Below are 108,606 nucleotides of genomic sequence, written 5' to 3'. Positions count from 1 at the left end.
TATTAGGCCCTCCTCTAGATCATTGGGCCGTATATAGGGCTCAAACCGGGCCCAGTTTAGTAAATTGGTCATAACTTCCTCAATATTCATCGGAATTGGGCTTATAATATATCGTTGGAAAGCTCTTGTCAAGCCCCATCCAAATAAACTATTATTGGACCATATCATGGACCAACCAAACTGGATTGACTGTTTTCTTAAAATAAGTTTTCAAAAACAGAGAGAAGAGAAAAGAAAATTAAAACTTTCCGCAACACTAAACCTTCCACACTTTCGCTTCATTCGATTATGATTCGACGTGAAAGGTACTCATCACTGGGTTTGGTTTTGGGGAGACACAAATGGGTGTCTACAGTGTGGTACGTGGGAATTGAGGGTGGGATTAGAAGTTTTATTCACAATTGAAGATTAAAGCCTTATTTTTTTGATCGGCTATATAATCCCCCGTATTTTTAATTTAATAATAACGTATTTATTTAGTATTTATTTTATAAATACTTTTATATTTTTCTTATTTTATAAGTATGAATTTTATTTGAGGTAAAGTAATAAGATTTTAATTATTTTCAAACTAAAACTATTAAGTTTTGGTTGTAATCAAAACTCTCTTTTAAGCTTAGTGGTCTAACACACTAACTTACTCAAGCCAAACAACAATCCTAATTCTACTTGGATTAGGAAGTCAAGCCCATACTTCTACAAAAAAAAAAAAAAAGCCCTCAAACTTCTCTTTCTCCTTTCTACGTGAAATAAAAAAAAAAAAAAAAAAAAAAAAAAAACAAATTGAGGAAAACCCCTCACTTCCCTTCCTCCTCTTCACGACATTCACAAAAAAAAAAAAAAAAAAAAAAAAAAAAAAAACCCTTGAAGCTCGAACTGCTGCTGCTGCCCCGCCGACGAGCCACCACTCCGGCCACCTCCTGTTCGCCGTCGACCTTTGCCCAGCCACCGCAGCTACAGTAGTTGCCCCTCTTCTCCTCCCCCTTATTTCTCTTCCTTTATTCTTGTTATTTTGATTTAAAGATTCAATTTTTATTTGATTTCAATTATAAAATTATTGTTATTAGGCTTTAATAGTATGTATAAATTACAAAAGATTATAAATTTATGGGTTTTAACATGTTTAAAGTATTATATTAATTTTCTGATTTGGGTATGTATAAATTTAGGGTTTAAAGTGTTGATTTTTCATGTTTTAAAGGCTTAATAACGTACTAAACAAATTACTTAATCATTCTATGTTCAAAGTATGTCAAATTATGATTATTTTTGTTGTATATTAATTTTCAGATTTAATAAAGTTTCAATTTTTATGGATTAGTAGTGTTAATTTCATGTTTTTAAGCTTCTAAACCTATAAAATATTTATTGTGGGTATTTTGTGATTGAAAAAGCTTTGAACTTTATATTCTAATCTTAATAAAAATTTTCAGATTTTATACCTTTTACTTTGAAGCCTCTATTTGCATTGAATTGATATATTCTTGGGTTTTTAACATACTAACTTGCTATATAATGACTATTTCAAGCAATTATGCTTATGGGGTTATTTTATATATTTAAAACAAAATTCCAGATTTAATTACCTATTTCAAAGTTGCTGTAATTTGATATAAAACACTATATTTTCATAATTCTAACATGTAAACTTAAAGTTGGGATGTTATATTACTAACTTTGATTTTTGGGGACAATCTAAAGACTTTGTTTTGGTAATTTAAGAGGTTTTAAAGTAGTTTAGTATTGCTGTAATTTTGATTGCTTTGGTATTGATTAATTCCTAATTGTTTGGTTTAGGAATGGACTTTGTAGAAGACGACTTCTAGTTTTAAAGTGGCCAACCGGATTGTTTACACAAGGTACGTACAAGATACGAAACCTTGCTTGTAGGTGCATGTTTAAGGACAGATCGAGAACTTAGTATCATGTATAGGATTGACTGGGTTAAATTGTTATGTTATACATTGTGAATTTCAAATGATGTGCACTAGTTTATAATGCAAGTATTATTTGTGCTTTATTTATGCAAGGTGCACTTAAAGACAAAGGTATATGTTTGGTGTAAAGATCAAATTATTACTCGTTCAGGGTTATGTAAACAGGATGAGTAAAGGAGAAATTCAAGTCTTGTAAGACGAGGTTAAGGTTTTAGGGTGCCTTATGCACTCAAAGGTAGTAATGGAATAAATAATAAATGTTGCTTACCACTAATAAATCAAGAATTGAAATTGAAAAGTTGTTTTACTTGATTGAATTGATATTGGATTGATTGTATTGTTATGCATAGGAATCATCACCGATTTTAAACCTGTAAATCACGTAAAGTGCAAGATGGATGAGCAACAAAACTCTGGATTGGTGCACTTCTGGAGTAATGACAATCAGGGGTTGGGGTACATGGGGTATTAGCCGTGTACTTTTCTCGAGGCCGTCTGATCTACGAGTCTCTTCTTTCAAATATTATTTTTCTAAAACTAGGAGTTAGGTGAGATCTCATACTAACTACGGTCACGGAGTCGCGCCCGTGGTCGTTGGATGTTTATTGATGTTTCCGAAAGGAGGCATGGGTTTTTTCTTTATTGATGTTCCAAATGGGACATGGGTTGGACAACCTTGTCTATTGCTAAATCCAATGAAATAAATAAATGAGTCAGTTAATATTAAATAGTGAGGTCTTAATAAATTTGTGAATCGAGTCGTGAATTGAGTCTATATTTAATGATGCTTGTGCTTGAATATTAGTAGCATGTTAGGTATTCTCTCAATTCGTTTTCGCAGCTTGTATGTACTCAGCTTTGCTAACTGCGTGCTTTTGTGTGTGTCTTTCTTTGGTCATGGCCTTCGCCTTTCAATGACCCTGTGATGATCCAATTTTTACACTTGTAATATTGGGGAGCAGAATAACCACAAGTTCTTACACATGCAGCATTCATCAGGGTTGTGGGATCTTGAGTAGAGAGTTGGTTGTTTCCATATTATTTATTTTGCAAAGTTTGAATTTAATTTAATTTGTTTTTAGTTGACGCTAATTCTTTTGAGTTTGAAGTTATTAGGACTCTGAATTTAAACACTTACTACTTTTATTGGGTTTTGAATAAGGGCCTTAATGGTTCCAACTTGTAATACTTATTTTGATTTAATTCCTTTGTTTTGAGGTTTATTTAAAACTGTTTTGGTTTTCCGCTGCTAATTTCTGAGATAGCCTTAACGTTTGAACACGTGGCGGTAGTACACCAGTAATTCTCTTGAAATTGTTCAGGTTATATACAGGTTTTTCACGGGTTTTTAAGAGAGAATTATTGGGGTGTTACGGGCTATTTCATCAAATGCCACTGAGTACTTTAAAAATTCATCAAATGTCATCGGGTTTTTCAAAATTCACCAAATGCCACCGACAAACATTATATTGTCATGGTGTTCCATTAATGAGCTCTGGCCGTTAGCTATCCGTTACTGCAATTCTTAATTCACCAAATGCCACCGACTACTTTTAATTTTTCATGAAATGTCATTACTTATATAAATTATTACACAATATACCTTTGACCTAATGAGTTATAACGGCTAGTTAGTTTCACCTTTTTTGGTTTTTTTAGGGTAAACTAGCCATTATACCCAATTTTTTGTATAAATTTGATACTTAAAATACACATAGTAAATAGCCCTCTATTTGCATAATCATTTACAAAAACTCTTTTGTAACGAGTTAAATTGTGCCCGTTACAAATGAGGTTTTTTCTACTAGTGCACCAACAAAAACTTCTCAATTCTGTTTTTAGATTAGGTGATCTGATGTGTGTAATGGTTGTGATCGTAATGTTGAAGTGAACTATTTTAATTGCAATTAAATTGAATAGAGTGGGAAATTGAACATTCATTTTAGCATAATTGCTTACTATTTAAATCATGTGGCGGAAAAATTGTTTTCCCGTTTACATCAAAATGTCCAAAACATAACAGTGAATCTATACATAAAAAAGATACCAAAAGATCGAGTGGTGATTGCCCGATCGGTCGACAATTCAGTGGGTCTTACCCTTACTCCCGCGTTTGATCGGGCTGCGTTAATGGAGTTTACTACTCCTTGATTTGCTCTTATTAATTGTTTAATTAATTGCAACCCCATTTCTTAAGAAAAAAATTAAACACCATGAATTTTTCTCAAATACTCTAAATTATTCAACATTATTGACCTCTACTGTTCAAAAACTAGAATGACATAACAATTTAGTTGTGCATTCAAATTTATACAACAAATTGGGTGTAACGGCTAGTTTACCCAAAATAAATTCAAAAAAGGTGAAACTAACTAGTCATTATAACTCATTAGGTCATAGGTATATTGTGTAATAATTTATATAAATAATGACATTTCATGAAAATTCAAAAGTAGTCGGTGGCATTTGGTGAATTAAGAATTGTAGTAACGGAAAGTTAACGGTCATACCTCATTAGTGGCACGCCATGACAATATAATGTTTGTCGGTGGCATTTAGTGAATTTTGAAAAATCCAATGGCATTTGGTGAATTTTTAATGTACTCAGGGGCATTTGGTGAAATAGTCGTTGTTTGATGGAAATAGGAATCTATTAACCTATACTAAAAGCAAATAGAGATGTTAGTAGGGTGGGTCAAGTAGGTTACCCGCCCCATCTCCATGGGCGGGGATGGGTCTTGGTTTGGCGACTGGTGAGGCAGGGATGGAGATAAAAATCATACCCGTCATGGGTGATGGACTGATGGGGCGGGGGTGGATTTTACTGCCACCCCACCCCACCCGCCCCACTTCGCACCCGCCTCATCCCCATCTCACACCCACATCTATATATTTTTAAAAACAAAATTTTATTTTTTTGTAATCTATATTAATTAGGTTAGATTGTGTATTGGAAGGTGGGGATGAGGCGGGTCTTAGGTAGGGATTAAGTGGGGATGGATATCCAAGTGGGGGTGGTGCGGGATGGTTTTGGAATTGTACCCGTCGTGGCGGGGATGAGGATGAATTTTGGACCCGTCACGGGGATAAGGGTGAAAATTTTAGGTGGGGATGGGGATGGGAATGGGAAGGCCAACATCCACTCCACTCCGCTCCGCCCCAGTGACATCCTTAAAAGCAAATCTTTCCATGACACTTGTCACTACATTGTGAAAAATTATCCTGCCTTTTTTGGTTTTTAATTTTAAGTAAATTATTTATACCTTTATGTATTTTCTTTCCAATTTGACAATCATATTCCATATATACCCAAATGAAATATTTTTTGGAAAATGTTAAACATAGCCCTTAGGGCTACATATAAGCATTAAATTTACACTTGAAAATAGTAAAAAGTTAAGAAATCATCAAAATATAAACACTAATAACACTGATGTACGTGTGTTTTTGTCATGAATTCCTAATTTTATAAAATTTCCAATAGTATATTTAATGCTTATATATAGCCTTTAGGGTTACATATAACATTTGCATACCCAATTTACTTTATATTCCCTCCGCTCCTATTTGATAGTCACTTATTCCATTTTTAGTGCCTAAAATGTTAGTCACATTTACTTTTATCAAGTATCATTAATATTAAATTTATGTACTTTATATTCTCTCCATCCCTATTTAATAATCACTTATTCCATTTTTAGTGCCCAAAATGTTAGTCACATTTGCTTTTATCAAGTATCATTAATCTTAAATTTTTACCAAAATTCTCTCTTATTTGCAAAATTATTTGTACAAATTTAACTTTCCCATGTAAATTTTGCTTTCCCATGTACTTTGATTACTTTCTCTCTCTACTTTTTTGCATACCTAATGTAAATTTACTTTTTCAATGTACTTTTGCTACTTCTTATTAATATTTATTAATTCCCGTGAAAATTGCCCAAAAGTGACTACTCCGTATCAAATAGGGACGGAGGGAGTATTTTATATGGAGTAATATAATTTTCCAAAATATTTAAAAATCGTGAATTGCACGTGATTTTAACCTAATAAAAAGATATTTGGAGATGAGAATATTTGAGGGTGAATTCCAATCATTTTATTACATAGGGAGGTTAGGCAATAAATGGATGAGAATGAAATAAGTATAAAATGACATTTTTGTCATTAATGAAAAGAATGAAAAGGAAATGTTAATAACAGGATTTTGTAAAATTGTTATTTATCCCTAAATGTTCTCTATCCAAACAAGGTATTAACATATTCAATAAATTCTCAACAATTAATCCCCAATCTCATTCCCACCTTTTGTTCCTCAAATTCTCATTCCCACATTTTGTTCCTCAAACTCTCATTCCCATATTTTTAAATGCCCCGTCAATTTTCTTCTAGATTATTAAAGCGTATTAGGAGTCTTTGTTCCTAAAGGTTACAAAGTTAGACTTGAAAGAATCATCATGATAATGTTAAGACTAAAGAGGTGGTACTAGTTAATCAATAAGATTAGTAAAATACCTAAGTGCCTTTTAAACCCACATATACCTTACCCTAAAACTAATTTAGTTTCATTAACTGTTTTTCACGTCTTTCCATACTAAAACCCTCGCTTTAAATCGGAAATACTTATAAGAAATGTCATCAATAATAGTTCAACACAGCTTCACTCAATACTTGGTGAGAAAGAAACACCAAGCAAAGTGCCAATGACAATGAGGACTCAGATTACTTTACCTCTTTTCTCTCCTCTAGTCTTTTACATCTCGCAAAATAAAATTTACATAGAGAAGCTCTCACTACCTCTTCATAAATGGCAAAAAACTTTGCTTAAATTCAACCAAAATAAAATAATTCAACACTTTATACATGGAAACTTATTTTGGCAAAAGTGCGGCCAGCCGCACGGTGCGGCAGGATGCCACATCAGTATCCCCTCTAGCTTAATCTCCCCTCGAGTAACCTCACTAGTAACCCACTTAAGTAACCCCTCTAGTAGCCTCACTTAAGTAACCCCTAATAACCCCTAACTAAGCAAGTAACCCCTAACCAAGTAAGTAACCCCTAATCCTACACCACCTCAAAGCCTTAAACTCCACCACACCACCACCTGCTGCACCTCACTCATCACACAAACCACTGCTCCACACCACCACCCTTACCACCAGCAACCATGCCACCACTTGCATCTTGTGCACCAAAACTCACAAGTGCTTGCAATTTTAATTTCTCCACGAAAAGATCTACTAAAATTAAAATTAAGTAACAAACAAAAGAACCAGACTACCCTACCTTCCCTTGAGTGCCCTAACGCTGACCGAACCCACAACCAAATTAAACCTAGATCCAACCAAAATAGCAACAACACTAGTAGTAGTAGCGTCCCCTGCTCCTCACACCACTTCTCACCGCTAGCAGCCAAGGGTCGGTGGTTTCGGGTCAACGCCGTGATTGAACAAGCAGCACGCTTACAATTTGTGGCTAATTGCTCAAATTTAAACAATAAAGAATGAAATTGAAAGAACCCTAGAAATTGGAGAAAATCCAAGAATTGAGAAATTGATCAATCCAATTTGTTTTGCACAAAATCAGTATGAATATAAAAGTCAAAATTGACTGAATATCAAAATTGGTTCAAAAAATGAATTAAATTGTTGATAAACTCAGCAATTCGAGAAGAAGAAAAGAGGAAAGAAAAATAGGAGAGAGAGAAGCAATATATATATATATTTTTTTATAAATATTGTGGCTGGTCGTACGGTGTGTCCAGCCACATATGAAAATTTGTGTTTACCCTTATACTAACCAAATTAATTATAGGATTTTTTGGACAACTACCACTTATAATTGTTTCTGTTTTAGGAATTACCACCTACTTTTTTTTTTTTTTTAAACTGAAATTTACCACCTACATTTTATAAAAATGATAAGACTTCCCACCATTTAAGATGAAGTCATGGTGGGGCCCATAAACGGTATTCCCTTCATTTCCCTCCTTTTCTATCCTTCCTCTTTTGATACTCACTATTTCTTTTTCATCTCCTTTTTAATTTTGCACAATTATTAAAATTAAATTGCTTAAAAAAAAAATTAAGGTTTCCAAATTCATTGTTCTTGCTTCGAATATTAAAAAAATTAGGCTTTTTAGCAATTCGATTTCAAGCTATGCTTCAATTTAGATGAAAGTAGAAGAAGAGGGAAGTGAGAATCGAGTGAAGAAGAAATAAAACAGAGGGAAATAGCAAGGATGAAGTCGTGTTTGAGGGGTTGGTCAAAGTGGTGGGAAGTTTTAGTGTTTTGAAAAAATATAGGTGGTAAATTTTCACAAAAAATGTACTCCCTCTGTCCCACAATATAGTTTTCGTTTGTGTTTTTTCACGGTATTTAAGAAATAGGAGGAAAAAAGTGGATAAAGTACATTTAAAAAAAGTAAAAAAGTACAATTATAAACAAGAGAGAAAAAAGTGGGGAAAAAAATACAAACATGTGCAAAATCAAGGGTAAATTAAGAAGTACAATGAATAAAGTTAAAAAAAGTGAACATATAATGGTCTTTACACACTATCTAAAAATAGAAACATGAACAACATTTTGATACTCCAAAATACTAACTATATTATGAGACGGGGGGAGTATGTGGTACTTTCTAAAATAGCAACAACTGTAGATAGTAATTGTAAAAAAAAATCCTTAATTATACTGCTAACAAAACACCACAAACCCTTTTATTTTCAAAGGGGGGCAAATTTTAGGGTGGAAATTGGGAAAAGTTAAAATGTCTAAAATGTCATTAATGAATAAGTAAAGGAGAAATTTTTGTGAGGATATGTTTGTAACTTATAATTCATAATCTATCATATTAAAACTCTTGGCAAGAATTGTAATCATGCCACGTGTCATCATTTTTGTAACGTGTCGTCGTGACTTGATAAATGATTTGGGGTCATGTCATATTAAAACCGATCATCAATATTTCCTCACAAAAATTTTATGTTCATAAATTCTAAATTTTAATTGAACTTATATATATACTTCAATATAATCTCATTTTTTCATTTATTCATCCATAATTCATATAGGTTATATGTATTTAAAATATGTAACACAAAATAAGTAGCAATTTCAAAACCATAACATGTGTCTACCTTGATGAAATTTTTAATGGTAAATAAATATTCCTTTAACTGATAAAACAAACTAATATGCAGTATAAAAGTTAGGTTACTCCATATTTCTTAATGTATTTTGATAATGTTCAATAATATTTACTTAAAAATATAATTTTTTAAATTTATAAACCGTTAATAGATGTCACTTTAATTTATTATACTACCTCCGTTTCATGTTTTCTGCAACTTTGGCCATTATTTGAGAGAGATAAAATATTCCAAAGTTACAAAAAAAATAAAACGGATGTAGTAATTTTTTATATACATATAATGACCTGGGGCATCGTCCGGGCCTAAAACTAATTTTGTACTTTATATTGTTTACGAGCTAGCTCCAATTTTTCAATATGAACCTTGAAATGTTTCTCTAATGTAAAAAACATTCTTCTTTCTTATTCATTTCTTAACAAAAATGTTAAATTTGACTTAACACCTCAACGAATGAACATCATAATCTCTCTAATAACACAACAAACCCTAACCTCAACATCACCATTTTTAACGGCTTTGCTGTCAAATTTAACAAAATACTCTACAAAAATACTTCATCTGCTTTTATTTACTTGTAACACAACCCTTTAGCACATTTTAAGGGACACATTAGACTATGTAAATGAATGATAAATAGGTGTATTGTAAGTATAAAAAAAGCAGACGAATTAGAAATAATTTAAAGAATAATTATATCCAAAGGATAGGTATTTATTGTTTACTTGTAAATTTTCAAGCAACTACTAATTTCCTTGATCTCCATTTTTGCGGAATTGAAGATATCTGAATTTTCATTATCGAAGTGAAAGTAAACGGATGAACGGTGGGTTAATATAGCATAAAAAATTGCTAAATTGACACAAATAAACCTGATTATACATATTATCATTTACTCATATTTATTTTGTGGTGGCAAAAATACACCATGAGAAGCATGTCGGCAAAACAAACTCCTACTCCACTAATGTAGAATCAATCATCGCAAAACATGAATTATGCTTTAAGGTCAGACTTGCATTCTAAAAGAATCATAAATATTTTAATTAAAGTAAAAATGAGAGATATAAAAATGAATATTAATTAAAAAAATAAAGTTGTCATTTCCTTATATAACACATTTGGCAGTTATAAGAATAACGTAGTAGTTTCTGATATTTATCATGGTAATAACTGTAATCAAATATGTTTAACCTACTCATGTCACATAATAACATTTGTTTGTTAAACAAAAAAATATTGATAGCTCAATTTAATATAGCAATATTTAACAAAAATAGAGGTTAATTGAATTTTACATGATTTAAGAATTATGGGAAAAAAAACAACTAAAAATAAGGAATTAGTAAGTTAACAACCAATAAAAAAAAAAAGAGTTGTATATGTCTCAATAAAATTTATTATAATTAAAATCATGCGCTAAATGAGTAAGGTTGACCATCTCATTAAGTTTTGAGTATATGACACATTAAACTTCACTAAATATATATATATGAGAATAATAATGTTGATAGCAATATCTAATAAAATATATTAAAAGATAACTTAACCTCATATCTCAAGTTGTAAGTAATAGTAAAATATTGATACAAGATAATTGGGATTAGTTAATACATTTTTTCACTAATTGACAATATAAAATATGCTCTGATTCAATTACAAAATAGTATCAAAATTACGTTTTTTTTTATTATATTGCTACCTAATCTTACTTAGTGGCATTGCAGGAACACAACTATTTTTGATGGTGAGCAGGGTCTAGATGGGGTGCGAGTGACTGCAGGTTTCGTTAGGCTCAATAAGGATTATAGGACATATAATCAGAAAGTGAGTGCTAGTCGTGGATTACATCTTATTACCTCAGCTTCTAGATGGAGTCCGCCCCCCAATTTGTGTGTTAAAATTAATGTCGATGCTCGTGTGAAGAATGGGGGTGGGATCTGTTTTGGTGTGGCTATAAGGGATGAATGGGGGAAACTCTTGCTTGCTGCAGTGAAGCATTTGGAGACCTGCTGGTCTGCTGAGCTTGCGAAAGTGGGGGCTGCGAGGTATGGATTACAGATTTTCACAGATTAGGATACACTTAGGTGGTGCTTGAAGGGGATACTGTGAATGTTATGCGTGCTGTCCAGTGTAAGCAGATTGGTGCGAGTCCAATGTTTCGTATGCTAGAAGACATATACAAGCTGAGTTCTCTATTTACTTCTTTTCATTGTAATCACATTAGGAGAACGGGAAATACTTTAGCCCATTTAATTGCTAGGTGGGATGTTGAGGTTGGCTCAGAACGTATTTGTATTAATGAGTTCCCCCAAAGTTTTCAAGCTTTGGTGGATCTCGATATGATTTAATAAAAGCTTTTCCCGTGTGTCAAAAAAAAGTAGTCAATTTAAACAGTGTTAATTATGCTCTAAAAGAAAGAAGAATGACAAATCATATAGAAAATAATAAACCGATAAACATTATGATTATACATGTTTACGTAATTTGTTAATACATGAATAATTTTAATATAATTTGTTTTTAATACATCAAATATTTTTTTACTTAATTTAACCTTTTAAAAACTATACACTACTTCCAACAACTTAGCCTATATACATTAATAAATTATTGTTTCATAATTAATTATTTTATTTTGTATCTAGTTATGAAAATGTATCTGCATTCAAAACACAGAAAATAGTAAATAGGTGAATATGATAGAACTCTTAGAAACTATATAGGTAAAAGTGGTTTGGTTGTCCTTAATGGTTTGTTCACTTATGCTCTAATATTGATAATGGAGGGACATATGACTTTTTTTAATAATTTATTTAGTAAGTTTTAATTTTTATATTTCTTTTTTTTATCAATAATTAAAATTTGGTAAATAATACATCAATTTATCATATCTCCTTATTTTTTTTATTCTACAGATACACCGATATGTATTTCAATCATAATTATATATACTTAAAATATACATAGTGACATGGAATTTATATTAGATTATTTGCATTAAAATTAATTTTTTATTGGTTGAAACCACTTTTAAAAAAATATTACATTAATTACTATCGGTACAAAATTAGGGTTTAATTGATTGTTAGTAAATAAGAGTTTTAGAGTACGGTAATAAATAAATTAAACGTTTTTTTTTCAAAATTCACTTGAATTTTTCAAAAATCCACCAAATACCCTCAAATTTTTCAAAATTCACCAAATTCCACTGACGTTTGTTAATATTCACACTGTGACCTATGTCGTTATAGTTCCGTTAGCAATAAAATTTAATTCACCAAATGTCCTATCTTTGTTAAATAATTACACAAAATACCCTTATTTTTTAAAGTACAATGTCTAGTTTGAAATTTAAGGAAACTAGTCGTTAGTTTTGATTTAACCCTTCTTTTGCATAAATACTCGATACATATCATCTCTCTTATTTGCTTAACCACAAGTTTTTAACACCATGAGTTATCAATCTAAATAATCCTCCTCAATGTATGAGTACTTTTGTGTAAGAGTTGCAAACATCCTCTATTCATAAAAAGAAGTGTCGGAGACCTCGCAAACAGAGAAAAAGAGGGTCAAATGAAATAGATGTGATTACTCACGGGCTTGGACGGAAAACGGATTGTGGTGTAGTTCATATTTTGTCTAACGAACTTAATATAGCAAACTCAAGCCCCTTTTATGCGGCTTGACAATTAGTCTATACCAACCCTAGTAAACAGTCTGGGCTTGTCCGCGGACTAGCTAGCGGACTCAGAAGTTCTTATAAATTTTTTCCTACTATAACAAGATTTATTTGCAACTCTTACACAAAAGTTCTTATACATCGAGGAGGATGATTTACATTTATTTCTCGAGGAGTTAAAAATTTGTGGTTAAGCAAAAAAGAGTATGTTATGTATAGAGTATTTATGCAAATAAAGGGTGAAAATCAAAACTAACGGCTTGTTTCCTTAAATTTCAAACTAGACGTTGTACACTTGTACTTTAAAAAATAAGGGTATTTTGTGTAATTATTTAACAAAGTTAGGGCATTTGGTGAATTAATTATTGCTAAAAGAACTTTAACGTCAGGAGTATTTTGAGGTCACGGTGTGAATATTAACAAACATCAATGACATTTGGGGAATTTTGAAAAACTTGAGGATATTTGGTGAATTTTTGAAAAGTTCAAGAGCATTTGGTGAAAAAACCGTAAATTAAATTTTCAACCATTGTGACCGAATAGGAGTGGGTTGTCGGAAATGCTGAGTTTTTTTACGACTGAACCTATAATATTGAACTAGAAGCTTATTTTATACTGCTGACAAAAATACTAACATCTAGAGCTAACAAAAGTACAAATTTGAGAAATGGTAGGTTAAGATTTTTTTTTTTTTTTTTTCCTTACCTATCACCATTTACAACCTACTAAGACATTAGTCTTATTTTTATAAATTTCCAACAATATATTCCCACTTTTTATCCCAAATTCTTTTTCCCAAATTTCTCATTCCTAAATACAAACATCATGCCACTCACGCCAACCCAAATGGCCACCAGCCCAACCTTTATTCTCACGACATACATAGTAACAATAACCAAGCCTTGGATCCTTAAGAGCAAGATCATTAAAGAGGATACTTATCCTCTCTTTTACTCTCTCCTAATCTCATATCGATACTTCATAATCTCTTTCATCCCATCATTTCCCACTATATCATTCCACTTCCTCTTTTTATTTCTATATTTTTTCACACATCAAAGAAGATCGATCCTCTTTCCTACTTTAAATACCCCCACCACAGGTTAATTATAACACAATGACAATAACAATTCCTAGCATTGACAATAATGAAAACGAATTTCACCTACTATCGTTAATAAATACAATACTAGACAATAATTAAAAAAACAATGACAATTAGTGGAAAAAAAATTATAGTAATTAACCCTAACATCGACAATAATAAAAGCAGATGTTTCGTTAATTAATACGATACACCGATAGTAATAAAAACAATGACAGTAAGTGAAACAAGATTTACAGTAATAAACCCTAACATTGACAATAATAATAAAAATTACAGTTACTCTTAATAATTCTTCATGAGACCCACACGGTAGAAATAAGCAAACTGTTTCATTGAAGATTTGAAGGAGAAGGAGAAGGAAAAAAAAAAAGAGTTTTGACACAATCAACATGCCTCTCCCAAACATTTAATATCCTCTTCACAAATAGGATATATTGCATTCCTCTTGAAAGTAGTATCCTCTCTTACATTTTTACATCAAAGAGGATACTTTGGAGGAGAGAGAGTGAGGGGAGGATGATATATCCTTCCCAATGTGTGTGCTCCAGGCAAGAGTGTACAACAAGCTTAGACAAACTACCACATCAATAAAAGGTTCAAAATATAACAATTTCCATTAATTAGTTGAGATATTTTGTCATTTAAATTATAAGTTCATACATGAAGCCAGTCCTATTGAACAATCAATTAGTGACCGATTCTCAAATTCGACAATTTTTTGAAATTCATCATCGGTTCAAAGTATACAAGTTTACAACACTCACTTTTGGTATCATATTATATATATAGCCTATAAGAGTGTAATGTACAGATATCATATTGTACACAATTTTCAGACTAAGCTCTGATTTTATTTGTATATCAAAGGAAAACAAAATAGAAGAAAAAAGTCCTGTACTGCTTAGAGCATTGACGTCTTGAATATGCCCCAAAGAAGACCAGACATAAGACCGTTTGACATTCACAGATTTACTCGTTAGCTTGGAATTCTGTATGATCGATCAACCATTTTTAAGATGAACAAGTTTCCTTTGTCTCCTCTTGATACCCTGGAAAAAAAACGATAGAATTAGAACACGTGAATATGATGTAACACTCCATTCCTTTTGTGTTGCATTTATTGTCCTTGTTCACAATACACAAGACATGCATATTTAGGAGAATTAACAAGGACCAATAATAATCAGTTTTGATAAAACTATGCGTAAAATGATAACACTATTAAAAATGAGATAAGTGTTTATCAAGCATAAAAGATTAATTACAAGGGTTACAGATAGGAATTAGGAAAGACTCCAAATGAGCTGCATGGCGGTATAGGTAAGTCACAGTAGTATCAGGACTATATAAAGAAGTATGGTAGAAGACATTGAGAAGGCAATAAATATACTGGTAGTAAAAATTTGCTTTTGTAGGAATTAGAATCTTCTGCAGTGTAGTTGGGTGCATTTTCGCCCAGCAGATTCAAAATGGGGTAAGTGGGGAGTATTATGCAAGAGAAAATACTTATCATCCATGCTGATAGTTTAGAGCTTTGGATCATTGGTTTATGAATGTAAAGTCTCACTTACTTTCAGTTTCTTATTATGTCAATCAGGAGACACGCGTGTGTTCTCAATAGAGGGTTAAAAATGATTCACATGTAAAGCACCCTAAAGATAGTTCTCACAGAGATTCACCTCGTGTAATATAGATCATGTTCAATACAAAATAGATGTTAATTTTATGCTGCGTACCGTAACTCTTCATCTAAGTATGTGATTTCCAATGATCCACGGGCAGAATCTGGTGCCTTAACAGGTATCTGCAGAGGAAAACTATGATTAATCATACTTGACTAGAAATCAAGATGTAGCATACAAAAGAACTCATGTTGGAGCTGCCTCTTCTACTAGATACTGACTGAAAAATTTTCACAATTCATGCACTCGGTATTTTGTAAGAAATTTGGCTGACTTCCTATCATAGGCTTAGGTTTTACTGTTTTAGCAATGAGGTGATAGTGATGACGTAAATATGGGTTTTTAATCGTAATCAAATCAAAAGCAGTAAGAATCAAGAAATCTTTGCAAGGCAGAGATACAGTCATTGCAATAGTTCAAACTAGCCATCTCCAAGAAGGAACAGAAAAGCACTCAGAGAAGATGCAAATTATATCAATCATAAGACCGACCATTATATTATAATTCTATAACTGATCTTGTCTCTTTGATCATGGATGTCTAAGGTATCATTGATTAAAAATATGTGCAAAAAGAACTAGGCAAGTGCTTATGCAATCCCCCTTTTTGTAGTAAATTATAGGAAGTAGAAAATATATGTGCCTTGAATAATATATTCACAAATTTGATTTGCTTGTTCCTCTGTACAAACTTTACAAAAAACCAACTAAATATAATATGAAAAATATTGGTCTATTAAAGGAATTACCAGCCCTCCTATTTTGAAATAATCAAATTTCACAGCTACTTTTCTTGAATTGACCGGAGTGAGATCTGCTGTGACCTGGAAAACATCCAGATGAGCACGTTAGTAAGAGTAATTAAAACCATCTATGATTAATGTATATTTATCTGTTGTGCAGGGATAGAAGCATATACTACAACGTACTGTAAATTTGTTGACACCAAACAACATTTAATGAGAATCACTCGGTAATTAAGATTAAAGGCCAATGAGTTTTGGGACCAGTAAGCAAGAAATAAATGTTTCAGGATAAATTAGCTTCTTAGCACTGCAGTCCAAACTCCAAATTACATATAAGATTATGAGTGATTCGAAAACATTATCTTAACTGCTACATAAGAGTCTAAAATTAATATATAAACTGAGCTATGATTGAAGTGAGGAAAAACTAATACAAACCTGACAGCTTCCTCACCATACTTAAAAAGGACAGTTTTAAAAATATAGGACAGTTTCTTAACTTGAGAAAGCAGCTTTTTAAACCTAAGCAATGTGTATATATATTGGAACCTTTCTTAAATATTACCAAAAATAAATAGCCTAGCTCAACAATCCTTAATCCCTTGTGAATTGCAATAAGTAGAAGTATAGCAGGAAAAGTTCAAACAAAATAATACGGACTATACAATCATTTAATCATTATAACTTCTTTGAGCAAGATAAAAACAAAGGCAATCAGTGTTACCTGGTTAAAAAATGGCCAACTTTCCATATTCTGGGCCCGAAGTGTATCTGCATTGATTGCTTGATAGTTCACTTTTGATCTTAAGAATTTAGGTCTCTGTCAAAATAAAAAAAAAAAAAAAAAAAAAAGGTGAGCTGATTACAGAACTGCATTCAGGAATAGAAGAAGCTTAAATCATGACTTTAAGCGAGAACATCTAGTTCAATTTGAGGACTAGGAAGTAGGAACTAAAAAAAAAAACCCAAGTCAACTTACAATATGCTCAGCTTTTTAAAAAGTACTAGTTCCCCTTCATAAACTATGTATTTACTATTTGATTACATGTTCAGTGCACGGAGATTGGCTTGATCAACTCATAGAATATGGTTTTTATCTTAAATTGCAACTGATAATCCTATACTCTAAGGTAGCATAGGCAATGTCGTCACTAAGTTAAGTCTCTCATATTTTCTGTAATAATTAAATTGGAAAGTTTGAACTGCTGTTCTATTTCTGAAAATCAAACTTCAGTGAACAACAAATAACAAACATATGAACTAAATATGCTATTGCATTTAGCCTACTGCTCTGTCTCCCTATTTCCTCCATATGCAGAAGTACATGAAAATACATGCTCAAGAATCGCTCAGAAAACTAATACAAAAATAGTATCCCCTAAGATTCAAACTTTTGAACATATAAATCAAACGTCAGGAAAAAATAAAAAGAGTAGAACGCAAACTAGAACAATCCTTGAAAGCACAAGTGCATAATTGTCTACATTTTTATTACTACAATATCTAATAAATGATAATTAGAGCAACATTCCTTCTGAATAAAAAATAAAAAAAAAAAAAAAAAAAAATGGGCAGACAATAAAACAAGCAACTAATGTGGAAAGATGATAAACCATCATTACATTGGTAGTAATATGTAGTTCAGCATTTGAAGTTCAATAGATTATAACACAACCTTAGTTTGTAAGATTCCTTGCGAGGTAGTGTAAATGAGCTCCCATTTCCCATTCAGTAAATCAGACTTCAGTGGTTCTTTCGTTGGATTCGCTGCTTCGAGCTTGCGAGTAAGCTTATGAACACCACAATTAAGAACCAAAATTAGACCCAATTACAGAAAAGAGCTATTTTTGGCAGCTATCTTGAACCAGACTCTTTAGTAGACTACACACTATAATACTGCACAATTATACTATTATAGCATTTTGAGGAGTCAAATATGCAATCAATAAACTTAAGACAATATAGCTTTCTACTTTTTCTCACCAAAATTGGCTCCTATGAACTTAACATTTCACTATTATACTAAGCACAACAACATGAAGGCATGTATATTTGCACCACATAATTTAAGGTAAGAATTATTCCACATTTCTTTTGTTGGGACTTAATCCTCAATAAAAACATTTCATAATGTCAAATATATTACTCATGGGTACACGGCCAACACGAAAGATGTCAACTAGCTTAGTTCGTTTAAGTCTTCCAAAAGACCTTGAATCAAATTCCGTCTACATTGGAGAGAGTTAGCTATGGATGTAACTATATTACTATACTCATAAATATAGTAGCATCACTAAAACACCCAAATTACAAAATCATCATAAACCCCAACTTTATAATTAAAAATCCCAACAAAAAAAAAACAGAAAAAAAGGGGGAATTGAGGAAATTCCAACCTGATCAATACTCTGTTGATCTTCAGGGGTGGCATCAGCTCCTCTATCAAGGGGTTTAATGGCCTCAAGAAGCTCCATTTTAAGATCTTCAGCATTTTTACCTTTGGTAAAGAAGGCAGGAAAGAAGGAAACTTTAGTTTTAGTACTGCTGCTACTTCTTCTTCTGCTGCATTGGTCAGTGAGAGGATTGTTTGAGAGGTTTTGAAAGATTGGAAATTGAATGTTTGAAGATGGTTGATGAATTGGGAGTTTTCTGATTGATTTATTTGCAGGCAAAGATTTGGGGAGAGATACTGAAGAAGATAAGGCCATATTGGAGATATGGAATGGTGTCCCTCCAAAACTTTCTTTTTGTAATCTGACAAAATTGACTTGTGAATTTGTGATAGCTAAATTGCCAAGGAATGCTTTTTTTTTTTCTTCATACGAGGAACTAAACTTGTAAAATTAACTCGACCTTTTTCTCAAAAAAAAAAAAAAATAAATAAATAAAAAATAACTCGACTGATCCACCCAAAAGATAAGATGGAGCTAGTTTTGAAATCCAAGAGTTTTGTTTGGTAAATAGCTTTTTAAAGAGCTTTTAGCTTACTATTATGGATATATTTTAGGAAATATATGATATTATTTAGTTGCTATATTTTATGCCTAGAATATATTGGATATCTTTTGGGATATTTCCTAATTCTAATGGTGTAAAAGACAAAATTTTTGTCTAATGGTGATATTGAACGTCTCAAGTCTCGTTTGGTTGTCTTTGGTAATCATCAACAAGAAGGTATCGATTATGGTGAGACGTTTGCTCCGGTGGCAAAAATGACTACCGTTCGTACTTTCCTTGCCATAGCAACGTCTAAAAATTGGGAAATTCAGCAGATGGATGTTCATAATGCATTTCTACATGGAGATCTGGAGGAGGAGGTGTACATGAAGCTACCTCCCGGTTTTGAAAGCTCCGATCCGAGCTTGGTGTGTCACTTGCGAAAATCTTTGTATGGGCTGAAACAGGCTCCGAGGTGCTGGTTTGCAAAACTCACCACGGCTCTGAAAGGGTATGGTTTCCTTCGATCTTACTCTGATTATTCTCTTTTCACATATACTAAAGGCAATGTTCAGATTAATGTCTTAGTTTATGTTGATGATCTTATTATTTCTGGGAATGATTCCGCTGCGTTGAATGTGTTCAAGGCTTATCTTAGTGATTGTTTCAAGATGAAAGATCTTGGTCCTTTGAAATATTTTTTGGGCATTGAAGTTGCTCGTAGTAAATCAGGTTTGTTTTTGTGTCAACGAAAATACACCTTGGATATTATTTCTGAACCAGGTTTATTAGGAGCAAAGCCAAGTGGTTCTCCGATTGAGCAAAACCATAAGCTAAGCCTGGCTAATGGTGAGTTGCTTGCAAACCCTGAGTCTTATCGCAGACTTGTAGGGAGGTTGATTTATCTCTCGGTAACTAGACCAGACTTGGCATATTCGATTCATATTCTGTCACAGTTTGTGCAAGAACCTCGGATTGAGCATTGGGAAGCAGCTCTCAGGGTGGTTCGTTATTTAAAGGGTACCCTAGAACAGGGTATTTTGTTGAGTGCAGATACTGACTTAACTCTGCAGGGTTGGTGTGATTCAGATTGGGCGGCGTGTCCTCTTACTCGTCGTTCGTTAACAGGTTGACTTGTGTTTCTTGGTAAGTCCCCAATTTCTTGGAAGACCAAGAAACAACCTACAGTGTCTACTTCTTCATCTGAGGCTGAGTATCGACCCATGGCATTGACTACAAATGAGTTGAAATGGTTAAAGGCCTTACTTTTGAGTATGGGGATCGAACACCCTAAGGCGATTAAATTGTTTTGTGATAATCAATCTGCCCTATATATAGCCAAGAATCTTGTTTTTCATGAACGGACGAAACACATTGAGATTGATTGTCATATTGTTCGTGATGCAATTACAGAGGGCTTGATTGCACCTTCTTATGTTTCTACTAAGGAACAATTAGCGGATGTTTTCACAAAGCACTTGGGAAGGCTCAATTTGATCATCTTCTTTCCAAGTTGGGCATTTATAATCCCCATGCTCCAACTTGAGGGGGGGTATTATGGATATATTTTAGGAAATATATGATATTATTTAGTTGCTATATTTTATGCCTAGAATATATTGGTTATCTTTTGGGATATTTCCTAATTCTATCAAGTTAGGGAAACATTGTATTATTTAAGGGCCATGGCCGTGTTCAATGAAGTTAAGCAATTGTGATTATACAATTTAACACTTACTTATTGAAGTCATCTTTCAAGTAAAAAAAAAAAACTTATTAGAGATTTGATGGTTATGGAAAAGCAATTTTGAGTATTTGGTAAACAAATTATTAAAACAGATTTTTCGACTAAAAAAACTCGTAATTTTCATAAATAAGTTTATTAAATATTTTACTTTTTGGTTATTATACATTAAATCGGAAAATTATCTGCTTCTAATAACTCAAGTCATCAATAACTCTAGTAATATTTGTTGGGATAAAATTGTGATTAGACGGTATTACCATAATATCAAAATAATCCTACATTAATACCAACAAATACAAATAGCATACTTTGTTGGTATTAAGATAAGGAGCAGCGCCACTTAATCTATTTGATTTAGTTTGTAAATCTATTTTGCCGCGTCACAGAAATGACTTGGTATATGCTGATTAAGATTACTAAAAAAAAAAAAGATTACTCGCATTACACATGTACTCAACCTGTATATAACTCTTGCTTCAAAAAAAAAAAAAAAAAACCTGTATATAACTCCGTTTCATACAAGAACAATGAAAAGTTCTAAGGATTTGGTCTCTGTGTTCTATTATGCTTGCTTGTGCGGTACCCCCAAGGCTTCACCGGCTGAGCTATTAGCACTTTAACATTCTATATACTTCGTATACACCAACACACATAAACAGAGAGAAAATTGAATTGGCCTCTTCATTAATATTTGAACAAATGGGGCAGTTTTATACTCGTTTCGGCTAGATTTCCTGCATAATGTTGGAGGGTTATACAAATAAAATGAAAAAAATAAAACGAAGTACAAAGTAAGAGCCTCTTGAACACCCAGAATTAGTTGGTTTTAGCTTCTACCCAATAGTCAGATCCAATGTTATTATGTACTATCAACAATCCCTTTCTTTATTCTCGATTTACCTCTCTTATTGTGTTCACTGTTTAGTTATGTAACTAATTTCATCATATTTGCACTTATCATCAGAAATATATGCTAATTGAACAATCAGAGCTGCTTGACAAGCCCACCAACTGTGATAACAGAACGAGTCCCAGAAATGCACATATCTTCCGAAAAAGGAATCGTTTTCCACACTCTCAAAGCCATAGGTGATGTGTTTTCTGCACAAGTGGACCAAATCAACAAGTGATATCCCATATCCATGTTTTGAAACCGTTAATTTGATAAAACTAAACCATACCTTTACTGAATTTATCATTCTGTGTGCAAATAGCAACATAATGAGTATCATCCAAGTCAAGAAGGGCCAACTGCCATTCCCCAGTTTTAAACTGAGATGATTCAACAGCAATATCAGATTCCTGGCATCACCATGAGGTGGAAGTTACCAAACATGTTACAATTTTAGTTTCAAAAAATCAGCAATATATTGATAACATCATAGAATTGGTAGCATTTTTTTTTTTTTTTTTTGTAGCACACATATAATGAAAAGGCATCTAATATCTACCCAGATCCCCCAAAAAACCAAAATCAAGTTAGAAAAGGACATCGCAAAACATGACCTAACAGCATATTAATATACTACTTCATTCTAAGATATTAGTCTCCCAATTGAAGATTCTTTGTAAAAAGAATAAAAATGAAAAGGTAGAAAATCAGAATCACAAATTGTCAGAAAGGGCAGCTGAATATCCAGCCTACTTGAACATCAGACCAACTAATCTAGACCAACCCGGAACACATGAATTCTGCTCCAGTCCTCAGCTCTAACTTTTGGCAAACTACGAAAACGATGTTACGTTACCAATTTCCACGGTGACTATCTGTATCTCCTCTCATCCCCTCTTAGGCAATGAAGCCCAAGTCAAATTTAAAAGGTTTACATTTAGCTTAAGTTTAACTGTTTAACGGACATTGGTTTAATACATTTATAACTTTCTTTTCCTAGCTAGGTACTTTCTGACAAGTGATATATAGTTTACCGACCCCTTATTTGCCGACCTACTTTTCTTCTATCCAATTTCTGCTTTTTGTAAGATCATTTGGTGATCAATATAACTACAAAACTTTGATCAGATAATTATACAGATATACTAAATAATTTAAAATCATGTGAGATCTTAGTAAGCCACAAACTTTCATTTTCAAGTCATATAATAATCTAGCTACAAGATCTATTTGAAAGGGCATCAACTTCATTAAAAAGGACAGAGAACATCCAAAGAAATACCTTAAGAGCAGCAGTTTCTGAAATATTACAAATTTTTTGAAGAAGCTTTGAAGTGAATCCTGAAGGTCTAAAATGGAGTAGCCGAAAAGCCCCTTCCTAATGCTTTTACATAAGCTTCCTGAAAGTTTAAATTACACGTGAAAGGTGAGATCAGAGCATCAGATATGTTAACTGTCAACTACAATTCAAAGCCAAAAAAATATACTGAATAGAAAGGCCCAATTCATGAAATTTAAGAGCTTATGGCCTGTCAGTCCTGTCTTCATCAATAGAGTGAGTGTAATTTATTTAATGCATTTTCATTCTTCCCCTTAACATTGCAGACATTTACCAATTCAACCTTCACATGCCTTGGTTAATGACAAGAAATGGACATATCAAACACTTTTCAGGAACCCTTAAATACTTCACAACCTTAAAAGGTAAAATTGAGGAAAAGTACAACAGTTTTACAATTATAAAACTGTATTTCTTGTTGCCTGACATTTTCAACAAAATGAACAGTTTTTCCCACGCATGTCAAGCTTGTGCATGAAGTTTTATTATTTAAACCATAAGTCATTACCTTGAGTGTCCATAATTTTATAAATTCCTGGCGTTGTAATTCCAGTTCTGAAATATTGGCCAAGTGATCAACTTCACAGGGAGAGAAGAAGCGACTAGCAAATGAAATGACATCATTTTTTGTTGTTCTATTCTTATCTTCAACATCAATTCCAATCTACATGGCATAGAGAATCAAATCAAAAGTCCGCATCAAGTAAGCAGTTTTCATAAGCTAAAAGGCAGAAAAAGTATGTCTCACAGGAGAATAGGTTGTAATTCCACAGGCAATCAAGGATGAGGAGTGCGACAAATTAAAATGCAACGGTGGCCAATTCATATCAGGTACATCTTGCCAATCTACCTGCAAAATGTAGAGCAACCATAATAAGAGAAGATAGGCATATGACAAACCAGAGTAATGAAAACAATAGTTAAATAAGGAAAGACGACAATGACCTCGGGTTTTCCATAGGAGTTTTTCTTAAACTTCAAAGATCTCGGGTCAACAAAAGAATTTGTTTGATCTACCATGAAATGCAATCAGAAAATCAGTAACTCATTATTGGATATCATTTTTATTATAAACAAACGGGTGACATAAGAATTATGAAGTCCACCGCTTGCAATACTAAAGAGTCCTAAGTTGAAAGGTCAAGAGCACAAACCTAAAACCCTTTTTTATTGTGGTTAAAAATATGGAGCTTATCATAGTATCCATAATTTCCATAGGCTAAAATAGCATCAAATGAAAGCAATGCGCTCTAGAAGCCTCCATAGACATGCTCAAATTAAAGAGTCAATCAGCTACTCTAGTTCTAGAACTTGAAAGAGACACACACACATGTAGCACATCAACACAACTCAGTATCCCAATGAAGCATTAAGTGTATATTAATCAAGCATGAAAGTCTGTACATTTATCAGTTTGCTACCGAACATAAAAAAAAACAAAAAAACTCAATATCCTATATTGATGAAATTTGGTTGCTTAAAGATGCCCTATTAACCTAACAAAAAATAGAATCAATCAAACCCTTAATCTCATAAGTGGGGTCGGCTACATAGACCAAAAGTTATTATTCCGTTAACAAAAATTAGAATGATAAACAAAATATTTGTAAAAGACATTGCAAGCTAAAAGGTCTCCCAATCAATGAAAGCTGAAATAGCCACCAAGTAAATTTACACAAAACAATAAAAAAAATCCAAATCAAATAGAGATGGATACTGACATCTAGAAATAGTAGTGCGAACCAGAACACGAGCTAAGAGGGCTTTCTTCCTGACCTCGTCTTCCTGGAAGCTAAGAACACTTTTTTTCTCAAAAGGGGAAAGGATATCCTGATACTGCTTCAAGAGTGATGTGCTCTTTATTTCATTAGGAATAACATACCACAAGTGAGTTTCCCTATAAAAAGTTCCACATGCACATCAAATTTCTATTAATTACACCATTGCCTAACAAGAAATTGAAAAAATACAATTTAAATCCATTCTACTCAAAGTTGGAGAATAAAGGTAGAACATATGTACCCTCGAGGTGGTAGAGGAAGACGATGCAGAGGCTGACTGGAGAGAGAAAATTGCCTGTTGAAGCAGCACATGTTCGTTCATTATACCAACGGAGTTGATTGTTGTTGTGAACTAATAAAAATTAGGAAGCACCTATAGACAAAGCACAGACAATTAAAAAACTAAGATGGGAAACATCGAGGTAGCCCCAATTTATCTAGCGGATAAAATAACCAAGTAAATTTGATGGCAAGTTTGTAAATAAAACGAGGGAGCCCCAATTGATCTCAGAGATTGACAATCTAATTTATCTCCTCTCACAAATTTATGTGTTGAAATTTGTGCCACTTTATTATTTTACTTTTATCATTTAAAAAATAAAAGAAAATGAATAAATTGTGAGAGGAGATTTATTCACATGATTTATCTCAGAAATCAACTTGAATTTACCCAAACCATGTGAAAATGTGTCAGCTGAATAAAAAATTGTAAGAAAGCAAAAGTAAGCAAAAAGGTAGATATCGTCTGTGTTCGGCGTTACATAATGTTCAGTAACCATGGTCAGTAGTAGCAGGTTATTGTATATTTTTTCTTTCAAGAAACCACTGGCAGCTAAGGAAAGAGAAAACTAGTGAATCCTAGCTTTGGAAAAGTGGAAATTTCTTGCTCATAAATAATTTTTTGCGTTTTTCCATGGATGAATGGCGAATTGCTTGGAGTCATTAAAATTAAACCCTGAAATCAGTTGACCATCTGAATTTGTTTAAGGTATTCTCTTTTATTTTATTTTTTTGGACAAAGTGTTCATTGAACGAAAACATTATTATAACCTAAACTGAGTAAAAGAAAGTGATATACAAAGCACACACTATAAACCCTGAAATCGGTCTACCATCTAAAGGGGCAACCATCTGAATTTGCTTAAGGTATTCTCTGTTTTTTGGACAAATAGATCATTGAACGAAAAACATTATTACAACCTAAACTGATTAAAAGAAAGTGAAATACAAAGCACACACACTATAATTACTAGCTCATATAAACCTGTCAACACAAACCATACTTGTGCTATGCAACAACATGAACCCATAACATATGTTGGTTGTATTGTTGTAGCAGAATAACAGAAAGTGTAGAGATTAGGGTAGAAAACTTGAAAAGGACCCAGTAGACACTAGTAGAACTTGGCAAAGGAAGGGAGCAATAAAAGGAAAGAAAACCTATGGTCTAATCTAATTGAGATAAACTTATGAGCAAAGTTTGATGCTCACAATAAAAGCAATCCCAATGACCCAAAGTAAGATCAGTCAAGTGGGATTCTTGGCTCTTTACCATAACTGGAGTGACATTTTCATGTGACTCATAACCCATACGAAAGGGTACAGTCGGTTTATCCTCCTGAAATAGAATGAGACACGACTTCACTAGCGCGCTATGAACCCCCCAAACCATATGCAAGGGGAGCCTCTTTCAGATAGACATTTTTGAAAACAATGACTTCAAACATCATTGCTAACCAACATTTGGAATTTCCTTCACGACCCTCCAATACTCAATCATAGAACAAAAAACACAATCCTTCATCTATCTACAAACAACTGCTAGACCACTACCTATATACATTCTCTGATTACCGACAAATAAATTAACTAAACTAATTCATTACTCCTTAATACCAACAAACTAATCACAAGTTCATAACATTATTGGTCGGATTTGATTATAAAAAAATAAAAAACAATTAAGAACATTATCATCCATTCATATTAATTTGAAAAATAAATATACAAAATTCACCCAATTTAATTTCACAACACCAAGAAATGCATTTTGGGTCGAGGCAATTCAAAAAAGACATGTAATTGACTATGTTTTTGAACTCATACCATGTTTATCAGATGCTTTCGAATTCTGCCACAGACGTTGCAAGTCGCCGGCTCCTTCTACATGGTGGCAACTACTTCACCAAGCATATCCGACTCCAAAATCGCAGTCGACGGGTAATAATCTGTTGGAAGTTGTTGATATAAAATAAGAGGGATGGGGAAAACAAGAGAGAGAAAAACAAATGAACGGGGAAAATCCCACGTTGGTTGGGGGAAAGGTTTTTCCTTGTTTTTATATTGTAGTGTCTTAACACTACTTAGTTGAGTGAGTGGGAGTTAAGTGTTACTCCACACACACATGCGCGCGCGTCGAGCCGGGCTCGGAACTTAGGTCTTGGGGAATGCGATGCGCGGGCGTGGGTCCTTGTTATCTTTTTGGAGGAATTTTATTTCTTTTTCCTTGTTAAACAAAATATTCTTTTTATGTCTGTTGGGAATATTCTTTTCTGTCTGTTGGGAATATTCTTTTCTGACTGTTGGGATTACGGAATTAAGTCAGTCATTAATCCCTTGATTATAGCTGATTAATTAATTCCTTGTTTCTTGCTTACGTTGTTGACTGGTTGAATGAATCTGGTCGTTTTCTTAGCCAGATTCGTACCTCGTTTTACGTTTCATGTCTCCCTTCTTCTGCCTATATATACTCGTTGCTTTTTCCAGTCAAAAATACACAACACATTCAGTTATTTCTCCTCTCTAAAATTATCTAAACACGAGCTTCTTCTGTTATGTTTTCTGGGCAAGTATTCTGAGTTCCAGTCGGGTTTGTGAGTGCACATAAACTCCGGCGCCGTGCTTATCCTGGAGGGCGACCGCTTCTAGTCTACTGCACCGGGAGGTAGCGCGGAATCGTCTTTTAGGTCAGTGGTTTTCCATGACGCGGCTATTGTCACTTTGGTTCACGCATCAAGAGATAAGTAATTTCTGTTTTATTGCTTAGTAGTATAACATAATCTACCAGAGGTGGTGAAAGGTGGGATCTCACCTGGTTAAAACTTACAAGTCAAGGTTAACTAAGGCAGTCAAGACTCAAGAGACGAAAGAGTTACAACTTACAATCGGTCACCTTTTAATTCTGAATTTCTCACTCATTTAGTGGGTGATTTCACACAATCACCCCTATCCACTTATCGAGTGTAGGAGATAAACTTGAATTTTCTCGGGAAACATCTCATATCCCAATTCCCATAACTATATACGGAGTGCTTCGTATAATATACACATCAGCTACCTAATTATTTTCAATTTTTTATTTTAATAAAGTCTTAAAATAATTGATAATGAGTTCACCTACCTGCAGCGATAACGCATAAATCCTTGATTTTATACTTAAATTTTACGATTTTGTTACCCTATACAATTGAATTTTCCAAGTTGTGCCCTTTATTTTGGAAAGTTACACATTGTAATCTTTTAGTACAATAGTAACCATATGGTTACCTAGTTGTTATGTAGTAGTTAACGGGGTTAATTTTTTTAATTCTCGATTTTATGTGCCTAAAATGTTTCATTAAAAGTTTTCAGATCATTTTAGGGTTACAGGAACCCAATTGAGTTCGAATTTGACAAAAAAAAAAAAAAAAACTTTTTTTTTTAAGAATGACAAAAAAATAATTTAAATGTCTCAATTTGTGTATCTATCACTTTTACATAAACAAGTAATCCACTATCTCTTTTATTTTTATACTCCGTAGTTTATAATTCACCATCAAATATAGAATACATAAAATTTAACAAAAATACAACTCAGCCACCTTAAATTCTTTAATGTAATAATTGATGATCTACTAAGGCTAAATCATCAATGCCAAACTTTTCATTTTGGTTTAATGGTGAACTTGTAAATTACTCTAGGTGGGTACAAGCAAGAAAATAATGCAAGGCAGAAAGTGTGGCAACTAGGCGAGTAACCTCGAGGCAACAAAGCAATAGAGTCCACAACCAGGTTGTGGCACAACTCTAGCCTGTCAAGATCTCTTCAGCGGCTGATTTGCAGGAATTGTTGAAAGCTTTAACATGGTGATGACAAGTTTATCACACGCACAGCAGCACTAGGCTAGTCCCTAACTAATAGAGTACTTCATATGTCCAACACCAACCGATTTCATGGAAATCATATACACTCCAATATAAATGGATTATTATGCAAAAACCACCACAACGAAATTGCATCTTTACGAAGTCAATCACCATATCGAGCTATCAACCAAACCATTCTTGCATTCAACCATTACTCACCATTGTTCAAATTATTCTCTGAGTTACAGATCACCGCTTTATCTAATATAATTGCATAAAGCCAAAGCAAATTAAATACCCAAAATGGTCCTAATCTGGTTTGGGGGATGTCTAGCTAGTGATTTTGGATCAGGGTATGAATTCTTGGGATCCATTATTGCATTGTGCACAAGCTCGTAAGCATCAGCAAGGGACTTTGCCAATTGGATACAAGCTTCTGACCGTAGTTTTGGCACCTGCAATTGCTCAAATTCTGGTAGAGAATTTTCAGTGCCCAGGATGAGACCAAAGAATATGTTGAGACTTTCCGATAATGAAGCTGGAGAAGTTTCCTCCATTTCTGCCAATGGACCAGCGGTAGCCTCTTCACTATCCTCATTGAATGTTTTCCTAAAGTTGGCCATCTTGTTCAGTAGATTACATCTTCTTAGAATGGTCTCAACTTCTTTATTGACCAGAATACGCATGTGATTTTCTATCATATCACCGATGCTCTTAGCATATTTGGCTGCAGCTTCATGCCCAATTAGTGGCTGTTGGATGGTGCATAAGCAGTTGATGAGGAAGATCTTAGAAGGTGTCTCGGAACTCTGCAAGTACATGCACAAAACAACATGAACACAAAAGTAATGTTGCACAAAAACCGGCCAGACTTCATTGCTCCCTGCCTTTCAGGACAGCTCTAACGTCAAGGCATGTCTGTTTATTATAATTTTAAAGGCATTTATAAGACATCTTAGGACATGTGACACTTGTATAATACTCCAGGAGATCATTGTTATTTACTACGAATTAATTCTTGGTAGTAACAATGTAACAAGGATTTTTTTTATTTTATTTTTTATTTTTTTCAGGAAAGGATTTAACATGGAAATTAATAGGACATATAGGTGTTTTTGATATAGATATCAATTTAATTAAAGTTATATAATTTTTGGGATTGCATTTTCTTGTGTCCTTATTGTATCGTAACTGTGTTCCTATCCATTTCAGTGCAACATAATATCTTCCAAACAGGAAGATAAATTCCCCTTACTTTCTATTCCAATTACCCATAAAAGTCAAACAGGCTGCAAGTTCTAGGAAGATACAGAAAAAAGGATAAGCAGGGGCAAAATCTCTGCAACTAGTAGATACTAAAAGAGGATTTTGAGAAAAAGAAAGATCAAGACATAAGCAATTCTATACCTGAGTGGCTGAAAGGGTACTGTTATTACTCAGTATTGCATCAACTGATGATTTGTTAAGCTGATTGGAGTCTGAGCTTATTCTGCTCCTCCTCGATGAGTGAACACCTCCTTTGGATTTGTGTGCCTCTGCTGCTTGTTCACACATCTACAATAAAGGGGAACACTATTTAGTTTCTCAAATCTGATAAGCACTCATGTTTTGACTTAAATTTCTCCATGTGGACAATGCAAAAGGACAAAATATTGGCGAGTTGCATTCTATTGCTACCCCCTCTATGATTTTGATAGCGCATCTTTTACTTGTTTCAGCAATGTCGTCAATCAGGGTCATAATAGGCAAGTAGGTCCTTGACTGGATCCCACATCAGCCTCATGATGTTGGTAAACTGAACAAGTAAAAGCTTATCCTCAAGAAGCTTCAATCTAAATGGCCTGGAAAACTCGCTAGGATATTATTGAACCAAACAAAGAACAAGCTATCAAACCAAATAAACAAGAAGTACATAAACTGCAAGACAAATAAGCTTCTCTCCAGCTGCTTTGTTTTTATCCTATTTAACATTAGATGTACATTGACTTTCCCTACTAATTACTGAAGCTACTAAGTTCGCATGCAGGGTACATCAGAACTTAATGGACTGAATAATGGTATATAAACCCATTAGGAGGCTATTATAGACAAAAAAATCTCAATAAATCTAGGTAGGGATAACTCCTGGATTTTGACAGCTAAAACCTTTTCTGCGCTGTTACCCTAACTAGATTTTAGCTAAAGTTTTGGATAAATTGTACATTAATATCTCATATACTGATGATGGCATAAGATAATTCTAAGAAAATAATCTGATCAGAGTAACATGAAGAGATAGTCAGCCCTTGACTTCAGATGATTATGAAGGTGTGTAGCCTGAATGATGCTAGAACTGATTATATTGAAGGAATAATGACATTGAAGTTTTAACAGTGAAAATGTTCCAAGTACAGAAAAAGTAAAAGACTCTAGAACTCCAAAAGTCCACGAGTCATCACAAAAGAGCAAAAGTCCATCAAGATCTCAATCCTTCCAAATTTAATGAAAATACCAAGCTTTCCCAAAAAAAAAAAAAAAAAATGTCTTCCCATCCATTAGCACCGTAAATAACCATAACTGCGGGAAAAAAAATCATTGAGATAGGGTAGAGAGAGCATAGGTAAATGGGAAGATGAGATTTCAGATTTCAATATATTTCCTCTAATCAAAGTCAAAATTAAAAATTGCAAAAACTTATTTGAAACGGTGATATGGGAAAGGAGCAGAAGAGTGTTTTTTTTTCCCCCTTTTAACAGTAACATTTAGCCTCCTGAAATAGACCCATTGCAGGGCATTTCCATGTACAAATAAGTTTAAACAGTGTGGCAATACAATTGGCTAGTCATTGCACATCTCCAATAGTCATAAACTGAAAATAGCAAGTATCAAAGTTAACAGCATTACAATCTACAATTATAAAAAAGGACAGCTACATTAAATGGAGATGAAACATATTGATTTAGCATTACGTTAAATATTTTCTCAAAAATGAAAAATAAGCAACTAAGTCTTTCACCTGAATAATAGGATCTAATAAAGCAGATATCACAGGATCAAATGCGGGCTTCTTTGAAGATGGGATCATCATGCTATCATATGTCTCAATTATTTCCAGTAAAACAGAAACTCCTTCTCTTACAGCAGGCGGTGGTGAAAGATCCACAGCAACAAGTGGAGGGTATCGAAGTAGCTTCTCTCCTCGACTCTTAAGGATATCAAAAAATGTTTTCTGAGCAGCTTCCTTCAAAGTCCAGAGTGTTTGGCAAAGGGCTGTTTCACTCCCTGTCAAATCCAATATCTGTGAGGGCAGCAACATAAAATTAGTACAAAAATATATATCATTAATTAGAAAAAAGAACAGCTTTGAAAAGACTTCTCACTAGCTCACCGTGTATGTATAAAACTCCAGCTGGTTAATAAGTTTATATGATACTATAAGACTAGGTTGAGACTGTAATACTTGTTCAACTCTAACTTTAAACGGCCTGCAAACTCCTTCAAATATCCGATCAAGGACAAAGGTTAAATCAGATTCAACTTTTCCACTTTCACCTTCGGAATTCTTGGAGAGCTGACGTGCAGTTGGCCCAGAATCTACATCAGCATCCGGATCAAGCAAAGCATGCACAAGTTCTCTTTCAGAAGCTAATGCCTTTGAAGGGACATAAAGGAACACACTTCAGAAAAAAACCTCTAAAAATGTCTTAAGGCCTTAAGCAACAATAAAAGCTAGCCAGAAATGCAGAAAAACACTAAATAGAGTAAATACCAAAAAGACGAGTGTGTCGAACCTGATGTAGCCATGCTAACATATCACCAACATACCGCAAAGGATCATGGGCATGCACTTCAATAGGTCTGGGCAACCCACCAGGTCCTCCGCGAGTAAGAGCACTAATAAACCTTCGGAATAAGGCATTGTGCCTCATATTTGCTACCTAGAATATAGTATATGTATGAGAAGACATCACATGTCAAAACAATAATTTTTGTTTATACTTCCTCCACTTTTTTTCGTTGGCACATTTCTAACATCACGTTTTCTAAAGCACAATTTTAACAATTAATATCTCTAATTATCAACATTGTAAAATTATAAAAAGTGGATATTAATTAAAACTAAAAATACCAATGAAGTATATTAAAAGCTGTAGCTCATGCAATGACCAAATTACCTCTTCAGCACAGTATTTGAAAAGAACAGGCCTTTCATTGAGACATCGGACTGCTGTTCTTAAAAGTTCACTAACTTCAGGATTATCAGAATCTCCCAATCTCCTACACTCAGCCTGAACCCATCTGGAAAAGAGAGGTGTATAAGCATATATACTAAGTTACACTAGCACAACTTGAGGAATTTAACCATACAAAAGAGAGAGAGAGGGAGAGAGAGAGAAAGAGAGAGAGAGAGTATAATCAAAATTAATCAATGGCATCTAAAAAATCCAAGCGAATATAATATAGAAGATTTTAATGCAAGAGATGTGTCTTCACAAGTCAAAAACTATATACAGCAACTCATAGTGTATTAATATCGAATATATTAGGGTAAGTAAAAGGACAATTAAGGCTTATTAGGAAAAAATCAAACTCCTCAAGAGTTGGCTTGTATAGTAGAGATAAGCAAACTACTCAGAAGAAGAGCATAAGATGGTAAAATACCCACAGGTAGATTAAAAATTATACAGATTAAGAGTTCAGGTAACAAACATGTATCGTGCACTTGCCTTTCTAGAATCACGTAAAAGGGCAAGAAAAAAGAAAAACACCTTCGTTTGAGATCATGTAGCTTGATGATTCAAATAAAAACTTTCCTTTCCTTGCCCTCTTACAATAGCAGCATAAATACCAACTTACCAAGTACTCGATATGTGCCCATTGAACACTAAATACTATGCTTTTATGAGAAATATCATAATGTATTCTCTCCATTTTTGAATTTTTCAACATATATATTAAAGCATATTTATGCTCCATATTAGATTGATATATCATAGAGGGATAGCTGTTTTGGGTGTGCACCAATGGTTTGATCCAGCTAAATTTGGGGAGTTTATACTGATTTTAGCCAGGTTAGAGTATCAAAAGCTTATCCCATTCAAACATTCAAGGGTTAGATTTTCATGGTTTAAACAGATTCCAAGCATAATTGGTGAATCCTTACCCCCGACCCCCTTTATAAATAATATATGTGTATGATCCCTTTTACTGTTCCCTCAAATCTAACAAAAAATCAATCACCTTTAGCATATTAGCACAATTTCAAGTAAATTGCATAGTTATATGTCATAGAAGAAGAATTTAACCTGCAGAGACGTTCATAGGCTCCCTCCTGGTACATAGCCATCATATCCATCAATTCCAGCCCTGCACGCTGCAATAAAACTCTGGATGAGACACATCATAGACTGTAAGAGTTTATGTACACAGATGAACCTTTGGATTCTTTCTCCTATTTATGGTAAAGTTTCAAATGAAACGCTACATCCATCCTGAGAAAAAGGAATCACGTTATTGGCCTCATTGTTAAGCATACATAAATTCCATCATTAAACTTCTTTTAACAATAAAGTTTGCATACATAAAATTACCTCATATTAATGTTGTTCACAATTACAGCTCACGTCCAATTGTTGTTCAATACTATATGTTTCACACATTTCAAAATTAAATTTATGCTATCTATCTTGAACTTTTTCATGACATTTATTCATTATTCCCTCTATATCAATATATAAGATGTGTTAACCCCCTTAATGCATACCAAAATATAGATATGTCAGCAGGATCTTTGTAGTTACTCAATGGAGGAAATTCAGCAACCCAGTGCTAAATGTAATCTATTCTCAACTGTTTAAGGGCAGCTTGTCCTTTGTTCTTGTACTTTCTGCAGTATGCTCATACTCCCTCTGTTTCATAGGCTACTGACATACTTCTTATTTCTAGGAAAGTCTAGAGAAAGGGAGGTGTAAGAACATGGACAAAATAAGACAGATGATGTAAAAAGATGGGGTGTGTAAGAGAAAGATGGATAAATTCTGTGAGAGAGAGAGAGAGAAGGCACAAATATTATGGTGTGTAAGAAAAAGGTGGATGATTTCCTATGAAGCCAAGGGATTCATTATTCTTTGACTTTGTATTATGATACATCAAAACGGCTTACAAAATTGTTTGTGCTTCATTCTTATTGCAGAATAAAGATGACTATCAATTTCAGCATCTCTTACCACCAGCCTTATCACAAAAGTAAGAATAAAAACACCTGACCCCTCTTAGCGTGGCATAATGGAAGCTTCTATGGAGGTATTAAGTAACGGTGTTCCTAAATTGATTATATCATTGTAGGATGATTTCAAGGCACTTGTCTGGTATGGGGGAGTATATTCCAACATAAGAAGAAATTTCACTTGACGGGGAAAAAGTTGAGCCACCAGTATCCAGAAAAATATCCAATGAGAGGTTTGTAATTAAATGGATTCCATGGAACTACATCAACCAACAGGTCTTAAAGCCTCTGAAAAAGAACTCAACTACTAAATAGGGAATAGGATATTTCAGTGAAATATATTTTGAACTTTCATTATAATTTTCTGAATATTGGTTTTATTCTGTCAATTCAAGTACCATCGAAATATAAATTTATTCCAACTTGTAGTGGCAAATCTGAATCTGAACATTTTTATAAAGAGCTAACATTTTCCTCAAAAGACCATTAAGCAATACAGGATACTAAACCATATCTGCAGCAAGAGCTTTTCAGCTCAATGATGAACAGGACGGAATGGTGTGAGACCAAAAAGATGGCAGTTACCTGATGGTGTGTCCTGAGCAATATTTTGCAGTTGGCATGAATTTCTTGAACGTGAGAAAGAGCCTTGAAGAAATTTTCATTCAACTCCTCTTCTTTAAGTGCATTTATCTGAAATGCAAGCAATTGTCAGCTATTTCTCTAACCAACTAATACATACAGGGTGTAAATGAAGAGAACACAAACCTCCTCATTAGATAGTTGGTAGTCACGAAGAAAGCACGAAACAATCTCTTGTCTCTGAGTAGTAACATCAAGGTCTTGTTTTAGCCTTTCTGTGGTACTTATGATATCCCCAGTGGTAGCACTACAGCTGTTTAAAGCCTTTGCAATCCTGTCAATACACAGAACAGTACTTAAGATCATGGATATATTGTACACAAGAAATACAAATATGATTAGAACATATTTAAAGAGAAATATGCCATAGTGCAAGATAAAATGAAGGTTTACTTGATCTATATGCATAAGATGCGTGCTATAAATTTAAAATCCTACACATAACTGGCTAATTTTTCTCTTTGTCAACTTTCAACTCTATACTCACATTCAACCACTTCTTGCCCACTCCTACTTTGACAAATCTTCACCAGAAGATTAATAGAACAAGTGAACAACAGATGTAATATAAATCAGCCAAGACAAGGAGAGGGAATAGATGGAGACTAGAAATAAGACATGAGCAAGCATCAAGAATGAACTCAAACACACACTATTAAAGAAGAAGTAGGATAATAGAGATCACTATCTCTGCCTAAATGCCTACACTCAAAAAGTTAATTTAAAGCAGGCTACCAGGTTTGACATTAATACATCAAAACTAGAGCCAAGAGCTTCATAAGTTCCACATAAGCCAAATTCTAGCCAAACACCTCATACAAAACAATCCTGTTTTCTTGTATTCTATCTTTTGAAACATCCATAATTGTATGGTTCAACTTGTTTCTTAAGAGTAAGGTTTAAGATAAAGCCAAAAATGTATACAACTTCCTTAGTGTTAGAGATTTGATTTATTTTAAGATTTTATTAAAAATCTATAACACGGTTGTAGTGCCTATAAAATTCACCAGCTTAGACTAATATTAGCCTCACCTCAAGTTTTTTGACATTTACCTCTTCTTCTCTTACAATTTCTAAGCTATCCCTCATTATTCTAAGTGTTCAATTGATCTATGTACTACAAATTTACAATATCATCTTAGTCATACAATTAACAATTGATACAACACCCATCGTCCCATCTTAAGATTGTGTTTAATGCTATGATGTTATCTTCTCCCCACCCCCACAACATTTGAAATTGGGTTTGCTTGACCAGCTAAAATATTTCCTTGCCAAGCAGTGTATGATAGCTATTTCAATCTTCCATTCTTACATTGGCTTCTACTTTTAGTGGTCACCGTAAAATTCTAACTTCGTGGGCTCCGTCCCAACTAAAAGTCTTATTTGCCTTTTGTACACAATTGTAGTAAGTTTAAATAAGTAAGACGGAGGGATTTGGTTGATTAAAGGTAAACATAAATGACAAATTAGTGGAGTTTGGTATATTAAAAGTGAATAGAAAAAATTAGGATAATGGGGATTGGTTGATAAACAGTAAATAATTAAATTAACATAGATGAAACGGGAAATGTATTCACTAACAAGGCTTTGAGTGAAATGGGACTTTTATGAGGAAGGAGAGAGCAGCATAAATTTTATAACTTTTCAAATTACAATCACAGGTTTAGGGAAACCTTGTCGCATTGTTAATGACACCAAGGTTGAATTCTTGAATCCCTTCATGCCAAGCATCATAAAAAAACATAAACATCTATCATACAACTATATGAGGCACTTTCTAAGACAATGTTTGCAGAGTATACTACTTCAAGGAACAGAGAGATACTCTTTCTCATATACTGAATCAAAAATACTTTCCTAAGAGTTTATTGTCATTTCCAAAAATCATAACAATTCTAATGAGAATTCTAGCATTCTAATGACAAGAATCGATTTCATGCACTATTTCCAATTGTCATAAGAATTCTAATTCAACAACAAAATCCAATAAAACCCGTGTTACATCATCGAAAACCATAGCATTTTGCACGCCAAAATTGAATAACATATGCTATAATTACCTATCACAGCATTCCGCAAGTGCATTAACCTCCTCTTCAACTTGATCCAATGCCTGAAAAATCAATCAAAAAAACAACAATTAATCACCTAAATCTAATACAAACAACATCACAAATCCTAATTGAGTGAAATTGACAAAGAATGGACCTGCTGCGCCGCATCGGAAGCGCTGAGAAAGTCGTGATTGATAGAAAGAGCGCGCTTCTCAATGGTAGATCTGAGGTTACGGCGCGCTTGAGGAGAGTTGTCGGAGTAGAATGTGGAGAGTGTGGAGAGAGAAGTGACAAGTTCCGGAGAATCGATTCGAGATTCTAGAACCTTCTTTAGCTTTCTGGATAATCCTGGTGCTAATGTCGCTGTTCCCATTGATGATTGCTTATATTATCAATTTGATTGATTGAAGATGAAGATTGATTCGCTGCAAATGTGCAGAATCTGGAAATTGTTGATGAATTTTGGGGGGAAATTTGAGTATTTTAGTTGGAATTGAAGTGAGTTTTATGATGAAATGGGGGAAATTTTGAGATCTTGACTGTTGAAGAGTAGAGACTCTGGGAAGAAGATGAGATGATAGTGCCGCGAACAATGTTGAAGCAGTAGAGGGGGTGATCAATTTTTCTAACTAGGGGGCTTTCTCACACGATTTTTGGAAAATTAACGATGAGGCGTTCGGGTTATTTAGGAAGTGTTACACTTTTCATAAACCGGCCATATTTTTTTTTTTTTTTGCAAACTTATATGAAGTATTCCATTTTAATATTTATATGAGGACTTTGATTGGTAATTAGCGGATAGCCAATTGTTAAGAGCATGGATTAAAAACTCGGCTGTTATATCGCATGAGGCCAAGATGTAACGGATTTGAAGGTTGTTGTTACAAGATTTATCGTTTTGTAATGGAGTTTTGAAAAACCCCGTATTTTTTACTGATACGACTGAAACGCCCGAAAAAAAAGCTTATAGGCGTGAATTGGCCAGAGTTATGTGGCAGACTCCATTGTTGCTGGCGTGTAGCAAGCCTTAGCAACCGCATCATAGAGAAATAAAGAGAGAAAGAAGAAGAAAGTAAAAAGGGTTGAGAGTTGAGTGACGTAAATATGTGGTTAATGGGACAATTGTTAATAGTTAAAGAAGATTGTGACAGTTGTACGATGCTCCACTTTATTATATATTTGACTTTTTGACCACTCAACCTCTCTTTTTTACTTTTAATTTTTTGATTTGAAAGAAAATTGTTACGGAATACTGTAGTATTGTAATTATTACTTTTCAATCTCTTATTATTTAATTTATTATTTTATGATATATAAGAAAAATGTATTTTCCTTCAAAAAAAAATGAAAAATATATATATATATATATATCTAAAAATATCCTTAGAATTTCTACCGCGATGACCACAACCCGGTCCACGATCATATCATCACATCGTTTCCGATACTGCAACACCGTGATCGATCCCGCAATCGCAACCGATATTGCATTTTTATTCTATGGTTAAGAGTTGATTATATTAGCGATTTTGACTAACTTGTTGCCTTAGATGTTTTAGCTAGATGATGAAAGTTTGCATTAGTTCTTGGTTGAATTGTAGATTTTGATACTACTTTATGGACACTTGAGAGTATTGCTCACCCATGCTTAAAAGCATCTCACAAATAATCATGTTGAATCGATATCATATCTCTTTGCACACTATCCATGCGCGCCCCTTAATGGAGACCTCGAGGATATACCATTTGTCGTGAAATATGACAATCATCTCTCTCACTCTCTAGTAGATAGAATGAGCTTGTTAAAAATTGCTGAGTTAAGATGTTGAAATTTGAAGACCCGATATTTAAATTAGCACAGGGCCTCAAAAATGGTTAAGACGACCTTGATGATCGACAAGTGACAAGCAATACATGCATGCGTTAGCCCTTAATGTGACACTTTAAAATTGAGCCTTTTTTACTAGACGCAAACCAAAATACACGCTGCAAAGTTAGGAGTGCCATTGCCATTTACTATACATCCTCTAGTACACAACATGTAATGTATCACCTTGACATTCTCTTTCTCGTTGACCCGAAACTATGGATCGATGGAGATTGTGGGTGTACTACATATGTAAGATTAATGACTCACAAATGTAGTGGTCACATTTTTTTTTGGTGTTCTACCCGGTTCACCCTTTGGGCTAATCCGGATTCGGGGATCAGTTTTGGGTGGTTAGGTTCCAGTCCCTCCCGGGTACTACATATGTAGTGGTCACATATGTATATACCACTATTGTCGAAAAGACATTATTTAAAATAATTTAAACTTCGATCATCCTCCTCGTCTCATAGTTTAGTTAAACAATTTTAATTTATGAAATTCAAGTTATTCTAGGAAAACTTGACATTCTTTCTACGGAGTATAATTTTCTACAAAATTTGAGCTTATACTAAGGGAATTGAACTTTCAAAATCATTCACCTTTCTAAAAGAAAATGTGAAAAAACAAGATTTTTATTTAGAGCCAGATGTGTCCATGATCATGATAACTCCGGCCGCCACGCATATTACTCGCATTATTACCGGGTCCGAATTGGTGATTACGACACGGGGTGGAGACTGATGACTACGAATTAGTGGATGACGTTTTTGAAACAGTCCCGTTCGACACTTCCAGTGCCTCAAAAAAACCCAAAAACAAAGACAATTCCTATTGATCTTGCTCATCTACACGCACCCAATTCACATACAAATTTTCTCCTCCAAAATTAATGCAAAATCAATTCAAATTTTTAGTCTTCCACTTCAACCTTCATCATCATTTCAAATCCCTTGAAATTTTGAAACAATTTTACAGAAATGTTACTGAAATTATCACTTAAACAGTACACAGTGCTTGCAATTCCAGTGCAACCTCCGCCATTAAAGCTAACCCACCATGGATTTTACTGTTGTAAGATCAGATCATCTGCAAATGATTCTACAGACCGGAAATTACCCTTTAAATTCCCGATTCAATGGAGGGATCCCAAGTGGAAACTTAGTGATTTCGACCCCGGTAATTATATGAACTTTTATCTCAATTAATTTGGTTTTTCCTGTTTTTTATTAGAAAATATGAACTGGGTCTAAGATTTGCTCTGAATTGTGATTGAGTAGTTGTTAGTTTTCTCATTTTGGGTTCGGAATTGCTTGTTTGATCATTCTTTTTATTGATAGAATTGCAATTTGTGTGAATGTGTATGCGGGTTCATGTGGATTGGTAGCATAGTAGATTAATATGATGCACTAGAGAATGATTGATGCTGTTTAATATTGATTTCTTCCGAAAATGTGTAAAAATGGGCAAAATTTGAGCAAGAAGAATTGGAGCTGCATGAACATGAAATTGTGAAGAATGATATGAATGTTGAAATGTACAGGGATTACAAATATGAATTACTTTTTCTTAGGACAAAATTGAATGGGGTACTCAGTGTGGAATGTAGAGAGTATGAAGATTTTGGAATTTCATAAGAAATTTGCAATTGTTGATCAAATTAACATTAGCTCGAGTAGTAATGTCTCTATGTAGGCTTCCCAACATGGTTTAGTTTAGGAATTATCATAGCAGAGTTCCAGAAAATTCCTTTTTATTTTTTAGGATTCATTTTTTCTTTGCATACAGTGTTTAAGCTTTTCACTTCAATATGATAGACAGTTTGGCGTAATCTTTTTGCCTTAATGATAGAGAGGCAATTTCCAATTTACCCTTGTTCCAATATGCTATAAACTTATACTACCTCACGATAAATTAGAAGTGGAGGCATTAATTAAGTTTATTACTTTTGAAAAGCCAAAGATTTCTCTTCCATGGCAATCAGTGCTCCACATGTGGAATATTTGGTAATAGATAGAATTACTTTTGCTTCTCTCTTCCTCTTTTGGAGGAGGTGACTAACACACAAAATGAGCTATTGTATGTGTGTGTGTGTGTGCGCGCGCTAGCGTGAATAAGTATCAAGGGGTGTCGGTCTCTGACAGTCTGACCCTTATCTTGCTTAAATTTTCTTAATTTTGTCATAATCATTATAGAAGGCCGCTGACCATCTCCAATCTTCTATTTGTTATGGAAATCTAAGGTTTTGAAGTTGAATATATCTTTCTATCTGAATGAAACCCGTGGCTACTTTAATATTAATGCTCTTACAAACTTGAAGACTTATAAAGCTATTTTGTCCAATGATTATGTAATATGTGGATGTTATCAAAGTGAAGGGAAAAGGAGACTGTTGTTTGTGTGTTTTATCTGAGTGCTTATCATTTTTGTGGCAAGCTGGTGATATTAGACTTCCAGTTTTGAGCAGCATCACCGAATTTGTTTATAGGGATAAAGATAATTGTCGTTTGAAGTTTTTCTCTTTGGTCATATTTAAAGTTTTGTGTCTGATAAGTAAGAGGATAAATAGCTAATGGTTTTCATATATGAGATATAGTATATTATTTTGCCTCCTTTATAATATTGTTTTTTCTTCTTTACCCAGTTTGCTCACTTAGTCACTTGGATGGGTCCATTTGGGGCTTTGTAAGGGTTATTTTTAATCATATTCCTCATTGTTGTGTTTGACATGCTTGTGTTCCTCGGTCCTTTATACTCCCTTTTTTCTCTTAAAGCTTGTCTAACGTAGAATGCAGCCATAATAAGGGAGCGTACCTATCTTGTTGTATCCTTTTTCCCCCCTAATATTGTATTCCCAATTCTGAACTCCTTGGACATTATTCTGGAATACTTGTCTAGCATTTTGGACGTCTTTGAAAAATGAAAGCTTATCATGGTAAGGGAGAGGGAAACTTTATTCCTCTATACTAATAGGTCTCTTTGCTGCAAATAGAAGAGGCACTTCATTCATCGAAATTGAATAAATTATATGGTTCGTGGAATGAGCTTGGGTTATTGAGCTGTGGCTGATGTTTAATTTTGACCTTTCTAGATACTGTGAAGAAAAGTTTGAATACATTGCTATCAAGAACCCAGAACTTCTTAAATGAAGCGACTTCTCTGTATGTTAAATCTGGAAAGCTTGATGACGACAATGATGTTGATCATTATGATGGTGAAAATATACTCATCGGAGAAATGACTCTTCAGAGTGAAATGCTTGATGGAAATCTTTCTTTAGCTGCTGTTGTTTCAATTGAACAATTCAGTCGGTAAATAACTCTCAACCTTGTACTCTTTGCATCTTATTCACTCTGTTTCCTATAAAATTTCCAATTCTCTCTATATGCTTGTCCAAATAAACTTTCAATTTTCCCCTTGGGACCTACTTAATATATTGCCCCTACTTTATTTCACCTAACTAATACTAATAAACAAATTTCATTCTTTGTTTTATTCATCTCAAATTAACAATGCCCCGCCACCTAGGGACCAAGGGTCTTTTAAATTTATGTGTGAAAGGAAAATGGGAACATTATTTGGGGAGAGAAAGAATACTATACTCGGTGGAGTCAATTTTATGCTAATCCTATACAGTAAGATGTGCATAATATATTGATGAAGGAATAATGTAGAACTAAGCATTTTAGGGTATATTTTTTGGCCTCATGGGTACTCTGTGGTTGGGTACAATTTACAAATAATTCTTTAGTCTGGGAATAAAATATCCCTAGGCCCTTGGGTTCCCTGCACTTTAGTCGTAGTGGCATAGTGTTCAACCTGTTAAACCATTAAGCATGCTGTCAGCTTCGTTAACTTGAGGACAGAAGAGCACTGTCATCCCTTACAAATTTAACTTTCTCTTATCATCTAAACCCTTGGCTCTTGCTTCTTTTGTCTTACCTCCCTAAGAAAATATTCTTTCTTATTGGTTAATGTTGCAACGTTTTCCTATTTATGCAAGTTTTAATTATTTGCATATGATTTCTCTCTCTGTCTCTTCATCATATGGGTCTCTCTATTTACTCCTTTCTATCTCTCTCCTTTTTATATGGGTTCCTTATATTTCTTACTCCCCTACATGTAATAATTAAAGAACAGACTCAACAGAGTAAGTATAAGTATAAGTGTATAACTCAATTTTTTTTATTCTACTATTTATAATTATTATTTCAATAGAGAATATAAGTTGGACATACATACTTCCTCCGTTCCAAAATAGATGACATGCTATTTGGCACAGATATTAAGAAAGGAGATAGAGTGACAAAAGACATAAACACCCTTACCAAATGAGGCCAACCATTTTAGCTGACCTAAACCCCACCATCACTTCCACCTTCAACTACTTAGCTTCCTCCAAACGGCAAACCCACCTTTTTCTCTCCCTCTTCATCACCTCAGTCAAGTTGCCCCCCGATACCATCATCTCTCCTTCGATTCTCACTCATCTTTGTCTTAGCAACCCAACACCAATTCACTCCACATTTAAACCCAAAAACCCATCATCTTCCTCCTTAAAAATCAAATCCAACCTTAACTTTCAAAAATTGATGTGGGTATACTTTTTCTAGACGAATGCTAGCAGTAAATATAAAAAATTACTCCTCTAGTTTCGAAAAAAACAGACGTGGGTTTATTTTTGATGTTTGATGCTAAAATCTTTGATGAACTTTGTTTTTCATTGTGGACATCGATGTTGGTGGTGATGGTAGAGACTTGCTTTGATTTTGTATTTGGGGAAAAAAGTTGCTTTTCGTAAGTCTCAGCTCGTTGATTCAAATCTTGCCCCACATTTCATCTCTTTCTCCACATCCACAGGAAATTGCTTCTTCAAATAGACGGGAAGGAAATAGTCTAATCCCGGCAATGAGGGGGGAAAGTCGGCAGCAAGGGAGGACTGAGAATACGGTGGTGGTGACTGACAGGGGAGAGAGAAAATGAGCCATGGTGGTGGCTGTGACAGAGAAGAGAGAGGGGGTCAGGGAGGAGGGAGAAGAGAAAGACAATTTACCATAAAAAACTTACCCAAAATAGAAACGTGTCATCTAAAAAGAAAATTCCCAAAAAGGAATACGTGTCATCCAATTTGGAACGGAGGAAGTAGTATAATTTATATTAAAAGTTTCCTTTATTTTCCAAAATATTAAATGAGCAACAAGAAATTAAAAATAAAAAAAAAAAAACTTGAAAGTTTCTTGATCAAGTACTCAAGCTAATTAGAGTTCAATTAAGCTCATCAAGGTTTTGAGTTAAGTTAGAGCCTATATTGAGCTGGTTTGAGTCAGGTTAAGGTGTTAATTAAGTTTATCTCTAGGGATATTTTTTTATTTTTACCATCACCAATGTACAAAGTAGATTTCATTTAGTTCCTTCACATGGTTACAATCCCTTAAATTGTATTAGATACATCAAAGATAACTTAGGAAACTATGATGTGAAATAAAAGAAAAAATTTGAATTTCTTGCGGTCCTTATCCTAAGAAGTGTACATCAAGGATTTTCTCAAGTTAGCTTTAAGCCTTTAAGACATTTCCTATTGGTAATTTTTTATTTTATTGGCTAAGCATGGACATGCATCACGCAGGATGAATGGATTGACTGGGAAGAAAATGCAAAAGTTATTTGAAGCTCTTGTGCCCAAATCTGTGCACAAGGATGCCCGGAATCTGGTCGAGTATTGCTGCTTTAGGTTTTTGTCGAGGGATAATTCTGATATTCATCCTTGCCTTCAGGTTAGTGGGGCTAGGTTTTCATCTCTCTCTGTCTCTCTCTCTGCTCTTGTTTGATGTTACTCTACCCTGTGATTTGAAGGACTGATATAGCTCTGTAATTTTTTGCCAATGCTTCTGTTGATTACTTGATGACATAAAACAATACCATCTGTTATTAAGCTCAATCCGATCTTTCAAAATCTGAATAGTTATGTTGATTAATAAGTTGTTGACTTGTTTTCTCAATATATTAGTTCAAATCCTTAAAAATCTAGTAGATACACTTTTGTGAAGATGTGGCAATTTAACATTTTTGAGATTTTTTGGTTGTTTCAATGAGTATTTAACCTTGGATGAAATTTCTAATTGCTTGGAATTATATTATTTATGTCAACACTACATTATTGCATTAAAAAAAAAAAAATCAGAATATAATGTGAGTTTGCATTTGATTATTGGTTTGATCAGGAGCTTGCCTTCCGGAGGCTGATATTCATTACTATGCTTGCTTGGGAAGAACCTCAAAGACTAGAAAATGATTCATATCCTGATGGTTCTGAAGCAGCATCATTACAGGTTTCATTTTTTGATTGACTCCTAGTCTACCTACTCTCTCATGTTTCTTCTGCTTCTACTGTCATGCTACTTACTTCTAGGGTACTAGTCCTATATGCATTTGATGAGTGCGTAAATATCTGCAAGGATGATAAAATTAGTATTTTTTTAATTCCATACATTCAATGAATTAACGTGAACTAGTTTCTTAAAAAAAAAAAAAAAAAAAAAAAAAACGTGAATTAGTGCAAAAGGTATCCATTACACACTGAATGATGAGATTAACTCTAATTCATTACTTAATAATCAACAAACACCAGCTAAACTTATATCTCTTTCCCTCTCTCATCTCCGAATGCCCTTGAACTTGATCTTCACACTTATCCATTAATTTGTCTGCCGCATGATAATTGACCTGTTGATATAGTCCAGAGCATGATTGGCCACTTTATGGCTTGTTTTTGCAAGTTCAGTTGCTTTCATATTAATCTTCATGCCTTATTTTTTTTTTCCTAATCAAATGCGTATCTATAGATTGGACGGTTGGCTAAAGGAAGACTTCTTTCTTGTGTAGACAAGGCTTGTCAGAGAAGAAGCCTTTGTTCGCATTGCACCTGCTATCTCCGGTGTAGCTGATCGAGCAACTGTGCATAATATCTACAAGGCTCTTTCGGGTGATAAAGGAGGAATTTCTTTCAGCGTTTGGTCCTCTTACATCAATGGGCTTTTTAAGTGAGCATTTTTTTTTTGCACTTTGATTTGAACTCTTGAATGTGGTTTGTTGCTCTGACGGGACATTTTGAGGAAAGAGTTAAACATTTATACATCATAAGAGTCTGTTTCTCATCCTGCACTCATCACTCCAAAAAGGAAATTAATAACCCTTTTCGACATTGTTGCTCTAAAAGGAAGAGATATAGCAGAATGTGAGCTTTATTTTGGTTTCTTTCAGTGTGTGGTTCCTACAGGCGTGGGTACCTTGCATCGTACTACCGTTTCGCAAAAAGAACATAGTATACAAATGTAAAGAACATATAACTGTAGGGAAAAGAACATACTATTATAATGTAAAGAACATATACCTAAAGTAAAAAGAACATATTTGCACCTAAAAAGAGTGAATAGAAACATATGTCCATGTTCTTTGATTGTTAGTGTAATGAACTTTTATTTGTGATATAATGTTCATTGCTTATTTTAAATGTTCATTGAATTTTGTCTTAAAATTATGGTTGATATATATAAATAATGTTCATTACATAATATCTTCATGTTGTTTTTTGACAAGTAATATCGTCATGTTCTTTATTAATATTACAGATGTTCTTTAAATATAAAAAAAAAAAACATAAAATTGGATGTTCTTTAAAAAACTGATATATGTTCTTTAAAAAAGAACGGTATGTTCTTTACAAAACAACTACATGTTCTTTTCGCGCTTTTTGTCTGTACCAGGCTGCTGTACCTTAGAATTTTCAGGTTTCTTTATCATGTACATGTAGCCCTTTCATGATATGAATGACATTGTCTCTATTTCCTTTACCAGCCAATCATTAGCTATATGGTTTACAACTAAACTCCCCTTGTGGTAATTAATCAATATTTTCAATATTCTGTCTCGTGGGACTGAGGCTTATTTCTGGTTATTAATTCTATTTCTTTAGTGTCCCTACTTTTCATTTTGGCTTTTCATGAATTGTCATGTCGCTGGAGATTTGTCTCATGATTGGCTTCTGTCTAAGATGATGCAGATTCTATTATTTTAAATCTTACTTCGTATAAAGTTTCACTATTTGATCACATGTAGTCTGATGTTATCTGATGGTTCATACTAAGTATGTGTGTGCTTATTTTTGCTGTAGAGTACACAAAGACAGGACTTCCTATAAGCCTCAACTTCCCCACACTCCATCCGAACAAGTCTTGTGTGTGGGTTTTAGCAGGAAGCAGCCAATTCTGAAATGGGAGGACAACATGGCATGGCCAGGAAAACTGACTTTGACAGAAAGAGCCATCTATTTTGAGGTAATTTAACTTGAGTAACTATGTTTTCTGTAGGAACATTTTGCAGTACTTTTAGGGATGTCATAACCTGGCACAAATTAGAGTTTACTGTTAAAAGTCTTAAAACAATTTGGTATTCCTTCTATAGAACTGTTGCAATATATCTATAAGAATATATTTAAGGGAACATTGGTTTTTTAAAAAATTCCTTAGTTTGATTGAGCAGTATTAAGTTTGGGACATGTTATACAGAAAACATATGACGAATGTACTGAAAGGTGTGAGTTTATGAAGAAAAGTTAGAATTTATTGTCAATGAAACCCTTTACTAGTTCATCTCTTTGACCAATTAAGGCAATGGGGCTTATTTTTAGGTAGTTCGCCTGAAGAGCTAGTCTTATAGAACTAAATATAAGGGGCAAGGGAAAATGTATTAAATCACTGTTTATTAAATGCAGAAGAAAGTTACAGGTAAAGCCTAAATTTTTATGAGTTTCAGTACCTTACTCTTTTTTTTTTTTTTTCCTTTCATGCTTTTATCTATGATAAATTAGTAACTTAGTCTATGTTTCATCAAAAAATCAGTTTCCTTTTACAAAAGTTTCCCAGACCTCTATCTATATAACAGTATTGTTTGAAAACTCAAAAGTAACATTAGCTGCTTGCAATTGTTTGGCAGCCAATTGACTTTTTTAAGAACAAAAAAGTTGAGAGATTGGATATTACGGGACACGGGGCTGAGGTGAAGCAGACTAAAGTTGGTTTATTTGGATCGGTGCTCTTTGACTCAGCTGTCTCTATTTCTTCTGGTGAAAAGAAGTAAGTTTCTCAATGTTTCTTTTACCCTGTAGCTTTGCATTATTTCTATATTAGTTTTTATTTGATCTTTGAGTATGATCTGCTTCATTTTAGCTGTGAAGTGTAAACTGTTATCTTCATTGTCATATGGCCAGTCTGACTTATGGAGCATCACAGTGTAACCCCAGAATAGAATTTAAGTGATAATGGCTGTGTGGGTTTATAGATCTTATTGAGAATCTAGCCAGTGTTACAATGAGCCATGGTCATTTGTATGTAAAGATACAAGAGATATATTTGTGTGCAACCAGATCTTATATATGCCAGTTGTATTAATATCAACTCTTGCACTTTTCTCCAATAACTCTGCCCCGACACCTATATTTTTATTCGTCAATACCATCTCAAAGGCAAAAAAAAAAAAAAAAAAAAAAAAAAAAAAAAAAAAAAAAAAAAAAAAAACTACTTGTATTATTTCATTTCTGTTCCTTTTTGCCTTCTTTCTCTTTTGCTTTTAGACTCTCCCCTCCCTCTCCCTGATGAATAAGGTGGGGCTGATAATTATGAACAAAACTGGAGGGAAAAGAGGGGAAACAAATGAAAGAGAAGGAAAGTAGCTTTTTTTGGGAAAGCAGAACCTTTACCAATAAGGACATTTTTGTCATATCTAGGGTACCGTAACTTTAGAGTACATCCTATCAATGATGCAATGAGCTCTTTACAAGATATGTGTTTGATGAAAATCTTTTTAAATAATTAAGCTTTTGTCCTATTGCTCAAATTCCTATTAGCATAGTGATTCTGGATCTTTTACATAAGGTATGATTGTGAGGCATTGCATTGTTTTTGTGTCACAGTGTTATAGCTTAGCCATACTTGTTTATTAGCTCACATTACACATAATAATACAAAATTGCTTTGTTTATGTGCGCTCTATTTTTCTTCCTGAAATTAGATATAAACCGTGGGTGTTGGAGTTTATTGATCTTGGAGGTGAAATGAGGCGAGATGTTTGGCATGCATCTATAAATGAAGTTATTGCTTTTCACAAGTTTGTGCGTGAATATGGACCCCAAGAACACGATTCAGTTTCTCATGTTTATGGTGCTGATAAGGGAAATGAAAGAGCTAAAAGAGAGGCTGTTAATAGTATCTCTAGACTTCAATCTCTTCAGTCTATCAGGAAGCTATTGGATGAGCCTTTGAAACTTCTTCAGTTCTCATATTTGCAGTATGCTCCATATGGAGATGTTGTTTCCCAAACTCTTGCTCTTAACTATTGGGGTGGACCATTGGTTTCAAAATTTAGGAAGGTAAGAAACTACAGTAAGAAGTCTAGGTCCCTGGATGAGGCTTATGAAGACCATGTATATGATGTAGATGGAAGTGTGTACTTGAGCCAGTGGATGAAATCTCCAACCTGGGCTTCTAATAATTCAATTTCCTTTTGGAGAAATGCACCTCTAAAGCAGGGAGTAGTGTTGAGCAAAAATATTATCGTGGGAGGTGCTTCCTTGACAGAAAGGGCGGCGAGAATATGCAGGGAAAAAAGTAAAGTTATTGAAAAAACGCAGGCCACCATTGATGCTGCTACCTTGGAAGGGATACCAAGTAACATTGACCTTTTTAAGGTCAGTCTTCTTTCTTGTGTGCTAAATAGTTACTTATATTTCATCTTATTTTTTTTCTTCTTAACTATCTTTTACTATATTTCATTACTCAACATTTGTTATTAGAAGAAAAATGGGATCTTATTTATGTGGAGAAGAGTAATGTTGTTCAATGTGTTTTCAGGAACTTGTTTTCCCTCTAACTATTATGGCTAGAAATTTTGAAAAGCTAAGACACTGGGAGAATCCATTCTTGACAATCTCGGTTCTTGGACTTGCATATGCTATCATATTCAGGTATAACATTTTTTTTAAGTAATGATAATGGTTACAACGGTTGTAGTACGCTTGTAGATTTTTTCCATTGAGTTCTCCCACAATCTCCTTGTCAGAAATCTGCTAGCATATGTTTTTCCTACAACATTGATGGTAGCAGCTGGGATTATGCTATCATTGAAGGCCCTAAGGGAGCAAGGTCGACTTGGAAGATCCTTTGGGAATGTTACAATTCGTGACCAGCCACATTCTAACACTGTTCAGCAGATCATAGCACTTAAGAAGGCCATGCGTGATATGGAGAACTTTCTTCAAAATGTTAATGTCACACTTCTAAAAATACGTACTATTATCCTTTCTGGTCAGCCTCAGGTATGTAATATGTATTAGAACTCTATTTAGTATGTACCTATCTAAAATTAGATCTGATGCTAATTCAAAATGGCTTAATGCACTTTCCGTAAATGTGTCTGTGGTTTGTTTTTCTTCGTTCTTTTTTTTAGCTATATTTTTCAGTACGACATATATTTATGAAGGTTATATCTTTCAGTATGATATAATTATGAAGGCTAAATCATTTAACTTTGTATAAAATAATTTACATTAATTGACTATCGGACGTAGCATATTTTGCAAAATCTGAATGTTTATTTGTTTTTTTTTTTTTTTTTTTTCCTGATATATGAATATATCTGCTCAACTTTGTATTTTTAGCTAAGAGGTTGGTGAGTGATATTTGTGGTAATGAACTTTCTATACTTTCCATTCTCCCTCCCTTATTCACTTCCTATGTACTGATAACCTGCTGCTTATGCTCTCTTTTTAGAAAACACAGTACTTGTTTGCATTTCTGGTGGCACCAGAGAGCTTAAAGATAACAGCAGTAGCTTAGTGTACAAACCTCCCTCCTGAAGGGGAGTCTTTGAGTTTATGTACAACGGCACATATCCTTTGCCTCTGCCACTAAGAGACCTTTTTCTAGTAAAAATTCTATTAATTTTGCAACAATTCAACATCACTAAACTTGGCGAGTGAATAAGGTATTTTAACATAAGTGAATTAGGGAATTGAGAATTTAAATTGTGAACACATGTAAAATCAGAGGTTTCATGAAAATTATGCTGATAGATTCATCATGAGCAGATTAAGGATTAAAGAAGAATCTTTTCTTAAGGGCTCAGTGAGAGAAGGCTTATTCCTACCTGTAGATTTGTTTAGCAACAAAAACAAGTATTCATTTCACCACTACCAGAATTTGGGAGTTCTCAACATACACATATCTAAACTTCTGACTAGTTAGACTGGTGGAGAGGCTTGTCTACTAAGCAACTAGTAATGATGAAAGTTTGCGTCTGACGTAAACCTGCCCATTGCTTGGTAAATTTTGTAGGTAAATCCTGCCTTTGTTAAATGATCAATATTGAGGGCCTTGAGGCCCGTATTAGTATTAAGTTCATAATCACTCTCCAGTCAAGCTTTCTTTTTTTTTTCTTTTTTTTTTTTTTAATTATTATGGAGTACATGATAGATACTATATGTAGAGGTAGAACAACAATGAGTTTTCCTTCAAGAAGTTGTGGAAGACCCTAAAGCACGAGTTTTAGAACTTGTTGCTAGTGGTCAGACCCAAGGAGCTGAAGGATTTTATACTTTCCAAAACTTAATTAAAAAAACCTTTAAACAATTTCTGAACTGGTAACTGGTAGGTCAAGATTTTGAGGAAAAAGTACGCAACAATCAATTTCTGTATACACTTTTCTTATATTTTGTTTTATGGTTCCAATTAGGCAATCACCCATTGTGCCACAGAAGCACTTGAACATTGCAAATATGAGCCAAATAGTTGCCCACCTTGAACATCATCTGAATGCAGCAATGTTTACTACTTAATACTAAACATCTTTCTGACATGGGAGATTTTTTTCCCAAAAATAAGTGACAGAACAAAAGTCCAAAGGAGTGAATAGAATTCCTTGTCTAATCATACAATTTAATGACATTGTAGAACCAGCATTATTGGGCATTTAATTTTCTCATGAACCATACTATGTGACATTTATTTATTTGTTTTGTTTAGATACGATTTTTTCTTTTAGATATTGCCTAGTATCCATCTTTATATAAATTTTCATTGATGCTTTCCAGATAACCAATGAAGTCGCACTAGTTTTGTTATCGTCTGCAACGATCCTGTTTATCGTTCCTTTTAAATACATTCTTTCCTTCTTTATATTTGATCTTTTCACTCGTGAACTGGAATTTCGGAAGGAAATGGTATTAAGGTTCAGAAAACTTCTGAAAGATCGCTGGCAAACTGTGCCTGCGGCTCCAGTGACAGTATTACCCTTTGAGAATGATCAAAACAAGGAAACCAAAGAAGAAGAGTTGCAAGAGAAATCAGAGTGAAGGTAATTCGTCTAATTCCTTGATGCATATCCTTTTTTTTCCCTTTCTCCCCAAAATTTTGTTTCATCCCTATGGCATCAAACCTGAAAATTGTTGGTATTGAGTGTTTACTCTTCAATTCTTCTGGTTCACATTGACGTGGCTCTTGTTAACTTTCTTGGCTTGGTGAACTAAAAAAAACTAGCAAAAACAAATTGGTCTTAACCAGATCACCAGAAGCCCTTGTAAAAAGTCAATTGAGTTGGTTCTTTGAGCTAACTCAGTCATGTAATCAGAGTAAGAATCATTATTCCACCGTATCTGAGCAAGTGCCTTGATTTCAATCTTCAGCCCTGATATGCTACAAGAGTACAAGGTAGCTGCTAAGCATGCTTAGTGCAATGATTTGGTCGCTGAAATAAAATAATAAACATGGTTATACATGCTTCCTGGTGTAAAGTTGGTCAATGATGAACAATTAACTTGCGTTGATTTTTCTGTAAAGTTATGCCTAGCTGTTCATCGCTTGACTGAGAACTTGGAACTTTGGATTCTAACCCTATTTTTTGAAGTTAAGCTATAGTTTAGATTTTGCTTTTTGATCAATGAGATTATCTTGATGAACAATCAAACAGATGCTCATTATGCAGTCGGATATACTGGAGCTGGTGATTGTGCTGGTGGATCATTATAAGCATAACCACAAACTGCAAAACAAACTTTCTCAAAAGTTGTGGAAAAGTTTGCTGTCTCCTTACTTGCTCATAGAGCAGTACTCATAAGTCTTGGACTTGATTACAACTTACAAAATCAGATACTTCGGCAGGATATTGATTCTTTTCTATCCTGCTCAACATCAAGCTCTGCTGGAAAATTGTCCTCGAGTCTCCATCCCATCCATCCCAACCAGCTGTGCTGCAGATTTCTTCCTCTAATGTGAGGCAATGGCCATTGGTAAGCAGAAACCCCTGATGAGGCTGATATTCATCCCCTGATGAGGCTGATATTCATTGAAGTCTGGTGTTCCCAAAGTGAACCTGCCTGTGTTGCTGGTTTTACTCAGGTCCCTAGCATATGGGGAAAATGCCACAGATTCCATTACTAGTGGGGTCCAACAAACAGCTTGCTCGACCTCGAATCTCAGTGGCCCCATCCAGGTGTAGCGGTGAAATTGGCAATTGTCATGGTTCCAAAACCAAAACTCGGACTTCTAACTTTCAACTTCATTATTTCTGGGCATAAGGTCTCTATGCAGTAGTCTACAATTGTGAAATTGCTGCATTCTGAGACCTGTGCACCTGTTTAGCATAACCTCAAGTTTTTAGGACACTTGTTTCATATTGTGATAGCTTGTAAATTTTGCATAAAATATCTCCGGGATGGTAGTGAAAAAAGAAGCGAATGTTATGAGATCATTACATGATTGTGAATATGTGTAGCTGTTATTACTGGCTCTTTATCGTTTTTCAATGGTGATGCATGGTAGTGGAAACTGGAAAGAAGTCTTAGTGGACTTGTGATGAGTTCATAGAAGTCCATGCACGGTCCATGATCCACCCGTGTTCCTCTCGTATCGTGTCAGGCTAGTTGAGCAATTTTTGTATTGTGCTTATTGGCCTCATGCCAATTTGGCCCATGTACATCTGTAATTGTTGTATCATATAGCCGATAGAGGATATGTATAACTTGTTTGATAATATGTATAATTTGTTTGATGATATGTTAATAATGGCAAAGCATTCATTGAACATCTCGTACTCAAGGTCATGGTATAACATAACTTGTTCATTTCTCAACCAAAAAACATGCATCAATACTCACAATTCAACATACAATTATATGGGACAATCAATTTCAACAATTATGCATCACATAAGAAAGCCCCAGTTCGATTTTTTGGGCATTTTTCGAAAAATCCGAGAATCTCAAGTAGTTAAACTTTCTCTCTCTTCCGCCATGGATGACCTTGGTCCTCTCCTTCGCCATAACCACCACCAACTTCTTATCATGTGGAAACTTGTTATTCATCGCCGCAAGAAGATGACGATGATACTTTTCGAATGACGAAACATTGGCTGCAGCTTGCCACACCCAATACTTTGTGTTAATGAAACATTACTCTGTATTATAGAGAGGTTTCACAAATAAAAGGTTTTTTTAGATAGCTTAAGTATTGTTAACCTCCATGTCACGCCTTAAATTTTTATAAGATAGATTAATGTGCACCATGTAATGTTGACATAAGGATGCCACGTGTTGTAATATAATGCAATCCATGGGTTTTAACAATATTATAGATGTTAGCGGTTAATGATATAAGCGATTTTATTTGCACCAAAATATTACAACTTAGACAATTACAAACAAAAATGTGTAAGAGTATGTTCTAATTACCTTATTTTTACTTATTTCAAATCTAATAAGTTTAGTTGAGTTTAAATAAGGATGTGTTTTATTTATCTGATTTTTACTTATTTAAACATATTTGAACTTTTTTTTATAAAAAAAAAACTTATCTGAACTTATTAAAACTTATTTTAGTTGTAATTGAACTTGGATAACCTTTATTACATTTTTTTTTAAATTGAATTGAACGTATCTGAACTTATTAGACTTGATCTTTTCAAAAAAAAAATATTAGACTTGAAATAAGTAAAAATAAAGTAAACACAAGAGATGCTAAGATAAATTGGAAAAATAAGTTTTAATGAGGGCTATCCAATTACAAATCACGACTAAAATAATTTTTTAATAAAATATGTGCTCTTCCCCTTAAAAATTTTTTATAAAAATAATTCAAGTAGAAATATTATAAGATATCAATAAAATAATTTTAATAGCAGCAAAAGTTTAAGGGCTAGCCCCCGTTACTCAATTTGAGTAACAATCTTAGTTACTCAAATTGCACACAACTTGTAAATAATTGTAAATTTAACAATATTTTATCACTACCCCTTTTCATAAAATCTGCAGCAAACTTGGTTGCACAGTCCCCAAGACACAATTTGTTAAGCAAAAATTAGTAAAAAAAAAGGCCATGTGATTAATTGGATGAGAGAGAAAGTAACAACACAAACACCCACCTTGTAACCCACCCTCTCACCACCACTAAGCAGCTCGCACCATCACCCAAAACCCACACCAATCAACTCGCACCACCACCCAAAACCCACCCAACCAACTCGCACCGCCACCAATCAACTCGCACCACCACCCAACGAACCCACCCAACCAACTCGCACAACCAATTGACCACCTTACCACCTCCAACAAACCGAAACCCCAACTAACTCGCACTACCACCACCGACCACCCGACCACCAATGAACCCACCCAACGAAGCGAAACAGCCACCTTACCACCTCCAACAAACCGAAACCCCAACAAACCACCACTAATTTAGATCTAAACCCCAACTTACCACCACCAAGGAAACAAATCGAAATCCCACCTCACCACCACAAACATCTAAAACCCCACCTTACAACAACCAAGATCCAAAACCTCACCTCGTATTAGTTTTTTAAAAAAAAACATCCACTTTCGAGTTTGAAATCCAGCGAACTTTGAAAAGGGGAAAAGAGTCGGTGGCGGTGACTTTGAAAAGTGAAAAAGGAGGAGGGACGGCGGCGGTGAACTAGCGAGGTGAAATGGTTTGAGCAGTTGTGGTGGTGCGGTGGTTGTGAGAGAAGAAATAGAAGAAAGAATAGGGCTGCCTGGTGGCGGTTGAGAGGGAGGAGAGAGAAAAGTTGGTGATGTTGGTGGTGGATGTGGTTGTGAGGGAGAAGAGAGAATATGAGTTAGGGTTTTAATTATGGACAAATTAATTTGGGTTAAAAAAGTTAATAGGTTATTTATTGAAGTTAAGTACAATTTAGTAAGGGTAAAACTGTAAATTTTCACAAAATTACTATATTAGGAAAGTTTTTTTTGTTTTTGTTGCACATAATGTGTAGCTTCTGTTTTGAGGATTGTTGCAGATTTTATGAGACAGAGGTAGTATTTTTTGCATATGACTCATTTTATTCCTCCTTCCTTCCCATCATCACAACCACCACCATCATCATAGCCAACATCTCTCTAGCCGATCTTCTTTTCCCTGTCGACCTCTGATCTTCTTTTTCCGCGTCGATCGTCGACCTCCTCTTCTTGGAAATGGAAATGTAAGGATGAATGAGAGGGATGTAAAAAAAAAAAAAAGCGGTAAGAAGGAGAGCGGAAAATGTGGCTTCCCTTCTTTTATAAAGAAAAATGTTTTCCATCATTAAGGATGAATTTTCCACCCTTGGGAAAATTGTTTTCCACCCTTTTCTATCCAAACAGAGGAAAATGGGGAAAAAAAAATGGAAAAATCATTTTTAATAAAAACATTTTACATTAAACCAAAAAGGCCGAAGTGTAAATAAGTTTAGATAAATACTCCCTCCGTTTTTAAATACATACTAGGTTAGATCTACGGAATACGGAGTAATAGTCTATTTTACTCCGTTTTAAAGAATTTTAACAGAGAAAGCGCTACGCAACTCCCAACCAAAAAATAAAATCCGCAAAACCGATTTGTGATTTACGTTCTTCAGTTTTCAGACACTGAAGATCCAATCCCCTTTTCTTCTTAAGCACATTCATCCTCCTTATTAATACGACCTTGTCAAATTCGTTGACTCTTAACCCCTTTACATTGATTAATTCATTACCATCTTATCACTTTTGTGTTTCTTCGTACCATTTTGATCCATCTCACATTTTTCATTTTGTGGTTTCATCACTTCAACGTAATTCTCTCATGGGGTTCAAGTTAACTTCACAATGGGTTGATATTTGATGCATAAGAAGCAAATGGGTTCAACTTTTTTTTAGGTAATTTGCTTGTATTCTTTCTGGGTTTTCTGAATTTTGATGATTTTTTTTCTGGGGTTTCTGAATTTTGATATTTTATTGATTCTGGATTTCTGTATTTTGATATATTTTTTTTCTTGAGTGTTGATAATGCTTGTAATGTGTGAGTAGGATTTCTTGATTAATTGGTGTATTTATTGAATTTGTTGATTAATTGACATTTTCTTGATTGTGATTGATTTAATTGTTGGATGGAATTGTATTAATTGTTAATTTTGATTATTAGTTGTTACTTGCTGATGCAATTTCTTGAAATGGAAACCTGTAACTTTTTTTAAAATGACTATTAAGCATTTTTGGGGCAAGGTATTAATTTATATTCCCAAAATAAGAAATGCAGTTAGATTCTTTGTATATGTGTGATTATAATTAACTTTGAGTAACATTTTAAGTTAAGTGTCTGGTGTAATGTGAGTTGATTGTGACATCATTACAATCACTTCTTTGAACTAATACTAGTTATTGTTTTTAGTGTTCTGTTAGATACTTGTATTTAGTGTTCTGCTGATTGATCAAATGTAGGTATTTGTTTTTGTTGTGGTTAAAAAGAAAGTAAAACCATTCAAGAGTATTGATCATTGTACTTTGGTTTCAGGGTGTAGAATCCATAGGCTGTGTTTGGATGCTGGGGTCACTGTGGTTGTTATCGTCAAGAGAGATCTGGATACGTCGAATGTAAGTCTTGAGTTATTATCATTGTTAATTACAATAAGTCTGGGTAGTAGTTGCAAGTTTGGTTTGAAAGGTAACAAGACTCTGCAAGTAATTTTAGGTGTCTCTTAGTTGTGTGAATTATGCAAGAAAACAAGTTTCCGAAGCGGTATTTGATTGTACTTTTGACATTCATATGTACGTCTGTCTGCTACATTGAGCGGGTGGGCTTCTCAATTGCTTATACAATTGCTGCTGATGCTGCTGGAGTCAATCAATCAAGTAAAGGCACAATACTTTCCACTTTCTATTATGGTTATGCCTTATCACAAGTGCCGGGAGGCTGGGCAGCTCAGAAAATTGGTGGCAGACGTGTTCTGCTGCTTTCATTTGTGTTATGGTCGTTGACTTGTGCTCTAGTCCCGCTGGATCCCAACCGGGTTTTCATGTTGGTTGTTGCACGCCTTCTTGTTGGTGTAGCTCAAGGATTTATCTTTCCCTCGATTCACACGGTTTTGGCACAATGGGTTCCTCCTCATGAAAGATCTAGATCTGTTTCTCTTACCACATCTGGGATGTACCTAGGTGCTGCTGCAGGAATGCTTCTGCTTCCGAGCCTGGTGAAGTTTAAGGGTCCTCAATCTGTCTTTGTAGCTGAAGCAGCACTAGGAGCCATGTGGTCTGTGTTGTGGTTTAAATATGCATCTGACCCTCCTCGATCTGAGCATCCCAAAGCTGCTGCTGCTGGTTTTGGGGAAAATTTATTACCTGTTAAAGGTAATCATAAGTTTAAAGTGGAGAATGGAGGTAGCTCAGCTAAAAATTTAAACATACCTTGGAAGAGAATTTTTGTCAGCTTACCAGTCTGGGCTATTGTGGTCAACAACTTTACTTTCCATTATGCCTTGTATGTACTTATGAATTGGCTACCAACATATTTTGAGCAAGGCCTACAGCTTAGTCTCCAAGATATGGGTTCTTCTAAAATGATGCCGTACCTCAACATGTTTTTATTCTCAAATATTGGCGGGGTGGTGGCTGATCATCTTATCACCAGGAAGCTTATGTCTATAACTAAGACTAGGAAGTTCTTGAATACCATAGGATTCATCGTGGCTTCTCTGGCACTGATGGCACTGCCTGTGTTTAGAACTGCTGGCGGGGCTGTGTTCTGTTCTTCTGTGGCACTCGGCTTCTTGGCTCTTGGAAGAGCTGGGTTTGCCGTGAATCACATGGATATAGCTCCAAGATATGCTGGAATTGTTATGGGAGTTTCTAACACAGCAGGTACACTAGCTGGTATTGTTGGTGTTGAGCTTACAGGTCAGCTTCTTGAAGCAGCTAAAGGTGCTGATTATGATATCTCTAGCCCAGAAAGCTGGAGATTGGTATTTGTTATTCCTGGTTTTCTGTGTATCTTAAGTTCAGTGGTATTCGTGATTTTTTCAACTGGGGAAAGAATTTTTGACTGAGTTAGGCTTTCTACAGTTGATGAATAGGTGCCCATTCATACCCTATTTCACGAAATTTTTGCAAATTTATTGGGTATAGAACCTTGATATCTTTCATCATTGCATTGTTATGCTAACAATTTTGAAATTCTGGATTCTTGTCAAGTGACCTTTTGATCAGTAGCTCCTCTAGAATGTATCCAAAGTGCTTTATGTGTGCTTTGGTGGAAAATTACTTTTTAGTTGGACTTCACTGCATACTTGATTGATGCAATGGTTTCTTGATGCAAGAGATTTCGAAGATTGGCAATCCATCCTACAATGCTTACTAATGCTGTTTTGCGAGTAGTCTTCACACACTATTTAATTTGTGATGTGTTGTCTGCATACACAAGTGACCGGTCTCATTATGTCACTTGCTCGTGTCGAAGTTGATAAGGCCAGAGGTTTTATACTTTTATTGGGTTTTTCTTGTTACAATGAACTTAAGAAATTGGGTTTTGGTGTTGTGCTGAGATCGTTATCCCCAAAATTCTAACAGAAAATTGTCTCGTAGTCATAGACATATTCTTCATGTAATGCAATAAGGTCTTCTTTTGATTTTATCATTTGGCTGGTATATTATAGCTGTTGTGCCATCTCTAATTAAGAGACTCGCAAATGTAATTGTTCAGCTTAATAAGAAACATGTAGGAGGATTTTAGCATTAGCATATCTTAAAGTTTTTGTTACTGTTATAAACAATTCATCTTTGTAATATATTTGTGTACCAATGAGACATCTTTTGTATTCTGACTGTCTGAAACACTGTATCAGTGTCTTCTTTCTTGCGTCAACTACTATTTTATTTACTAAAGTGTTTAAAGATTTTTAAAAAATGACACTTCAATGCCCTGCCTACAAATGCTATTTCTTGTCTAAAATTTTGGTGTTTATTGTATTGTCTGAGCATGTTAGAACAAGATTTTGTCTAGAAGTCAGACATCTTCACAGATTTTCCATTGACAGGGGAAGGGTTTATTGATGACTTCATGATGATATAATTTCATCATTTTATTCTGAGATTTATAGCCTTACAGACATGCCTGATGTGTTGCAAATAATCTTTATTTGTACTCTTGATCACTGGGAGAGCACGTATTCTGCAATAGTTGAACTATCTTGGTAGCAGAGTGTCTTCCAGAGTGCAATTGATGGAGTGTCAGCCGGAACTATCTATGGTAATCATATATTATGTCTCAACTCTGAAGCATAGAGTATAGAATCAGCTCAGAACAGCATCAGGTAAGAATTATCTTTATATAGAGAATTTTCCATGTTTGCTATCTCATCCATTTAGTTTAGGAACTTGACAAATTAGGAAAGATAGTAACTCAAAACTTCTTACTTCAGGGATTATAGTTAAAAAAATAAAAAATTACTGAATTCGGTAGCTAATTTTGGAAGTATGTCAGATATATCCAATTCTCCAATTAGTTTAGATTTTATCTATGGCATATATATCCTTAGAACAGTATGTCAGACTTGTCTAAGATAAATAGGTGATCTCTCTACAATTTTAGCTGATAATGTACTTGGTTTTCCACTTATCTTAGGGATCCTTTACTCTTTTGTACTGCCAAGTCGATGCATAATTGCTGAGTCTGTCAAGAATTGTGTTGCCAATTTAATACTTTGTCTTACTTAAGTAGTAAGCTCCTGCGCTGCTTTGGACCAATTATTTTTTGTAAACTTAAGGCCTTCAGTAATGTGACTAACGTCATAGAGGCTGATAATTGCCATATGCATTTAGTTTATTTGCTTTTTTAGTCCCACTTAGCGCTTTAAGGTCATGCAGTGACTGTAATATTTTATTGCTCCTACTAGAAAGTAGAAAGTTTTTGCTGACAAAGTCATAACATAGACATAGCAAGTTTGCCTGATTTAATCTGTGATGATCCACCTGTTTCTGTTATATGGGATCATGGATTATGATTACTATGTTTTTCCTTATGTTACTCCATTTGATATGGACTGACGTGATAGAACAGTAGGCTAAGATTGCACGTTGCCCCGGGTTTATATCCTGAATGTCTGATTGCAACTGGAAGCTAAGCCTATAACCGAAACCTGTCTATGCTTGATGGAGAAGGTTTTCACTGTCAATGGGGATGAGCTAACCTTGATACTACTGAGATAAATGTCAACATAAAATTGGACTGTGCTGATATCGGTTTATTTGGTAGACTACAGAATTTATACTATTGTCCTGTTGATGCAATTTTATACACTAGAAGAGTTTTGTGCTAACCAGATGAAAGATGTTGGCAAGATTAAAGAAAACTTGAGAAGTTTCTGGTTCTTTAGTAACATGCCTCGGTGTCTGTGTACGTGTCCATAGATAAGACTACGATTATATGGATATCCCCAAACCCTATAGACACTAGGTGATTGATAATGTTGCTGTGTATTCATAATCTTATTACATGCATCAGAAATGTTATGCTAGTGGTAAACTTAAGCTTTATTGTTTGTCTGTTGACAAAAATAAATGCACAAAGACAGTTACGAAGTAGTTAATAATTTTGATAACTCATGATCCATTGTACAAAGTTACATCAACTTCATGGCTCAAAGTTCACTGCCCATCACTGCAAAGCATACATTTGTTCACACTATTCCTCATTAAGTTATTACACATCCTATCAGTTTTCACTTTCCAGGAACGAAGTTGGTGGCAAAAGCCCAGGCGTTGTTAGCGACTGGATCAGCAAGATGGTCAGAGAGGTTCTCAATGGGACCCTTGCCGGTAACAATAGCCTGTACAAAGAACCCGAACATGGAGAACATAGCCAATCTCCCGTTCTTGAGCTCCTTTACCTTCAGCTCAGCAAAGGCCTCTGGATCGTCTGCAAGACCAAGTGGGTCAAAAGCTCCACCTGGGTATACCTTGTCGAGCCCTTCACCCAATGGTCCACCACCAACACGGTAGCCTTCGATCAAACCCATGAGGACAACTTGGCTGGCCCAGATAGCAAGGATGCTTTGGGCATGGATCAAGTTCGGGTTTCCTAAGTAGTCGAGTCCACCTTCTTGGAAGATTTGGGATCCAGCCTTAAACCACACGGCCTCACCAAATTTGACACCGTTCTTGGACAGGATTTCAGGGAATACACATCCCAGGGCACCAAGCATAGCCCACCTAGAGTGGATCACCTCGAGCTCACGGTTCCTGGCGAAGGTTTCGGGGTCTGCTGATAGTCCAGCAGTGTCCCAGCCGTAGTCACCAGGGAATTCACCAGTTAAGTATGATGGAGTCTGCTCTGAGAAGGGGCCCAAATACTTAGGACGGTCAGGACCGTACCTGCATTTTATTTCCAGATGTTATTAAGCTTACAACAACACATTTGTTCTGTTTCAATAGATTATGTAACTCCTAATTTTTATTTTATTTTCTTCTCTTTTTTAGTGACAAGTATTTATTGAAAATTTAAGAAAATTAGTTGCAAACTGTAATATAGTAATATTGTCGTCTAAATTTTGATTGTACATGACAAAATATACCTATGATTGCAAGTACTGATTCATCTATTCAATTAAAACCTTAAACATTTTGCAAAAGTTAATTTCTACTTTGAAAAAGAAAGTTCACATGACTAGTTTAAGTATAACTAGTTTTTTTCTTAAATCATATTCCCTCTGTTTCTAAATAAGTGCATCGCTTGTTTATTGAATTCCGAGTAGCTCAGGAGACTGAGGTACTTACCATATGCTTTGTGGAGCGCTCTTGACGGTACGACGCATAGAAAACCGGCCTCCGTTGCCACCAACCTTGCGAGCGAGCTCATTTTGTTGCTTCAAGATGGTCTGCCCAGCAAATGCAGATTGTTGGATGGTTGAAGTAGCCATAGTAGTAGTGCTACACTTAGTTTATCTGCTATTCTACTTTGCTAGTGTGGTGTTTTTTATGAGTTGGTAGTTACTATAAACTGATTGATTATATATATACTATTGATGTTTGTGGCTTATGATGTGGATGAGGAAATTTACACATCACCATCTTCCTATTGGCTATCATCTTAATGTATGGATTTTCATGCTGATTTTTTGGGTGATAAGAGAGGCTGTTTTTCTGCCATCTAAGATTGTAAGATTTTGTTCTTGGATATTATTTTTTAGAATAATGTACACCACTAACTTTGTGGACAAACTGTTGGATTTGCATTAGATGGGTTTACTTCAGTTTTTGTTTATCTTAAAACCATATCTATATTGGCATATTGCATCATAGGGGAAAGAATACTTACTTTCTTCATTCTCTTAATATTGTATCACAAGGAAAAAGACGGATAATTTAAGATGAAGAAAGAAAGAGAGAGATTAAAATAGGGACTATGTGATGTGGAGAGAGATAAAAGAAAGCATATACATATATGGTAATGTTGTGTAAATCTTTCTTAACTGGTATTTGTTGCAAAGCATGCATGCAATATTAGGGAATGGGGAAGTATTTGTATGTGAATAGTATTTTACACTATTTATTTTTGGATCTGACTTTTTTTTATAGGAAATTCTCTTTAATAATACTATATTTTTTAATTTTCTCTGTAGTAAATTGTAAAAATACCTATTATCATTGGTAAACTCTAATTAACTACTCCCTTCGTCCCTATTTTTTTTTGCCCCATTAGACTTTTCGCGGTCTCCAACAAACGTCTTAAAACGGTAATATCTAATATACAATAAAAAGTATCCAATAAGATCTCTCATGACTATATTATCACTTATAAATTAAGAGTATTTTATGGTCAAAGTTTATAATGTTTGACCCCAATTTATGCCTTTGCAATAGGGCAAAAATTTAGGGACAGAGGGAGTATAATTCTCTAATGGTGAAATTAATGAAATAATTTACTAAATGGTTAACCATGGTTAACGTTTATTTTAAATAAAAAATTAAAAATAAAACTGAAACAACTAAAATAATAATAAAAAAAAAATAATAACTTGTAGGGAATATTTCAAGCGTTAATCCCCATGCTTGAACCCCACTGTGATCATACACTAAAGTACGGTGGCATCCAAAGGGAAAGAAGATAGAGCAAAAGAGTCGCCAACAAGTTTTAGGAACTTGTAAATCGTTCACGAGGTGAAGGTTACACCCCTTAACGATCCAAGAGATCGTCAACTCCATAAAGTCTAGAACCAAATAAGGGTTCGGGGATGATGGTACAAATCAAACCTAAAAGAGGTTGAACCTGCCCTAATAATAGGCCTCTATTTTATTCTGATCGTATTCATGTACGCTTTTCGACTAACATGCAATCAATAGGTTTAACCCTAAACCTGTTTATCTATGTTGGTTGAATATTAATGAACAAATAAATCTATTATTGGCGATCACTCGAAATTATAATCAAATTAACCCTAAACAAGATTATTAATTATCTTATTAAGCACGATTGCATGTGCAAATTCCCTTTAAACATGCATAAAAGGTGTGATCAAGCAATAACAATAAATATCAAGCAACATAATAATCATAATAATAATCATGAATAATAATAGTAATAACAATCATCATAATAATCATAATAATAATATCATCATAGATAAAATAATCATCATCAAAATAATAATAATAATAATAATAATAATAATAATAATAATATTCATAATCATCATAAATTATAACAATTATAAACATAATCATGTTCATGTTAATATTAAAGCATAATAATAGCAAGATCCTAGGCATGATACTAACAAGATTAATAACAAACCCTAGCATGTCACTAAGCAATAAAAATCAAATCTTTAACCCTAACAAGATACTAACAATCATAAATATTAGGAAGAACATAGGAAGCATCGCAAGAATCATAATAAGCATATTTGATATTATAACATTTTCCCTTAACATGATATTAGGAATATCATAATAACAATTTAAACATGATTTCTACATCATAATATCAATTAAAACCATTAAAGCACTTACTTTGATGCCTCGTACCTCTTTCTAATAACAAAATACACATGTTAGTAACTTCAAGGAAAATAATAATCAAAACAATTAAATTAAATAATTGAAAGAGAGATTTGGGACCAAACCCTCAAAAATTAAACTTTTCACGTCTAGGGCGAAGACAATTTCGAATATGGCTAGGTGTTTCTAGATCTAATGAATGCGGAATTTTGTATTTGAAAAGCAAGTTTAGAAAAGAGAAAGAGAGAGAGATGAAATAATCAAGAAAACTTGATGAGAATTGGTGAATGATTAAGAGAGAATTAGAGAATTAATGATTGCGAATGAAAACTGATTGTAGGTGAATGAAAACGGAGTTTTTAATACGTTATTTATAGAGAAATAAGCCAAAAAAGATAAAATTAACAAAACAGAGTCTGGCGCACGCAAAACGAGGTTGGCGCCAGCCATTAGCCATTGGCGCCAGGCGCCAACGTCAGCGCCAGGCGCCAACGTCAGCGCCAGGCGCCAACGTCAGCGCCAGGCGCCAACGTCAGCGCCAGGCGCCAACGTCAGCGCCAGGCGCCAATCTTGTTTTTGACGCGTTTTCTAAAATCTGATAAATTTTTCCGTACAGGAGGATAAAATCGTAACTTTTCCTCAAAAATGCTCTTTGATTTTAATTAAAACTCTGAAAAGTGAACAAAAGTCAATTTATCAATACTAATTGAATTAGGAATGAAAAGAACCTTCTAGAAGACTAAAACCATTCCTAATTGCATTAGGAATGATAAATCATATTAGGCCCTCCCCTAGATCATTGGGCCGCACATAAGGCTCAAACCGGGTCCAGTTTGGTAAATTGGCCATAACTTCCTCAATATTCATCGGAATTGGGCTTATAATATATTGTTGGAAAGCTCTTGTCAAGCCCCATCCAATTACACTATTATTGGACCCATATCATGGACCAACCAAATTAGATTGGCTGTTTTCTTAAAATAAGTTTTCAAAAACAGAGAGAAGAGAAAAGAAATTAAACTATCCGCAATACTAAACTTTCCACACTTTCACTTCATTCGATTATGATTCGACGTGAAAGGTACTCATCACTGGGTTTGGTTTTAGGGAGACACAAATGGGTGTCTACATAACTCCATCCTCACCTACCCAACCACCATCGTACCACCTGACCCATGTCCCTTGGCAGTGCCAGCTTTCCACTCGCCGACAACCCCATACCTCCCCTTCTGGCAACCCTACCCCCTCTCCCCCATCCCCTTAAAATACCCCCCCAATTTTGGCTGTGTGGTGGGGTGATGGTGATGAAGCTCCTTTTTCCTTTTCTTGTTAACTACGTGGGAATCCTTAGAATTACTTAAGTATTTAATCAATAACACTCCTGAATGATTTTTGGTTGTATGAAATTTGGGTTCATACGAATAATGATATTCTGAGTAAATAAAATTGAATTAATAAAAAAAAAAAGTTATTTTGACTTTTACCACCGGACAAAAACCCAAAAATTGTCTTTTTTATTTTATTTATTTATTTTTTTACCACCGGAGTTAGGTATGGTGGTAAAATCTAACTTTAAATTTTTTATAAGGTGGTAAAATAAAATGATTGATTGTGGAGGTGTTAAAAGCAATTTTTGGATTTTTGTGAGGTGATAAAAGTCAGATTTTTCTATAAAAAATCCCTTAACAAAAATTGGGGAGAAGATTTGTCGAAATCTGGATAGGACTATGAAGGAAAATTCTCCACTTTTGACGGTTTGAAGGAGGAGAAAGAATTTGGGGCTGATTTTTGAGGTGGGAGAAAATGGTGGTTTTGTTATAAATTGGGGCTTGGGTTGTTACGGTAAGGGAAGAAGGATGGTGGGTAATGAAGTATGGTTGTTGGACGCTGGCATAGGGAAGGGGTTGCGCCGACAATGGAGGGGTAGGGACAAGGGGTGGTTGGGTTGTGTTGAGGGGAGTGTGAGGACAGTTTTTTTTATTTTATATTGTTTTAATCAATCAATAACTTAATACAAAAATAGACATTAGGAGTGACACGTGTCGCATGCTGGTGCTGTATTTTCTCTCCAAAACCCCCTTTCCTTTTTAACATTTAAAAAAAATTGATACATTTATAAGAGCATCTCCAATGATAAGCTATAAAAGGTTGTAGCTTGTTTTGCCACGTCAACTTTTATAACTACAACCTTTTTTAGCTAAAAAGTAAGCCAATGGTAAGCTAGCTATATCTTGATTAGTCACATCAATATTTCAAGTAACAAAGTACTCCAATGGTTGGCTATAAAATTTTGTAGCTTGCATGTAATACTTTATTTACTACACTATAAAGTAATAAAAAATTTAAATTTAAAAATTGTAAAAAAATAAAATAAAATAAAATAGAAAAAAAAATGAAAAGTGAAACATACAACATACAAGTGAATGAATGTGTTATGTTTAAACATATTATCTTGTAAAAAAAAAAAAAAAAAAATATCTTGTAAACTGTAGTCAATTTTTTTTTTTTAAAAAAAAAAAAAGCCTACCTAGCTATATGCTAGAATTAAGATTAGTCAATATCACCAACCTATATAACAGTTGATAATAATGAAAAATAATATTTTAATATTTAATTTTTTAGTAAAAGATAAAAAAAAATATTTTTAATTTTATTTATAAATATTTAAAATTTCCAATCAGTGTAGCTTAACTCAGCAATACTGCTCAAGAGAGCAGGTATTTCAATAGTGCTCCAATAGTTAAGCAATACTTTTATAATTTTTCATATTTACAAGCAAGTCCTTAAAAAGCACCATTGGAGATAAACTAATAATATCCTTCCAAATCTTTTATATTATCTTTATGACAAAAAAATATTACTGTTCATAATTCTTTATACACATTTACTTAAATATTATTCCAACACCTTTTTAATTATCTAATAAACGGAGTAATATTAGATTTTGATTATAAAAAAAAAGTAATACTCCGTAATAAAATTGATTCATATTATTGATATTAAAGAAATTACTTTAAAGCATCACTTTTATCTGTTATATATAATTATTATTTACAGAAAAAATTACACTTACCGTGCATAGCACAGAACTTTAGCTAGTTATTATAAAAATTAACCATGGTTAGGCTTATAATTAGATATAAACATCATTAATATCACCATCAAATAATTATAATAAATTAGGGGGCGTTTGGTTTGGGGTAATAATCAAAGGGAAAGGGAATGAATAGGGTACATTCCCTTTGTTGTTGTTTGTTTGTTACTTTCTATTATTTCCTTTACCCACTTTTGTTTTTGAGTTTACCCAATCAAATAAGTTCCACACTAATTCCCCCAACCCCCCTTAGACTTTTCCATTCTCATTCCCCATTTCATTACCATGCATCATACTCTCTCTCCTCTCAAACTCTAAAAACCCCAATAGCCGTCACCCTCACCGAAGCTCCGGCCACCATGGCGGCTACCGGGCTACGAGCACCGACGATGATCTCCGACTGCTTCTGACGAGCTACTAGCACTGATAACAATCTCCGACCATCTTTCTTCATGTTCTTGTTATTTTGTATTCATGTTTTATACCTCAATCTAGCTTTTTCTTTTTTCATGATTGTTAAGGAAACTATACTTTATTCCTATTTTTGCTAAATTATTGTGTGCAATTGATAGTCATGGTTGTATGTTTGTTCAAGAGTTTGGTTTAAATTTTTGTTTTGTTTTTGGAAGGACGAACAGTGCTGTTCAATGTTCATGAATTTACAAAAAAAAAAAAAAATTCCTTTAATGTTGGCTGACTATCAATTACCAAAAAAAAAAAAAAAAAAAAAAAAAAACAATGTTCAATTTTTTCCAATTTTATATACATAAATGTCCATTTTATTTTTCATGAATTTACAAGAAGATTTCTGTTAAATACTACAATTTTTTTTCATGGTTTCTATCAGAAAAAAATAAAAAGGATTTTTAAAACTCGTAATTTGCTTCCCCGACTTGAACCAAACAGTCATAAAGGGAATTAATGAGTAGTTCATTCCGTTGCTAGACACAACCAAACAATCAGGCTAAATCAGGGTCAAACCATTCCTTTCTCCTTCATTCCCTTTGTTCATTTCATTCTGATTCCCCTGTACGAACAAAATGACCCCTTAGAGTTTACAAAAGATAATAGGAATTTTTACAATTTATTATTGAGAATATAAAAAAAAATATAGTGTTGCCAAAAAAAATTTCCCTTTTTTTAACTAATGTATATATAAAAAGCAAATTTTATGATACAAAATTTTGTTGGATTGGTATAAATGCTCAATGTATATTTTCATAATGTTAACATTTTATGATATATACAATGATGAAAAATTAAAGATATTAATGGTCAAAGTTTCGTATTGATAAACATGTCTCGTCCAAGTGTCTAAATTTAATATACTTGTAAATAAATAAAGTATGCATTTTTCAAGAGCATTCGAAGCGCCACACGAGCAAAGGTATATTTTCGACCAATTAAAAATTAGATTTCAATTTTATTTTAGAATTTAAAAATTCACTTGCCACCTAAACAAAAGTGACCTATGAAAATTAAGAATTTTTCACGTAGGTAAAAAAAACGAATAGTGATTTATTAGAATTTAATTTATTAAAAAAAACTAAAAATTATCTTTTTTTAAAAATCATCTTTAGATATAGGATTTATATCTATCATTATAAGATAAATTTTGAAATAAATTATTTCTTGATTACAATTAAATTAAAATTTGTGACATTTATTATTATAAATTGACGCATCATACGACATAAACAAAATTGGGTATCAATAGAGAACCAAATCAAGCGAATTTTGTGTCAGTTTTATTAGGTCATCAATGGCCGGGTTATTTTTTAGCTTGATTTTTAAAATCCCATGTTTAAACGCATATTTGTGATTATTGCTTACATTGTGTTTATTTGGGATACTCAATGACTATATGTTTATGTTTTGTTTACTGAATCTTGTTTTTACATGCTGATCTAATTTAATCAGAGAATTAAATTCGAGCAAAAATGATTAGAAAATCAAAGTACGAATTTCTCGCATGATGGTCCTATTGGATGAGGAGGTATTATATCTTTGTAAATCATTTACATTTATTAAATTTTTTAATAAACCTTTTTAGTTTTTATTAATTAATTTTATGATTAAAATAATTTTTTGTGATTTAGGTAGTTTAATCAAGTCATTAAATTAACTTAATTTTTTATTTTTCATTATAGGGTGATTCATCTCATGCCTCAATTAAAGCCAATTTTGTTCGACAATTTCGTTTAAAATTGATTGAATTATTACTTTTACTCCATTAGGTATTCAGTTGTTACAAATCGCACGCATTGTCAGCGACAACAAAAAAAAGTGATTTATTATGCATAGTTTCAATTTTATACAATTACAAATTTTAGATCAATTTCACGGAAACTATTCACTTCTGGGTAAATATAATGATTTATAATATAAGACTATAGAGATTAATTTTATATTAATTTAATTTTTTCTAATATGTTGTATTTGTTGACTTTTATCGGATAGCAGAGATATGGGTGTAATTCTATCGTAATAGAAGATGAATAGTATATATATTTTGTTGCATATGTGTACTTATATTTTTTTTAAGGTTCTTATCAAAATATTTATTAGGGGAATAAATTACATAAAATTAATAAAAAAAAATATCCTTAATAAACAATAGAAAATTAATCAAAAATATTATGAGTATAATCTAATTACTTTTAAAAAAATTAAAATTCGTGGGATATTAGGAATTAAATTAATAAAAAAAAATATTATTATAGAATTAATGGTTTTATGTAAATATCTGATTAATAAGTTGTTTTTTTCATTAAAAAAATTTAAAACATATAACACAAGGAAAAAAAATGTACCTTATTTATACATTTATATGAAATTTATGTCAAAAAAATTTGAATAGACAAATAATTTGTTAGAGATCAAGAGATAATAAACAAATATACAAAATGAAATATAATGATATATAGATTTGAGAGTTTAATTTCAAGAGTTAATCCACCCTATCCTTATCCATTTTACTTTTTCTAAAAACATTAGATTTTTTTTAATTTGTAGAAAATATTATTTTATTGAGGTATTACTGGTTAAAGAAATCCAATCAGGTAGTGCATTATACTTACTTATGACCTAAGAAGTAATAACATCACAAAGCCTGAATATAAATGCTTTTGTCTCTCTCACTTTTACTATTTCTCTCTTTTACTCTTTTACTAGTTGTTGGCCAGCGTGCGATCCCCCAATTTGGTGATTTCACCTCGGTGATTAGTGTGTAATTAGTCGTTGTTTATGTGTTAATGTAATTGGTCGCATTTTGATTGCTGATTTTGTTTTTCTTTGATTGGTTAGCGTATAATGATCACTCTAGCTATACACAAATTACTGCTTCAGCTAAAATTGGAGCAATTTATAAGATAATGTCAAAGAAATTTGTTTCAATTATAAGAACTTTGCATAATCCGTAGCTAATGATCATTTATTCGACTTAACTTTAAGAAGGTTATACTTGCTGAGTTTTCTTTTGCAAAAGAAACATAAGCACTGCACTATCAGGATCAGCAAGCATGGCAAATGTAGTGGCTTTAACTTTGCATCAGTGCCGTACTTATAAGATGAACAGTTCAAGAAAGTTACCGAAGATAGAGGAGCTTGTTAATTAGAGTCTAGGCTATAAATACTTGCAGCATTATCATCAATCTCCATCAACGGAGCTTCAAATAATTTGAAAAACTGTTTGAAGTTCAGCCATTTTTACATGGATGCTTTTTGTTTGGTTAATTTGGCTTGTTATTGTCGCAACAGAATTTAGGTCTTTTATTTCAAAACTTATCTAGCTTTATATTAACTTGCATTGTTCATAAAACTATAGTCCTACAATGTCTAAATTGCAGACAAACTATAAACTAATTCAACATAACAAAGTACTTTTTCTTTTATATGGACAATAATTGTAGTAAGTAAGTTTTAGATGATATATTAGGAAGAAAAAAAAATACAACTCAATGTGTTTTTTTTTTTTTTTTTTTTTTTTACCTCGATATTCTAATACCTTGAAATATATTTCAATTTCATACAACATGCAAAACTATATAAGATTACAAATAACTCCAAAAAAAAATTACAACCATTTTTCCCAAGAGATGTTTGGTAGGAGTAAGCTTCATTCGGTGGAAGTTGACTCCATTTGCTTGACGTAAACGTCGAGCTTATTTGGTTGAGTGCTTTACTCGAGTGTCATTTAGATGTTTAGTCGTCAACATATAACAAATGTTTTATATTGACAATACACCTAAATAACAATTGATTATCTCTAATATAAATATGTTGCTCGCGAAGTGAATTTAACCATCGACAATATAATTATATTAGAGTTTATTGTTACCATCAACTTTGCTGTTGAGTGTAGATCAACCTATTCATTTAGGGGGGAGGGAACCAATTCGGTGATTCGTGCTCTTTAAAGTGTAATTTAAACTTTAAAGATTAATTTCAAGAAATAATTTTTCAGATTATTATTTACTGTTTTTGAAGTCACTAATTACATTGAATTGATGTTTTGTTTGGGTTTAAAGCTTACTAACCTACTATATAATGTAGGTATTTTTAAAGATAGCTTTAATTTCAAGATTTCATATATAAAATAATTTTCAGATTTTTATAAAGTTTTAAACTTCTTCCCCCTTCTCTCCCACTTTATCACTGTCAACCTCTTTCTTTTTTTAACGCCCTATTTCTTTCTCCTTGCCCTATATCTCGTTCTCTCCTTTATATTCTTTTCATCCTAGCCCCCCTCTTTTTCTTTCTCTCTCTTCTTCAAGCCCCTCTTCCTCCCTCCCCCTCTTTTCTCCCATTTCCTTCCCAACCCTTCTTTTCTCACTCTCTCTCTTGGACCCTTGTTCTCTATTTCTCTCTCGACCCCTTTCCTTTCCCTGCATGCCTTCTCCTCTCCTAGCATGCCCTCTCTCTTTTTTGGCATGCTATCTCTATCTTTCATTGCTCCTTTTTCTTTATCTTGTAACCATTTTCTTTGCTGATTTCCTCTCTCTCTCTCTCTCTCATCCTTTTTCTTTATCTATCTATCTCTCCTTCCCTCTCTTGCTTTATCTCCCCTTCTTCTCTTCTCGCTCTCTTCTTCCCCCCTTTTTTGCTCTCTTATACTCCTCCTGCTTCCATCCCCCCTCCTTTGTCTATCTGTCTCTAAAGCTATATATCACTATGGTCTTACAAACATTAAAAAAAAAATCTCATGAATCTAGCACGATTTTGTCATTGTGTATAAAATTGTGCTGAAATTTTTGTTGTAAAGGTACTATTAATTAGTTGACTTTCTCATAATTGTCACAAAACATGTTGGTTAATCAATAACATTTATTGATTATTAAAGTAAGCTTATCCAAATCTAATCTTAGAAATTCTCCCTTCTGTTTACTATGTTTCACCTTCCCTTAGCTTTCTCTTTCTTTCACTCGTCTTTTACGATTTTGAGCACATTAAAAAGTTTCTAAAAAGTATTATCATTTGATTACTAAATTTATAAAGCATTCTCTCTCTCTCTCTCTCTCTCTCTCTTTCTCTCTCTCTCCCTCCCTCTCTCTCTCTCTTCCTTTCCCGCTCTCTCAATCTATGTCTCTCTCTAACTGTAAGAAACTCAAAGACTTCATATATTAAGCATCCCTCTTAAGAACCAAATTGTTGTTAATATAAGAATCATTGAGTTATTAAGCAATTGTTAATATGTAACAATAAAGTCATTTAAATCTTATGAATGTAAGGGGATTTTCAGGACGGTACAGTGTACAAGAAAGTATAAAGGGGCGTCTGATTCGTAGATTTTACGTGTGAGTAGAGGTGGTTATTCAGTAGGGTAGCACAATGATAATAGGGTCAGGGCCAAACTTATAGGGCTTTTTAATGGTCAGGGCCCTTATTGGGTAGGTTCAATATACGGCCAAAATATTTTTCCAATTTAATTGATAAAGAAAATAAATAATGTAAAAATAAGTGTATAGATAAATTAGTATTCATATGTATTTAATAATGGCTTTGTTTAATATTTATTGTAATTAATATTTTGTAGGCCCGTCCATTATCGACCCACTATTGACCCGCGACTCGCATCGGCCCGACCCAATACTGACCCTATAAAATGTGACCCTCTTTGACCCGACCCACACCAACCCGACCCGCCTAATAACCAGGTCTATGTGTGAGGAATGAGGTTGGAATGAGTAAAACCCCTACCTAATTGTTAAGATATATGTGAATATATTTTGACAGTAATGTTTGTTTAAGAAAAATCTAAATTTTAAATTATACCTCAAACCAACAAGGTAGGGGAGGTAAGTATTGTTCATACCACACCTTTAAATTTTTTTTTAAAACAAATAAAACCAAACACAATGTATTAAGAATCAAGTTCCAACCTCGTATCAACCTAATTTCATTCTTACTCACACCACCCTAATTTCTTTCATAATTCCAAACTTATATCATTTTGTGAACCAAGCACCCCTTAATTGAATAGCCGTTTAGAAATTATTTATACTTCCTAATTCCTATCATACCTAAATTTTTTTTAAGGAAATATTTTACCAATACATTTGTTAAAAGACTTAGAGATTATTGTTCATATATTTTTAAAGCATTATAAAAATAAATATCGCTATTAAGTCTTCAGACAAATGTACATGTATAATATAAAGTAGTACCTAAACCAGTAACTTAAGAATGAAATTGAGCTGGGGCAATGGCTAATTATTTCAAAATTCAACCTACTCGTATTATTTACAACGGTAAATAGCTAATGATTACAAAATTGACACTCATATTTAAATTATTTTGAATATGGGATAGATTTCAATCCCATTGGAAATTCTGATTTTGTTCAATGACCAAGAATTCTACATTACAATCCCCATTTCATACTCCTTGAAATCTTTCACAACGCAGCTATTTCATCCGGATTGAACTGCAACACCAGGAAATCACAAGTCGTATCAAAATATGTTGAAGTCCCATTTAATATGAAGGCATACACACGTAAGAGAATGACTTTGAACTAACTTGCACTTTCACATGGGTGGAATGAAGGCTCAAGACTTCAAAATTAATCAAATATCAATATAGATTGTATCCTTGTTTTCTTATGATTTAGTCACTCTCAAAATTTTGAATTATAAGAATGGTGATTATACAATACCAAAAATTTTCAAAGCTTTCCTGTGGAAACCAGCCTCATTACCCAAAAGATGTGAAGTACAATATAATTGCCAATTGAGCTAAATTCACGTTATATATTAAATGCATCGGTTCAGGGAAAAAAATTCAGTCTAAGTGCATAAATAAACAATACTATTTAATGGTTTTAACATTTTTAGTAATTGTAATCCTACATCCCCACCTCTCAATGAAATGGAAACCCGGCCTCTTGCATGGAAATTGAGCTGAATTCACGTTAAATATTAAATGCACCGGTTCGGGGAAAAAAATAGTCTCAGTGCATAAATAAACAATACCCAAATCCTAAAATTCAAATTCGCCAAAATAAAAACCAAAAAAATAATCATGAATAATGAACTAAACATAAACAAAGTAAGATACCTGCCAAAGAATTCAAGTATACCGAAAACTGAAGGCCTAGAGGATCAAGAAACTCACCTAATGCTGCTCTTTCTCTGGCTGTTAGCCTTTTCACTTCAGCTCCAAATCTTTTCACCTCAGTTTCCATCTTCCCTGGTTATTCTCTTCACGAACAAAGCAAAAATCATCCGAAAAAAACAATTTTTACATGAAAATAAACCAAATGGATGTTTGCCTTTTGTCATACAGAAAAAGAGAACACAACCTAAACTAAATAAATCCACTGCACGTGTCTGGCGACTTTCACGTAATTGCTCAGGTGCTCGCTAACCCAAACTCCCACAGTCCCACTGCCTACAATTTAAAGTCAAGTCCCTCTTAGGTATAGGTGGCATACAAATTTATTCTAAACTAATATTACATAATCATAGAGTATAATATATTCAACTTAATCAAGTACTTGGTATAAAACTTAGATTTGTAAGTCAATACTTTACAAAATTATAAATAAAATACTAATGAGATTTTATAACAAATTGATAATAGAGTATGAGTATCAATATTATTAGTGTCAGATCAATAATTTGAGATAAGGGGTCAATACCTTAATACATTTTATTTAAACACAAAATAGTTAAATTTTGCCAATGGTTGAGAATTACTTACTTTGTATTAGTTTGGCTGTTTAGAAATAGCATAAAAACCAAGATACTCGTAGTAGATTTTGGTGGATTAAAAAGTATATTATAAAAAATAAATTTAAAAAAAAAACTTTAAAAAAATAAAATAAAAGGCTTTAGTTGATTTAAAGTGAATAAAATGGGACTTTTAATCAAAGACAATGTATTTGGGTGAAATTAAATTTATTTAAAACATTGTTAATTATTAATGGACATGAGAAAGAGCTCTTATTTTTAAATAAAAGTTGAAAAAGGTTGCAAAAAATAAATATTTTGAACACAAAATGAGAATAAAGAAAAGCTCTATTAGAGGAGCTTCTAGTGAGGGATTGTCAAAACATTTTGAGGCTTCAAATATTGATGCATTAAGGTGATTTCATGAAAATGTGCAACCCCACAACATCTCTGAAAGAAGATTTAAATAGCCTTAGTGTTTAAACATAGAAGCCAATGAGGCTTTAACAATATATTTAATCCATGTTACTACAACACTTTAAATCAAATCAGGAGTTCAAATACCCTCAATGCGACTGTGTACTTCTAACGTGAAATGGGCATCTAATACTTCATTTGTTGGATAAAACATAGAAAATAAACTCGTGGGCATCTAATACACCACCACCAAACAATTATAGCTGAATTTGAGTAACAAAACATTTTAAAGTGAGAGTAAATTACTCTTGTGTAATTTAGCGGTAGGGCGACTATACATAAATTTGCATAAGCACAAGAATTTTAAGAGATTTCAATTTGGTCAAACCTAACTCTGCTATCATTTTCGAACCAGGACAACAAATTTCAGAGACTAAGGTAAGAAAAAAGAAGTCTATCACTAACCTCATCACTTTTAACAGCTGAGTTGAAGGGTATTTATTTGACTTCCATAAGTAGTATCAACACAACTTCAGTCCAAATTCATAAATAAACAAAACCAAATCCCAAAATTCAAATTCACCAAAATAAACACCCAAAAAATAAACATGAGAAATTGACTAAATAATCAAAGAAATATACAAGCCAAAGAACTAAAACATCGAAAGAAAGTTGGCTTTTAATGTTTGAAACAACTCTTATAAAGAACAATAACATCTTTCCTCAAAATACCCTCCAAGTTAAAATTTTAGATTGTCATTCTTTGTTACCACACATAAAAACCTTTTGTTACCACACATAAAAAACTTTAGCAGAAATGATACACCATTCTTTCAAATTTCACGGTAAGACTCCTACTTCACATAATATCCACCAATTGCCCTTACCACAAAACCATACAGTATGCAGATAAGATTACAAAAGGTGGAGCAGAGAGATGTGACTGAGAGTGACAAGACTTATGCTATTTTTATCAACTTCTCTGATATCATCTTCAAGGTAAAGGCCCTGTTCTTAACAGGCTTTTTGGAGCTCATCGATGGTAATAGATCCACTACCATCCTTGTCAAAGTACTGAAAGGCAGCAACAAGATCTCCCTCATGCTTCTCAATCAAGTTTCTTTCAATTTCCTCCCAAAATCCAGAACCTAAATTAGAAAGAAAAGGGTATAAATTCTCCAAATTGGAAACCAACATGTTGAAGGGTCATCTACTTAAGCAAAGAAAACCATGGATAGAAACAGAAACAGATAGCCGAATGTTATTCCCAATATCACCAAAATGATGTACGCATCAGCATATCAATGAAAATCCAAACATACCTCGGTTAGTTGGTCCTGCCAGGAAACTCAGGTCCATATCATATGCTATAAACAGAGTCCTTGAATCCTCAACTTTGACAAGAGGTGTTACAACGCAATTTATGTACAATTGAATCTTCAGAAGCTTCATCCTCACCAACCATAACATGCCATAATGGTAAGCTTGGCCCTGGATGATCCATCACCATAGCGGCTAAAACGATAGCAGAAGCTTAAATTGACTATACTGACACAATTGGACTGAGAAATTGATATTCACTAACATTATAAATAAATAAAAACATTACCACAGCTCATCTAATGACATTTGGCCCACTGGTACCTGGCAAGGGGTGCTCATTGCTGGGTAGCTGCTGCTGTTCCAACGGGGCTGAGATTCTATATTCAAATATGCAAAAAACTCGTAAATTTAACAAAATAAATATCAAAAATCAGAATTCTGTTAACTTCTATAAAAGCTAAAACCCTGTAAAATTTACTAAAGCATCAAGCAGTTATTGCGAGGAGGTGAGGTGAAGAGGTGATGCAAGGCGACCGAGGAGATGAAGGTGACATATATCAAGACTATTAAGATCACGGAAAGTTTGAAACTCCAGCCCTTACTATTTTTCTATTTTATAAAAACCCAAACTAAAAGTTTTAACTTTCAAATAGGATAGCACAATTTCACACCAAAAAAAAAAGATCAGAAACAACCATCAATCATTCTAATTGCTCTTACAACCAATAATGTTAAATAGTGAAGCAAACATAGTTTAATTTCAACCATCAATCATTCTAATTGCTCTTACATCCAAAAAGAGGGGGCATAAACAATACATTGCTCTTACATCCAAAAACTTGCACATGAATCAGTTAACTATCAATATTCAACATCCCTTCCATATTAAGCATCAACATATAAGATAAGAATACATTAATCATAATATTCCTAGTACAAAATCCAGCATTTGAATCTCCAAAACCAACATAACTTAGTCTAATTCAATGTAATTTTTCCCCAAACTAACAAAAAATGTGGAAATTTTTCACATTGAGCTATAATCCAACAAAATCTAGATTCAATGTGCGTATACTTTGTTGCATTTGAATATTCAATTCCAAGTTGCACTTGAATTTTTGCATAATTTGTTCAAAATTTCTGAAGTGAATCAACTGTTCAATTCAAATTTCCTGAATCAACTGAGAATTCTTGTTACACTTGAATATTGCATATTTTGATACTCCCTACATCCTACAATGTGCGCATACTGTACAATCCATAACCTGAGTTTTTTCCATATAAATTTCAAGACCGTGACTAAAGACAGCTTCCTATTTCGCTAACTAAGAGTAGTTAATGCGGTAGAATGTGGAATCATCCCTAATGAAGAGTATACTTGGTGTTGTCTGTGTAAACAAATAAATAATTATTCAATACACAACAATTTTTCCGTTGTAGTTGCATTTTTTTTCCGTATCCAATTAATCCTGATTATTCTATTAAGCCTGATTATCTTTCACCTCGTAATCCCTAATAAAAAGCTTAGACTAATATCTTTATTTGTTAAATTTCTTCAGACTTATTCAATCTTCTTCGGTTCATTTTTTGTTATTTTTCATAGCGCTGTGAAGAACAGGCTTCATTAGCAGACTTAGATTAGAATTGGTACTAAAGTTTAGTGCATGAGTAAGAGATTTTGAACCAAAATCATTTCGTTTCCTCGAAGCTTTTTAGGACAGTGATAAGATACCTTGCAATCTTGGAGCTCAACATCTAAACCCAATCTCTCTTCTTGCTCAAAAACATACATGTCATGGTATTTTTGAACTTCCTGGAAGAGTAAAAGATACAAATAGGTAAATAATATGTCATGTCATTCCAGTAAGGAAAAACTGAAACAAAACTTTACCTTCCTACTTTGTTCGAGATCCATCTCCAACTACTCTATCTTCTCATTCGTTCCCTGTTAAAAATAATGCAAGCCCCAAGAAACAATAAGCAGGGATATGAAGCTAATACAAATATTTCCCAATCACTAAGACCAATGACTAAATTATAACTAATCAATTTAGAGAGATTAATTCCTGAGTTGACCCTTGACAGCTTGATTAAAGAAATTAATGCAGAAATTAAAGAATCTCAACAATTTTCACACAAAAAATAACGAACAAAGCATAATCTCAAATTGGGAAGAAATAGAGAGAATAGAAACTTGGGTTTTTCGAGCTAAGAATACACTGTGAGCCTTGCTTGGGCTATCACAAGTCTCGATATGCAGCAAAAAAGAAAAATGCAGCACAATTACTATAGGGAATATTTCAAGCGTTATCCCTAGATTGAACCCCACTGTGATCATACACTAAAGTACGGTGGCGTCCAAAGGGAAAGAAGATAGAGCAAAAGAGTCGCCAACAAGTTCTAGGAACTTGTAAACCGTTCACGAGGTGAAAGTTACACCCCTTAACGGTCCAGGAGATCGTCAACTCCAATAGGTCTGGAACCATGACTGATAGTTCGGAAATGAAGGTACAAATCCAACCTAAAAGAGATTGAACCTGCTCTAATAATAGGCCTCTACTTTATTCTGATCTTATTCATGTGCGCTTTCTGACTAGTATGCAATCAATAGGATTAACCCTAAACATGTTTATCTATGTTGGTTGAATATTAATGCACAAATAAATCTATTATTGGCGATCACTTGAATTATAATCAAATTAACGCTAACAAGATTATTAATTATCTTATTAAGCGGATTACAAGTACCAATTCCCTTTAAACATGCATAAAAGGCGTGATCAAGCAATAACAATAAAAAAGCATCAATCAACAATAATCATAAAAATAATAATTATAATCATAATTAACATAATCATATTAACGCTAAAGTATAATAATAGCAAGATCTTAGGCATGATACTAACAAGATTAATAACAAACCCTAGCATGTCATTAAACAATAAAAATCAAAGCTTTAACCCTAACATGATACTAACATGAATATTAATATTAGGAAAGAACATAAGAAGCATCATACTTTTAATCATACTTGATATTAAAGTTACCCTAGACATGATACTAGGAAAATCAAATTACCCTAACATAACATTAGGAATCATAATAACAACCTAAGCATGATTTCTACATCATAATATCAATGTAAACAATTAAATAAAGCACTTACTTGGATGCCTCGTACCTCTTTCTAATAACAAAATACACGCGTTAGTAACTTCAAGGAAAATAATAAAATTTAAAATAATTAAACTAAATAATAAAAAGAGAGATTTGGGACCAAACCCTCATAAATTAAAACCTTTCACGTCTAGGGCGAAGACAACTTCGAATTATGCTAGGTGTTTCTAGGTCTTGTGAATGCGGAATTTTGTGTAAAGGGTGATTTAGAAAAAAGAGAGAAAGAAAGCTTTAGCTTCGAGAGAGAAGAGAATAGGGATGATTAGAGGTTGTTGATTGTAGATTAGAGATGGGAATTGATGATTGAAAACGGAGTTTTTAGGAGGCTATTTATAGAGAAAATCAGCCAAAAAGATAGAAAATCGAACCAGAGTTCTAACGTGAAAAAACGAAGTTAGCGCCAAACGCTGACATTAGCGCCAGGCGCTAATGGTGGCGTTAAGCGCTAATCAGTTTTTTAACGCGTTTTCTAAAATCAGATAAAATTTGACCGTACAGAGGGAAAAATCGTATTTTCCTTAAAAACACTCTTTTATTCTGATTAAAACTCTAAAAAGTCAACAAAAGTCAATTTATCAATGCTAATTGAATTAGGAATGAAAAGAACCTTCTAGAAGAATCTAGAAGACTAAAACCATTCCTAATTGCATTAGGAATGATAAATCCATATTAGGCATTCCTCTAGATCATTAGGCCGAATATAAGGCTCAAACCAGGCCCAGTTTAGTAATTTGGCCATAATTTCCTCAATATTCATCGGAATTGGGCTTATAATATATCGTTGAAAGCTCTTTTCAAACCCCATCCAACTACACTATTAATGGACCCATATCATGGACCAACCGAACTGGATTGATTGTTTTCTTAAAATAAGTTTTCAAAAACAGAGAGAAGAGAAAAAAAATTAAAACTATCCGCAACGCTAGACTTTCCACACTTTCACTTCATTCGATTATGATTCGACGTGAAAGGTACTCATCACCGGGTTTGGTTTTGGGGAGACACAAATGGGTGTCTACAATGACACACCACACAAACCCACAGAAATCAAATTATATCAATCTAAATGCTACCTGATAAATTATTCTGATCTGAAATCAAACAAATGAGGAAAGGCTACCTGAAGACCAGCTGTAGGAACAACAAGAAATGTGGGTCTTGCGATTTAGCGACCCATCGAAAACTGAAGGACAACCCGATCCCGATCAATAATTGGCTATAATATTACATGAGCCCAATCAATTAATCTGAAGAAAACAACAAAAATTAGAAAAATAATATGAATGAAGAATGAACAAGAAACAACTAAAAAATCAACATCAATTATTTTAAAATTAAGGATTTAAACAAATCAAAAAAGCAATTACCTTCTGATAGTTCAGATAGAGGGGTTTTAGTGTGTACTCATTGTCTTTTTTTATCAGAATAAATTGGAAATCATTGAGGAGGACAACTGCGGGGTTTCATAAATGCATATACATCAGTGTATAAATGTTCAAAAACCCTGAGGATCCCGCAAAACTTAGTTGGCTTCAGTTCATGGAGATCCTCAATATCACATCCTGTAAGATAGAGGTACAGGTTGAAGGCGCGAAGGATCGGAAAAAAGAGCAAAGAGTAATTAAGAGGGTGTTACTGATTGACTATTAGAATAGTGCATAACTTTATATTATAAAATTTTTACTTGAACTTGAAATCAAATAAAAACTGTTGAATGTAAATAAAGAACATTATCCTAAGTGAACATATTCAGCTCTTTTCAAAATTAAAGGTTAATAGATAAAATAAGAAAGCACTTCAGTTTTAAATAAACCCACATTCTTCATAAAACTTAAGTCCTTCTATATCTAAATTGCAGTCAAACTGTAAACTAACTCAATACAAGAAAGCACCATCAAATACTTTTGATATGGACACTAATTGTAGCAAGTAAGAAGTAATAAAAATAGTGGTCGTTCCACACATAGAAGCTATCTGACTAAAAATAATACCCCTTCCAATGTCACATTCTTCAACTAACATCCTAGATTTGATAATCACGGCTTCAAAAGAAGCAATCTTTTTCCTCCCACTCTTCCAAAGAATCAATGTCTGCCATTGACATAAATGACAGGCAGCCACCAAAACTTGAGATGCAGAGCAGTGATATGTCTATTTTATATAGTGTTTTACCCCCGTCCCTTGGTCGTTATTAGTAGTGTTTTTGGCTCTTTCGGGCCACTTTTATTACTAATTTGTGTGTTCTAGTGTTTTCGTAGTTTTAGTTGTATTTTACAAGAAATTGCACTCTTGGAACATTTTCCCGGACTTTATGGATTAACTACAGAAGCTAGAAGGACACGACCACTTTTGGAGCCCAGGATTGGTGAGAGCCGGTGATTAAGGGCTCGGTAATTGGGATCCCGAGGCATTTGGACCAAGTATTCGAGACCCGAGAGGAAATCCGAATTGGGCCGAGAAATCTAGCCCAATCGAAGTCTAAGCCTCAAGAGGAGTAAAGACCCGATCGGGCAACCTCTAGCCCGATCGGGCGCGACAAGATTAGTAAGCTGAGCGTGCTGAGGCGCGCCCGATTGTGCGAGCTGCTAGCACAATCGGGCGATGCTGCTTGGGAAGAACGCGAAGAAAAAGGCGCGCCCGATCGGGCGCGTGTTTTTGGAAGACCTGATGATGTTTAGTTTTAATTCTTGTTTTAGAAAACGTTTAAATAGGATTTTGTACGGAATTATTAGAGGATCTTCTTTCTTAGACTTTCTCTCTCTACTTAGGATCTTTTCTCTCTCTTAACTCTTCTCTCAACTCTTGTTCTTGATTATTTCCATTAATACAGATTAGTTTGGTAACGATTTCTCTTCTCTTAATCTTATTTATTTCCCTTTATCATGACTTATTTTATTGCTTTGATTAGTTTAATTTCTACTATGTGTGAGTAGTTTTATTTCTAGGGTTTATGGGGATCCATAAATAATATGAAGGGGTAATTTATTGTTGTTAATTATCTATGCTAGATTAATTTCCTATATTGATTTAATGCTCTGTGACTAGATTTGCGCAGATCTTTTATGCATGAGTTTAACAATATTGATTCGAGATTCGACAGATGAGAATTAATGTTTAAGTCTAGTTTCAATAGGCAGATTAATTTATAAATGGTTAAGTCGAGATTCGAGAGATGAGATTTAATGCCGGTAAATTAATTATGTGATTGTAATACGTAGCGAAAGCCCTTTACAATCTGGTTAATTGATGTATTGATGATTGACTAGTATTGATTATTGGTATAGCATGATAATTTCTTATTGAATTGTTTTAACGTTTTACAATTGCGGCTTGTAAAAGTATAGCAATATTAATTTGATGAATCTAGCAGATGTTAATTTGATATTAAAGGTTATTTTCAATAAGAACTTAGATCTAGTAAATTGCGAGAGCCTGTTAGATCTATGTTGATTAATAAATTGCGAGAGCCTGTTAATCATGTTATTTATGCAATGTCAATGATTGATTACTATGTTTTAACCTGGAGTATTATTTATTGGTGAACCTATGTCCTAGATCCTTTTATATATTGTTTTCTCCCTATTCCTATTCTTTGTAGTTTAGTTTCATACTCAAATATAAATATTGGTTACTTAGATAATTTAGATTATAATAATTAATTAGGAGTAAAAAGACTTGTTTCCCTGTGGATTCGACCCTACTTCCCTATCTACGTTAGTTAGAGGATTTAGGAATTAATTTTGATTAGGGGATACGACTTTACCCTGTCAAAATTTGGCGCCGTTGCCGGGGAAACGGTTTTATTTTTATTTCTGATTGTTTTTGTAGTCTAGATTATTTCCCTTTTGTCTCAGAGAGCGTTAGTTCTCTGAGACAAATCTCATATTTGCTTCTAGTTTTTGTTTATGCCCAGGTGTTCCAGATCAAGTTACATCCCATTCGATCCTGAGATCGAACGTTCCTTCCATAGACAGGAAAATCTCTACAAGCAAATCCTGGCGGATTCGGGTGATAATAACAATAATCACCGAAATCCTCCAACTGGTTCTAGCGATTCAGAGACATCATCAGACGCAGAATCAGAGATGACGGCTCTAAAGAAGCTTAGTGATTATTCACAACCAAAGCTTACTGATTTTCCACATCTCACCCCCACTCCGGCTCTTGATGGGGTTCAATTTGAAATCAAACCTCAATTTATAACGATGATAGAGAGGAAGCAATTCAGTGGAGCCAAGGGTGAAGACCCGAATCTTCACATTGCCGACTATTGTCAATATTGCAACACCATCAGGCAAGTCGGGGTCACTCAAGACCAAATCAGGGAAATTCTCTTTCCCTTCTCTTTAACTGGAAAAGCTAAATTGTGGTTTAATGGCTTAAATAGAACTACATTTGGTATAACTGACTGGGAAACTCTTGTTTTGAATTTCTATAACAAGTATTATTCTGCAAAGAGAACTGCAGTACTACGGAGTGCGATCCAGAACTTTTCCCAAGTAGCCGATGAATCTTTATATGAGGCTTGGGAGAGGTTCAAGGACTTACAAAGAGAATGCCCTCACCATAATTTAGCGCAATAGCAGTTAATCCAAGCCTTTTATAACGGCATTGGAAATTCCTCTAGAATAATTTTAGACTCTGCAGCTAGTGGGAGATTTATGAATCTTAATGTTGATGATGCAGGTCAGGTTATTGAAGACATGTCGATACACAATTCCCAATATGGGAATCCTAGAGGATTTGCTAACAAGGGGAAGCATGGTGTCGACTCTATATCCTTTTTGCAAGCTCAACTAACCTCTATTTGCCAAAAATTAGATAATCTGAGCACTGTTAATGTAGCTAATGTTTCTGCAATTAATAATAATTCTAATGAGGCCTTCTGTGAAAATTGTGGTATTGTAGGTCATTGGGAGCAAGATTGCAGGAGTTCCGTGGAGCAAGTTAATGCCTTCCAAGCTTATAGGCAAAATAACCTATACTCCAACACCTACAATCCTGGGTATCGGAATCATCCGTACCTTTCCTACCGGAGCACTAATGTTCAAAATCCACCACCACAAGAACCACAGGCGCCACATCAGCAGAAATATTATCATCCCAATGCTAGCCAGAAGAACCAACCACAACAACCCCCCTCATCTTCCGACCCTTCTCCGGCGGAAATTAGAGCAATGTTGGTTAATATGAAAAAGCACATGGAGAGCAAAGATGCGACAATCGATCAAATTCTAGCGCACAATAAAATTGTAGATAATCAAATTGCGCAACTCTCCGCTACTCTACAAGCCCGCCAACAGGGAGCTCTGCCGGCGCAGCCAACCCGGCCTACGGATCAAGCATTTGCAATTACTCTAAGGAGTGGTTCAAACTACGAAGGGCCCTCTAAGCCCAGAGTTGATGAACCTGTTTTATTAAATAATGTTAATCTTGATTCCATTAAACCAAACAATGTAGTTGATAGCCCTGCAGGGCTAAAAGATAATATTAACATATCTAATTCTACATTGCAGGGTACAGCTCCAGAGAAGGTGGCTACTCCAGACAAGAGTAATAATGCTCCAAAGCCAATTATCAAACTTCCATTCCCCTATCGGCAATTGAAGACGAACTTGGATAAGCAATTTGGTAAGTTCTTGGAGGTGGTAAAAGATTTGAAGGTAACAATTCCCTTTACTAAATTAATCACACAAATCCCCTCGTATGCAAAATTTATGAAGGAAATATTGACGAGAAAAAGATCTATTAGTGAGGTAGAGACGGTAGCCTTCACTGCAGAATGTAGTGTTGTACTTCAAAATAACTCTCCACCTAAATTAAAAGATCCGGGTAGTTTTTCTATCCCTTGTCATATTGGAAATCTCTTGATTGATAATGCATTATGTGATTTGGGTGCTAGTGTTAGCGTCATGCCATTATCTGTGTGTTCTAAGTTGAATATGGGTAAATTAAAAGCTACCAATATAACTCTACAAATGGCCGATCGTTCTTTCAAATACCCCTTAGGTGTTTTAGAGGATGTCCCCGTTAGAGTAGGTAAATTTTATATACCTGTAGATTTTGTTGTTCTTGATATGGCTGAGGATATGCAAACCCCGATTATTTTGGGTAGACCATTCCTTAACATTGCAGGAGCAGTCATAGATGTAAGAAGTGGTAAGTTAACGCTATCAGTAGGGGATGATAAAGTTGTTTTTAATCTGAATACTGCCCCTAAAAGCTCCATGACTGAGGAGAAATGTTTCAGTGTTAATGTGGTTGCAAATTATTCTAACAAGCCCCGAGCTCTTGAAAAAGATCCCTTGGAGGCGGTATCTTGTGTTGCATCCTTTTCAGGTGAGATAGACAAATGGAAGAAGGAAGTCGATACAATAGAAAGTGCACTCTACAATGTTGGTCTTGGTTTTGAGGATGAAAAGGTGGAACCGATCAAGAAAGTTGTGCGAATCGAGCCTACGGTAAGTGTTCCTCCAGATCGAGTTGCAAGTGTTGAACGCAAAGACAATTTGAAGCAACACTCAATCAAAGAAGGATTTTTAGTGCGTAGCATTGAAGATCCCCCAATCCAAGTCAAAGAGGATCCACCAGATAAGGTGATTTGGCGTCCCACAGGGTATGTCAGGAAGCCGCATCGCAGTCTGAATACCGCTAGACCGGGTGAGAAACCACCCGATCAAGCGTTAGGCCAAGGGTCCTAGATTTTGTACTTGGTAAGAAGGTCGTGCGGGACCTAAATAAACCAGCGCTTTGCGGGAGGCAACCCGTATTTCCTGCTTTCTAGACTAGTTTTATTTTTATTTTTTACTTTAGACAGGTGAGGAGAGTGAAATTTTACAATTTATAAGTGTTTTTGCACAGGTATAGGTTTAAGAGGTCAAAAGACTTAGAAGAATTTGAAGACGAAGAAAAGCAAAGGAAACGACTGAGCACGGGCCCGATCGAGCAAAGCTCGCCCGATCGGGCGCGTAAGGGAAGTTAAAATTCATGCCTTCTCCCGCCCGATCGGGCGTGGCTGCCCGATCGGGCGCGAGAAGAGAGCTGGAATCGAGCCTTATTTCGCCCGATCGGGCGCGACAGTTCAGTCACAAACTAGAGCAAATTTCGCCCGATCGGGCAAGGTTGCCCGATCGGGCGCAAATCGAGTGAAGGAAAAGATATGTCGGGCGAGCCATAAGGCGAAAAATCGTTCGTGTTCACGCCCGATCGGGCGCGCAACTGAGTTCTGGGACTTCAGCATGATCCGCCCGATTGGGCGAGGCTCGCCCGATCGGGCGCGCAACTGAGTTTTGGGACTTCAGCATGATCCGCCTGATCGGGCGAGGCTTGCCCGATCGGGCGCGCCTATTTTTGGCCGTCTCCTTATATTTTTCTTCTTCTTTCTTTCCTCATTTTCTTCTTACTTCATCTTTTTCTCCTTCACTTTCTCTCTCTAAAACCTCCATTTTTACACCTTCAAACTCACTTCTTTTTCAAGATCTTCTCAAATTCATCCATCAAAACCTCAAAATTCTTACATATCATTAATCCTCACATCTTCCTCTACATTTCCCACCTATTTTCTCCCACTTTCTCTCATACTTCCTTCAAACCCATAGAGAGAGAAAGTTCCAAGATTCAAATTTTTCCTCATATAATGGCCTCAAAACGTTCAAGGACACAAAGGGGTGAGAGTTCGAGGGCACCACAACCAACGGTCAACCCAGATCTTCAAATTCCGGGATGGGAGGAGGTTGTCATTACCTCGGAGGAGCAACGGGTTAGGATGCTAAACCTTATCGATCGCCAGGTAATCTCTACCCGTTTTATTCATCATCCCACACTAGTTAGGTTAGGCCTAGATAAATATTTGGAAAAATTGTTCAAAGGTATAGGCATGAGTGGTTTCTTTCAAATGTGCCATGATACGTATGATTACTTAATATTAGAATTTATTTCAAGTTTTAATGTTATTAAAATGAATGCACTAATTACTCATGTACAATTCTGATTATTAAACAACGATGTGAGACTAACTCTTAAAGAATTCGGAAAGTTGTTTGATTTGAAATCGGATAAACCGATTGAACCCTCTCAAGACCACACTGTCGTGGTCTATAAGAGGCTAACTGGGGAGGATTTAGTTAACCTCCAGCATGCCAAAGGGACGTGGATTCAACATCCCGTCCCAAAACTTCGGCAAAGATTTGTCGGCCTCATTAATTTTGGGAGGCATGAACCAGCAAATGTTAGGAGAGATGAATTGGAACTTTTGGCGTCCTATGTAATTCCTAACACCGAAAAATTGAACATACCCCATAGGATAGCAAATCACTTCCAAAGGGCGGTCAATGCGACCGAGGCTAGTAGGTCTAGGGAACCTATTTATTTTGGGGGGTTAATGACCCACATTGCAAGGAAACACCTAGGTTGGAACCCGGATGGGCATAGGAAAGTTGTAGGATCAAACCTCATGGACCTACCCTATTTAGGGAGTTTGAACTGAGTGCAACCCGTGAGGAGTGATATTTGGTGGATAGTCCACCGACAATCGGGTAGGAGGGACCAAGCCTTTACCTTACCCAACCCCGCCTTGACCAAATTTGAGAAGGGGAAGCCTTCTTATACTTTCGAGATTAATGGTCAAGGTGAGGTTCAACCACCTCACCCTTCACCACAACCTCACCAATCCCCCCTAGACCATTCCCCCACTCACCATTCACCACACTACCAACCACCTCCACCCTTCACCTATGGCATGCCCACTTCCTCGGTCGATTACAACGTCGACCCCAATGCCCCTTATGACTTTTCGGCTTTTAGGAGCCAATTAGACCGCATCGAGACGGGGCAAGGGAGAGTTGAGGGTATGATGCACAACCTAGATTCTAGGTTAAGCACCTTAGATGGGCGGGTTGGTTACATAGAGAGGAACCTCGGGAGGGGCCTATATCCCATGTATGATGATTACGCCCGTCGAGGGGCTATTCCTCCCGATTCACTTACTCCCGATTGGTTCCAACACCCCCAAGGAGGGTATTCCCACCCCAGTACGTTTGGTACTTATGTGGACTATTCTTCAGTCCACGGATATGGGGGTGATGCTCCTTTTGGGGGTATGGGTGGGAATGTGGACCATAACTACTTTGCAGGTGGTTCGGGTTATGGTGGTGCTGGACCAAGCCAGGGTGGTGCCGGTTCGAGTCATGGAGGAGGATATGAGAGGATGGATGATGATGAGGACTAGCTATGCTGGGCTAGTTTTCGAGCCAATGAGGACATTGTCTGATTCTGGCTTGGGGGAGATTTTGGTTTGGTATATATCTTTTTCTCTTTTCTTTTATTTTTGGTGTGTTTTCTTAGGTTAGATTTCTTGTTTTCCTAGTATAGTGTTTATTGTTTTTTTTATATATGAAAAATACAAAAAAAAAAATTTGAAAAATTAAAAATTCAAAAATACGTTCCAATGAATTGTAAATTATGCTTCCCTGTGCCCCTTACTTGAGAAAATTGTTTTGATTCTTGGTATTTGATGATAGGCATTGTGGATCAGTTGATCATGATTTGATGTTTGATTGCCTTGAAACCTTTACATGCGTCAATTTTGTCCAACTACTTGTGAATATAGTGCTTGACTAGTTGATTTGGTAAGGAATGTGTGATAGTTCCATAGTTCCTGGTATGTCAATGAATTTGAGTATTGGTTTGCAACTATTAGTAATATTTATATGATTCATTATTATGCACATTGTGGAGGACGAAGGCATTTGTTCTTTTAGGTAGCCTCCAGATATTTGTAGATACATTTGTTCCCTTCTTGCTACCCATGTTGTTGCCTTGACCTGTTGTTGTTTATTAGCCGCATTACAAGCCTATTTTTCCCCATTGGTTACTAGTCCCAAGATTGGCTTGGGGGAGCTATTAGTGAGTGAGGTGAGGGAGTTTGTAGTGTGCTTATTATTTGCACAATTTGGGTGGGGTTTGAGAAATTGTTTTGTTTTTTATCATGTTTATTTTTGATGAGTTTGAGAGTTATAATTTCTTGAAAAAATACAACATGATGTTATGAAAAAAAATAAAGAGAATGTTCAGAAAAAAAAAATGTGAAAAATAAGTGAACTTCAAAAGAAAAAAAATGTTCAAATGTTCTATTTGGAGGTTGATCAAAAGAAAAAAATAAGAGCCTCAATGAAAAATTCAAGTTTGGAAAATAAAGTTTGTTTATTCACTCTATTTCTTCATTATTATATCTTATGAGTGAAATTGTAAGAGTTGGGTTTATTTATTATGATTGGAGTACATTTGGTTGATGTTAAAGTTGGTTATGTAGGAGATGTTGATCATTAGTTATTTTTTATCATGGGTTTTATTAGGATATGGCTCCTTTAAGCATAGCTTTTCTCTCACTTATTCCCAAATTTATCCTACCCTGTACCCTAGCCTTACGTTACAAGCTTTAAAGACCTTCCGACTTTTGTGCATTGAATTGTATGAATGTGAAAGTGTTGTCTATCAATGCAAGTTACGATTTGGCATATTTCGAGTCGACTAGTAGGATTGAGCGTTCATTGTTTTATACACAAGAGAGTGTGAGTTTGGAGGGCATTGTTCACATAAAGGGGTTAGATGGAGAGCGATCGAGTACATCTTTTACTCGCCACATAAATGAGAGTGGAGTGTGTGAGCACTAGTCTTGAATTCTATATGCTCTTATGGTTTGCTCTGTCTGACAATTGTTAGGGAGATTGGTGATTAGATGGATTTGATTGGTTGATTTTGAAGCATGTTTATTTGATTTACCCTGAATCGTTTGTGCTTGATTTTTATGGATTGGGGTAAAGCATATTTATTGATTCATTGATGAGATCTTTGCTTAGGGACAAGCAAAGTTTTGGCTTGGGGTAGTTTGATATGTCCATTTTATATAGTGTTTTACCCCCGTTCCTTGGTCGTTATTAGTAATGTTTTTGGCTCTTTCGGGCCACTTTTATTACTAATTTGTGTGTTCTAGTGTTTTCGTAGTTTTAGTTGTATTTTACAGGAAATTGCACTCTTGGAGCATTTTCCCGGGCTTTATGGATTAACTACAGAAGCTAGAAGGACACGACCACTTTTGGAGCCCAGGATCGGTGAGAGCCAGTGATTAAGGGCTCGGTAATTGGGATCCCGAGGCATTTGGACCAAGTATTCGAGACCCGAGAGCAAATCCGGATTGGGCCAAGAAATCTAGCCCAATCGAAGTCCAAGCCTCAAGAGGAGCAAAGACCCGATCGGGCAACCTCTAGCCCGATCGGGCGCGGCAAGATTAGTAAGCTGAGCGTGCTGAGGCGCGCCCGATCGTGCGAGCTGCTAGCACAATCCGGCGATGCTGCTTGGGAAGAAGGCGAAGAAAAAGGCGCGCCCGATCGGGCGCGCGTTTTTGGAAGACCTGATGATGTTTAGTTTTAATTCTTGTTTTAGAAAACGTTTAAATAGGATTTTGTACGGAATTATTAGAGGTTAGACTTTCTCTCTCTACTTAGGATCTTTTCTCTCTCTTAACTCTTCTCTCAACTCTTGTTCTTGATTATTTCCATTAATACAGATTAGTTTGGTAACGATTTCTCTGCCCTTAATCTTATTTATTTCCCTTTATCATGACTTATTTTATTGCTTTGATTAGTTTAATTTCTACTATGTGTGAGTAGTTTTATTTCTAGGGTTTATGGGGATCCATAAATAATATGAAGGGGTAATTTATTGTTGTTAATTATCTATGCTAGATTAATTTCCTATTGATTGATTTAATGCTCTGTGACTAGATTTGCGCAGATCTTTTATGCATGAGTTTAACAATATTGATTCGAGATTCGACAGATGAGAATTAATGTTTAAGTCTAGTTTCAATAGGCAGATTAATTTATAAATGGTTCAGTCGAGATTCGAGAGATAAGATTTAATACCGGTAAATTAATTATGTGATTGTAATACGTAGAGAAAGCCCTTTACAATCTGGTAAATTGATGCATTGATGATTGACTATTATTGATTATTGGTATTGCATGATAATTTCTTATTGAATTGTTTTAACGTTTTACAATTGCGGCTTGTAAAAGTATAGCAATATTAATTTGATGAATCGAGCAGATGTTAATTTGATATTAAAGGTTATTTTCAATAAGAACTTAGATCTAGTAAATTGCGAGAGCCTGTTAGATCTATGTTGATTAATAAATTGCGAGAGCCTGTTAATCATGTTATTTATGCAATGTCAATGATTGATTACTATGTTTTACCCTGGAGTATTATTTATTGGTGAACCTATGCCCTAGATCCTTTTATATATTGTTTTCTCCCTATTCCTATTCTTTGTAGTTTAGTTTCATACTCAAATATAAATATTGGTTACTTAGATAATTTAGATTATAATAATTAATTAGGAGTAAAAAGACTTGTTTCCCTGTGGATTCGACCCTACTTCCCTATCTACGTTAGTTAGAGGATTTAGGAATTACTTTTGATTAGGGGATACGACTTTACCCTGTCAAGCAGCTGCACCATTTCTTATAACCTTTCGAATTTATTATTGTCTAACAGTAATTTAGGTTATGTTGCAGCTTTTACCCTTCAATAGAATTAGGTACTATGCTTAAAGAAGTCTCTAATCTTTATTTATATTAGATGAAATACAAGTACGATATTTGTGTGGTGTGATATGCAGCACATCTCATACATTCAGCGTATAGTATGTAATGGAAGTAGTATTCTAAGCTACTGGTACGGATGTACATTTCAGAAGTGCAAATGTTTGGACTAATGGCAAGGGATTGCAACATAAAAAGATACTATAATGAGCACTAAATTGGATCACTACTATAATGAGCCACGAAAAGACACTTATTATTTAACTTCAGTTACAACTTATCGCTTTTAATCAAAATTTGCAACTACAAATTCCAAAAAAATATCATCTAAACCACTTTTTTTTGCAGGAAACCACCTTATAAAATTTTTTTCGCAAAAACACACCTTAATCTAATTTTTTTTTTGCAAGACTACACCTTTCCCCGGAAAATAGAGTTTGACCTTGTTTTCCGGGGTTAACCCACCACATGTCTCACACGTGACACCCTAAAACGACGCATTAACTAAATTTCCGGCGGCCAACCACTTTCCACAGCCAACCAAAAACCCAGCCAACCAATTTCCCCCACCCGCTGCCGGACCCTGCTAGCTACAGGCACCGGCAACCACCTCCCTACCCCTGCGCCGGCGATCCTGCTCCCTTCCCTTTCCCCCAACCCACGGATTCTCTCTCCTCCCCTTCCACCTAACCACCATCACTTCCTTCACTCTCACCACTCGAATTCCGAGATCCACCACCACCTACTTTCCTAAAGCGCTGCCCACGAATTCTCTCTCCTCCTTTTCCACCTAAAGCACCGCCGCTCGATTTATTGACCTAGACCCACACTCAGCCATTCGTCAACCGCCATGAATGTTGCGCTTCACGAAGGTACGGTAATGGGTTGGGCTTGAGGGTTGGGTTTAAGGACGGGAATGGGAAAGGGAGGGGATGCGGTTGCCGGCGACGAAGGAGGGAGGTGGTTGCCGACCACTGGAAGGGGGAGGGGGCTGGGGCGGGGGAAAAAAGGAGGGTTAGTGGTTTTAGGGGGTCATGTGCAAAGCACGTGGTTAGGTCAACCCCAGAAAACAAGGTCAAACTCTATTTTCCGGGAAAAGGTGTGGTCTTGCAAAAAAAAAATTAGATTAAGGTGTTTTTTTGCGAAAAAAATTTTATAAGGTGGTTTCTTGCAAAAAAAGTGGAAAAGGTGGTTTAATGCAAATTTCCTATTTTTAATGATTTATCACATAAAGATGACATAAAGTTTAAGAAAACAAATATTCCGTAAATAAATACAACTTTGGTTTGCAAACTCATGGGCTTGCTGAATCATCTGTTAACTGTTATCACCAAGAAATATTGAATAATTTATTTCCTCAATACCAAGTATTGTCTAGTCCTCCGTAGATTAAAAACATTTGAGTAAGAACTTTTTACCATTATAAAACTATTTTTGTGTCATAAACTAGAGGTCTTTTACAGCTAAAGAGAAATTTCTTATTCATTTATATAATTAATGAGTAATGATGTTATATGTTGGAATGATTAATGGTTGATTACATTTTTTTACTCTTTGGGCAACCCCCCTCCCCCCATTCTACTAAAAGAGCAAAACTTTGGGAATTGGGGTGTCCTCTATCTAGAAAAATTTAACATAGTGTATGCTTATAGGTGTTGCCTCGGGTTATTAGTATTTTTTCTTGGCTTACAAATTGAACTACCACTAGTAGAAAAATACAATAAGGCATCCCCATAAAGGCACCGGTTCAGGCCAAACCGGTGTCCTAAACCGGCCCAAATTTGGGCGCAATTTTACACAAATAGAAAAGGCACCTGTTCAGCCCAACCGGTGCCAAAAATAAAAAGGGCACCGGTTTGAACCGGTTCCAATTGAACCGGTGCCTTATTTAAAAAAAACGCGCTCAGACTTAAACTTTCTTTCTTCTTCCTTCTCTCTTTCTTCACTGATTCATTCATTCATTCGAGCCCTAACTCTCCATTTTCGTTCTCCATTTTCCCACCACCATTACCGTTGCACCGTCGCCGGCCACCAACCCCACCCTTCTCTTTCTCCCCTGACCGGGTTTTCCCCTAAGCTCTCCATTTTCGTTCCTTCATTCATTCGAGCCCTAATTAAGCTCTCCATTTTCGTTCCTTCTCTTCTGTTCAATTTCAAGAGGCTCGCCGCGCCGCAGTGGTTCTGCTGCCCTGTGGTCGTCGTTCCGTGCCCTCCTCCACCTCCTACTGCTGCCCTCCTCCACCACCGAGGTAATTTCCTCACTATTTCAAGGTTTTTCCCTTTTTCACAATTATTTTCTAATTATGTAATTATATTTTGTGTTTTGCATGTTGAATCATTGTTTGCAAATTAAAATTTAGGTTTGAATATAATTATACTCTAATTTTTCTCAATTTTAGGTTGTTTTATTGGGAATTTGTGAAAATATTAGTGATTTTTCTCAATTAGTTTGATTTTATTATGTTTGTAATGGTTAATTTAATGTGTTTTGGTGGATAATTTTGAAATAATTATAGAATATATATTAACCTTGGTACTTAAATAGGTGAAATTTGGTATGTTACTTGGTTAATTTGAAGTTGTTTTGATGGATTATTTTGAATAAGTTAGAGATTAGTGAACTTTGTTATTAATTTAGTTGAATTTTGGAATGTTTAAATGGTTAATATTAAGTTGTTTTGATAGGTATATTTGAATAAATTTGAGATTAGTAACCTTGCTTGTTACTAAAGTAGATGAATTTTGGAATGGGTGAATGGTTACTTTTAATTTGTTTTGATGGCTAATTTTGAAAAAATTAGAGATTAGTAACCTTGTTAGTTTAGCAATTTTGAATAAATTAGATGAATTAAAGTAGTGAATACATTGTTTAGCAATTGTTAGTTCGATGAATGATGTGTTTTAGCTTATAATAAATAAATTAGTGAATTGACATGTTATGAGAAAGAAATAGTACATACCTTATATATAACCTAATTTTTGTTTATTGTTTTTTTTTAATAGATTTGTGAATTGAAGCACAAGTTTAATTAGCTTGAGGACTACATAATGAGCTCAAGTGGGTAGTTGCTACATTGGTATGACTTATAAACTTTACTTAGCTATATTTCTTTCTATTTATCCATTTAATAAAAGTTTATTCATGAAATTGCAACTTGTGTATTGTTTAATTGCAAATAAATACAACAATATATAGAATACTTGCATCATCATATGCCTAGATACTCGTTCAAGGCTTTCTCATTAGAAGAAAGTTTTGAATAGTCCCCGGTTGGGATTGTTCTTGAATGTGTACTCTCACTTAGGTTGTGAATGTATGTTTTCTTTTCGATTTTAAGGAACATCTTGGCTTACCATTTCCTCACTATGTTCTCTGGGTACATATGTTGGTAATTAATTTTCTACATCGTGTACTTGGAGAACTAGGGGGAAATGCTGCCGGATTTTCCTTAAAATTGGAAAGTTGACATACATTCACTAGTGAGAGTAGACATTCAAGGATGGGTTAGGTCGGAGTGATAAGGACCCTTTGGAAACATGCATTTTTTCACTATATGAATGGTATATTCACGTTTTGTACTTGAATTTGATTTACATAAAATATGTAGCAATTACACATTATTCATTTTATGTTGCTATATATATGTTTAGAGACAATTTACTAAATGGAGAAGGATCGTGGTTGGATATATGGTAGACGCGATACATTGAAATTTTGGAATGGGGTTCAAGAGTTTTGCGAGAGGGCTTTAGCTTATCAACGCAAATTGGGTGGCAAAGGCCTTTATTGTCCTTGTGTTGATTGTAATAATGTGAATGTGGTCGATAGTGTTGAAATCATTAGAGATCATGTATTATGTCGTGGGTTTAGGCAATTATACCATGTGTGGATTTGGCACGGAGAAAGTGGAGAGTACAATGGGGATCTTGATCGGAATGATGTGCGTGTTAGAAGCAATGAGATTCATGTGGACGAGGAATACGAGAATGATGACAATATTGTTGATAATGGTGAGGATGGTGTAATCCCCCGTATTTTTAAATATTTTATAAATGAAAATTTATTTTATTTATAATATTTATTTGTTATTTTTCATAATTTAATTTAAAAAGTTTCAAATTATTAATCTGGGTCAAAGATTATTTGAACAAATTATTTTATGCACCTTTATTCTACAATTTATGTCCAATCACACAAGCCTAACCCATTTGTTTACTTAATCGAACCATTATTTTTATAAGGCCCAATCTTTCTTTTTACCCTACAATAATTCTCTCCTATAAATACCCCATGAATCTCCAAAAATTTCCCACACAAAAAGGTTAGTCTTATTTTCATCCTCCTTTGTTTCATTATTTTGCTTAATGTTAATTTAATTGTTTTGGGTTTTGATTTTAGTATAAAGATTATATTTTTAGTATCAAATTATATTTTAATGGTATAAAGATTATAAATATCATATTACATTTATGTTATAAATTTCATATTTTATGAATTATAAACCTAAGGTTTCAATTTATTGAAAATCATGATTTTAGGGTTTTTATGAACAATTGATTTAGGGCTTTTATAGTAATGATGTTTTGAAATTTTGGTGATTATAAATACTGATTAGTTTAACTTAATTCCAGATTACTTTGAACACGTAGATTCATGTTTTAATTTTTAGATTTTCGTTCGTTAATATTAATCCCGTTTTAATCCCGATCAGATTCTAAACTCATCCGATTTTGATGAAAAAGTAGTGTTTTCCATGTGGAAACAACGTTTTAAGAAAAAATCACTACCTTTTGTAGTGAGTACCACTCTTTCGTGGCAAAATTCAGCCTCTAAATATGATTTTCGGGCAGTTTTTGATTTTAACGAAGTTTTTTCATACTTAAAATATTATCCTTGAGTTTGATTAATAAAATTAATTATGTTTAAAGTTAATTAAGAATAAATATATGTTTTTATTGAAGTTTTAAGTGTTGAAAATAGTTTCTTAGTACTAATTTTGATGTTTTATAAAGAGGGTTTAATCACCCATTAAAAAGGGAGATTTTTAGGGGTTTTTATATAATTTTCAGATTTTTATTAGACTTTGAACTTGCTGTAATTTCATGTATAAGAGTTTATTTTAAGGTTTTTATGAAGAAAATTTAAAGAACTATATATAAGCCTTTAATTTTAACTAAAGGGAAGGTTTTAAAGTGTTGTTTGATTTGGATTTTGAAGGTTTTAAAGTAAGTTAGTATTGCTGTAAATTTGATTGATTGAGTATTGATTGAGATGTTATTATTTGGCTTAGGAGAGGAGTTTATTGAAGGTGATTTCTAGTTAGTAAAGTGGCATACCAATTCGTTTGTTCAAGATACATACAAGTTATGAAACCTTTCTTTTAGGTGCATGTTTAAGGACGACGGATCGAGAACTTAGTATCATGTATAGGGATGACTGAGTTAAATTGTTTGGTTATACATTGTGAATTTCGTATGATGTGCACTATTTTATATTGCAAGTATTATTTGTGCTCTAATTATGCAAGGTGCGCTTAGAGGGAAAGGTATATGATTGGTGTAATGATTAATTTATTACTCATTCATGATTATGCAAGCAGGATGAGTAAAGGAAGAATTTAAGTCTTCTAAGACGAGGTTAAGGTTTTGGGGTGCCTTATGCACTCAAGGTGTTTATACACCGAGGTAGTAAAGGAATAAATAATAAATGTTGCTTGCCACTAATAAATCAAGAATTGAAATTGAAAAGTTGTTTTACTTGATTGAATTGATATTGGATTGATTGTATTGTTATGCATATGAGTCATCACCAAGTCTAAACCTGTAAATCACGTAAAGTGCAAGATGGATGAGCAATAAAACTCTGGATTGGTGCACTTCTGGAGTAATGACAATCAGGGGTTGGGGTACATGGGGTATTAGCCGTGTACTTTTCTCGAAGTCGTCTGATCTACGAGTCTCTTATTTCAAATATTTTTCAAACCTAGGAGTTAGGTGAGATCTCATACTAACTACGGTCACGGAGTCGCGCCCGTGGTCGTTGGATGTTTATTGATGTTTCCGAAAGGAGGAATGGGGTTTTTCTTTTATTGATGTTCCAAATAGGACATGGGTTGGACAACCTTGTCTATTGCTAAATCCAATGAATTAAATAAATGAGTCAGTCAATATCAATTAGTGAGGTCTTAATAAATTTGATAATCGAGTCATGAATTGAGTTTGTATTTAATGATGCTTATGCTTGATTATTAGTAGCATGTTAGGTATTTCTTAATTTATTTCGCAGCTTGTATGTACTCAACTTTGCTAATTGCGTGCTTTTGTGTGTTTCTTTCTTTGGTCATGGCCTTCGTCTTTCAATGACCCTGTGACGATCCAATTTTTACACTTGTAATATTGGGGAGCAGAATAACCACAGGTTCTTACACATGCAGCATTCATCAGGGTTGTGGGATCTTGAGTAGAGAGTTGGTTGTTTGCATTTTATTTCTTTTTCAAGTTTGAATTTATTTTAATTCGATTTTATTTGACACTAATTCTTTTGGGTTTGAATTTAGTCGAACACTGGATTTAATCACTTACTACTTTATTGGGTTTTGAATTAGGGCCTTAATTGTTCCAACTTGTAACACTTATTTTGAATCAATTCTTTTGTTTTGAAGTTTATTTATAACTGTTTTGGTTTTCCGCTGCTAATTTCTGAGATAGCCTTAACGTTTGAACACGTGCGGTAGCACGCCAATAATTCTCTTGAAATTGTTCAGGTTATATACAGGTTTCTCACAGGTTTTTAAGAGAGAATTATTGGGGTGTTACAGATGGAGCCGATGATGATCAGGCGGATGAGGTCGAGGATGAACAAGTGGATGAGATGTTGCATGGTGTTGAAGGTGAAGTGTTTGAGTTATTATCGGAGGCTTCCAAAAACCCTTTTAATCCCAGGTGCAAAAAATACTCCAAACTATCGGCCGTGCTAACACTTTTCAACATTAAGTCGAAGCATGGGTGGACAGACATCAGTTTTACTTCTTTGTTGACCGCATTAAGTGATATGTTGCCTGATGGGAATGAAATTCCTAAGTCTTACTATTACGCAAAGAAGCTCATGTGTCCCTTTGGTTGGGAGTATAAGAAGATACATGCATGTCCTCATGATTGTATTGTGTATCAAAATGAGTATGAACAACTACAGGAGTGTCCACGATGCAAGCGGTCGCGGTACAAGCGCATGAGTTGCAATCCTGGCACGGAGGGACCTCCTGCTAAGGTGTTGTGGTATCTTCCCATTATTCCAAGGTTTAAGCGTCTGTTCTCAATACCAAAAGACGCTAAAAACTTGAGGTGGCATGCAGAGGGAAGAAAGAAAAACAGAATGCTGAAGCATCCAGCTGACTCTCCTCAGCGGAAGAACATTGATTTGAAGTTTAAGGAATTTGGTAATGAAGTCAGAAATTTAAGGCTTTGGTTGTGCACGGACAGGATGAATCCATTTGGCACTCTTAGTACCCAACACAGCACATGGCCGGTACTTTTAGTGATTTATAATTTGCCTCCTTGGATGTGCATGAAACGTAAGTATGTAATGCTTTCATTGCTAATAACTGGTCCTAAGCAACCTGAAAACGATATAGATGTTTACCTTGCGCCGCTTATTGTCGACTTGAGAAAGATGTGGGACGAAGGGGTTTCCGTTTTCGATGCTCATCAGAACGAGATGCTCACATTGCGTGCAACCCTTATGTGGACCATGAATGACTTCCCTGCATATGGAAACTTGTGTGGGTACAAGGTCAAAGGGAAAAAAGCATGCCCCATATGTGTTGATGACACATCAAGCGTACACCTGACTCATTCTCACAAAGATGTCTACCTACAGACTCGAAGGTTCCTTAGACGTGATCACCCGTACCGTAGGCAGAAAAAGGCTTTCGATGGAACTGTGGAAGAGGATACTTCGCCTAGACCATTGACTGGTGCTGAGATTAGTGCTCGGGTGAAAAGGATACAAACGGTGTTTGGAAAATCAGAAAAAACTGTGGTCTCAGCTGCTCTGTTTAAGAAAGAATCAATCTTTTGGAAGCTTCCGTACTGGAGAGAACATGACGTTAGGCATTGTATTGATGTGATGCATATAGAGAAGAATGTGTGTGATGCTCTTTTGGGGACGCTTATGGGGATTCGTCCAGAATTGTGGCCTCAAGAAAAGGTTAGAAAGGGGAAGGAGCCGAGAATAGAAGATGAAAATGTTTCGAAAAAAGGGAAGGAGAAGAGCAAGGGAAAGGGAAAGGCCAAAGATACGTCAAAGAAGAAAGTTAATGGTAAAGGGAAGGATGAAAAGAATTATTTACCCCCGGCTTGCTATACATTGTCGAGGGTAGAGAAACGTATGTTTTGTGCATGTCTGTACGACATTAAGGTTCCATCAGGGTACTCATCTAACATGAAAATATTTGTAACCTTAAATGGAGAATTGAAGCTGACAAGTATGGAATCCCATGATTGTCACATCATGATGCAAGTATTCCTACCGATTGTAATCCGTGGTATTCTACCGAAACACGTGAGGGAAGTTATTACAAGCCTTTGTTCGTTTTTAAGCTAGTTATGCCCATACTTGAATCTTTCCCCCTTGAACTTCACGGATGTGGGAGAGCCATAGGTTGGGCATACTATAAACCTAGTAGATAATATTTTGGGTAAGAGGTTTGTCCCGTTAACTTAGGGTGCTACAAGTTCATTTTAATATTACATCAAACCACACAAGAATAGATTATTGCTTGTTTGTTTTTGTTTGCTTGATGTGATGTTGAAATGCTTATGTTGTAAATACAATGAAGACTTTATCAACACTCCATTGCTTGACATTTGTAGAAATGAATTATTTCTAGCAGGATTATGTGTTTCATATGTAGTTAAACGACATTTCTTTTTGAAAAATTAATGAATGAATTACTTTTAAAAATGTTTCTTGGTATTATTACTTAAATATATGGATTACTCTATGATAATGCCTTAAGTTTACTCTATGATATTACTTAAAATATATGTTCTCTTTTGCAAATATGATGCTAAAAAGACCTCCATAGTTGAGCTAATAAAGAGAAATTTCTTTTGCAAATATGATGCTAAAAAGACAATTCAACACACAAAAATAGTTTTATAACTAGAGGTCTTTTACAACTAGAGGTCTTTTACTCCTAAAGAGAAATTTCTTTTGCAAATATGATGCTAAAAAGACCTCAATTAGTAACCACTATTAACAAAGAAGTACATAATTAGATAGATAAATGTCCATCAAATAAAAATAGTTAAATGAGTAAAGTTTGTGGCTTGAAGAATTATACTGAGTAATATCTTTTTGTTTTAGTAAATTAAGAATTTTTTAAAAAAACGGTATAATGAGAGTATAAAGAATCGAACCTGGGTCCAAGTGAGGGAATATCCTAATTCTCACCCAACTACCACTAGGCCAAGTTTACAATTCTATTACATAAATGTATGTTTAATAAATATATTATTTATTACTGTAATTTTTACACAGCAAATTAGCGAAAATCAAAATTTTATTTTTTTGGGACAATGGGGGGACAACTCCCTCTCCCTTCGCCACTGCTAAGAAATATATTCTTTTTTGCAAATATGATGCTAAGAAGACCTCCATAGTTGAACTAATATCACCACATCACCTCTTAAAAGTCCTAATACATGTTGTTATATGTATCAAAAGCATGGTGGATTATATGTTCATTAGGAAGTTGTGGACCTAGATATATGAACTTCAAAGTATTGATATTGAGGTTGTGGACTTGTGATATTCTCTTATGAATTTGCAACAAAATCACTAATAGTGTAATTAGGGTTTCTTACTTCTTTTGCCCTCTTTTTAATAAGTAGCTAGTTTTTATGCCCGGGCGATGCCTGATACCTTGCTATTTTGTATGATCATAGAGTGGTTTTTAACGTTGAATATGTGAGGAATCTATGCCTTAGTTCATTTTTCACTCTATTTTTATGCATTTTTGTGTATTACGTACTTCTCGGGGTTGTTTTTACTTTTTTATCACATTTTAGGTCCAAAGAATGCACTACAAAGCATCCCGAGAAGTATGCAAGCAATTTTAAACAAAGAGGAAAAGAAGTGAAGCAAAAATGAAGAAAGAAGCAAGCCGATTTTTCTCCGTGCAAGCCTGTAGTAGAGCCGATTATTGTTTTCTATGTCCTTTTTATTTGGAGGTCTTATAAATACCTCATTTGAGCTCATTTGTACGGATCTTCTTCTCTCTTAACTCCCTTAGTCTTTTTCACTTAGTTAGTGTGTAGTTTTCTTGTCCCTTAGTTTAGATTCTCAAAAACTCAATCATTTGTAAGAATTATTTGAAGTTTGTTCTATTAATTTCAACAACAATTATTCTAAACTTTAAAGAATCAATTGTAAAATCTTTTTCTCTCCTTTGTTCACAACTAGAAAATAGCCCATTTCTAACGGAAACCGTCAGAAACACCCTAAATTGTCGGAACGGGTTGTTGGAAAAGGGTTGGTAGGAAAAATGGTCTCTTCCGACGAAAACACTTTTCCGACAGAATTTCCGACGAAATTATTTCGTCTGAAGGGATTTTCCGGCACTGAAAAAATTCGTCAGAATATGACGGACACAATCCCGTCGGAAAATTTCGAGGGAAATTCCGTCGAAAACTGCTTTAAAAAAACAAAAAAAAAAGCCTACTACCACCCCGATCCACCATCCCCCACCACAAAACCAGCTCTCACCACACACCACCATCCCCCACCTCACTCCACCAGACCCACACCCAACCCTCATCACACCCAGCGAACTAGACTGACAGCTAACCCACACAAGATCCATCGAACCAGACCCACTCCCAACCCCACCAACCATAACCCGAAAAAATAAAATAAAAAATAAACGAAACAAACCCACCCACCAACCAAAACAAACCCAGATCCCCAACCACCCCCAACCCTAACCGACCACCACGACTTCCTCCTTTTCGACGGCAAAATCAAAAATTACAACCTAAACCAAACCAAACCCAGATCTACAATCACAACTTCAAAAAAAAAAAAAAAAAAATTTCGACCATGAAACAAAAAAAAAAAAAAAAAAAAAAGAAAACTTACCTTAAAACTGAAAATGAGATGTTAATTTCTCATCGAATTTGGTTTAATACGGCCAAATTCGACCATGAAACCTCTAGATCTAAAGATTTCATGGTTGATTTTGATCGTAAAAACTATCAATTTGAATGAAATAGACCATGAGAAGAGGAACAAGAGGAAAGGCGTGAGAAAGAGAGAACATCGGTGACGTCGGATCTAGACATAGTAGGTGATAAGCGTGTCGCGTACCTAACAAAAATAACCGAACTAACTCTACTATGTAGTTGAGCAAGTACGGGTGGAATCCCAAGAGACTAAGGACTAACTAATTAAACATACTCAAATTAATACTAAGCAAGTAACCAATCAATATCAAGAAAACTATACTATAACAATTCCCGAACCGGAAATCAAAGCCCAACTCCTTCACGCCATTCTCTCTCCCCCTCCTTCCCCAATTTCTTCTTATTGCTGGCGAAATCAAGTTAATCTACGTCCCCAAACTAACCTAAGTCCAGATCTAAATCATCCCCACCCTAACCCTAAACCTGCCTAAGCTGGCCACAACCACCACAAACCCAGCGCCACCTACCTACCACACGCACAACACCTACCACACGCACCACCAACACCACTACCCCCATATCATACCACCACTACCTAAAAAAAATTATAATAAATTAATGCAAAAGGGTAACACATATCTTATGAAATCTTCAACTTTTGGTTTATATGGTTAAAGTCGACCATGAAAACCCCAGATGTGGAGTTTTCATGGTCGAATTCGACCTAAAAACCCATTAATTTGTTGTGTCGTGGTTAAATTCGATCAAAATAAAGCCGTGGGGAGGGGGTTTCATGGGCGGTTGATGTTGGTGTTTCTTGGGGAGAGAGAGGAGGACAGAGAGAGAAGAGGAGGACGGAGAGAGGGAAAGAAAAGAGAAAGAGGAGGGAGAAAAAAAAGATACCGAGAAAGAGGAGCGAGAAGGTAGGCAGAGATGAGAGAGAAAGAGAATGAGGAGATTAGAGGAGAAATAATGAGAAGAGGGGAGAGGAGAAGAGATAGAATTAGGTTGGTTTTTTTTTTAATTTTTTTTTTTATATTTATCTATTTGATTTAATTTTTATTTTTTGGTGGCTGACGTGGAGGTAGTTAGGGTGGCTAAGGAGGGAGTGGTGGTCAGAAGGTGATAGCGAGGATGGCTGGATCTCACTAACGGAATTACTAAGGGTTAAATAACAGCAATTTTTAAAAAACTTGCTTTTACATGGTACTCCCTCCGTCTCCGAAAAAACGATTCATTTGGGGTGATTTTGCGGGTATTAAGAAACTTTATTTTCAAGTACAAATGTATTGGAAAATACAAGTAATTAATAATTTACAAGTACAAATGTATGGTAAAACACAAGAAAAATTAATGGTGGCTGGAGAGAAAAAAAAAGTTTAGAAATTTAGAGAGGAGATGACACAAAGATCTGAAAAAATACAAGGGTAAAATAGGAAGAAGGAGCTATATGACAAAATATTTGAGGATATATTGGTAATTTTGTGATTTTAATAGATGTTGAGAAAAACAAATGGGTTATTCTTTTTGGGACTAAAATTAGGCTAAATGGGTCGTTTTTTCGGGGACGGAGGGAGTAATAAAATAAAATAATTTTTTTTTCGATATTAAAAATGAAATGCATGTGTTTTTACTGCTAGCAAAAATGAAAATTTCCTAAAAATTATGTAGTATCAATTTTTCATTATTGTAAGGGGGTGTAAATGGGAATTGAGGGTGGGAATGGGATTTTTAATCTCAAATTTAAAAAAAAAATCTCTTGTTTGTTAAAGGAGATTGGGAATAAAAAAGGGAATGGGATTGGGAATAAATGGGGTGAATTCCCACCAATTTATTACCTAGGAAGGGTAGGTAATAAATGTGTGGGAATGGGAATAAGTGGAAAATGATTTTTTTGCCATTAATGAAAAGAATGGAGAAGAAAGATTAGTAAGAGTAGTTTTGTATTTTTGTTATTTATTCCTCATCTATTCCCATCCACAATCCAAACAAAGTATTGTTTTTATATATTCCCAACAATCAATTCTCAATCCCATTCCCACATTTTAATCCCCAAACTCCCATTCCCATATCCCAAACGCTCATAAATAGATTTTTTTTTTGACGGGAAGCAATCACTTATTATAAATCAAACCATGAGGCTCAAATCAGCCACCACAAATTCAGTTACATCAGGAGGAAATTTCTCCATCCAAACACGAAAGCCAACAAAATTGATACTACACTTAGCAAGGGCATGAGCAACTTTGTTCCCACCTCTCTTCACAAAAGAATAACAGCAACTCTGACACAATTGAGCAAGCTTCAACATATCATTAACAATCACCCCAAAAGTCGTAGGGGTAGTCAAACCTTTCACAAGATGGTTGTGCAGCTTCAAGCAATCCGTTTCCA

The 108,606-nt window shown here is 34.5% G+C and overlaps 6 protein-coding genes, 2 long non-coding RNA genes and 1 pseudogene across 9 annotated transcripts in view; 2 read left to right on the top strand and 7 right to left on the bottom strand.

Moving 5' to 3' along the window:
- Positions 1-14,565: 14,565 nt before the first annotated feature.
- On the bottom strand, positions 14,566-19,211 carry LOC110701891 (probable plastid-lipid-associated protein 4, chloroplastic). The gene is made up of 6 exons (XM_021879494.1): positions 18,702-19,211; positions 17,981-18,094; positions 17,030-17,125; positions 16,309-16,383; positions 15,615-15,682; positions 14,566-14,927 (listed from the first exon to the last, which is right to left on the bottom strand). Exons 1-6 carry the CDS (start codon positions 19,011-19,013, stop codon positions 14,855-14,857), a joined length of 738 nt encoding a protein of 245 aa, XP_021735186.1. The 5' UTR covers positions 19,014-19,211; the 3' UTR covers positions 14,566-14,854.
- Positions 19,212-21,641: 2,430 nt separating this feature from the next.
- On the bottom strand, positions 21,642-27,409 carry LOC110701786 (annotated as a pseudogene).
- Positions 27,410-29,301: 1,892 nt separating this feature from the next.
- On the bottom strand, positions 29,302-38,941 carry LOC110701890 (conserved oligomeric Golgi complex subunit 6-like). Its single transcript, XM_021879493.1, has 11 exons — positions 38,185-38,941; positions 38,037-38,089; positions 36,100-36,247; positions 35,917-36,024; positions 34,412-34,479; positions 33,281-33,404; positions 32,897-33,043; positions 32,494-32,757; positions 32,122-32,403; positions 30,534-30,680; positions 29,302-29,935 (listed from the first exon to the last, which is right to left on the bottom strand). Exons 1-11 carry the CDS (start codon positions 38,401-38,403, stop codon positions 29,417-29,419), a joined length of 2,079 nt encoding a protein of 692 aa, XP_021735185.1. The 5' UTR covers positions 38,404-38,941; the 3' UTR covers positions 29,302-29,416.
- Positions 38,942-40,579: 1,638 nt separating this feature from the next.
- Positions 40,580-54,710, top strand: LOC110701886. Of its 2 annotated transcripts, none has more exons than XM_021879490.1 (12): positions 40,580-41,076; positions 42,989-43,208; positions 45,524-45,671; positions 46,119-46,226; positions 46,780-46,937; positions 48,068-48,230; positions 48,889-49,028; positions 49,963-50,638; positions 50,802-50,914; positions 51,010-51,265; positions 53,039-53,301; positions 53,929-54,710. In XM_021879490.1, the coding sequence occupies exons 1-11, from the start codon at positions 40,878-40,880 to the stop codon at positions 53,297-53,299; spliced, it is 2,442 nt and encodes an 813-aa protein (XP_021735182.1). In that variant the 5' UTR covers positions 40,580-40,877; the 3' UTR covers positions 53,300-53,301; positions 53,929-54,710. The 2 variants fall into 2 exon arrangements, with proteins under 2 accessions (XP_021735182.1, XP_021735181.1); XM_021879489.1 differs by having other exon boundaries at positions 40,581-41,076; positions 53,914-54,710.
- Positions 54,711-55,045: 335 nt separating this feature from the next.
- Positions 55,046-56,915, bottom strand: LOC110701889. Its single transcript, XR_002507420.1, has 2 exons — positions 56,633-56,915; positions 55,046-56,534 (listed from the first exon to the last, which is right to left on the bottom strand). It is a non-coding gene; the product is annotated as an uncharacterized LOC110701889 (long non-coding RNA).
- Positions 56,909-61,068, top strand: LOC110701887 (probable anion transporter 5). The gene is made up of 2 exons (XM_021879491.1): positions 56,909-58,135; positions 58,770-61,068. The coding sequence occupies exon 2, from the start codon at positions 58,969-58,971 to the stop codon at positions 60,295-60,297; it is 1,329 nt and encodes a 442-aa protein (XP_021735183.1). The 5' UTR covers positions 56,909-58,135; positions 58,770-58,968; the 3' UTR covers positions 60,298-61,068.
- Positions 61,069-62,820: 1,752 nt separating this feature from the next.
- LOC110701888 (chlorophyll a-b binding protein 5, chloroplastic) lies at positions 62,821-64,248 on the bottom strand. Its single transcript, XM_021879492.1, has 2 exons — positions 64,022-64,248; positions 62,821-63,619 (listed from the first exon to the last, which is right to left on the bottom strand). The coding sequence occupies exons 1-2, from the start codon at positions 64,162-64,164 to the stop codon at positions 62,968-62,970; spliced, it is 795 nt and encodes a 264-aa protein (XP_021735184.1). The 5' UTR covers positions 64,165-64,248; the 3' UTR covers positions 62,821-62,967.
- Positions 64,249-77,881: 13,633 nt separating this feature from the next.
- On the bottom strand, positions 77,882-81,511 carry LOC110701885. Its single transcript, XR_002507419.1, has 5 exons — positions 81,141-81,511; positions 80,982-81,062; positions 79,536-79,626; positions 79,249-79,441; positions 77,882-79,074 (listed from the first exon to the last, which is right to left on the bottom strand). It is a non-coding gene; the product is annotated as an uncharacterized LOC110701885 (long non-coding RNA).
- A 26,829-nt stretch (positions 81,512-108,340) lies between these two features.
- LOC110701784 overlaps positions 108,341-108,606 on the bottom strand; it is an 864-nt gene continuing 598 nt past the window's right edge. The window contains exon 1 of the mRNA XM_021879413.1: positions 108,341-108,606. This exon is cut by the window's right edge and continues 598 nt beyond it. Within this exon, the coding sequence (XP_021735105.1) occupies positions 108,341-108,606 (266 nt within the window).

This window comes from Chenopodium quinoa, unplaced genomic scaffold, assembly GCF_001683475.1.
Source record: "Chenopodium quinoa cultivar QQ74 unplaced genomic scaffold, ASM168347v1, whole genome shotgun sequence".
NCBI classification, from domain to species: Eukaryota; Viridiplantae; Streptophyta; class Magnoliopsida; order Caryophyllales; family Amaranthaceae; genus Chenopodium; species Chenopodium quinoa.
The sequence above is the reverse complement of the archived record's forward strand: the minus strand, read 5'-3'. Positions and strand labels throughout refer to the sequence as shown.

Bases quoted from the DNA above. Each gene is read 5' to 3' on its own strand.
- LOC110701886 (XM_021879490.1), top strand. From the start codon at position 40,878: ATGTTACTGAAATTATCACTTAAACAGTACACAGTGCTTGCAATTCCA. The intron at 46,938-48,067 runs GTGAGCATTTTT...TTTTTGCTGTAG, and splicing joins TACATCAATGGGCTTTTTAA to AGTACACAAAGACAGGACTT. The intron at 51,266-53,038 runs GTATGTAATATG...GATGCTTTCCAG, and splicing joins TCCTTTCTGGTCAGCCTCAG to ATAACCAATGAAGTCGCACT.
- LOC110701890 (XM_021879493.1), bottom strand. From the start codon at position 38,403: ATGGGAACAGCGACATTAGCACCAGGATTATCCAGAAAGCTAAAGAAG. The intron at 33,405-34,411 runs GTTAAATTCTTC...TCTCTTTTCCAG, and splicing joins GCCTATGAACGTCTCTGCAG to ATGGGTTCAGGCTGAGTGTA. The intron at 33,044-33,280 runs GTAATTTGGTCA...ACTATATTCTAG, and splicing joins TCAAATACTGTGCTGAAGAG to GTAGCAAATATGAGGCACAA.
- LOC110701887 (XM_021879491.1), top strand. From the start codon at position 58,969: ATGCAAGAAAACAAGTTTCCGAAGCGGTATTTGATTGTACTTTTGACA.
- LOC110701891 (XM_021879494.1), bottom strand. From the start codon at position 19,013: ATGGCCTTATCTTCTTCAGTATCTCTCCCCAAATCTTTGCCTGCAAAT. The intron at 17,126-17,980 runs GTTGTGTTATAA...TTATTTTGACAG, and splicing joins AAGGAATCTTACAAACTAAG to AGACCTAAATTCTTAAGATC. The intron at 15,683-16,308 runs GTAATTCCTTTA...TTTCCTCTGCAG, and splicing joins ATTTCAAAATAGGAGGGCTG to ATACCTGTTAAGGCACCAGA.
- LOC110701888 (XM_021879492.1), bottom strand. From the start codon at position 64,164: ATGGCTACTTCAACCATCCAACAATCTGCATTTGCTGGGCAGACCATC. The intron at 63,620-64,021 runs GTAAGTACCTCA...AATAAAATGCAG, and splicing joins AGCGCTCCACAAAGCATATG to GTACGGTCCTGACCGTCCTA.